Source organism: Nymphaea colorata, chromosome 1, assembly GCF_008831285.2.
Source record: "Nymphaea colorata isolate Beijing-Zhang1983 chromosome 1, ASM883128v2, whole genome shotgun sequence".
In the NCBI taxonomy this organism is placed as follows: Eukaryota; Viridiplantae; Streptophyta; class Magnoliopsida; order Nymphaeales; family Nymphaeaceae; genus Nymphaea; species Nymphaea colorata.
Window position 1 is genome coordinate 529,391 of NC_045138.2, and position 124,170 is coordinate 653,560.

Sequence of the window (124,170 nt, forward strand, 5' to 3'; positions counted from 1 at the left end):
ATCTGCTGTGTTTTATGCTTACATGCACTCTTTGAATCAGAGTGGTCTCCAATGGAGGGTCTGCAATGATTTAAAGGACATAATGGCTGGTATGAAGTGGAAACATCAAGCGGTGATCTTTCCACCTTACTATATGGTTATGCGGTCCATCTGTATGTGGTGAAATGTGTGCAGAAAATGGCTTTTTGTAGCTGATGTATTTGTTGTTGACAATCAATTGCAATGGCGATGTAATCTTAACATGCTTAACTCCTTTATGGCCTAACTTGTTTTTTAAAACTTGTTTAGGTCAACTCGTTTTACTGAAACTACACCAAAGCAAAACTTGCACCATTAGTACAGTATAACCACTTGTAGCTTTTAAATGCACTCACCTTAAATATTTCTATCAACGTGTACAAGTACTTTTATAAACAAAGAAAACACTTCTTGACCCTTTTTCCTTTTCTTTTTACCCTAATTTTGAAATTCGTTCCTGAGGACATACATTTCCTTTTTTCATATATACAGTTATGTTGCTTGTGCCATTAGTACAGTATAATACTTGTACATCCCTTCTCCTCTGAATTAAAACGATAAGCACTTCTAGCTTTTAAATGCGCTCGCCTTAAATACTTTTGGCATTTCTAAAATTTTATCAACAAGTACTTTTATAGAAGAAGAAAAAAACACTTCTTAACCTTTTTTCCTTTTCTTTTTACCTGAATTTTGAAATTCATTCGTGAGGACAAACATTTCCTTTTTTCTTATATAACGAATTTGAACAACTCACAGGAATACAAAGGAAACTTCTCTAACACAAGCTCATTTGGACAAGGACATGTTGAAAAATATAATGTATAATCAAACTATTTCCTCTATCTTAAACAAATAAATAAATTAAACAAAGTTTAGGATGACTTAAGTCAACTGCAAGTGTTCATGTGTTTTTTTAATAAAATGTTGTTGGTCAAGTTAATTAACGGTTATATATTACGTAAATCACATTAATTTCTTAATTATTTCCATGTGACTTCAAATAATTTTATAGAAGCATTTTGGTCAGTCAACCATAAATCAGATTAAAAAATTTTTGTGCAGAATAAAAAAAACCTAACCTCCCAAGAAAATGGCAATAATGTAATACGTCCGTAGTGTTAAGGGTAATTTACTTTATGTGGAATCCGTTACACATGGCAAAAGAACGCCCTCGTTGCCTTCATGCTGAGTTGCGGTGGGACCCACCTCACTAGTAGGTGATGCAGTGCAAAAGTTCACATGAGGACCATGCACAAACAGACCGGATCCTCGTCAATTAATTGGACCCGATATTATCTTACAAAATTTTATGTGGTTATAGGACATATGTGATTGTAGAAAAAGTGAGGAACATCTAAATTCTAAGACAGAAGTGAATGTTGAGCAAATCCTTTTTATGTTAATAAACATTTTTGTTTTTAGGTTTTGTTTGATACCCTCAGATCTCATATTAAAAATTCCAAAAAATAGTAGTTTGGATATGGATTTAAGAAATGACATCCATTCGTATTTGGATTCAGATATACATTAAATATTGGATCGGATTCGGATTTGAACATAAATATAAAAAGCTGGATTTGGATTGCAAAGTCAGATTTCAGATTCAGACATGGATATAATTTTTTTGTTTCGTATTTAAATCAGAATGCGTGAATATTTGGAAAAACAGATATGATTAAGGGTATATCCGACTGAAATCTGACCCGTTGACATCCCTATCCGGTGGGCAGGGTTTGATTTGAAAATCATTTTTAAAACAGAATGCATGGTTCTCTTAAGCAGATTCCATGGCAATCAAATGATCTCTCAGAGTGCAAGCAGATTCCATGGCAATCAAATGATCTCTCAGAGTGCAACCTTGTGAAGAGTGCATGCAAAAAGCCAATTGTTTAACTTTTTGGCCCTGTTTAGAAGGAACTGAATAGCCACCTCCAACTTTTCATGGAACCACCTTCAATAATGCCATAAACACTTCTAGAAAGCCATAGAGGACTAAGTTTAAGGGGGTGTATGACGACCTTGTGTTTTGATATTAAAATTAAAGTTATAGAAACAAAATTTCACCTTCAACTAGAATTCAATTCTAGTTTCCCTTTGATAGTCTGGAATTTTGATTTTCAAAATGAAAATTATGTGTTTGATAGAGCAAGAACTAAAATTCTGGAATTGGTGCCTGAATTTTTTGTTCAAGCGATGCCAAAAAGCTTCATATGGACATGTTGGTGTAATTTCTTAGAAACTTACACAATGCAAACGATTTAAAATTTTAATACTTCAATATATCCCCCAGAATTAAAGGGAAATTCTAAAATGCCTGAGCTATAAATGATTGTGAAGGAATGTATATAGTGCTGGCTAGTGCATCTTCTCAAGAGTTAAGAATACAAGCCCACTTACTTAGAGATTTTAATATTTGCCAATATTAGCCTTAGGTGGAGGGCTTAGGTGGAACTCTCTCTCTCTCTCTCCCTCTATATATATATATATATATATATATATATATATATATATATATATATATATATATATATATATATATATATATATATATATATATATATATAGCCTTAGGTGGAGGGCTTAGGTGGAACTCTCTCTCTCTCTCTCTCTCTCTCTCTCTCTCTCTCTCTCTAGATATATATATATATACTCTAAGACTGTCTATTCTATCATGATATGAGAGTCAAGAAAATGAAGGAAGAAAAATATTATGTGGATACATAAAAATTAAATGGTGGTTGGATGGGCTAAGAACTAATAGACCAAATGTGTGGTGGGTGAAAGAGAAAATGGAAAACATGGCATAAAAATTCTACAAGTCCTAAATCAAGCAAGGGAGGGAAAGAAAAGAGCCAACAAAAAACAAAAAAGATTCATATTTAATAAAAAAAAATAGTTTCAATCTGTCACCGATTTTTTACACACTAAAACATTTCAGTAATTGTAAACCTTTCTCCAAGATGGTCTCTGAGCTCCTGCGGCAGATGGAGTGCTGGAAATGAGTCAATTCTCAACGATTGAAGCTTGGAGAGGCAGGTGATCTGTTCGTTTGCATCCATGGGACATGTTGTTGCTACTGAATAATTTTCATTTTGTTGGGGAGTAATATGATTGACGTCCACCAAAGGCTTGAGATTGGGTAACTCAGAAAGCCTCAGCTCTCTCAGTTTGGGGAGGCATTGCCAGTGGCCTCCCAAGCTGATGTCTTCATAGGAAGAATATAGGCTCAATTCCTCCAGTTGGGAGAGACCCCATACCCACTCAGGCACCTTTCCCCATTTGAGCTCATCAACATTTGTGTTGTCTCCCAATTCCAGAGTCTTGAGGGAGGGTAGAAATGTCGATACCTGTGATGGCAATGGTGATCACAGTAGTACTGCTGATTCTGAATCGAACCCCAACTCAATGAGGTTAGGCAGTTGCTCAAGCAATTTTCATGCCAATCTTGCACTTGGGCACTTCCACACCGACAGCTTTTGGACCCGAGTCGCTTGACATTCAAGCAAGCCTTCTGTCTGCATCTTTCGACAATTCATAAAATTCGCCTCTCTTAACCTTGGCATAGAAGTCAATGTTGTTTCGCCTGATCCACCTGCTCGCCACCCCTCCCAGTTGGGCAAATATTCCACCAACAACTCCTCAAGTAAAGGAATGTTAACAAGAGCCTTCAGGCTAATAGGTCGGCATACAATTAACGACTTGAGAGCAGGCATGTCATGAGGTAATTGCTCTTGGCTATCACAAAATTCTACCTTCAATGACTCCAAGGCAGGCATGTAATGAGGTAATTGCTCTAGGCTGTCACAAAATTCTACCCACAAAGACTCCAAGGCAGGCATGTCAGCTAGAGTCTTCAGCCTATCACATCTCCGCACCATCAATGACTTGAGAGCAGGCATGTCATGTGAATGCTCTAGGCCATTACAATAACTCACCTCCAACGACTCCAAGGCAGGCATGTTAACAAGAGCCTTTAGGCTATCACATGCCCACACCATCAATGACTTGAGAGCAGGCATGTGATGAGGCAATTGCTCTAGGCTGAAGACTTTTTCCCTCTCTTTTATCTTTCTTCCTTTTCTGCATTTTGCAAAAAAGACTTCACAAGAAACTTGTGTTTTCTTGAAACTTGACGACAAATCAGCTTTATTGGAGAAGAATTTCACCATTGGCATTCCAAACAACAAATCAATTATGTGAAGGATAGAGAAAGAACAAAAAAGATATCAAATTTGTAAAGCTTTTGCCCAGCAAGAAGGCACACACACCAGCAAGACACAATTTTCCTTTTACATATCAAATTTGTAAAGCTTTTGTCAGCTACTCACGACTTTCCTTTGCTATCTGTTTAACTCGTGCTATTTATATGAACATGATATTTACTACTGCAAAGCCCCAAATTGGAACTCCAAAATCAGCAAGGGTAAGTGCATGCACATCGATTACTTCCAAAACCCCCAAATCGGAACTCCAAAATGAAAATCCCCAAATCCACAATGAAGAAGAGCAAATCAAACGCCCAAATCAGAAGAAGAACAAAAGAAGAGAGAGGAGCAGACTACACTCTCTCAGTTTTACAAACGAATCCTTTTACTGTCTGTTGCTTTCTGTGCGACGGAAGACTTAAAACAAACAAACCGATAAGTAAATTCCAGAATTCAGTTTCACATACTCAACCACAGGCAATGAACAGAAATACAATCATCTGGGTCTGATTTTTCCATCCCTCCATTACACAATATAGCAAAAAATAAAATTGAAATCTGAACTAGATAAACTAAAGGTATAAGAGATGGCTACAGAAATCAATCAGCAGAAGCAATGTGAAACGAAGGAATTCAAAGACTATGATGAATGAGAAAAATTAAACAACTATAGAGGAATGCCCTAATCGGTGGTTCAGAAGTTTGCCCTGACGCGAGAGAGAGGGGAATTTACCTCGCAGATCTCCCTACTGCTCAGCCCTGGCAATGAAGGAAGGTTAGAGAGATGGCTGGCTTGCTCGATCGTGGCGGAGATCAAAGGCTGCAGAACGGTGGTGAAGGCATCAACAAGAGGGAAAGGGAGAAAGCGAAGGCATCAGCAAGAGCAAGAGAGAAAATCAGAAGCGAACCGGCGGAAAAGCAGATCAGCGACGGCGAGAGCGGCGACGGCTCTGGTGCGATGGTGAGAAGGCAGGAATGCGAGGGAGGAGAAGCTGCAGAGGGAGGAGGTTTGGGGTGAAATGAGGTAAAATGAAGGCAACATCTAGCGGATGAAATTTCACCCTATTTGAAACGTTTTTAATCGGGAGGGTGAAATTTCACCCGCCGTACATATTTCAACCGCTTCCAGGTTTTTCACCAGACAATCAAACGGGCCCTTATGGAGGAAGTGTCTTGTATTTATTCCAATAATTGTATTTTAGTTATTTCTAAATCATAACATAGGATCTCATTAGGGTCATAACATATAACCAAACTAACTTTTTAAAAGTACAAATATATAATAAAAATAAAAATATCTAAAGATAGAAAGAGTGCAAAGTATACAGCGACGGCGAGAGCGGCGACGGCTCTGGTGCGATGGTGAGAAGGCAGGAATGCGAGGGAGGAGAAGCTGCAGAGGGAGGAGGTTTGGGGTGAAATGAGGTAAAATGAAGGCAACATCTAGCGGATGAAATTTCACCCTATTTGAAACGTTTTTAATCGGGAGGGTGAAATTTCACCCACCGTACATATTTCAACCGCTTCTAGGTTTTTCACCCGACAATCAAACGGGCCCTTATAGAGGAAGTGTCTTGTATTTATTCCAATAATTGTATTTTAGTTATTTTTAAATCATAACATAGGATCTCATTAGGGTCATAACATATAACCAAACTAACTTTTTAAAATTACAAATATATAATAAAAATAAAAATATCTAAAGATAGAAAGAGTGCAAAGTATACAGAACCCATGTTGAGGTGCCTTACTCATTGTCAGTGTTTATGTTCTTTTTTTTTCTCTTATGATGTGTTTGTTTCACATAGTATCGGTGATCTGAGATTCATGGATTTAAAGTCGCACTCTCCCTTCATCTAATCATGAATTCATGGTTTTTAACATGTAGCGTCGATTTTAGATCCACATTAATGAGATCCTCCGAACCTTTTATATCCCTTATTGTTTGCATCCTCAAAAATTTGGTATTTGTAATGCTTTAGAAAAATAAGGTTTTGTTCTGAAATAGGGAAGAATGGGACTTACCCGTCAGTACGAGAATCGACCAATCCCGGTGCCTTTACTGGGGGTAATCAATCCAAGGGTTATGTCTATTATTGATGCATTTCATTTTGGCTTAAACATCTTTTCATTCTATATCCGGTGTAGAAAATATTGAAAGTTTGATATTTCAAACTTTAGAAAAGACTCTTGAAGAGTTGCTTGAAAATATGAAATGTTTTGAGAAAAAAGTGGAATTAGGAAATATCATTTGAAAAGCTTGTGAAATCACTTTAGTGTTCTCTTAAGACTTTAAGTTTGAGATTTTGCTTTAATTCGGTTACCACCTAATTAGAACTCCATCTCATCTTGCTTAAGTTCTTTTGGAGACGTGCTTGTGATCATGAGTGGAATAAAGTGGGTGAGAATGCATGGATGCATTTATCCTATATCATTGAAAGAATGTAAAATATTCCTACCATAACATTCATCTAAAGTCATATTTACCTCAACATACATATAATTTTTTTTTGTTATAATTATTGTATATAAGAAGAAAAAGTTTTTGAAAAGAGATAGGGATTGTAGACCATCAAGCATGATTCCAATATTAGGTCATTAATTGGATTGTGGTCTTAATGAAGTTGGTAAATAGAAAGCTCGTGAGATGAGAGTGTTAAAAGAATACAAGAGATAAAACACTCTTATGAAAAGAAAAAGAGAGAGATAGAGAAAGACATGCATATATGTGTACATACCATCACATATACACATATATGAAAGCTTAAGAAAAAAAGATGTATTAATTTGAAGAGAAAAAGAAAGGTTTTAGAGGAAAAGAAAAATATACATATGTATATATGGGTATGTATAAGAAATTTCGTAAGTGGAGATATTTGTTCATGCATATATGAAAATTTGTAAAATGAAAAGTGAAAGCATAGAGAGAGAAAGATGGGGGGATCATCATAAGTGCATGGATGTATATAATATGTATATACATACATGCATTCACAAGATTAGAAATCAAGGAATAACTTAAGATTACCAACTTCAAGTTTAATGTGGTCAGGAGGGGAGCTTGGAGTCAAGCAAGAGTCTAAGCTAAGACCCTAAGGCCGTACTATAAGGCTAATTTTAAAAATGTTTTGTAAACTATGATTTATGTATAAACATAAAATGTTATTACTTAGTTGTTACAAGGAATATATTTGTTTCATCGTTGGGTATGGAAGAAAGCAATCAATATAACGAGGCACTCAATAGGGTTCTTAATGGAGTGACTAAGAAGGAAACTTATACACAATGACATGAGAATGCATTTTTAACATGTACATATTCGTGAATGTTTTCTTGGGTTGAACAAGTCCCAACCTCAAAAATTAATATGAAGATAAAAATGAACAACCCCAAGTCACACTCTCATTCTCATCTTACATTCACATAATAAACGGAAAACCAAACCACTATTCATGGGTGATACATAAACAATATTCAAGGAAGGAAAGAAAGAGAGAGAAAGGGAGAGAAAGAGAGAAAGAGAGAGATTCAACTAGAAAGGAGGGCATGATATAATTATGAAATGAAGGATCATCTCATCTTTTCATGCTCACAGTGCACTTGAGCATAGCCTCTTGCCTCTAAGAAAAGATTAAGTGCTATCTCTTTTGGCTATAGAGAGATAAAGATGAGAAGAAAATAAAGAAAGGAAGACAAAGCTACATTCAATAAGAGAGAAAACATATTTCAATCATGAAATGAAAGATCTTCTCATCTTTTCATGCATCTGGTGCACTTGAGCATAGCCTCTTGTCTCTAAAAAGAGGTTGAGTGTCTTTGGCTATGGAGAGATGAAGATGAGAGGAGAAAATGAAAACAACAACAAGATATATTCAAGAAAAAGAAATAACAAGAACATATTAATGCAGAGAGAGAATAACAACAACAAAAATATTTGAAAGAGCATGATTTAATCATAAAATAAAATATCTTCTCATCTTCTCATGGTTTAGGGTCTTGTCCACCAAAAAGACTAAAATCACCATCTAAGAGGATATCTTTTGTCAAAAAGAGGGGCAAAAAGGTCTTATCCATCAAAAAGACCAAAATTACCCTCTAAAAGAAGGTTCTTTGTCAAAAAGAGGGGCAAATGGGTCTTAAATACTTGATTTGGATTTGGGCTTGGGTTTTTAGATCTAATTTGGATTTGGACTGTGGCTTTGGACCAATTTAAATCCAAAAATTGAGTTTTGTGTTTTTAATGAAAGAGCGCATTCTTTTTTGAAAAATTTGAGGTGATTATAGTTGTCCCTCTTTGTTACTGAGCTGGTGCTAACCGTGCTTAGTGACAAAGATAAGCATCATAAATTTTTCAAACAAAACATTTTTTGAGAGATATTTCAGGCTTAACCCCTTACCTAGATGGGTTGTTTGAGCTTATATTGCAGGTTTAACCCCTTGCCTGCATGGGTTTGCCAATATTGAATTTAGGTTTAACCCCCCTGAAATGAGCTGCCTTGACTTGCATTGCAGGTTTGACCCCTTACCTGTGTGGGTTGCTCTCACGTGAAAGGTTTTTCCCTTTACCTGCATGGGTCCCCCTTGAATAATAAAAAAAAAATGCCCCAGTGTAATCGTCATGTTTCACAACTGGGAATAATATAGATTGAATGGTAGAATGGTAGATCGAATGTGAAAAGCATAAATATTCGTCATTGATTGAAAGGTGAATACAAAAGGACTAGGCATAAAATTTCTTGAGGTGAATGGCATTAACAGGATCGGCAAGTTCCACCCCATCAGCATCGATCAGTCGGTAGGAATTTTGGGGCAAGACTTCTTTAACAACATATGGGTCTTTCCAGTTTGGTGCCCATTTACCATGCAGTTGTCCTCTGAATTATACAACCGATCGTTGGACCAAGTCATTCACTTTGAATTGCCTCTCAATAACTGATTTTGCAAATTGTCTAGCGAACCTTTGACGATAAGCTTAAGCATACTCAGCCGCTTTTAGCCTCTTTTCATCTAGCAAATCGAGCTGCATTAGCTTTTTCTGCTGATGTTGATTTAGAGGAAGCTCTATAAGAGAAGCGAATTTCAAAGCAGGTTTCAACACATGTAATGGTAGGACTACTTCCGTTCCATAGACTAATTCTGCTGGAGTAGCATTTGTTGGAGTTCTCATAGTGGTGCGATATGCTCATAGAGCGTTAGACATCTTTTCGTGCCAGTCTCTTCTTGTTTCTACTGTCTGTTCCAGGATACGAATCCGGATCTTATTGGTGGCCTCCACCTACCCATTACCTTGGGGGTAGTAGGGAGATGAAAAATGATGTACAATGGGGTATTTGCCGCATAGTTGTCTCATCTTTTCATTTTTTAAATGAGTCCCCTTATCAGATACTACATTATGAGGGACTCCAAATCTGCAAAGGATATTTTTATGAATGAATGACACTACATGACATCATTCTACATTTCTGAGTGTGATGACTTCTACCCATTTGGTAAAATAGTCTGTTGCAGCAAGAAAATACTTATGGCCATTAGAAGTTGCGGGGGATATCGGTCCACCTACATCAAATGCCCACATTAAAAATGGCCAAGGAGATGCTGCAGAATGCAGGTGAGATGTTGGGGCATAGATCTCCAGAGCATGTAGTTGACACTCTTTGCATCTTTTGACGAATTGGTGACAATATTTTTGCGTAGTAGGCCAGTAATATCCCGCTTGAATTATCTATTTGGTGAGGGTTTGGTAACCAACATGGCCTCCACAGTCTCCTCGATGTGACTCTTTGATGACTTCCTTTGCTTCATCTTCATCAAGGCACTGAGAGTATTCAGTACTAAATCCACGTCTGTATAGCACTCCTGCAAGAATAAAGTATCTTGCTGACATACGCTGAATTGCTTTCTGTTCATTTTTGGACATTTCAATCGGGAATTCTCCACTTTCAATGTATCTTTTAATGTCATAATACCAAGGCATATTCCCCCCTTGGATATGATGAACATGTTTCATTACTTCAAAAGCAAGTGCTCCAATCTTCCAATCTTAAAACAACGGTTTGCTTCATTGGTTCAGAAGGTGATAGTGGATCCTAGGCTCGCGAGGCCATTCGCAATAGGGTTACCTTCTCTCTTTATGTGAGCCAGTTGTACTTCTTCAAATTGACGGATTAAAGAGGTAGCGATCTCTTGATATGACACTAAATTTTCGTCTTTGACTTGCCATTCTCCATTCACTTGGTTTATAATAAGCTGAGAGTCGCTGAAAGCATGCACCCTTTTCACTTGAGAACTTAATAAAGAACGAAGTCCTTGAATGAGGGCTTTATATTCTGTCATGTTATGGGTACATGGAAAGTCGAGTTTCAAGGAATATGAGATTATTTCATCTTCTGGAGTGATGAGTAGGATGCCTATTCTTGCTCCCATCACATTCCTGTATCCATCAAAATACATCTTTCATGTCGAAACAGTTTCTGATCTTAATACATGTTTGTCTGGAAACTCATCATTTGTTCTGATTTCCTCGTATTGGTAAAACTCTACTAACTGGTCTGCAAGTACTTGTCATTTGATTGACTTTTGGGATATATATTCAAGATCATATTGCATCAACAGAACTTACCATTTGGCGATGCGCCCATTAAGGAATGGTTGTTCCAAGATGTACTTGAGAGGATTCAGCTTGGAGAGCATCTTGACCTCACAAGCTAATAAATAATGTCTCAACTTCTGACACATCCAAACCAATGCCAAACAAGTTTTCTCTATTGGAGAGTACTTTTTCTCGTACTCGACAAAAGTTTTGTTAATATAATAAATTGCATATTCGATGCAACTTCCTTCCTCATATTGTGTCAAAAAACCGTCACATGTTGACTCATTCACTGTAATGTAAAGAAGCAATGGTCTACCCAACACTAGAGGTTTTAGAATTGGCGGATTTAGAAGGTATTTCTTGATTTTTTAAAATGACTACTGGCATTCAAAACCCCATTCAAACTTGGCACCTTTCCTTAGCAGCTGGTTGAATGGTTCGCATCTCATGGCTAGATTGGAAATGAATCGTCTAATGGACTAGATTCGCCCTTGCAAACTTCGTAGTTCCCTGATATTGGTAGGTGGTGGCATATCGATGATTGTTTTAGCTTTGGTGAGATCCATCTCGTTTCCCCTTTTACAGACCATGAAACCCAAAAGTTTGCATGATTCAACTCCAAATACACATTTTTGAGGATTCAAATGAAGTCTGTATTGTAAGAATCTCTCAAACACCTGGACGAGAGTTTCAATGTAGTCTTCTCTTGCTTTAGATTTAGTCAGGATGTCATCAATATATGCATCCATGATTTTGTGCATCTGATCATAGAAGATAGCGGTCATAGCTCTTTGATAAGTTGCTCCAGCGTTTTTCAACCCAAACGACATCACCGTATAACAGAAAGTGCTCCAAGGTGTAGTAAAAGCGGTCTTAGGTTGATCATTGACTGTTAATTTGATTTGGTTATAGCCCGAATATTCATCCATAAAAGATAACATTGTGTGCCCTGCGGTACTATCAACCAATAGATCGATGTTTGGAAGTGGATAATCATCTTTTGGTGTGGCTTTGTTCTGGTCTCGAAATTCGATACATAATCTGACTTTACCATTTTTTTGAGACAACCACGATATTATCCAACCACTCGGGGTAGTCAATGGCACGAATAAATTTTGCCCTTAGTAGGTCTTCTAATCTTTCTTTTACTGGTCCTTCTAGTGGAGGATCAAACTTGCATAACTTTTGCTTAACTGGCTTCCAATAAGGATTTAAGGGCAAACGATGTTCAACCAACTGGGGGTCTAATCCTGGCATATCTGCATAAGTCCAAGCAAAAGTTTTTTGGTTGCTTATAAGAAAGTTCAGCAGTCTTTTCCTCTCGTCTACTGACAAACTAGTACCAATTTGAAGGATTTTAAGATCCTCGTTGGTTCCAATATTAATCTCTTTGATTGGATCATTAACCATGGATGAGGGATGTTCTTGTTTCTGAATCTGAGTGAATCTTGGTAACTTTGACTCAGGTATTGTCGTAGATTCCATTTCACCAACTGCTTTTTTGACAAATGCTTTTTAGGAGGACTTTCGAGAGAAAAAAAGAAATTGAGACACATTGAATTTCGACATCCAGTAAAGAGGAGGATAAAGGGGAAAAAAATGAACAAAATTAAACTTGATAACAAAAGATTACTTTGCATTGCATATTGAAATGAAGTTCTTAGTTCATAAATGGGGGTCCTCTCATGAGACCAGACAAAAGGAAGTACAAAAAAAGTTTCAGATTACAAAATTCGTGGGAGGATTTGAAACAAAGGTGAACTATCAGCCCACAAGATCTTCTTTAAATTTCTTCATGGTATCTCAGTCCCCTGGTATTCATCTTAAAAGGGATACTAATCGGCCACAAGATGCCATCTTCATCCTTCCCAAGACCAGTGAATGGACGATAGCCACTTTTCAAAAGCAATTGAAATCCCTTAGGGGTTTTCATGAAATGAACGTATAAGGGATGTTTTTGATAACTTGCACGATTGCTTGAAATAGTATGGACACTCCCAGATGATTCCCCTATCTCCATGTTATGCATCCATTCTTTCAAAGGTCTGTCGTTCTTATGCTCGGTACATCCACTGGATCAATTGGCCTAGAAAGCATGAGTTGCACCAACCTTTTGACCAGATCCTCAGCGCGTACGGTGATGACTGATAGACCAAAATTCCATTTGAGGCATTGATGAAGAGTGGATGGGATCCCTCATACTTGGTGGATCCAATGTCGTCCCAAAAGCAAGTTATATAATGGTGGTACATTAACCACATGAAATACGATGCAATGGCTAGTGTTTTCAATAATCACATTCATGTCGAGAGTACATTTGTTGTTCATGCCTCGACCATCGTATCCGTAGATCTTGATATGATCGGCATGATATTTGTCTTCACGAAATCCTAAAGCTTTGGCCGTGAGATCGGGACAAATATTTAAGTCACTTCCTCCATCGATCAATACATGTGGCACAGTCATTCCATTGACTTGGACAATGATGTAAAGAGCATCTTCATGAAAATATCCCCGTTTTGAGAGGTCCTTCTTTGAAAAGGTAATTGATTGGTCCTTAAAGGAGTGAATCCAATCTCCTACAACCATACACTCTTACAGGGGGAAGAGTTCACCCAAGTAGCATGGATCTTTGTCTGAAGAATTATTTGATGATTCATCCTCGTTGCCTCGTAAGATGAAAGTCTTTGGGATTATTAGAAGTTTTTTGGGTGAACTTTCTGTCTTGCTACTCATCATAGCAATAAAATCCAAATGTTTCTCACCTTGATTTGTTATCATGACTTTATGTGAACTACTTCTATCACAAGGTCGGATGTGCTCCTGCAGATGATATGGGAGTCGAGTACCTGTGGTGATCATGGCCACTGCCGCCTTCCCATGGTCAGAAAATGGATTCCTCAACACCTCAGGAATGCTATCATCACCAATTTGGAGATCCTTGTTTATGAAGTCTTGGATAATATTTTTGAGGACAAAACAATTCTCAGTGTCATGACCAGGGGCATGATGAAACTTACACAGTTTTTCTTTATTTTCTCTCATCATTTTCGAAGGCTCTGACATTTTTGGCAAGACGAGGGTTCCTTTGGTGAGGAGATATTCCATGATCTTCTCACGAGACTGACTGAGAGGAGTGAATTTCCGGTCATAACTCTAGCCAAGGTGTTTGTTTCTCCTTTCATCATTGCCTTTGGGAACTGCATGTTCTTCTTGAGACTGTCTTCCTTATCATGTTTGTAGCTGTTGTTGTTCTCCTTTCGAATGTCGGCGTTAACTATGAAGTGTGCATGCAATTGTGTTCTTCCTCCTTTCTTACCGTCCTCCTTGTACTTAGGAGCAATGATTCCATCGAAATCACCTTCCTCTATTGAATTTGCTTGTTCAATCAACTCAGCAAAAGACTTGATCGGGGCATTGTGGATAAGACTTTTCAAGGGCTTGGCAAGATTCTTCCTTATGAGCGACAGAGCTTGTATTTCAGAAATTGGCTCCTTTATCTTGTTGCATTGAATTCTTCATTTTTTGATGAATTCTCGAGTCTTTTCTCCTTGTTTATGACAGAGACTGCAAATGGTACTGAGGGTGGAAGCTATTGGAGCATTTTGCTCAAATCTTTCGACAAACATATTATTCAATTTGTCAAATTCTTTCAGTTCGACCGGGTTGACATTTTCTTTGTACCATTGTGCGGTGATGCCTTCAAAACTTCTCTGGAAATAGCAAAAGAAAGCTCTGTTGTTTGCCCAAATTTTGTAGCAATCATTGAAGAAGGTTGAAAGATGAACATGCGGGTAAGTGGTTCCATCATATCTGATGAACTCTCTCGGTAAGCCTTTCACGTCTTCATCTCCTTCAATACCAAAGTAATAATCCTCACATGAATATGAGTGTTTTCCTTTTCTCCTAAGTTCAAGATTGTTCATCCTTTTTTCCATTTCACAGAGCATGCGCTTAGTTGGACTTTCATCGTCACTTGACTCGATTAATTCTGGCTTTCTCTTTTTGTTTTTGCCCTTGATCTCTTTTACTTTCTTTGGCGAATTTTCACTGTCTGAGCTATTGCTAGGGATGTATCTCCTTGTCTTTTTGCCCTTTTTGGTGGGTTGTCTCATTCTTTGGGTTTCTCTTTTGAGCTTCCAGTGGTGATAGGACTAGGTGAGCTACTTTCCGCAATAATTTTTTTTCCCTTCTTGTTTTTTTTTTGTTGTTTTTTTTTTCTTGAGAGGAAGCAACACGGGTTTTTCCTCCTTGCTAGTTGTTTAATCTGAGTCTATATGATATTCGTCTCAATCTGTAGGAGAAGATTTGTTGTTTTTCTTCTTTCTCTTCTACTTGGTAACTTTTTCATTTTCTGTTTCTGAAGCAATCATTAAGGCCATTTGTTCTTCTTGTTCCCTCATGAATCGCTCCAAGAACAACCGAAACATATGATAGCCTTCTGGCTCAATTGCTGTGAGACCAAGTGTTTCTTGCCCAAGCTCAAAAGATCAAGCCTTGTTCTGGGGAGCCTGTTTAGCTTGCGATCTGCTTTCAACCATCTTGTTGGCTTTCAAGTATTCACCTTGTGAGACATGAAAAAGAAGAATCATTGGAAGGAAAAGATAACAAAATGAAGGTTCATATTGCATTAAGAGTTTCTTTTTAAAGTTACATCCAAAGGAAATACTAATAAAGATAACAACAATTGAAGATGAAATAAGGAGTACAAAGTTGACAACATAAACTTTTAAAAAATGATGGACGGTGGTCGGTTGGCATCCCACCACTATTTCTTCTTCACTACTGGGCATGTGAACCAAGTGTATGATATTTATGTCTTCCATTCTTGTCGAGCTACTGCAAACAATGCCGCCTATTTAGGGGAACTGAGGTCGAGTTCGGGAATAGCTTCGATTGGTACATGCCAGGAAACCATCTTTTGTCTCTGAGAGAACTGTCTCATGCATCTATCAGCGCAATAATCAACTATGAAATAAGGACCCCAGAGTGTGGTACGTCCATGATACTGATGAGTGTATCGAGGTGGACTTTGACGACGGTCATAGTAGTCCCAAATGATCTCATCTCCATTCAATTGCTCAATCAAATGATGGTATTGCTCTAAGGTTGTCAATGCTCCATCAGTGTTTCTGAATAGACCGGCTTGGGGTCACGCATGCTTGAGAAACCACAATTACAAAGCATATGTGCATCCTTCTGTGAAGTCGGTATCTCCAATGGTGAAGCGAGTGAGTCCTCAGTAGAGAAAGGTTAAGGTTGGCATTGCTACTGACAAGTGTTAGGTCCCACTATGCTCCCATATGCAGAAAGGTTGGGCAATACGAACATCTAGGAGGTCACTTCCATCAGTGAAAATGGTCACTTCTACTATGCAGAGCATCATACAATGTTTATTTCTTCCTATGGCTTTTCGAGGTAGGGTAGAAGGTTCAACATAGGTTCCAAATTCATCATACAAAATTTTCAGGTTGATGCTTTGGCTCTCATGGTTTTCTAATAGGGGCCAAGTTTTTCGTCCAGTAAAGTGGCCTATAAGGTCATTTGAATTAACCTTAGTCGAGTTCATGATGAATTGTTTTTCTAATGGCTCATTCAGGTCACAAGTCGGGGTGGGAAGGTCTAGTATTTCGACAAATTCATCTAATAATATTGTCATTTCTCCTCATAGAAACCAAAAAGATGAGGTCATTGGATTCCAACGCTCGGTGATTGCATGCACCAAATTTCCATCCATTGTCTGCAGTCCTCCGGTTGTCACTATCTCTAGCCCACATTCTTCAAAGTAAGAAGGAAACATCTGAGAGAATGTGAGATGCCAAGACCGATACCATTCGGGAGCTAAAGGTTTATACTCAAGAGAGATGTAAGTAGACTATTCGGGTTCTTCTCCAAAGAGGATATGATCATAAGAGAATGTGATGCCATGTTGGAAAGAATACATCTCGAATGATAACTCTAAAGGATAAAGATTGAATTAGTGAAAAGATTGACTAGGTTGACGAAGACAACGTAAAGTACGGGTAAGCAATGAGGTTGTAAGACATCACACAAGGTTTTATGCACATCCATATGTCGTTTGAAATAATTTTCCTAGAAAATGGGTATAGGTACCTAATTGAGATAATTTTGTGTCACGATGGTCCAATACCAAGTTATGTTTATATACTATAGCCAAATGGCTTAGTACGAGCATAGATTCTTTCATAGGTAACTAAGGGTAGGGTTTATCAACTTCTCCTTGATCGCTCATCGATGTACCACAAATTACCACTTATGGTACTAACGAGGGGGCTTTTTCACCCAAGGTGTGGTCTAGTTGTAAGGCTTAGTCTTGTGCTACCGCCAAAGACCAAGCATGACAACATGAAGACCGAGACCAATAGGGATGAGGAATTATGAAATATGAAAAATCATGTAAAATGAGTTGTCTCTAATGCAATGTTGCCTAAGATGATGATTGAAATAAATATAAGAGCAAACATTGTTCTCAAATAAATCTTAAATTGATCAAGGTTGTATTTGATATTAGATCTAAGTGAACATGATTGATCCTCCTCAATTAGTCACATATGCAAAAAAGCAAACGCAACCACTAAGCAATGCAATGAAATGCCAATGAGGTCAAGGCCAAAATAGAGGACATGCTTTATCATTGGCAATATATGAGATGTTCAAATTTGTGAAAATGCATCAATTATGATCACAGTCAAACGATGACGGGTCTCATCACGGTCGTCATCTATTTGCATCCTCAAAACTATGGTATTTGGAGTGCTCCAGAAAAATGAGATATTGTTTTGAAAAAGGAAAGAATGGGACTCGCCCGTCGGTATGAGAATCGATCGTTCCCGGTGCCTTTACTAGGGGTAATCAATCCAAGGGTTATGTCTATTATTGATGCATTTCATTTTGGCTTAAACATCTTTTCATTCTATATATGGTGTATAAAATATTGAAAGTTTGATGTTTCAAACTTTTGAAAAGACTCTTGAAGAGTTGCTTGAAAATATAAAATGTTTTGAGAAAAAAGTGGAATTAGTAAATATCATTTGAAAAGCTTGTGAAATCATTTTGAAATCACTTTAGTGTTCTCCTAAGACTTTAAGTAAGTTTGAGATTTTGCTCTAATTCGGTTACCACCTAGTTAGAACTCCATCTCATCTTGCTTAAGTTCTTTTGGAGACGTGCTTGTGATCATGAGTGGAATAAAGTGGGTGAGAATGCATGGATGCATTTATCCTATATCATTGAAAGAATGTAAAATATTCCTACCACAACATTCATCTAAAGTCATTTCTACCTCAACATACATATAAAATTTTATTGTTATAATTATTGTATATAAGAAGGAAAAGTTTTTGAAAAGAGATAGGAATTGTAGACCATCAAGCATGATTCCAATATTGGGTCATTAATTGGATTGTGGTCTTAATGAAGTTGGTAAATAGAAAGCTCGTGAGATGAGAGTGTTAAAAGAATACAAGAGATAAAACACTCTTATGAAAAGAAAAAGAGAGAGATAGAGAAAGACATGCATATATGTGTACATACCATCACATATACACATATATGAAAGCTTAAGAGAAAAAGATGTATTAATTTGAAGAGAAAAATAAAGGTTTTAGAGGAAAAGAAAAATATACATATGTATATATGGGTATGTATAAGAAATTTCGTAAGTGGAGATATTTGTCTTGAAAAAATGAATAAAATATTTGAATCAGAGGAAATAGAGCACATATGCATACACATTCATGCATATATGAAAATTTGTAAAATGGAAAGTGAAAGCATAGAGAGAGAAAGATGGGGGGATCATCATGAGTGCATGGATGTATATAATATGTATATACATACATGCATTCACAAGATTAGAAATCAAGGAATAACTTAAGATTACCAACTTCAAGTTTAATGTGGTCAGGAGGGGAGCTTGGACTCAAGCAAGAGTCTAAGCTAAGACCCTAAGGCCGTATTAAAAGGTTAGTTTTGAAAATGTTTTGTAAACTATGATTTATGTATAAACATAAAATGTTATTACTTAGTTGTTACAAGGAATATATTTCTTCCATCGTTGGGTATGGAAGAAAACAAGCAATATAACGAGGCACTCATTAGGGTTTCTAATGGGGTGACTAAGAAGGAAACTTATACGCAATGACATGAAAATGCATTTTTAACATGTACATATTCGTGAATGTTTTTTCGGGTTGAACAAGTCCCAACATCAAAAATTAATATGAAGATAAGAATGAAGAACCCCAAGTCACACTCTCATTCTCATCTTACATTCACATAATAACAGAAAAGTAAACTATTATGCATCGGTGATACATAGACAATATTCATGGAAGGAAAAAGAGAGAAAGAGAAAGATTCAACTAGGAAGGAGGGCATAATATAACTATAAAATGAATGATTATCTCATCTTTTCATGCTCTCGGTGCACTTGAGCATAGACTCTTGCCTCTAAGAAGAGATTGAGTGCTATCTCCTTTGACCATGAGGAGATAAAGGTGAGAAGAAAATGAAGAAAGGAAGACAATGCTATATTCAATAAAAAAGAAAACATGATTCAATCATGAAATGAAAGATCATCTCATTTTTTCATGTTTCCGGTGCACTTGAGCATACCTCTTGTTTCTAAAAAGAGGTTGAGTGATATCTCCTATGGTCATGGGGAGATGAAGATGAAAGGAAAAAATGAAAACAACAACAAGACTATATTTAAAAAAAAATAAGAAATCGCAAGAACATATTAATGAAGAGAAAGAATAACAACAACAAAAATATTTGAAAGAGCATGATTTAATCATAAAATAAAATATCATCTCATCTTCTCTTGCTCCCGGTGCACTTGAGCATAGTATTTTGTCTCTAAAAAGAGGTTGAATTTTTTTACCTTTGACCATAGAGAGATGAAGATGAGAAGAAAAAATGAAAACAACAACAAGACTATGTTAAAAAAAAATGAATAGCATAATAATAAGAACATATTAATGAAGAGAAAGAATAACAACAATAAGAATATTTGAAAGAGCATGATTTAATCATAAAATAAAATATAATCTCATCTTCTCATGCTATCGGTGCACTTGAGCATACCCTCTTGTCTCTAAAAAGTGGTTGAGTGCTATCTCCTTTAGCCATGGGGAGATGAAGATGAGAAGAGAAAAAAGAGATAAATGAAAGAGGTGACATACCTCTAATGAGAAATGACCTAAGCAAGATGAACACCTTCACTTAAAGATCCTCTTTGAGTGAATCTCCAAGATGATGCCTCCAAGAGGGTTGTAGTTTGCTCCAAGTTGAAGAAGAAAATTGAGCGAGGAAGAGGGAGAGATAGAGCTCAAGAGAAACTCTAAGTCTTTAAGCCCAATGGCTAATCTTAACCAAGAGGGGGAAAGTGGGGGGTATTTATAAAGGATTTTAGATCCAAAACTCAAAATTTGAATTTTTTGAATTTCACCCCATTTTCATCTAAATTTCACATAATTTTGAATTATTTTGAAAAAGAAATGGTTTGAAAATAGATATAATTGGTCATTAGGCTTATAAAAAGATATATATTTTTTAAAATAAAAAAAAAGTTGGGTCTTTCTTCACCCAAGAGGACTAAAATCACTCTCTAAAAGAAGGTCTTTTGTCAAAAAAAAGAGGCAAATCCACCATAAAACTAAATCACCCTCTAAAATGAGGTCTTTTGTCAAAAGAATGAGCAAAAGGGTCTTGTCCACCAAAAAAACTAAAATTACCCTCTAAAATGAGGTATTTTGTCAAAAAGGAGGGGCAAATAGGTCTTAAATGCTTGATTTGGATTTGGGCTTGGGTTTTTGAATCTAATTGGGATTTGGACTATAGCTTTGGACCAATTTAAATCAAAAAATTGGGTTTTGTGTTTTTAATAAAAGAGCGCATTCTTTTTTGAAAAATTTGAGGTGATTACACTTATCAAGGAAGCACACTACGTAAAGTCCACCAATTAAATAATCAAGTGACCGATTTCAAATCCATGCCACATCTAAAAACAATCATGGATATGTGGTTCGAAAGGGGAAGGAGTTCTGACTGTAGATCAGCAAATTTGAGATCATCAGTTATTAGAGATTATCATAGATCTTAGATACAGAGCGAGCCTGCAAGCATAAAGTAAAGAAATTTGGATTTACTTTATAAGTTCTCAAAAGTTTTGAATATCACTTCGTTTGGAAGACAAGGTACTTTAGATCTGTTTCTACAAGATCGTCTAAGTGGGTTGAGGCCGACAAAAAAGTTTGTATTATTTTATGAAGGGAAGCATACAATGTGTTTGAGTCTACTCCATATTGTTGCGTATTTGAGATAATTGATTGAAAAAATTTATCTTTCTTTGGATGAGTAAAGAGAGTATTTTATCCTACCACCCAATTAGAAGACCGAAGCTCCCATCTTTCCCTTCATCCCTCGAAGTATCATATTTGTTTTCGGTGCTTTAAAGTGATGTCTCTGCTATGTTTCAACTTACATATTAGTACTCCTCCATCAGAATACTAGAAATTGACATTTTGAGGGTTCAAAACAGAGAATGTAGGACAGAATACCAAAATAATTTGGTTTAAATACTGTTTATATTGGCAGCTTGCTCATGCAATATGAACCCATAGCTGGTCGGCCGCTTGTCACATGTTAAAGTGACATGGGCACTACACCCTTTGTGCCAATGAGGTGGAGTGCTGTGCTAAGTGGTGGACAACATGGGTTACATTGTAGTGATAGAGCCACATATAGTTAGCGGTGGGGAGTTGCCCACACTAGCCTTGTATTTTTTTTTTTTGGCATTGATACATCTCATTTTCTCACATTAATACATAAATGTGCTCCTAAAGATTTGAGTGCCTAAATTTCTTGGCTCGAACTTGGCTTGCGTGTCTTGAAAGAAACTCAAACTCCACTCAAGCTCAATTCGAGTTTAACTCGAATTTGATTTCATTAGCTTGAACTCGACTATGCTCGAGTTCTTAAAACTCGAACTCGGCTTGATTAAGCTCGAGATGAAGATTGGCTTTGAGCCGAGCCAAGCATTATATTATATATATATATGTGTGTGTGTGTGTGTGTGTGTGTGTGTGTGTGTGTGTGTGCATGTGTGTGTGTTGTGTGTTGTGTGTGTGTGTGTGTGTATATATATATATATATATATATATATATATATATATATATATATATATATATATATATATATATATATATATATATATATATATATATATATATATATATATATATATATATATATATATATATATATATATATATATAGAGAGAGAGAGAGAGAGAGTGAGTGAATGATGATAACAAGGGCAGTTTATTTGAAACGTATAGATATTGAGAGAAAAATAAGGAGAAAAAAGTTTAAAATAATATTCGACGACAAAAATATCTATAATTCTTTTTTTATTTCTTTTAGTCATCCATCTTGTTAGACCAATGACTGTAACTAGATGGCTTAGTGACTTTGAAAAACCAAATCACCATTATATATATATATATATATATATATATATAGTGTGTGTGTGTGTGTGTGTGTGAAATTGATAGGTAATGATAACCCATAAGGCATCATATTGGTTATTCAATTTTTCAAGATGGAATACTCATAGAAAATCAAAGAGAAAAAGTTGTTAGTTAATGCTATATGACTAAAATAAATATTTTATTTCTGTTTTCTCTTTAATTTTCTTTTAAGCTTCCACCTTGAAAAGATCAATTTCTTATATATATATATGTGTGTGTGTGTGTGTAGTCTGTCACTAAAAGCATTATAAATTTTCTAATGTTGCCCCTATAATGATGGTATTTAATCTACTGAATTTTTATATTTAATATATATGACTTTTTCTGTGTGCATCATAACGTTTGAGTTGTTTTCACAAACATAATGATATAAATAAGTAAAAGGCATGAAATATATTATTAAAAAGTTTAAATTGTGACGTATGAATCAAATTATAATAGTTGGGAAAGCTTAAATCAATATTTTTTAAAATTTTATAAAATCTAGTTTATACATTGATCCGAGGATTTTCTTAGATTAATATTTTTTTGAAATGTGCTATCATGATAGTATTAAGGAGCATTGAGTTAGGTTGATTCTTGGAGGGTTACTAGTTGGTAGCTAATGTGGTAGAGTTTTCACCCTTTTTTTTTCTTTCTCTCCGTCTTTCTCTTTTTTACCATCATTCCATCTGCAATGGTTGACAATTTACCTGATGGTCTTGGTTCATTTGTTCATGGTAGGTTTGGGAAGAGAGCAACAACCGAATGTTCAAAAGCTCACAGCGAGTGTTGCTTCTATCAGATGCATTGCGAAGGGAGGTGTCTACCTCGTGCTTTGCACTAGAGAAATTTTTCATGAAGATGGTCAAATTAAAGTTTTTAAATTTTAACACGGGTCAAAATATCATTTTTCAAAATTTTTATATAAGACAAGTGATTTTTTTTAAATTACATATACATTTAAAAAAAATTAAGCACTGCCAGGGCCCATGCCCCCCCCCTTTCGCCCATGATGCCTGGTCTCTAGAGTTTTGTCATTAGTAAATTTCTTTGTCAGTTCTCTCTCTCTCTCTCTCTCTCTCTCTCTCTCTCTCTCTCTAACTATTTTGATCACCATAATGAAGATTAAGCATCATAATTGAGATCGTTGTCGTAAATTAAATGCATCGCGTTGTTAGCAATTTCATGATAACATAAAAAAGGATGATTAAAACCATCCTGTTGTTAGCAATTTCAAGATAACATAAAAAAGGATGATTAAAACTGTAGAGCACCTAAGAGATTGCGATTAATTTATTTGATCTTCTTTGTTCTATGTGTTATGAATTATCAACGTGATTTTGTCTTAAGCTAATTAATTTTGTATTATTTAGTGAGTTGGTCAGCTTTTATACTAAAAAAATCCCTATTTTTTTCAGGAATATCATGAAAGTTGAAAAAACTGTCATTCAAACACATTTTTAATTTCTGTGTCTGGAATCTGCCGATGAAGCCAATGGTAAAAAAAGCTAACATAAATTAATGTGATGTGTAGGATTTATTAAATAAAAAAAAAGTTTTAAAACAAGATAAAAGATCACGTCGATGGCTCACAAGTTTTAAAAGTAATATAAAAGACCTTCAGTGTTCAAAGTAGCAAATTGGATTTGAATCGGATCCATGTAGAACTATACAAAATTTTAATTCCTCTTTGGTTGGCTGAGTTTCACAATGAAAACACTAGGGATGTTGACGGTGCATAATCTAATGTTTGATTCATTTTCAGATTTGACTAGTTAAGCTTTTGTAAGAAAACTTTAGATTGGATTAGTAAATGGGATACGGATTTGTTGTATGATTTTCTTTCCAATTTGGACTGGATATCAAGTCTTTTTTCTTTCTTTCAAAAGACAAATTGTAAGTCGGGCCCAATCCTGCCCTGACACCTGAAATTCAGGCCCCAACTCCCATCCGGCCCAATCAATTTAAATTATGAAATATATATTTTAATATAAAATAATATATAAATATTAAAATTATAATAAAATAATTATATATTAAAAATAATAAAATATACTTTAAAATTTATTATTGGGTCCATCTGGCCCAGTCCCATAACATTTCCTGCTGACCGGGTGCCATTTCTTTTTAAGGCTCGGGCTCGAACCCAAGCTAGGCGAAGTACCTGCCCACGACGTCCCAATCTTAATAAATTGTCAACCTCCTACTCAATAAAAAATAAAAAACATATGTTGTTAAATAATGGAATCCACCTCTCCCCAGCCAGTGCATGCTTAGTTCCCGCCAACCGTTTTGGGGCAGCTGCCGATGGCTGGGTAAGCATAAGATGGGCTGCAAATAGGTCACAACTGATTTCAGCGTCTTGTCATTTTCAGTCACTATGCATTTAGCTGTCACTGATCCAACCCATTTAAAACTTCATCTGATTTTATATTCATGCACTTCCACACAATTAGGTAAACAAATTTCATGAAAATTTCAATAAACTATGAACAAAACTCTACCAGTTACGTAAAGAAAAAAAAAAAAACAGACCCGTGAAAATCAACTACTGTTATTATTATTATTTTTTTGCAATCCAACGTTATGGTTATAAATATGATTTTAAGAGTAGAAAGATTTTTTTTATAAAAATACTTAAACTGAAGCATGATTTATATTAAGTTAGTGTATATAAGGTTTTTATCTCTTGTCCAAGTAGTCTATATCTGCTAATCACTATATCTATATAGAAAGAAAGTAGCGATCGAGGGGAGAGGGAGTTAGTTATCCTTTTGCTCATCTCAATGCTACAAGGAAGAGTTGCGACTAAGGTAAACAATAAGGAGGCCTATCTCATCCCTTGCCTGACCATTTATATTTGGTTCTTTTGGAAGTATATATATATATATATATATATAGTGAGAGAGAGAGAGAAGAAGATTTAATTAATTAAGTGGAAATTAGGTAACATGCTATCACAAAGGGAGTCATTAGATGTTAATTGGAAACCAGCTTATATTGAAAAGCACATTATCATCACAAAAAGACCAGACATTGTGGTGGTCAAGGAGCCTACTCCAGGTCAACTAAGCTCAATGGACTCAGCTCAAACAAGACTTGTTAAGTGATCAAGTTTGGGCAATTTCTCTGAAATTGACTCATACAGAGGGATTTAACATTGCTAAAGAAGGTTCAAGCCCAGGGATGTCAATAGTTCAAATTTGAATTGGATGTATATTTTACCATATTTGATTTATTGGGTATTGACATGTTTAAATTTTAATAAGAACATATAAAGTCTACTATATCATAATCCAATTTCTAAATTCATAACCCGAATCCGATTTGAAACCCACTTTTATTTTTTGCATCCAAACCCAAATCTGACTTTTAAATGCGCAATTGGATCCCAACCATATTATATATGTTAAGAATTAACTTCCAAAACGTATGGATATGAGATATTTGTTTGAAACTGAATCCAGATCCAGATCAAAACCTGAATCGATATTTTCTAAAATCGTATCCACATCCAATCAAATTTTTTCTTATATCTGAATTTAATCTGATTCCTTAATCCTATGTTAATTATTTTCCTCTATATCAAGGTTATTTGAAAACGGTTGTCCAAATTTGATTGATTTTTATCCCCAGTCAAGATAGACTTCCTTTTTGAACTTATGTTCTAAAAATTAAAGTAAAAAAAGTATCCCTCTTTTATGAATAGCAAGTCAAGGTGAGCAATTTTTAGTCTCAATGGTGTAGCATAGCTAGTCGAACTGGCAGGCTGGTGAGAGTGTGATTTTCAGTTCGATTCACGTAGGCACTACTTTTCTGGGTTGCAAATGGTGCGGTGCTCTAGTTGACGGTGTACCTTGGGTCCACTCATGTCCTGAAGTAGTGAGCAAGGAGAAAGGAGAGAGCTTCGATCCTTCTGCTGCTTCTGCCTTCAGATGCAGTTTGCAACCTACCCTATACCTGTCTCTGTTGTCGGTTGTGATGTTCGATTGATGGTTTAGTGGCGCACAAGGATACACTGTCTTGATCGTGCCAAATTAAGAACTTCTGGATTTGAGGCAGGAAACAGTGGTGGAGCCACTTGTTCGTGAGTGTGGGTAATTGCCTACATCAGCCTAACAAAAATCTTATTATAGCATCTCGAGATCACATTGTCATGACTCAAAAATTACATGCTATGCCCACACCCAAGGGCAAAGTCAAGGGGGGTCTGCATGGGCCCTGGGCCCACCTTAATGTTTTTTTTAATTTACAAGTAAATTTTAGAAAATTTCACTTGTCCTATATAAAAATTTTGAAAAATGATATTTCGGCCCCTATCAAAATTTTAAAACTTTAATTCGGCCCCCTCGTGAAAAAATTCTGGCTCCGCTCTTGCCCACACCAAACTTATGTTGCCAACTCAAGTGTCTCTTAGGGGGCGTTTGATGCGCCGGAAATCTATTGTAGCAGTGGAAAAAAAATTCAAACTTTCAAAATTTTTCCGGTTTATCAAACGCGGAAAAAAAAAATCGACCGTTACGGTCGATTTCGGAAATTTTTTTCCAGAGAAATATTTTTGCCCGTTAGGGCACACCTCGCTTCTCCTTGCTTTCTCCTCCCGCAGCCGCATCATCCTCTCTCTCGCCCGCAGCTGCACCAACCTCGCTTTCTCCTCTCACAGCGTCTTCCTCTCGCCCGCAGTCCTCTCACAGCATTTTCCGGTGGCAGTCCTTTGCGAATCATTCGAAACCCTGTTGGATGGACAAATCAGTTGAGCTACCACCCACCTGAGGTTTCACCGGGGAATCCGTTGGGAGGAAGAATGGACGCTGAGGAATGGAGGAGGAAGAAGGAGGAAGAAAGGAAGGAGGGAGAAGGAAGAAGGGAAGGGAGGGCGGAGGAAGAGGGAGGAGGAGGAGGAAGAAGGGGAGGAGGGCACGGCGAGGAGGGAAGGAGAAGAGGGGAAGAGGGGAAGAAGGGGAAGAGGGGCGAGGAGGGAAGGAGAAGAGGGGAAGAAGGGGAAGAGGGCACGGCGAGGAGGGAAGGAGAAGAGGGGAAGAAGAGGAGGGAAGGAGAAGAGGGGAAGAGGGCACGACGAGGAGGGAAGGGGAAGACGGGACGGCGAGGAGGGAAGGAGAAGAGGGGAATCGGCCCTCAACCTGAGGCAGGTGCCACCGATGTCGGTGGCAGTCGTGTGACGGAGCCGCGCGTCGTAGCCCTCGACGGCATCCTCCAAGAGCCAATTCGACCTCTTTGCAGAGGGTGTGAGAGTCAGGGCCGTTGTCGAGCTGGGCAAACTTCAAACCCACAGAGAGGGCGAGATTTCTGGCCCACTAACGCCACTTCTGCAGGTCCGGGATGGTGGTGGTGTAGACCAGAGGGCGGAGGAAGAGACGGACTCGGGGTTTCCTCAGTGATGATGTGCCGAACCGGATGCATAGGTTGGTGACGGTGGTGGCGGTGGCGACAATACTCCGAAAGGGAAGAAAGGGCATGTCCATATCACCCAGCACAGTCGTCGTCTTCCTCTCCTCAGGCACAGAACTGTCGTCGTCTTCCTCTTCCTTCTTTTCCAATTTTTTTTCATCAAACAGAGAAAATTTTTTCCAGAAAAATAATTCCTATGTAACAAACAAAACCTGGTTTTGGACAATTGGAATTTTATTTCCTATTCATCAATTCCAGAAATTTTTTTCTGGAAATTTTTTTCCATTTCCATATTTCCTGCCATCAAACGGCCCCTTAGGTTAAAAAAATTCTGACTCCGCCACTATCAGCAAGATGCATTAGAGGTCGAACTGAGATTTGATAAGATATACTAAAAATTGACAAAATCTAGGCCGTTGGCAATAATGTATTCTCATGCTTTAGATAACAAAAAAAGTGATTAATATTAAAACTGTGACACATTTAAGAGATTGCAGTCGTCTTATTTCATTTAATTTCCCCTATGGTGGTACCAATTACCAAATCCATTTTGTCTTAACCTAATTAATTTCACATTATAATTTGGTTAGTTGGGTAAGGTTCATAATAAAAAATTTGGATCTTTTCATATGAAAATATCATGCAGGATGCATCTAGAACTAAATCTGAGAAACAGTCTTCCAAACATGTTTGAATTTAGAAAACAAGGGTTTGTTCAATTGAAGTCAATGGCATTGAAGGAAGAACTAGATGGTGGTATGCTAAATCATTTGTAGGACAGGAGACCACTCGTCATGTATGTGCGAATATCATGTGGAGCTAAGCCTGGGTATTGGGTTGTGTACCCAGTACCTAGCTCGACTCGGGCTCGAAAAAAGGCACCGGGTTGACCCGATAACTTAGTGGACCGGTCCGGGTAGGCCAGACTAAGCCAGGTTCGACCCGATAAGATTTTATATTAATTTTATTGATTTTTATATATTATAATATCTTATTACGATTAGTTATTTTTATGTATTATTTTATACTAATATACATATTTTTTAGTTTTAATCGGGCCAGGATTGGGCTTGGGTTTTAATTGTCGGGTCGGCTCGATAAGCAGGCCTAGGTGGAGCCAGTAATTTTTCGTTGAACAGATCAAAACTATAATTTCATAATTTTAACAGAAGCTGTAATAAAAACTTTCAGAATTTTTATTTATGCTAAACTAAAATTTTTGAAATTTACATATAAATTTTTAAATTTGAACCTCGGTGTGAAAACTGGTCGTTGTCGATAGTATTCAGTTGAGGTCTGTCACTTAGATGTAGACTGAACAGGTTAATTGCAACAAGACTCTGTGATCACATGCACTTTTGCACTCACACATTGGTTATATTGCTTGGATATACAATGAATCGAACCAATTTGAACTCGACTTGAACTTGTTTGTATATGCTCAACTTGATCTCGACTTGAACTTGTTTGAATTATGAGTCATAAAAGAGTCGAGTTCGAGTTCAAAGTCGACTTGACTCGTGTCTTCCCTATAACACTCTTTCCATGGTTTCATTTTCATTAAAAAAAAAAAAAAGAATCAAGTGACACATGCTTAAATGAATTGAGCCAAACAATATATAACCCAGCCAAACTCGAGTTGAACTTAAGGCTGGGTGTCAGATCGGGCACCTAGCCTGACTCGGGCCCGAAAAAAGGCATCGGGACCGGCTCGGGTGGGCCTGACTAAGCCTTGTTTGACTCGATAATATTTTTAATATTAATTTCATTGATATATATACATACATATATATATATATAGTATTTTATTGAATTATTTATATTTATATATTATTTTACATTAAAAACAAATTTTTAATTTAATCGGGCAGAGCTGAACTCGGTTTGAGCTTGGGTTTTGGGTGTCGGGCCAAGCCCAGGCCCTGGTTTCGGGTGTTAGGCCAGGTCCAGGCCTGGGTTTTGGGTATCGGATGGACCCCAGCACGACTCCTTATCGAACCGGGCCGGACCAATGCTCAGGTCTAACTGAACTCCAGTCGAGATCCGCTCACTCGTAGCACATTCGTAACTTCCTGCATAATCTGCCCTTCACTTGACTCGTATAAAAGAAAATAAATAAGTGTAGCTCGTAGCCGGAATATTTATGCCCTAAATTTTCCAATAGTTAACAGTTAAAGACGATTACTGAGAGTGTAGTTAGGATATCGACAAGATCCACGAGCATCCAGTAAAGTTTAAGTGCAACACTAGGAGTATGGTGCGAGGGCGTCAAGTGGTTTGGATTTTTCTTCCAACGAGTGACCCGAATCTTTATATTGGGGTATTGCTGGGGATGTCCACCCTAAGATACAATCTACTGTTTTGATTCATATGCAGATTTGACTGGTTGGATTTCATAAGAAAATCCAAATCTGTTTAGGAAAACTGGATGGACGTTTGTTATCGTATTTCATAGCCAATTTCGGTGGACACCTGAATCAGATTACATGGAAAAATTTGGATAATTAGTATTTGTATACCTAAATCTGAATAAGACTCTGATACTAATAAACAATACCAAATTACTCAATTATGTTGATGTTATATCCGATCCAAATCTAATTAGTCAACGTCCCTAAGCAGTGATTCTATTTCTTTCTATCAGAAATTTTCTGACTTTTATTATCAAAAATAAAAAATATTTGAATACCGCAAAGTCAGCCACGGTCCATTGTTGTGGCGGACAAGCGAGTGGCCCCGACCATTTGAGAGATAAAAGGGCACGAAGTTTTTCAATAGATATTCACTCGTGTGCGAGCCTAGAGAGAGAGAGAGAGAGAGAGAGAGAGAGAGAGTCAATCCATCGTTGATCGAGAGAAAGAGATGGAGAGAAGAAGGGCTCTACTGGACCCAGGGAGTTCGCAGACTTCACTTTCATGCTTCTTCTCTTCTCTTCTGTTGTTCACAGCTCTGGATTGCAGGTTTCTTCTTCTCGAGTTCTCCTCTCTTCTTCGATCACAAAGGGATCTCCATGGGCGAGGGATGAAGATATATTGGTTCCATCCAACGAGCTAGAAAGTTGAGCATAAGGTCTATGATGGAGTCGATATCTGGATGCAAGTGAAATTTTTGGGGATAGTACAGATAAGACTGTCCATGACGCCGTGTTAACAAGGTAAGCTAAAGCTTGAATATAGTGTACTGGAGGCTTTGGTACAATGTCTAAAGAGTAGTTATCACAAATTATATAATATATTCATTTGCTGGTCTTTAGTTACTCCTTTTGGGTATGTGTATGTTAGCTAGGTTTTTCACTAGATAGTTATGTAAGAAACTACTTGTTCAGGTAGTCTAGTCACTGATCTATGGTTACGACTACCGCTGCAACAGGCAGGCTTAAATTATTTAAGAGGATGTCTTGCTCTTGTTCACCAGTATCCATCTAATTATTTACAATTTTATGCGCATAGTGATGCCTAGTGGAAATTCCTCACTCCTCGTAAATTATCACATATCTTAAAAGTTTCCTCTGATCGTGTGTTTTTATGTATATTATTATTCAAAATAAACTGTCACATCTATAATATCCTAAAATATCATCAAATGACATCTTTTGTGGATACAAATAACTTTCAAAATCTCACATTTTCCCAGAAATAATATAGCAATAGAGGCAATATTTTCTCTTTGGCTTAATATAATTTTATTGAAAAATACAACCTAAAAAAGAAAGACATCTTCACCCCTAGGTGCAGTGAAAGAGATCGCAAGGATATATAGAGGCTCGAGTAATAGCTTTGACCAATCCAGGGAACACACACACACATAGAGAGAGAGAGAGAGAGAGAGAGAGAGACCTCATACCATTTTGTGTACTTTATCTTCTTCTTCTTTTATATGAATGCTTCTTATGTTGTTCTTTCATGTCTCTCATCTTCAAAACTCATTCATTATCAACTCTCTTGTCTTGTTTTTTTTTCCTTTACGTTGTAGCTGAGGATCTTAATAGCATGAATTTCAAATTCATGCTACATGTTAAAAACCATGAATTTAAGATCGGATTTGTGGGAGGTGTCCGATCTTAAATCCATCGACTTGAGATATTTGAGTTTTCAGATCATCATGGATCTTAGATCTACGGTTAACCAAACACAACCTTACACTTTCAATTCTGCACTTATGGTCTCAAGAATGCACTCTCACATGCTTTAGTCTTGTTTTTGTTTTTTTTTGATTGGTTTCGGGTTTTAACTTATTGTCTTAAGGATGCAGTTCCATTGCTATTGCACATTTTCTTCTTTGCAAGTTCCATTTCGTGAATCTATGTCTTCCCTTTTATGTGGGCAGCCTTAAATTTACAGGATGGTGATGCCTTGGCAAACCAATGTAGTAAAATAAAAGCAGCCCAAGAGGTCCAATCGTGTGTACTACCATATTGTTTCTTTTTTCTTTTGTTATCTATTCATGAAGATGAAGATAGATGTGTGGTCTTTACATACAATTGTCCTCAAAGCAGGGGCTAAAACAAGTGTGGGCTACCTGTGGTCTAAACATGACTATATATGTTGTTTCCGAAAGCATCCTCTTTGCCCTTCAACTCAATTACACTCCAAAAGTCTACCGATGTGCTGTAAAATAAAATTCCAAAGGGCCTCTGACCCAAGTTGAACAAAGGTGAGACCTCAAATCCTCGGATCTCATACATTCAATTTGAGTTTGATAGCCTTAGTTCTTAGATCTGATGCTACATAAATGGGCATGTTTTGGGAGATTTCAATTTAATCAAGCAATGAATCTCAGTAGCATGGATTTAAGATCCATGCTACATGTTAAAAACCATGGATTTAAGGTGTGACGGAAGGATGTCCGATCTTAAATCTATGGATTTGAGATCCTAACCACGGACCTGAGATTCAATGTGGAACAAACACAACCTCATTTATAATAGATCAGACCTGAGATCTGAGGTAAACAAGCACTGCCAACTTTTTGAACTCCTAATCATCACAAAGTTGAGAGTTCGAACTACGCCTAGCCAAGTGGATGGAACTCTTGTTGCTTTTATTTTTTATTTGGAAATTAAAGAGAAAAACGTCGCTGTTAAATTTACAGGATGTTGATTTTGTGGGGTATAAAATAACCCTATCTTAGAGCAATGAATAACCATATTTTATCCATTTATGTTTGATTTGTTCTCCCTTCCATATCACTTGTAGCTTCTGTCTTTCTTTGACTCCTTATTGGAAGAAATCAGAACAACATAGACAAATGCAACCTGGCTAGTTGGTTTCTAAGAATGGCAATGGATCGGGTTGGATAAAAAAGTCTGATATGAGTTCATTTTGTCATGATTTTTGAGATTAATTGCAAGGGCTTCATAAACTTAGCTAGATGAAAAATGGGGGCATTTTTGTCATTTTGGAAAACATATAACCAATGACAAGATACTAATAGATGGGCACATTGTTCATGACTCTAATGTGAATTGAGATGGAACCATTCCTTGTATGACACATCTAATAATATGGACTACAGAAATAGTACTCTTGCGACACCTAGAGCACATTGCATGTTCGACGCCCAAGCATGCATACATGCTTGGCGCTCGCATGGGCTTGTGGGAGGAGTAATTTCACTGTTTATGAAAGAAATAAGAAAGAGTTTATTGATTTCCTTCTTTACCCTTCAAGGAGGAGGCTTTTCTTTTTACAAACTGGGGACTTTCTGGTAATTTCAGTTTACTCTAAGTTCTACAATGTCAAAAGAGGTGACCATAAGGTGGAACAGGTTAGACCAATGTCAAATGTGAATCCAGATCCAACTATACAAAAGATCCAATTAATTATCTGGATCTAGGAATGGTAACAATTGGATCCAAATCCGACCCACCCACCACCCCAAATGGCTTGCTGGAAGCAACTTTATAAGGAAACTGACTTCCCTTTAGAGACCAAGCATGCAATCAAATCCCTTTTGGATGCATATTTAAAGGCAAGGCGAACTAACCAAGGGAACTTATTTGGGATGGCCCAGCTGGGCTGCAGTCCAAATCAAGGCAACTTAATGTGGTTGGTGTACACATGCAACTTGGTTAAAGTTATTTCAAGTGCAATTTCTTGTAGCTTTAGGGTTCATCAACATGACTATATTTGATGTGATATGCTGGCTCTTACCAACCTTGATCAGGTTTATACCATATCTTATCCATTTGCAGCCCTACCAAGTCAAGGCCCATAGAGCAGAGATATAAAGCAACATGGATTGTGATCCAAATCTTTGACGAGTCGGGGGGCAGGTCCAAGTTGAGGTTCATATCAACTAAGGAGCTTAAACAGCACAGAAAATACTCTAAAAAAAAATATTTTACCACATAAATAACTTCTTGAACTTTTGTCCATGCTAAAATAAAACAAAAATCCTTTTGAAGCACTGGTATATATAGGGTTTATGATTTTTTACCTCTAGAAAAAAAGAAAAAATTATGGTTTACATGAAATTTATTTTGTATTTCTAATACCAACAAGAAAACTCTGCCTCAAAAGCTTTGGTTTCGTATGGCTATAACTTTCATGAAGCACTAGCAATCTTTTTCACTTCTCTAAGCAATAAAGATTGTTGGCAATTGGCATTCTCCCCAATTGCGACCTTCTCATAATGAAGCAAAAAAAGGCATCTGACTTCCGTAGTGGTTCAACTCAGTCAAGAATTTTAGGGCCTAACTTTATCCCTGTTCAAAAAATTAATAAAAAAATAGTTAGATTTATTCTTGGGGTCCTACCAATGACTGGGAATGCAAACGGATCCGATTCGGCTCCCAAGTGCTAGCACAGCAGGGCTGTCCATGGGCCAGATTTGGTTCGGATGTCCCCCTTACGGTCTTACCACGTGTTTGCATATTTGGATTTGAATTCAGATTTAAATGCTATTGAATAAATGTTTATTCCATATCCATATCCAAATTTTAAATTTGAAATCTGAATCTAACTTTTAAGTTCTGAATCCAACCTGCTTTTTTTTATATTAACATGGGTATATGATATTTATTTAAAATTAAACCTAAATTAAGTTCAAATCCAAATCCTATCAGATATCATTTTCAGATCCAAATATGATGTAATTTCTTAAATTCAATGTTAATGTTTTTCTCTTCATGTCCGGCTGTTTTAAAGCAATCCATAATGAAATACCCGTTTTCAATCTAATCTATTGACATCCCAAAGTTAATTAACATACAATAAATCTGATGCCTATAAAACTATGGATGGTAAAGAACTCCTAACCTCATGAATCTGAAACTGATTCGTTTGCTTAATCAAATCCGAGTCATCATATAAGTAGGTTTCGAGGAATCAATGCATTTGGTATCCACCAATACTTAAATAGCTTTATATTGGTGAATGCTTGCAAGTTGAAGCACGAGAAAATCTCACCACTTTTTACTTATTAGGAGTAGGGATGAACAATGAGTCGAGCTACTCGAACTCGACTCGTTAAAGCTCAGCTCATTTGCTTAACGAGTTGAGCTCGAGTTCATGGGTCGACTTGTTTAAATAATCGAGTTGAGTTCAAGTTCAACACGTAACTTCCAAGTCGACTCGAGCCTTAATCGAGTTTGTCGATCCTTAATCGAGTCGAGATCAAGCTCAATACATAATGATGGATATCAATTATATTGAAACAAGTTTGTCGAGCCTTAATCGAGTGGAGCTCGAGCTCAACAAACAACAAAGAATATCAATTCTATTCAAATGAGTTTGTCGAGCCTTAATCGAGTCGAGCTTGTGCTCAACACATAACTGCTGAATCTAGCTAGAGCTGCTTCCATCGAGCCATTCTCGAGCTCGAGCCGAGTCGAGCTCGATGTTTCATTAGTTGACCCAACCTCGAGCCGAGTTGAGCTCGAGCTGACTGAACTCGGGCTCCACTCGGTTCGTGTTCACCCCTACTTTGGAGCAAGAAAAAAAAAGGGAAACTTAAAGAAATGGGTTTTGACCAGCAAGTCAAGTGGTGTAGCTATATATCTCTTTCCACCTTTATGTTAGGTCTTTTTGTTTGTATTCGTGTGTTTTTGGACCGTAAGATTTGACATTTGGTATCAACTGGAGTCCTATAAAAGGGCACTGGGTTTCATTGTTAGGACTCAACAACACATAAACAGTTTGGAAAGAAAGAAAACCGGCCATGGCGAAGGCGTACATGAGAAATTGTTCTCTTGCTCTTTGCTTGTTGGTGATCATCTTCTCTGTGGAACGGGAGATGGTGGCTGAGGCGAAGCACTACAAGATTGCCCGCTGCAAGGGAGGGAAGAAGCAGCACTCCCGCTGCCCTGCCTCTTACTACAAGTGCCCCGCTGCTTGCCCTCACCACTGTCAGTTTGACTGCGCATCCTGCAAGCGTATATACCGTAAGTGTTCGCCAACTTTAGCCATTTCGAAACTCCAAACCTTTTTTATAACAGAGAGAAAGTTGCCTTAAAGTAGGGAAGAACATTTTGATAATTTGTTAAAAAAATTATTTATTATAGTTTTACTCTTTTATTTTATTTCTATCTTTACAAAAAAAATTTTTATTGTAAAGGAAATGTATTTTAATCATTAACCATATGGTGCACCAATTTTCAGATAGCTGATAATAATGTTCATTTTGCTCTCTCACTCTCTCTCTCTCTCTCACTCTCTCTCGGAAAGTATAGTTGTGTGCACCAATCTTGGTCACCGATTTAGATCTCGGATATTACTAACAGAAAGTGTAAAGTTGTGAATCATATGATCATGTTGACGGAAAGTTGAGATTAGTACAATTTTCGTATTTAATTAGTGTTCAAATTCGAGGAAACACACACAAGTATGTAGTCACAAATATCGTTTTTGCATTTTAATGATGAGGTTCTCTCGGGTACAATATCATGAGCTTAAAAAAAAAATGAACAAACACGATAAATTTTTTAAATAAATTAAAAAACTTAAAAATTAGGAAAACAACAAAAGTGAAAAAACTAAAATGACAACGTTAAAAAATAAGTACATGACGAGCAAGTAAATATAAAAAAATAAAAACAAGCAATTTCACCTTAAAAAAGAAAAAAACATGAAATCGCCAGGAGCTTTTTTTACCTTTTTCGGCTTACCTATTTTTTCCTTTTTTACCACTTTTTTTGAAAAAAATGCATTTTTTGTGGCCATGATATATATACATATATATAATCTGACATTTTTCATCTATCTTAAGCTTCTCTAACTACGGCATTTCAATGCAATACATCATGTTGTGTGCTATGAGAGGCGGGCAAACTTTTCCATCCAAACCTTTTATATATATATATATATATATATATATGTATGTATTAAACACAAGTCCTTGAATTGGTTCTTCTTCTTAAGTATCAAGTATTAGATATATATCATTCTTTAGTTCGGCCCCTAAATTGGCCATATAGATGGGGATCAGTATAATCTGTTTGGCTTGTCGAAACCTTTATTGACACATAGCTTTGGTCATAATCTGTTTGGCTTCTAAATACCGCTGTGTTACAGGGATGGGGCGTGGCTGTCCTGGTTGGTGTCCCTCATATCACCCGAAGCTGTGTCAATAAAGGTTTCGACAAGCCAAACAGATTATACTGAAATCTTAAATCTGAATTCAAATCTGAATATGCAAACATTTGATGCATCAAATATGGTTAAATCGAAAGGGGACATCCAATCCAAATCTGGCCCATGGACATCCCTGCTGTGTTAGCACTTCGGAGCCGAATCGAATTCGTTTGCATCCCCAGTCATTGGTTGGACCCCAAAGTAAAGCTAACTATTTTATATATATATATATTTTTGAACAGGGATAAAGTTAGGCACTAAAATTCTTGACTGAGTTGAACCACTATGAAAGTCAGATGCCTTTTTCTTTGCTTCATTGTGAGAAGGTCGCAGTTCGGGAGAATGCCAATTGCCAACAATCTTTATTGCTTAGAAAAAAGGAAAAAGATTGCTAGTGCTTCACCAAAGTTATCGCCATAAGAAACAAATGCTTTTGAGGCAGAGGCTTTTTGTTGGTATTAGAAATGCAAATAATTTTCACGTAAATCATAATTATTTTCTTTTTTTGTAGAGGTAACAAATCATAAAACCTATATATGGCAGTGCTTCAAAAGGATTTTTGTTTTATTTTACTATGGACAAAAGTTCAAGAAGTTATTTATGCTGTAAAAATATTTTTTTTTCTGAGAACATTTTCTGTGCTGTTTATGCCCCTTCGTTGATATGGACCTCAACTTGGACCTGCGTCCAGACTCGTCAAAGATTTGGATCACAATCCATGTTGCTTTATATCTCTGCTCTCTGGGCCTTGACTTGGTAGGGCTTCAAATGGATCAGATACGGTACAAACCTGATCCAGGGCTTCAAATGGGTCAGTTTGACACGAAGATCACTGTGGGTGTGTTCCATAAATCTGTCACAAATATTCAGACAAATTTATGGTAAAATTTGTTTAAGTAGTCCACGAATATATCAAATATTTGGAAAATTCATTAAACAATCACACAATGTTCCTCATGCCAAACAGCCTCTACCGGATCCATTTGCAGACAAAAATAAAACACATAGATAGAATTGGATTGTGGGATACACATGAATAATGAACAAAAAAGCTGGGAAAAGGGATTAAAAAAAGATAAAAAAAACTCAAGAGATAGGGAAAGACTTGGCATTGCTTTAAAAAAGAGAAGAACTACAACTCTTGGAAAGAAGCAAAATTAAGTCCCAACACCAAGAAAGTCTATGAATCCAACATTCTTATGCATGGTGCAGGACTCCTCTGGTTCCTCACTGTGGCTGTTCATAACCCTGAACTTCTGCAGACCAGCCGCTATCTCCTTGCAGAGGCCTGAATTGATGGTATCAGCAGCTTCTTCGTATGTGGAAGGCTTGGTTAGGAAGTTGCTCATGGTGATGTCCCCAGGGCTGCTGCTGATGAAGTTGTGAGACCTTCTCTTCCCAAAGAGGCGGACATTGTCTTCCTCCTCCTCTGAAAAGGGCCTCCTGTTAAGGCTAGGGTCTAAATGATTAAACCACCTGAACCTACAACTTTTACCTACAAGCAAACAGTAAACCCCAGAAAAGAGAAAATTTCAATATTGGTATCCTGTGCTAATTTTGTGAAATTACAGCAATAATGACAATAATTTAACTAATAATCTTTTAGAAAACAAGTTTTAGATCATCGTATGTTTGTTCTTTCATTCAAAAGAGTTTCTTTTAAGCATATAAACATGCTAACGTTATTCAGAAATGGAGTTTTGATTGTTAAACTGGGTATACATGGCAGATTGTGGGGTTTGAGCTCGAAATTAGACCTCTTGGTTAAGATGGTGCAACTCTACCAGGTCCGCCTTCATTCTGGCCTGGTTGTTTTATTATTATCAGCTCTAATTTCTCCTCGAGGACGTGAACATGATGGGAATATGCTGCGAAATCGACGAAGAATGAATGGTTTCTTGTTTTTGCTGCTTGATCGTGTTGCTGATTTCAACACTTGTTATTGAAGTTCATAAAGGAGGAAGAAAGGAAGATGAAGAATACCAACTTCTGCAAGAACTTTTGCAAGAGAGAGAGAGAGAGATGTTCAACAGCATGTACCTGATCGACCTTGGAGTTTGGCTGCGATGGAATTCCAATTCTGAGGGCCGTATTGCTCCACGAGCTGTCTGAGCTTTTCGTCTTCTCCTGGCGTCCAGTGGCCGCGGCGACGGGAAGCGCCAGCACTTGCCTCATCCATCCTTGACGACCTCAATCGACTCCTCAATTCTTCATCTCTCTCTGTATCTTCCTCTTACTTATAGAAGTTAGAGAGAGAGAGAGAGAAGTCGTGTTAGTGTAGTTTAGGAGTCACATTTGTTGGTTCCGCACGATATGAAGGTGCAGGACTTGCGTATATTTTACAAAACCCATCACTTTTCGCTATCATGTTTGATAACTCAAGAATCTACACTCAACACCCATGTGTATTTGTGAAACCCCTATCATTCTCCATAGCAGCAATTTAAGAAGTATAGAATAGAAACGAACTATGAATTATTTGAGAAAGAGTAGAATATACTTGCACGTCTTTTACTTTTATAGGCGGCAGGAAAATTACCATCAGTAAAAAGAATTAGGAAACGAAGATGCGTATGAAGCATGACGTACGTGGGATTCTACCTATGGCATGAATGAACAAATCACATAATTCAATGCATCTGAAAGCTTTCAGTTTCTCTTTTGTACGTTAGGTTGACATAAATGAGGTTGTACCACTTTGCATATCATGAAATAATATTCCATTATCAGCAAAATGCATATAAAGATTCATGAGAAATTCTAATCAAGTTTGGTCTACGTCCTTTATTTGGATTCCAGAAACTGCAACCAAACCAGCAGAGCATTAAGTGCACGTCTGTTCTTTCGTGTTCCGACTGTGCAATTTAAAGCATCTAAGTGAACTGACTTGATGCATGTGTACGCATCGTGTGAGAAAGGACTTCGTTCATGGTGAGTAAAGGGTTGGTGTGATTGTAGGATTTGAGTGTGTGTGTTGGTGTGGTTATAGTCAACAGACATCTTCGTAGCTTTAAGAATTACATAACAAAGGTGGTTTTTCATAAATAAAATTAAAAAATACATATCTTGAAATCTTTTACTGCTGCAGAAGCGTCGTCATCATCACCACCAGGGGCAAAGGTAAGGCCCTGTCCTCACTTCAAAAAAAATAAAAAAATTACATATAAACTTTAAAAAATTTCACTTATCTTATATAAATATTTTGAAAAATGATATTTTCAAAATTTAGAAACTTTAATTTAGCCATCCAGAAAAATTTTTGGCCCCACCCCTGATCACTGCCATGAAAGCGGCTTAGCCCTAGCGAATGCATTTGAAGTATTGAACTTTTGACCTCCTTCAACTTGATAATCTTTAAGGGCTTAAGGAAACTATACTAAGGGAGATGGCTGATGGGATAACCTCAGAGTAGATGTTAAACTTTACCAAATCCAACTTAATTGGTATGTAAGTAATGTGAATATCTGTAAAGCATTACAAAGTCCAATTTAGCAGGAATATGATTATCCTAAAATGTTGTAGGATGCCATTAGTTAAAATTGAATCGTATCTAACTTAAAATCCAAAAACATTTATGTGTATCCAATTTGGATTCAGTTGCAAAGTATGACAGTTTGACCCAAATATGGGTTCGATTCAGATGCCCAAATGAACTTTATATTGAGTTGCAATTTAGTTGGATATTGAGAAGTTAGATCTAGAACCGGACCCATATGCATGCATGGAGAAAACATGCAAGTAAAGGGACCAATTGCACATTTAGATGGGTCCGTCGGTTCGGCAAGATAAACCGAACACGGGATGTTTTCTCCTTGGCATTTTCTGCGTTCATGGGACTAATTTCCCCCAACAATGTCGGTAAAAAAACGTTCAAACCCCGAGGGGTCCAACTATTTTTTGTCGATGTACTAGATTTTGATGACTGTTTTTGTGATGGAAAACTTTTTGGCTGTATCATTTGTCCCGTGATACATTGCATCCAGAGAAGAAAAAAAACCACCGCTGAATGCAAGGGATGGAGAGAAAAGAAGACAGAGACATTCCTGTTAGGATTCTGGGGTCCAAATATAAGACACGCATAATTACCATCACACCAATAGCAGGGTTGATGTGGGCCGCTGAATTATATTGTAATCAGTTCCAAAAAAATTTCATGATGAGAGCTGAATTATAATGTTAAAATTTTAACCAGAGTTGAAATATAATTTTTTAAAATTTTATACATGACAGATGAAATTTTTTAAATCTTAAATCCAATGTGTTCTTTTTCTCCATGTTCGGCTTTCTCGTTTTCAATCCAATCTATTGACATCCCTAAGTTAATTAGCATACATTAAAATCAGATGCCTATGAAAATATGGATGATAAGAACGCCTAACCTCATGAATCTGAAACTGATTAGTTTGCTTAATCAAATCCGAGTAATCTTATAAGTAGGCTTCCAGGAATCCATGCATTTGGTATCCACCGATACTTAATTAGCTTTATATTGATGAATGTGTGCAAGTTGAAGCACTAGAAAATCTCAACACCTCGTACTATACAACTTTAGAACTTAGTAGTAGGGGTGAACAACGAGTCGATCTACTCGAGCTCAATTTGTTAAAGCTCGAATAGTGAACTAGTTCAAGCCGAGTCGTTTGCTTAACGAGTCGAGCTCAAGTTCATGAGTCGACTCGTTCAAATAATCGAGTTAAGTTCGAGCTCAACAAGTAATTGCCAAGTCGAGCTCGAGCCTTAATAGAGTTTTTCGAGCCTTAATCAAGTCGATATATCCAAACGAGTTTGTAATTTTTGTCAAGCCTTAATTGAGTCGTGCTCGAGCTCAACACATAACAATGAATATCAATTATATTCAAACAAGTTTGTCGTGCCTTTATTGAGTCGACTCGAGAGCTCTACACATAACGATGAATATCAATTCTATTCGAACAAGTTTGTTGAATATTAATTAAGTCGAGCTCGAGCTCAACACGTAACTGCCGAGTCAAGCTTGAGCCCAACTATTCTCGAGCTCGAGCCGATTTTGTTAGTCGAGAGCCGAGCTCGAGGTGACTGAACTCGGGTTCGACTGGGCTGGTGTTCACTCCTACTTAGGAGCAAGAAACTTAAAGAAATGGGTTTTGACCGGCAAGTTAAGTGGTGTCGCTATATATCTCTTTCCGCCTTTATGTTAGGTCTTTTTGTTTGTATTCGTGTGGTTTTGGACGGTAAGATTTGACATTTGGTACCAACTGGAGTTCTATAAAAGGGCAATGGGTTTCATTGAGGACTCAACAACACACAAACAGTTTGAAAAGAAAGAAAATCGGGCATGGCAAAGGCGTGCATGAGAAATTGTTCGCTTGCTCTTTGCTTGTTGGTGATCATCTTCTCTGTGGAATGGGAGATGGTGGCGGAGGCGAAGCACTACAAGATTGCCCGCTGCAAGGGAGGAAAGAAGCAGCGCTCCCGCTGCCCTGCCTCTTGCTGCAGCTTGCCCTCACCACTGTCAGTTTGACTGTGCATCCTGCAAGCCTATTTGCCGTATGTCTTCTATCGTCTTTGAACTTTCTTTTCATTTTCATGTCTGTCTTTAAAAAAAAAAAATTAATGTGAACTAAGGATATTTTCATCATTGACGATACCGGTGCATGAATTTGCAGGTTCGCTGATAATAATGTTCCTTTTGCTCTCCCTCTCCCTCTCTCTAGAATGTGAAGTATACTTGTCTGCAGCAATTTGAATCATCTGATTTATATCTCAGATAGTACTAACAGAAAATGTAAAGTTGTGAATCACATGATCATGTTGATGGAAAGTGAAGATTAGTGCACCAGTTTTCATACTTATTAGTATCCAAATTCTAGGAAAAACACACGCAAATCTATAGTCACAAATATAGTTTTTGCATTTTAATGATAATGTTTTTTCGGGTACAATATCATGAGTTTGAAGAAAAAATAACAAAATAAAAAAAAGATGGAAAATTTTTAAAAAAATTTAAAAAACTTAAAAATTAAGAAAACAACAAAAATGAGAAAACAAGCAGTTTGACATTAAAAGAAAATAATAAACGCCTATTGACAGTTTTTTTTTTTTAAACAGCTTTTTTAACCCTTTTTCGCCTTACTTATTTTTTTCATTTTTACCGTATTTTTTTGAAAAAAAAAATGCATTTTCTGTGGCCATCATATATATATATATATATATATATATATATATATATATATATATATATAAACCATGTTTTTGACATATAAATATATTTTTCAAGTCACTTGATTTTATTATACGTGCCCGTTGGTTTTGAAGTGACATAAAATTCTTTGCTCACCTTTGCTGGTTGATTCTTATCAAATTCAGATACATATATAGATCACATTTTTATGCTTCCATTCGATGAAAATTGTCAAAATATTGAGATTTTATCAGTATTAATTGGAAAATATTCTTACTTGATGTCTATCTAGACCTCTATAAGCTGCAAATTAAAAACACGCTAATGAGGTCTTCGTGGAACAAATCAAGCATCGGCTCGCATTTTGGCTACCTAATTACTCAACCTTCTTGACACCATAAACAAGAAAGTTGACAAATTTAATTCATGCATTAATCTTTCTCTAGATCACATGCTACATGGTACTTCAATATTAGCTCTCTCCCATTTTTGAAAAGAAAAAACAAAATTTGTTACGGATTCTAATCTAACTCTCGAATAAATTATTTAAGTATCAGCAATCTGGATTGTTTAATTAGATGCATCCCCTTGCGCCCAAAAAAAAGAAAAAAATCATATTCACGGTGGTTTGGATGTATGAACCAATGACGTATGTGTCTTTGCATCAAAAAATCACCAACTCAAGGCATGTCTTAGAGGACAAGTATGCATGTAGATATGAAGCGTGAGCTTTTTTATTACTATTTTCCTCTTTGTTCCTTCACCTTCATACTTTTATATTGGTACGTAGTTAAACTGTCTATCTAATTTGCGCATGCAGTTGTGTCTCCCCCATTTTTCTTTTGCACGTGAACGGATAAAACTCGGTCTATATATATATATATATATATATATATATATATAAACTGAACCATGACCTTATCTTTTTTGCCTTAAATTTGGACGATTTTACAACAGACAGTCCAAATTTCTCCCTCCCTTCTTCTCTGAACTCTTGACTTCTTTTTCTCTCTTCCTCTCCAACCGACAATGAGCTCCGCTGCTCCCCCTACCGTATTGTCCGGATAGCCGCCACCCGGCAGTCCGAGCGGCATCTGCTCTAGGCATCATAGGTAGAAGAATGACCTGAACCCACGATGGGCAGAGGCAACCAGCTCTTGCCAGGAGCAGAGCTGCCGGGGCTCCGGTTGCAATAAGAGTGGGGAGAGAGGAAGGGATGCCTGGGCCATCCGATCTAGGATCGGATGGCTCAGATTTGATGTCCTATATATTATATATATAAGACTTTCTTCTGTTATTGAAAAACCGTTAAAATATTAATATATTCTTCAATTCTCTTTCTCATTGGGTATGAACAGACGGAAAGGACGATCGGTTGCACCTTGTGGAAAATCTTAAGGTTTTGGCTTTAAAAGTAAGTCAATACGTCAGTGGTAATTGAAAATTTGGTCGATTGGCTTTTAATTCTTGACGAGGACACAATCTTTTATTGTGTGTTTGTATGGAATAATTCTTGGCTTAGCCCATTTCGTGCTAGATCGGCTTCGTTGACCAAGCAAACCCAGTGAATGGGACGAAGTAATTAAGCTGACAAAGCTTGTTAAGCTTTACGGCTGCAAATGGGTAGCTTCCTATAACACGCTTCATTAGAACAAAATTTAAAAACTTGGTGCTAACAAATAATTACTATATTCGCATTAGCAATTGTATTTCCTGGCAGGCCTATGGTTTATCAAGGCCTTAGCAACTATTTTAGTCTATTCAGTAGTAAGTTTTCAAATTTTGGTTATCTGGCGACTGTTCCGCATTTGACAGATGATATATATATATATATATATATATATATATATATATATATATATATATATATATATATATATATATATATAGAGAGAGAGAGAGAGAGAGTACATTTGGCTTAAATTCGAGATAGTACCAGTTAAAGATGAACTTGTCGGTTCTTATCAACAAATAAAAATTTCTAAGAAAGAAAATGCAAAAGCAAAAGCAACTTTTCATAAGGAGAAATTACTTTGCAGATAGCTTTTTGCTTCTTGGCCAGCCTTACGAGTAGCTGAAGCTACCTAATCCCCCATATAGGATGTCCAAATTAATGAAGGTGCCAATTAATGAATGTGTGGTCGATTAGAACCAACCCGCAATTAAGGAAATTAGCATTAGTGGCAAATAATGTTACCCTTTTTATTTCAAGAACTTGACATGAATAGATGTTTCACAGGAATGCATGTTCACTCTCATCCAATAGAAGGAGTGCATTAATTTGAAAGCATACAACATTTGCTTTTGGGCATTAGTTGGAATTAAGAACCGAATGTTGTGGTTCAGTCTTCCACCCAAATCTTTTTATTCAAAGTGCAAGTGCTTGAGCTGTCAATGGCCATTTACAGACTTGAAGCTTCATGAAGTCACTTCTTTCAAGCAGGAGAGGGTTGGTACACATCTACCCAAGACCACAAAAGTGTGAGATCATATTGGAGTTAAAATTGGATCCTGTTGAAGTTTTTTATCTTTTTTAGTTTCAAGGATCTACGTATATACTTCTGTGTCATATTATTTGTTACGCTAGTCGATAACTTTTTTTTAACATAAATTGAAGCCAATGGAAAGGTCTATTTTGAGTAAGTGAGAGGATTACAACCCACAGCCCAAGACAATCTTTTTTCTACTAGAGGGCTTATTAGATCTACCATACTGAAGCCAGTTTTGAGTCAGGTTAAATGAGGATCATGTGACTGTGGAACTTTTATGTCTGTGTATATGCATGTATGCACATATTTATATGTATACTTACATGCATACACTGCTTGATGTGTGGAAAGTGGGAGTGAGAGTTGTTTTCTATTCATGACATGTGCTTGATTAATTGGAGCTGTTATGTGTTATTGAAAACCAAACTAATGCTTGCATTGGCTACTGTTCATTACCCATCATAACAAGGGTCAAGCATTGGTCCTTCATTCAAAAGATGTGGGGGAATATTTGGAGTCACCATGATCCAAGGATTTGGAATGCAAATAATGAAAAAAGAAAAGGCAGAGATCTAGAAATCAAGGAAACCAAATTACGATCAAAGAAATGAAAATGACCAAAATCTAGGCATGGCTCAGCCAAGAAATATTTTCAAGAGAATGGTCAGGAAATTTCCACCTAGGGACCCAATTTTTAGACTTAAGATCAAAAAACGGGCTCCACTTTTTTATTTTCCTAATATGAGCCAAACTTTTGATGATAATGTAACAGATCTCATATGTTAACCGGAGTCAGGGGATAATGGTAAAGCTGGGTCATTATTTGACCACATCAATAAATTTATTTAAGAAATCATAAAAGTAATTCCACCTACGATGGTGAAAGGGTCCAACCACCTAACGGCACATGGTATAGTTTTCCCACATGTCATCACGTGGTGCGGTCGTTTTGTCGTCTTAGGTGAAAGACCATAATAAACAACATACTTTGTGAACGTGAATTTTTTTTTAGGCCGATTATGACCAAGAAGTCATGTCCCTAAATGGAATTTTCTGCAAAAATCCTTTTCTTTTGTAAAAAAAAATGAAGAATTGCCCGCTTTATATTATTTTAATCAAAGAACAAGGAACTTGTATAAGGCAACTAAGGAAAATCTATTCACAAGGGCGTACATAGGATTTAAGTAAATCTCTATTCACGTTTGATTATTTCTCCTTCACTTTTTTTTTTTTGTCTAACGTATCAAATTTCATTACGTCATTGGCATCATTTCCATCAGCTTTGGACTGAACCAATAATATGCTTAAGAATAAATTTAATGATGAATTTATATTCTTGATCCCACTACAGCAAAGATGAGACGGAACAAGTTATATGGAGAGAAGCCATGGAGCTGCCTCCCATTTAAAAAACAAAAAAGGGACACCTGCCCCCAGGGGCTTATTCTCAGCACCCGGGATCTGTTTGAAACCAGGGATATTTATGTGAGTGCCTCATGAATTTACCCTAAAGATTGGTCGATTCATTGGGTTATCAAACATTATACTAAACCAGTTGATGCTGTTGTTGAAACCTGTTGATGTTGTTGTCCATTGGGTTGTCACAGTATCTGATGAGACCTACTGAATATTGCTACTGTTAATGGAGAAGAGATTTGGGTATAATTTGGATGCCAATGATAGGAAATGAGTTTTGTGAAAACCTGGTTTTGCAACTCAGTTTCAATTTGGTTCTAGAAATTCAATTTTTGGATGTTTGGTTGGCAGGCTAAAACTTTGGTTTCTAGGCGTTTGCTTGCTTAATACCGTTTGGATGATAATAACATGGTTTTGCCGTGTTTTAAATTTGAAAAATGAATCTAAAATTAATTTGTAGTGGATCTAAATAGCCAAAACCTAAACTCAATTTGCTCACTGAGTTATTTTTTGGAAATAATATATTACTTGGTTTTGTGATGTCTTAAATTGAAGAAAAAAAACTACTATTAATTTATATTGAATCCAGGATAACCAAATCTAAACTCAATTTACATGGGTGCATAAAAGTATTGGATAACAATATCGAAATTAGGTCTAGACCCAAATCCATGGAGCTGAAATAGCCAACTTGTGATAATCACAGATTAAACTGTATTTTGAAATTATTGGTGAAACAAAGGAATGCTTTTCTTTTTCCAAGATGGTTACATGAAAAAAACTCAAAAATGCACCAAACAAACGATTTCCTCCTTACTCTAACTTTTCACAAATAAGAAGATATTTCACTCAAAGCAACCAGTGACAAACACCTCTATATTCAGCGAAATCGAACTAGCGTGTCCTCATGAAATTTACCAAGGACTAATAATCATAAAAATAAGACAAATTATGTTATTCATCAAACACAATTTTCCATAAATTAAATTAAACCATGTTAACTAGTCATTAAATATAACTCTTTTCCCCTACCCCAGAGTCCATGGCTGCTTCAGGGCCTCGATCGGAAGCAACTCCTGTCAACTAAACATTGTGCACCTACTGCTTGCAAACGCCCACGGAAAATAAACCGATGATCGGACTTTCACTACAGTCGAACTTGAAGTTAGAGCACCCACTGTTAGCGACCCGTTTGCAAACGTACCATAGAGATGTCAACGGATCGAATATGAATTGGATACAACCTTCGTTATACATGGTTTTTCAGATCTTCACATATTTGGATTTAAATATGAATGAAAAAGAGAAAATTACACCATGTCCTGGTCCTATATTTTTAAATTTATAATGCAAATGTGAACAAATCCAACTTTTATTTTTACATTCGAATTCCAATCAAACTTCTAAAATATACAAACGGATCTGAACCGCCAACTTTCAAAACATATAGATGTTGAAAATAAGATAATCAGTTCTATTTGAATTCTGAATCAAATCCAATATTATTTAATACTGAATCTGATGCCAATTGCTTGTCATTCATAAATCTTAATTCTGATATTCAATTTGGCTTACCAGTCAGAATGTTAATCGGATCCATTGACATCCCTATTTTGGATCCATTGACATCCCTATTTTTGCTCACTAAAAGATGTGATTGTGCAATTGGACCTGTTACCTTGATCACCTGTCCCACGAATAAGTGGTTGGACAAATGGGCCATGAGGAAGCGCACATCATTGACAGCCGCGAAAATGGCGACTGGTTGGAAAGCTGGACAAGAAGGTCTTCTCCCCAATCACTGGGCTTCATTTTTCTGCTTATCCATGTCTTACCCAATAGAAAATTGGCAAATTGCACTTCAAAATAGACTACTGGCCACAACCTGTTAACTATGGGCTTTCAGCTCAAGGAGGGGATGCACAAAAGACTGAGTGCAGCTTCACATCCACCAAACAGATGAAAGCTATCATAGAGTTAGTTAAAGATCTACCTTCGTATATAGTGCATCCTCATCAGAAATCAACTTATTGGGATTCAACTTAATCAACTATTTGATTCAGAAGTCTGCCCAACATTAGTCAACTCAGTTATATATATATATAGGCATCCCATAATCCAATTTTATGTATGTGTTCTATTTATATGTTTTATTTTTGTCTGCAAATGGATCTCATAGAGGCTGTTTGGCATGAGGAACATTGTGTGATTGTTTGGCGATTTTTTTCCAAATATTGGATATATTCGTAGACTACTTAAACAAATTTTACCATAAATTTGTTCTGAATATTTGTGACAGATTTATAGAACACACCCACAGTGATCTTCGTGTCAAACTGGCCCTTAGGGATGCGAACAGCTTGGCTGCTTGGGTCTGGACCTGGATCAGGTTTGTACTGTATCTGATCCATTTGATTGAGAGCAGAGATATAAAGCAAAATGGATTGTGATCCAAATCTTTGACGAGTCGGACGCATGACCAAGTTGAGGTCCATATCAACTAAGGGGCATAAACAGCACAGAAAATGTTCTCAGAAAAAAAGATATTTTTACCGCATAAATAACTTCTTGAACTTTTGTCCATAGTAAAATAAAACAAAAATCCTTTTGAAGCACTGCCATATATAGGTTTTATGATTTGTTACCTCTAGAAAAAAAGAAAATAATTATGATTTACATGAAAATTATTTGTATTTCTAATACCAACAAAAAAACTCTGCCTCAAAAGCATTTGTTTTTTATGGCGATAACTTTGAAGAAGCACTTTAAAAAACGGCCATAAACTTTATTGTCAAGCAATCTTTTTCCTTTTTCTAAGCACTATAAAGATTGTTGGCATTCTCCCCAACTGCGACCTCAGCACAATGATGCAAAGAAAAAGGCATCTGACTTCCATAGTGGTTCGACTTAATCAAGAATTTTAGTCCCAAACTTTATCCCTGTTCAAAAAATAAATAAAAAATAGTTACATTTACTCTTGGGGTCCAACCAATGACTGGGGATGCAAACGGATCCGGCTCCGAAGTGCTAACACAGCAGGGATGTCCATGGGCCAGATGTGGATTGGATGTCCCCTTTCGGTCTAACCATATTTGATGCATCAAATGTTTGCATATTCAGATTTGAATTCAGATTTAAGATGCCATTGAAGAAATGTTTATTCCATATGGGGTAGTAGTAGATAGGGGATATTTTTTTATAAAACTAAACCTAAATTAGGTTCAAATCCAATTCCAAATTCTATCCGACATCATTTTCAGATCCAAATATGATGTGATTTCTTAAATCCAATGTTAATGTTCTTTATCAATTTCAAGCAATCTATAATGAAATACTCGCTTCCAATCCAATCCATCGACATCCCTAAGTTAATTAGCATACATTAAAATCAGATGCCAATAAAATTTGGATGGTAAAGAACTTATAACCTGAAGAATCTGAAGCTGATTGGTTTGCTTAATCGAATTTGAGTCACCTTATAAGTAGGCGTCGGGGAACCAATGCATGTCGTATCCACCGATACTTAATTAGCTTTATATTGATGATTGCATGCAAGTTGAAGCACAAGAAAATATCACCACCTCGTACCAACACAGCTTTAGAACTTAGGATTACGAGTGAACAACGAGTCAAGGTACTCGAATTCGACTTATTAAAGCACAGCTCGTGAACTAGTTCAAGCCGAGTCATTTGCTTAACAAGTCAAGATCGAGTTTATGAGTCGACATGTTCAAATAATCGAGTTGAGTTCGAGCTCAACACATAACTGCCTAGTCGAGCTCGAGCCTTAATCGAGTTTGTTAAGCCTTAACCAAGTCAATATATTCAAACGAGTTTACAAGTTTGTCGAGCTTTAATCGAGTCGTGCTCGATCTCAACATGAAACGATGAATATAAATTATATTCAAACGATATTGCCGAGCCTTAATCGAGTTGAGTTCGAGCTCAACAAGTAACGATGAATATCAATTCTATTCAAACGAGTTTGTAGAGTCGAAATCGAGTTCAACACATAACTACCGAGTTGAGCTAGAGCTGTTTCTGTCGAGCTTTTCTCGAGCTCGATGTGAGCAAGAGAAAAAAAGGAAACTTAAAAAAATAGGTTTTGACCAGCAAGTTAAGTGGTTTCGCTATATATCTCTTTCCACCTTTATGTTAGGTCTTTTTGTTTGTATTCGTGTGTTTTTGGACCGTAAGATTTGACATTTGGTACCAACTGGAGTCCTATAAAAGGGCACTGGGTTTCATTGTTAGGACTCAACAACACATAAATAGTTTGGAAAGAAAGAAAATCGGCCATGGCGAAGGCGTACATGAGAAATTGTTCTCTTGCTCTTTGCTTGTTGGTGATCATCTTCTCTGTGGAACGGGAGATGGTGGCTGAGGCGAAGCACTACAAGATTGCCCGCTGCAAGGGAGGGAAGAAGCAGCACTCCCGCTGCCCTGCTTCTTACTACAAGTGCCCCGCTGCTTGCCCTCACCACTGTCAGTTTGACTGCGCATCCTGCAAGCCTATTTGCCGTAAGTGTTCGCCAACTTTAGCCATTTCGAAACTCCAAACCTTTTTGATAATAGAGAGAAAGTTATGTGCGCAGTATACAGTAAAGGATGAAATTATATTTTTGTAATTTGTTAAAAAAAATGTCTTTCATAGTCTTTTTACATTTTTGTTTTCGTTTTTGTTTTACAAAAAGTTTTTTTTTTCAATGTGAAAAAGGAGCATTTTAGTCGTTAAGGTTTGTTGATAATACTCTTTTTGCTCTCTCTTTCTCTCGCTCTCTCTCTAGAATATGAAGTATAGTTGTGTGCAGCAATTTTGATTATCTGATTTATATCTCAGATAGTACTAAAGGAGAGTGTAAAGTTGTGAATCATATGATCATGTTGATGGAAAGTTGAGATTTGTGCACCAATTTTCATATTTATTAGTGTCCAAATTCTAGGAAACACACACACAAATGTAAAGAGAAAATTTGAAAAAAGAAGGTACATTTTTAAAAAAAATTAAAAAACTTAAAAATTGGGGAAACAACAAAAATGAGAAAACAAGCAGTTTGACATTTAAAAAAATGAAAACGCTTATTGACATTTTTTTTTAAATGGCTTTATTTACCCTTTTTCGGCTTACTTATTTTTTTTTATTTTTACCGCATTTTTTTGAAAAAAAAATGCTTTTTCTATGGCCATGATATATATATATATATATATATATATATATATATGAGTTGACATGTTTCATGTTTAATTAATAGGTTGTGACAAGCCAGGAGCGGTGTGCCAAGACCCAAGGTTCATTGGTGGGGATGGGATCACCTTCTATTTCCATGGAAAAAAGGACTCAGATTTCTGCCTTTTATCAGACTCCAACCTCCACATCAATGCCCATTTCATAGGCAAAAGAGGGCAGGGAATGAAGAGGGACTTCACCTGGGTCCAGTCCATAGTCCTACTCTATGGGTCACACCAACTCTACATTGGTGCAACCAAGGCCAGCTCCTGGGTGGACTCAGTTGACCACCTGAGGGTCCTCTTTGACGATGCACCGGTCGAGCTACCAACCCACGAGGGTGCGAAATGGACCGGCCCCGAGCTCACTAGCATCACTCGCACCCACGGCACCAATGCCCTAGCCATCGAGGTCCCCGAGCACTTCTCCGTGGCCGCACATGTTGTGCCCGTAACCAAGTCCGACTCGCACATTCACAAGTATGGAATTGGGGATGATGACTGCTTTGCGCACCTTGACCTCAGCTTCAAGTTCTACTCACTTAGTCCAGACGTCGATGGTGTGCTCGGTCAGACGTATCGCGACGGGTATAGGAGCCCGGTGAAGATCGGTGCATCGATGCCGATAATGGGCGGAGACCGAAAGTACTCTACATCAGACATCTTCGCAGCCGACTGTGCAGTGGCGCGGTTTGGGGGCAACAGTACTGGTGAGGTCATGAGGATGAACAACTTGGGCAGTGCCATGAGCTGCACCACTGGGCTCAGTGGGCGTAGTCTTGTCTGCAAAAGATGAAGAAGGCAACCAAGTGATGTCCAAGTAATGGAAGATGTCTGGTGTGGTTTTTCTTATGGTTCTTTATTAAAGAATAAAGGGTGTTCTAGAAAGATGTTAGCTAATATCTGCTATTCAATTATGTATCACATGAAAGTAAGTTGCAGCCTCCTTTAAATTAGTTCTCTCTCTATATATGTGTGTGTGTGTGTGTGTGTGTGTGTTATATAAAAAAAAAAAATTAGCATCAAATCTGGAAATTGAATTGGATTCGGACTTAAGACATTAAGTCTGACCTGACTAGGATAAATAAATACTTGATCAGATTCATATTCAAATTTAGTTTTCAATAAATATCCTCTATCTACTGCCCATCTTTTTTGAAAGTCAGCACCTAACATATCATAATGTCATTAGCATACAATTTAAAAGTCGGGTTCAGATTCAACCATAAATTTAAAAATTGGATTCAGATCTCATTGTGATTATAAATTCAGATTCATATTTGTATAAACTTTTGTTCATTTGTGTTTGAATCCGAATTAGAATATGACTATGTGAACATCCAATAAAATAGATATGGCAAAGTAGATTCGATTTGAATTCCATTTGTTAAGATATATTCCTACTAGACCTAGACATCTATACATTGTGACAATTCTAACAATCAAACGGATCTCAAAAAAGTCCATGTCTCTATACTTATTAAATGTTCAAAGAAGTAAAATAGAATGAATTTTTGGAATTGTCCCAACTAATAGTTTGTCGCTGCACGGGTTGAGCATCATGCCACCTACTTTAATACTATTTAGATGTTGGTTTAAGCTTAAAATGGAAAGAATCTGCCTATCAAAAACAAAATCAGGATTATTTGATTCCTTTATATATATATATATATATATATATATATATATATATATATATATATATATATATATATATATATATATATATATATATATAAACAGACACTTAGGTCAAGGATAAAAATCAGACCCACTGATTTTTTATTAAAAAACTATTTTAAATAAAATATAAAAAACTTAATATTTTGCAAAGACTATTTTATATAAAACATGCATTGATTCAAGTTGTTTTAATGAAAAATGTTGAATTTTTTATTATCATGCCATGGGGGCCATTCATTTTTTTCTTATTATAAAAATACCATTATTATCTAACAAATTATCAACTTAGTATATGTTTTGCATCAACTCATTCTTAAGATCATATCAATAAGGTTAGATTGAAACAAAAAAAAACATTTTAAAAATCTAAATCAAATGGTCTGGTTTTTATCTCTGATATATATATATATATATATATATATATATATATATATATATATAGAGAGAGAGAGAGAGAGAGAGAGAGAGAGAGAGAGAGAGAGAGTTATACATGATGGACCTGGACCAAGAGCTTGCATTAATAGGGTCAGTTTATCATGGGCTTGTCAAGCTCATTGAATGGATTCAAAGAAGCTTTTGCTTTTCTAATCATCAATTAGATACAACGATAAATGAAAAGGACATGAAGGACTGCTCAGTTGCACATCGGCCACTTGAAAGACTGTTCGAAAGCAGGGCTTGTTAACGATGGATCAAAATATTTTGGGGATACCTTGATTGGATACGTTTATGTGTATCCAAATTGGATTCAGTTACAAAGTTTGACAGTTTGATCCAAATATGGGTTCCATTCACATGCCCAAATGAGTTTTATATTGAGTTCCAATTTAGTTGGATATTGAGAAGTTAGATCTAGAACCGGGCCATATGCATGCATGGAGAAAACATGCAAGTAAAGGGACCTATTGCACATTTAGATGGGTCCGTCAGTTCGGCAAGATAAACCAAACACGGGATGTTTTCTCCTTGGCATTTTCCGCATTCACGGGACTACTTTCCCCCAACAATGTCGGTAAAAAGAAGTTCAAACCCGGAGGGGTCCGACTATTTTTTGGCGATGTTCTACATTTTCATGACTATTGATTTTCATGACTATTTTTGTGATGGAAAACTTTTTGGCCGTATCATTTGTCCCGTGACACATTGCATCCAGAGAAAAAAAAAAACCACCTTTGAATGTAAGAGATGGAGAGAAACGAAGACAGAGACATCCCTGTTAGGATTCTGGGGTCCAATTATAAGGCACTTATAATTACCATCACGCCAACAGCAGGGTTGATGTGGGCCGCTGCCCACACCAACCTATCATAAAGTTCATTGGAAGGATTTAAATTATATTGTAATCAGTTCCAAAAAATTTTCATAAATTATAACTTTAAAATTTTAACCAGTAGTTGAAATATAATTTTTTAAAATTTTATACATGATAAATGAAATTTTTAAAATTTGTTTTTTTTAATTTTATACATGACAATTTTATATATATATATATAGGCCCACTTGAAGGACTAGATTTGTCATTTTGTGAAAGTCAAGTGCCCTCTTTTGGTTTGACAAGTAGACTGAAGTCATGATTGGTGGATCAAACTGAGTTGGTGTGGGTGTGGTCCTGTAGTGACAGGGAAACACAAGGGCCAAAATCGTCATTTTCTTTATTAACCCTGTGTGTGCAAGATGTTCTGACTGGATTGCGCAGAAAAACGGGTCCAATTATGATGCTTAAATCTGGATACATATTTGGGTCCATGTGCTGTTAATGCTTGCTTCTTCCATAATAATCCTAAATTGTTTTGGTATTGGAAAGATCTAACCCGACACCGATCTGACCACCTTGTATTACTTGTAGTTGCAGGAGTTATTAGGGATGTAAATATATCTGATGTGTATTGGATATTAGACTGGACCATTTTTTGGAACTTTTATATCGAAACTAATCCACACTACTTAATTTTACATGATTTAGTTTTTTTAATTTAGTTTTTATTATGTTTTTTAGAGTTATTGCTTATTAACATGTAATATTTTTATTTATATCACTTTTTTATTTAAATTTTGCTTTCAATTTGATTTTATATGTATGTATATAACATGCCCATACTAGAATTGTAAGGTACCCATGTAATATATGAACGGGCCTGACATGGACCTTTAAGGCGGATAATTTTGAGAATTCAGTCTCTAGTGGAAACAGGAAAGCAAACACGCTCGGGTTGGATTACCCATGCGATATATGTCACGGAGATCCAAAATCTAAATGAACAGTTCAATACATAAAATGGATCTTGTTGAATATGGAATTGGGTCGGGTCCGAAACCGAATCCACAACCATTCATCTTATATGGATATGGACATTGTCAACTCACCTCAAGTGGACCATCTGAGATCCATTTTAGCTTCTTGTTGGAAGTCCAAAAGAAAAAAAGATGCTTTTGGCTTATCCTGTTTCCTTTTTGTTACCTCTTTTATTGGTTTTACAAGATTCCCTTGCAAATTTTCACCTGAGTTTTGTCCATTAATTAGGAGTAAAAGAACATACCACTTGAGCAATTGGATCCCTTGTCCTTTCTTCATTGGACCCACCCAGAGGAGACCACTGCTCTCTCACTACTTGAATATTATTGGCCTCTCAAGTATGTATAAATTAATGTCCCTACCATATAATTGGTGCTATTAGTCAAACTGATGATTATAATAATAACAATATCAACAAAAATAAATCAATAAATAAATAATCAGATGGACCCTTTTTTCTTAATCTTAGTAAAGATAGACTCTTGAAGAAGAGCGAGCATAGGGCCAAGTGGCCAATGGGCATCCGGTACCCAGCTTGACTCAGATCTAGTCCGAGGTCTGATTGTTCATTTAAAATATTATTTTATTTAATATATATAATATAATGTACAATGATATTCGAGTGGGGCTGGGCTGGGATGGGGTCTGGGTTGTGGTTGTGTGGTCAGGCCTGGACTCCGGCATGGGCTGTGGCCCGGCCCGACTTCTTATGAGGCGGCCCATGGCCAACTGTCAATAATCTAGGAAAAATTGTTTTTTTTTTTAACTGGTTGGGCTTTTTCTTGGGCTCTTGGGCTCTTGGTATATTAATTTTTGGAAATTGTATTCTTTAAAAATTATAATGTTTTTCAGCAACAAATGTGTGTGTGTGTGTGCATAATTAAACCAGCAACGTTCAGGTGGATTATTTTCTTTATTAAAAATTCTTGTAACTTGGCCATTAAAAATGAGAAAAAACAAATGTGGATATAAAAATATTATTTATACAAGTAGCAGTCTTATCCTAACAAATAATTGCTATAAGAATTTTTCCTTCAACATGAGAAAAGATAGCTTCCATCCAGTGAAAGTCACAGTTAGAAACTTTATGAACTTATTGGTGCTACTTGCACTTCAAGAATATATATATATATATATATATATATATATATATATATATATATATATATATATATATATATATATATATATATATATATATATATATATCAAGATACTTTCACTCTATAATTGGTTCCCCAATCACATCAAGTCCCTATGGGAACAGTGTAGGGTCATCTAAGAAAAAAGGAAAGAACATGTTGGGTAACTTTTTTGACTAGAAGAAACTTTGAGGTTGAAGCCTCACTAATAATTAACTCACTTGTTGGCCCTATCAGAAATTAAATTCTCAATTAAGTGAAGATAAACAACTTGTTTGCATAAAGTTCACAAACCAACCAAACAGTTCATGGCTCACCTTTGGATGGTTTAAGTGAAAATTAAGCTTATAACCTCCACAAATTGAAGGACAAGCCCCTTCTTTAACTCAGTTTTTTAGCCAAGCACAAAAATGCTGCCCCAAGTTCTATTATTGGTCACCATTGTCGCTATCTTCGGTTAGCATAGCAGGTTGGACTAGTGCCAATGGGACTCTGTCGATGGCTCTATTCATGTTGGTCGGGATGTCAATGTATCCGATTTGAATCGGATATCCAAACGAACCGATCCAAAAAATTCGGATATGGAAAAAAAATTAGTATCCAATTAAGAAATTAGATTGGATTTGATTTAATAAATAGCATTCGGATATACATAAGTATCTGTTTGGATTTGGATTGAATTCATTTTAGACAAAATATCATATATCTAATGCTATTACATTTTGAAAATTAGCAAAATCCTTATTCAAGTTCCAATCCGAATCGGATTCAAATTGTAAAATCGGATTTTGGATTGAGATTATAAAATTGAATTTTGGATTCTGATTCGGATATTATTTTTCTTTATTCATATTATAATCTGAATATGTGAATATTCAACAAACAAATATGATTAAGGGTATGTCCAATCTGGATCTGATCCGTTGACAACCCTACATGTGAGCCATTAGGGTGGAGCAGTACAGTATCCTATCTCTTTTCCTAGCTCTAATGCAGTTGTAGACCCCAAGGACTAAGCAGTTTGGGCCTTCTTATGGGTAATGTAGTTACCTTCTTCTCACCCATAAACATTTTTTATTAGGTATATCATATTTGTTCTAAGTTTTAAGAGAGAAGCCAACTCTTCATTCAAGTTGTTTGTTTGTTTCAGATGTAAAGCTTTGTGGGAGGGTTTGGAATCATCTCTCATTTCTTCCCTAAAAATGTTTTCCTCATTGGTTAATCTATGATTAAAGAATGCCTGCTTGGACATCAAACTTTAAAGTACCATTGGTTTTTGCAGATTTGATAGCTATAGATCCATGCAAGGGATCAAATTAAAGTTTCTAAATTTTGACAGAAATATCATTTTTTAAAATTTTTATATAAGACAAGTAAACTTTTTTAAAATTTACATGTAAATTTTTTTTAAAAATAACATGATATATGGTAAGGATTTTAGGGCAAACCTAATATTTACCGGTGACATCCTTATTTTATTGAATACTAGTGAGAGAAAGGTCTGATCAAGAATCCATGGATCTGAAATGAAATTCTGAGAATCATAATCGAGAATCGATCCAAGGCAATCCATCAACCCCCATCCAATCATACATCAAATCTATGTCCTTTTTTTCTTTTTAATATGTGGCATAGATCTTAGATTAGCGAAAACTCCTAGTCAAGTGGGAAGGGCTACATTGGCTGGACTTTTGACTACTAAGCCTGCCTCTTTCCCATTGTACACATATATTATTTGAGTAAAACTTTAGAAACATAGAGGTAAAAAATTTTGTAATAGTAAAAAAACATGTTTAACTTACTAAGGGCAGTTTCCTTACTTGGTGGCTAACAAGTGCTCCCCTACCTCCCTACCGTTTTGAGGAGAGGGGCATTTTTTTTATCTTCTTTTTGAAAAAGTTGTTTTTCCATTTTCACTTTCGGTTGAGGAGTAATTTTATCTTATTTTTTTACCAGTTGTCAATTTCAACTCAGGGGTTTCATAGCTATTTGGATGTCGTGTCAAGTTTGGGTTTGAGAGACAAAAGTTGATTTTTAGGAATGCTAATATATTTGATTTGAGTTTGATACTCAACTGAACCACTTTGAAAAAAAAAATTGTATATGGAAAAAAAGTTTAATAATCTGATTAAGAAATAGATCGAATTCTAATTTAAGAAATGACATCTGGTTGGATTTGGATTCAAATATGAATTTGGATTGAATCTATTTTTAAAGAAATATTGTATATCTAATGTTCTTACATTTTAAAAAACGACCAAATACGGTTCAAAATTCATATTTGAATTGTGAAAGCAGATTTTAAATTCAAATTTGAATATGAATCTGAATCTGAATGTGTGAATTTCTAAAAAAGCAAGTTAAGAGTATACTCGGTCCGAATTCGATCCAATGACATTCCTAATCATTTTGTTTATGAAACCTGGTTTGGAGGGTTTTGGGCCGATGTGTGAGCTCATGCCCATCCGCTTTTTCATCCAAAACGTCGTTTTGGGGAGCGGGGGCCAAGCTATTAATCTTTTAAAAAACATGGTTAATTAAAAAAATGACTCATAAAGTTTATTCCTAAGGAATTAACTGTTAGTTCAATGAAAATTTGTCATTTACTATCTAAAGAAAAAGAAAAAATTACCTAATTTGTTGACACATCTATGCTTTTCTTGAGTGTGTTTCCAGCATTAATAGAAGCAAAAAAAATGTTCACTTTAACTAATTTAGATATTCATAAAGAAAACCTAACTAATTTGAATGTAGTTTAATATTAATTAGGGTTACTGGTAATGAGACTAATGCAAACTAATTAATGAAACATGAAAACTTACTCGAGCTATTTTGCTCACTTTATGTCATTCATCTAACTTAGTGGTAAGTTAGGCTTAATTGACCAAGGTGTATTTTTTAATTAAGAGTGAAAAAACATAAGTTTGTTTCCACAAATATTATTGTCAAATCCTAAGTGGGTCGTTCAAAACTTTGGTTGTAATTTATATTATTTCTACAAAAAGGTTAGCATGGAAATGTTTTTATATTACTTCCAAAGGCGTGTCGAAATAATTTAATCTACAGCTTGTTATGGCGAATCAAATGTCGACAGCAACCGGTCTACTTCAATGTGTAAAACACTTATCTAATTGAAAAGGAAAGAAAGATCAAAACTAAGCCACGAATACGAGTGGTCGATATAATCGGAGTTGAGCCCTTAATTGTCGCTGCAAAAGAATCTTCGACGGTGTTCCAATCCGTCGGCTACGATCACATGTATGCATCACACCAAACAGCTATCGACGATAAGATGTTCACGTGCGATCAAAGGGCAGCCATGAAATGAATGCCAAAAAGTAGAGCTTCTTGGAGAAAATTCTTCGTCTTCTCTTTACAGACAAAGACTAGCAGCTGCCCTTTTCCTTTAATACAGTTACCAGTGGCAAAGGTACCCTTGTTCCATCTTCTGGTTGAAAATTGACTGCACAATCCGAGGCTTGTAAGTAGAACCTGCTGCACCTCACATAATCAGAAGGGGAGAGCTCAAGGGCCAGGGGAGTAAAAAAGATGGACAGATGGACCGTGGGAGGTGAGTTTCTCTCACTAGAAAGTCTAAACCACCACCATCCTTTCATTTTCTGTGGGTGGTCCTCGTGGTTGCCTTTCTGTGCAATCTTTTTGAAAATCTCGGCACAGAGAGAGAGAGAGAGAGAGAGAGAGAGGGGAAGACATGCCTCATGCTTCAAATGGCTCGTCTTTGATTCTTATTCTAATGAGTTCCATGGGCCCCTCCCCTCGTAACCCAGATGACGAAAAGGGAAATCTTCGCTCTCCTATTATTGCTGGCTCTCTCTTGTTGTGGAGGGAAAATGCATCTTGTCCTTGATCAAAGTACCCAGAGAAGGCATCTCTTTCTTTCACCTATTTGGTTGTATGTGGTCCTTTGCTTTCCTTTTGTCCTTCATTTTTTACTGCTTCTCTTGAATTACATTTGCTTGGCTCTGTCTTCTTTGTTTAGCCTGCTTTTGCCATGAGATTGGTTCGTTGCAAGTGGTCTATTTTATTCATAAAGTCAATAGACTTGTCCTCTGCTTCACTTTACTTTTTTGTTTCCTAGCTCGCATGTTCTGCGACCCCTGGTAGGAATTCCTTCTTGGTCTTTGTTTCCTTGGGAAGAAGCCCATTCGAGGATTCTTTGTACCTTGTCTCTTTTCTTGTTACATTTTAGGAAAACCATGGTAAAAGGGGTGGGGTTTTTTGGCTTTCGCTGACAAACCCATTTGCAGGGGGGGGGGGGGTTGGGGGGGGTGCTCTCTCTTTTTCTGCTTGCTTCTACTTTTGTCTATTACTTGAATTATTATGACTGCTAGACTGAAAATTTTCACGCTTTCTTTCAAGTGGTTAATTTTTAGTGTCTGATAGTATTATAACTAGGCATGTTCCTGGTGGGTTATCTGATCCTTGCTTCTTCTTTGTGTTGTTTTCTCCTCAGGTTTTATTGATCAAGGTCGGCTGCTGCAAAATCAAGGTACGTCCTTTTTATCGTTGTAGAGGCTTTTCTTCGGCTACAAGAATTTCGGTTCTGTACTATTTCTTGAATCCGCAGAGTTGTGAACTCCGTTGACTGCATAATATTTTCCGTGATATGAGTTCTCTGTTTTGCTGTTCAGCAAACAAAGCGAGTAGAATGGACCTTTGCTTTCTGTTTGGTTTCTTTTAAGATGGTGATGGATGCTATATTGGAAAATTAATAGTCTCGCTTTACATGAAACATTGATACTCTGATGGTATCGTGCATCCTTTCTGGGATCATTTGCACTACCTACTTTCATAAATCATGTAACCTTGTGGGTAACGTTCTACGGAACACCTTATGGGTAATGGTTAAGCTTCTGTCACTCCATTTTCTTCTCAGTTTAGGCGGTGATAGTTGTCTGAAAGTACCCAGTGGCTAATACTAAGTGTCCAGATCTAATTTACATATTTGAGTTTGGATGACTGAGTAGTGAGTACTTATACCATCTGTTTATTGAAACGACTTTATATTAAATTTCTTCATATGCATTTCAGTGTTCTCAACTTATTATTTCTGTGAACAGAGAAGTATCTTCCCGCTGGTCAACTCTCCTTGGTCGCATGACCTGTTGTATTTTTGCTCCCAATTGACTGCACAATCTTTTCGATAGCTTGAGTTTTCTGCTTTCTTTTCCTACATGAAGAGCAAGTTTGATTGATTTTTTGCTTTCTGCCGTTGAATTGGTGATGGATATTGTATCGAAGATTATGGCTTGTCTTTGTTACATGAAATATTGACGCTATTATGGTACTCTATTAACCTCTCTGAAATCATTTACACCTCTTTCGTGAACCATAGTACTTATAGATAATGTTTTAGCCAGTGTTGTACGTATCGTACGATACGGGGCCGTATCGTACGATACGTATCGTATCGTTTGAAAAATACGATACGATACACCCCCTGTATCGCAAATGGGGGTGTATCGTACTTGTATCGTACGATACGTGCGGTACGGGCCCCCGTATCGTACGATACGGGCTGATTTCTAAAAAGGAGACTTGAACCCCATTTTTTCGAGTTTTTTTTATAAAAACCCACCCCTTCCTCATTTCTAATCTATAGATTGTACCGTTTTAGAGGGAAATCATTGATTTCCATTGTGAAATCATCGATTTCCATTGTGAAATCATCGATTGTCACCGTGAAATCATCTATTAAACCATGGATTTGTGCATGGGTGGCTGATTCCCATTGAGAGGAAATGGTTTTTTTTTAAACCATGAAGATAAAGATGAAAAAGAATGATATTGTTATGAATTTTGATGTCTATGAAGTATGAATGATGAACCGTGAACGTGTAAGTTTATAGCATTTAGCAAAATAATAAGTCTATCATTATCTAAAAGACTAAACCATGTTTTCTATGAAGAATTTATTATTTTTAATTTTTTCTGATTTTTTATGATTTTTTTGATTTTTTTTTAAAAAAATTCTGATTTATTATTATTATTTTTTTAAATTTACGATACGGTTACGATACGTTACGATACAGCGTATCTTAAAGCCCGACCGATACGCCTTACAATACGCTTTTTACAACATTGGTTTTAGCTGATGAAAATAGCCTCCACAGTGGTTTCACAGGCTTGAAGGGGTCTACCGGAGGCTATTGATATAGTGGGAATCCATTTCCAATCCACATTATTTTAGTTTGAGCCATTGAGTGCTTGCCATCTGTTATTGGAACATGTTATCAACGTCTCTGCATGTGTATTTTAACATTCTTGAATAATTCATTATGAACAAAAATACGCCTTCCTATTAGGTAAGCTATCGTGTGTCTCCATTTTTATTGGTTTTCACTTGAAAAATTCAAATTTGAAATGTTCACTATTTTTCTTTTCAGATGGTCCGTGTATAGGCATCTCGATCTTGGAGATTTTGTTTGCAAGTTATGTTTACATTAGTGGTTATAACATTTGGTTTATTGAGTAGGAAATATAAAATTGGATTCTTGGTAGTGAATGAGAGCACGTAGAGTTGTAAATCCAGGTTCTTTTTTCCAATCCGAATGTCTGTAATCCATCAAGGTGTAGTATGAAGGATATTATATGGCATTTATGTTGAATCTTTCTGTTGGAACCACCAGCTATTAAACAGTAAGTATAAGATATCCATTATATCTTAGAATTCCATTAATGAGGCCTTCATTATATGTGCATCGGGTCCAGCAATTAGCTTGTCTAACATATCGCGAAGGCACCATAGCCCCATTCATTTTGCGCTGGAGGAGCACATATTTTACCTGTTTTCGCTTTTCAAATTTTAATGGGTACTTGAATCCTTGCACTTCTCTAGTGCATAACTGAGAATTAATTATTGACAATCATTTTGCCGCCACTAGTTACTGTAGGAATCAATTAATTTACCTTTTGATGCTTGCAATTCAAAAATGTGTTGATCAATGAAGTGCACAAACTAGGTTAAATGTTAACAGATGTGTTGTTAGCACTTGGCAGTTGTTCAGTTTAACATAATAAATAATTTAACCAGGTGTAACTATTTATTACTGTTCAAGCATCTTTAGCAAGCTGAAACTTTAATCTTCATGTCATTATAAATTGGTAAATTTAACATCACAGGATGGTGAACCCTTTGTCTTGTATAGATCCCATTGGGAGATTGAATTCCAGCTTGTGGTCAGTTTTTTAGTTGAAACAAGATGGAAGATTTTCCAATTAACTCTTATTTTAAATTATCAACAGAATCAAGAATTTATGGATTGATATTGAGTTATAGTGCTGTTAATAACTTAGACTTGTACTGCTGTTAATAACTTAATGTCCAGCAGTCATCAGTCATGTATGTTGGGGGTGCGATAGTAGTCTGCGATCATACAAAGAAAATGCAGAAAAGGTGAATTTGGTGGACTATGCATTGCAAGTTTTAACGGATAATTTTTATTTTTTATGTTAAACTGAGTTGTAGCTCAAGGTAATTATGAATGATACAGATCTAGCCTTTCTGATGGTGTCTTTAGACAATATAAAACTGTTCTGCAGTTTACTTTGCTCGTTCTGTAGCTATTGCTCAGGAGCTGCCATTCAATTCATCAATGAAACTTTTAATGTTCTAGTGTATGATCATGCTGCTTTATTGTTTATGTCAGTACAATGCCTTGTCAGGATGGGTAAGAAAAGTAAGGCCTCAGTTATCAACTCTGGACGTACACACATGGAATACATGCTGAAAGATAAAGGAAAATGGGTCTGAACTCTGAGAGACATCTTTGCAAGCATATCTCGGAAGTTTATTTCTTCTTTTGGTTGAAGAAAAGCCTTAGCAACCCGTCCTGTTTGATTGAGTAGCATGCTTATTGTGATCTATGATGCCACTGCCTTTGTCAGGGGTCTATGGATGAAATTGCCATTTGTCACACTTCATTCCACTACTTGCATCTTAGATCCTCACGAAATACTGACTTTTTTTTTCTTGCTAGTAATATTCAGATAATAGGAAATGCATGTTTGCACTAGCTCCTTATTGGCGATCTTCTCTTCTTTCAGATCTCAAATGGCTTCAGAGAGTACGGACTCCCATAAGCATCATTGTCTTAATTGTTTCTTTTCTTTGTAAAGGAAATATCAAAAGAAAAGGTCATGCTGCTAGACCGAGTAGAGAACCATGTGTTTGTTGAGCACTACCAAACTGCTTAGCTTGTTGGATACTGAACCCATCTTCTACTAAAACAAACATAGCTGCAATGGCAACATTTTCTTACGTTAGTGTTCCACAGAAGAGAAAGTTCATATACAGTGAACCAGAGCCCCCACGTGGTGGTATTTATGATGGGCAGTTTCTCCGTCTTCCTGCCACAGGAGAGGTGTCGGTACAGCCAAACTTTCAGAATTACAATGAGCCTCGAGCAAATGGAAGCATGCTCCAGTCTGTGAGACCTACTGCTTATCAGTCACTTGATAGTTCCGGTTCCTCTGATGCTACTCAAGACTCGTATGGTTCCTTGAATGCTGCTGTTAACAGGCACTTTTGGAGTTTCTCCAATTCAGAGTCCAGCCATATCCTGGACACAAGTTTTGAAGATCACAGTGCATGTGAAATCAGAAAGAAACTTGAAGAACTCGAAAGAGAATTGTTGGATGATAATGTTAACAAGGAGATGGAGGACTGTCAGGACATTTGTGTCGATGGAGAATGGGCTGAACCAATAGAGAATCTCTTGCTGGTAAATTCCCCAAAGGAATCATCTTCTGATTCAAATCTTAGCGGCAGTAAAGAAATGTCCAATGGTCCAGTTACTAGTCCTCTTAGGAATCTGAGGGAGATAGTAAGAAGCCCAAAAGAATTGCTCTTTGAGTGTGCATTAGCAATATCTGAAGGTAAACTGGAAGAAGCATCTACCATGATCAATGATCTCAGGCAAATGGTGTCAATTGAAGGTGACCCTGAACAGAGGATCACAGCATACATGGTGGAAGGCCTTGCAGCTCGTTTGGCAGGTACGGGGCATGGGCTATACAAAGCTCTCAAATGCAAGGAGCCACCAACCTCTGATCGCCTCGCAGCCATGCAAATACTTTTTGAGGGTTGCCCATGTTTTAAATTTGGATTCATGGCAGCCAATGGTGCCATTGCTGAGGCACTCAAAGATGAAAAGTGTGTTCATATAATTGATTTTGACATAAATCAAGGAAGTCAGTACATAACTCTTATTCAAGCTCTTTCTACCAGGCAAACCAGTAACCCTACACGTGTTAGAATAACAGGGGTGGATGATCCTGAGTCGGTACAACGTGCAGTTGGTGGCTTGAGAAACATTGGCCAGAGGCTTGAGATGCTAGCAGAGGCAGCTGGTGTTCCATTCGAGTTTAGGGCTATACCTGCAAAAACATGTGATGTAACTCGGAACATGCTCGACCTCCGACCTAGGGAGGAGGCATTGATTGTCAATTTTGCATTTCAGCTTCATCATATGCCTGACGAAAGTGTCTCGACACTGAACCAGCGGGACCATCTTCTGCGCATGGTGAAGAGCCTGAACCCAAAGTTGGTTACTGTTGTAGAGCAAGACGTAAATACAAACACAGCACCATTCTTAGCTCGGTTCCATGAGGTTTATGAGTACTATTTAGCTATATTCCAGTCATTAGATGTAACCATGCCGAGGGAGAGGCCGGACAGAATGAATGTGGAAAGGCAGTGTCTTGCTCGCAATATAGTAAACATTGTGGCATGTGAAGGGGAAGAAAGAATTGAAAGGTATGAAGTTGCAGGAAAGTGGAGAGCAAGAATGATGATGGCAGGATTTGAAGCATGCCCACTGAGCGCATACGTGAACGATACAATCAGGACGCTTCTTCATAGATCATACTGTGACAGATACAAACTGAAGGATGAAGGTGGTGCGCTGTACTTCGGGTGGGAGGGGAAGAACCTGGTTGTAGCCTCAGCATGGAGATAAGGTTTCTCGTTCCATTGAAACCAGCCCGTTAATGTAATAGCTGGTAATATATATGTTCTTTTTTTATTAATTCATATATATATGTATATGGTGAGGAGGTTATGATAAATGAGATGTAATTAACCCAGATATGCCAAGTCTTTTCCGAAATCTATCGCAGCAATTGTGTTCATCGTGATCCCTTAAGAATAGAGATTGAGCTATCTTTAATGTCATAAAACAATAGTTATTCATATTTTCAGCAGGCATATATTCTAGAGGGAGAAATTGACTATTTCTCAGACCTGGCTTGCATGGGACTGTCCATTATAGTCCTGTTGTTCATGTAGCCTGGGATATAAAAATCCCAAAGCTGTCCTAAACGTTTGCATGCCTAGTGCCCTAGTCGTCCTTCCTATTCTTACTGTTCGCCAACTGCAGATTAGCATCATGATCCTTAACAGGAGTAATCACACCTGGTTTAAAGAGTGAACTTGACCAAAAAAAAAAAAATCTAGAACAAAGTATGAAGCAACTAACCAACTTTTAGAAAGGTGACTTTAATTGGTTGATTTATTTACTTAGTCAGTTATGCCAATCGATAGAGGTATGGTAGGGATCGCTTGAAGTGGTTCATGCGCCAATCCCACGAGGGTCCTATGTTCCTCTCTTCAAGCCTTTGGGTGCAAACCAAAATTGAAGCTTATTTTTCTAGTTGAAAGACCAAGTTCTTCGTTCTTCACATATTGATGAGTAGGTTAAGAAGGAAATCAAGACAAATCTTTTCTAATTACTGGTGATTATAAGTTCAATTCCGACAGGTCTCTATTTTTAGCTGGTATGGATCTCACCCGCTTGCATTAAGATTGCACAAGCCGAGGAGATCTAAGATTTTATTTTATGATATTAGATTCTTGATTTCTAATGAATATCTGAAACCTTACGTATGAAAGATGCAACGATACCACGCATTTGTAAACTTGGCTGTTGTAATTCATGGATCTCAGGTCATACCACTCTCATCTTGAACTTGGGACCCATGGATTTGAGTCAAAATTGTGATTTAAATCCGCAGTTCACAAATACTAACCTTGAGGTTAAAGTGAGCCTCTTGTTGAATCAGATTCTGAGTTCAAAGATATGGGATTATTAAACGCCTGTAACTGGGAAATGAAAGTTTGATTCGTTAATAAAATTTCTTCAGCACGGATTTTTGTTTCTTTCAAAGGTCGACCAAAAGAGATCTGATTTCAAAAGTTCGTTCTCCATGCTTGAAAGAGGACACTAAAATAACCCAACACACACTAAGAATCTTCAGAAATGCATTGAAGAAATTATCCTTTTGAAAAGGAAAGAAACTGTCCCCCGCTCTTTCAAGAGGTTGGTTGGCACAATGGCTTGAGGTGGGACTCCATTCGAAATGCATCAATCTCATGCGCTGCGAAAATGAGGTCACCGATGGACAAGTTAAAGCACATCAGGAGCGACACTGCGAAGCATCGAAAACAATTCCTAAGTGCTAGAGAAATAAGGGGTTGGGAGGGAGCTTCGCTAAGCGTTGGGTTTCTCCCTAGGAATAAACTTTTTAGGGTTCAAGAGATAGATCGTCTTAAGGGTATTAAGTCCATCAAATGTGGCGTTTAAAATAGTGCAATTTTCTTAATGCTTCACGTTTTATGTTAAAATCTATGAACAACAATCGTTTTGGATACTCACTGCAGCGGAGAGCATAAACCCACAATGAGGAATGTCGATCGGTGGATTCTGAACCCGTTTGTCCAGCCCAGCAAAAAACCATGATCCAATTAACAATTAATTCAGTACGAAATTCTGCATTCAAGCCCCCAGTTTAGTATTAGACTTTGCATAAATCTAAAATCTGAAAATGGTCCAAGTGTGACATTAGAGCCGTACAACTGATCAAGCGGGCTCAACTCGAACTCACGTATGTCGGCTCGCTCAAGCTCAACTAGTTTAATAAATGAGTTGAGCTCTTAATATGCACACTAACAGCATAGAAAATATCAATAATTGGATTTAATGAAATGTAAAAAGAAATAGTCGGTTTCTTTTCTCGTGAGGGCAAAGCATAAATCAGCTTACATACAGAGTTCTTACATTTTTAGCATGGTGTCAAGAAAGAAAAACGCCAGACAAGAATGTGATAAGGGTAGATCTTGCGAAAATAGATGCAGGTCCTAATAACTCGGCAACGTTTCATGTACCAAACCAAACAGTTTTGTTGTTACCAATCACACACACACACCAGGAACTACATACTCACCCAACCTATTGGAGATAAGAACCTAAAAACACCCCTTTTTTTGTTGAAAAAGGCCAGATTTGGAAAAGTCAGATCATTGGCTTGAACGCAACGAATACAACATCGAAAATTCATCTTTGATCTGCTTCTGAGAAGATCAACATACAGAGCTGCAGATACTGATACAGATCAACCACTGGCGTTTACACAAGTAGATATGCCACAGAAATCTCTGGATAAAGCTATTTCAACTTTCCACCATGACAAGCCCAAGTTGTTGGAACAGTTGAACAAGTTGTGGGCAAATCTTGACATTTTCAGACTCCTAAAATGATAAAAAAGAAGAAAAAGACCGAACATTCATTTCATAAAGTCACAAAAAACATCATAATAAGAAAAACTGTACAAGAGTGGTAGAAAGGGGAAGCAAGTGAAAAACAAAATAATAATATTTTCATATATTGTAGGCATCCCAATCATAACTTGGTTGGGAGAAAACCTCATAATCTGTTGGTCCATCCACAACAGTATCAACTGTCTGCATCCCATCCAACAGAAATGGTTGAAACCCGTCATTCCTTGAAGGTACAAGTTTATACAGGAGTAATATTCCACAGGTGAAGACAGCCTGCAACCTTGCGGAGTCTCCACGAACCGAAAAAAATAAAAGCATAGACAAGAGGAATAGAACTACACACAGTCGCATGATGCACAATACACTATCCATGAGCTTTCCATCATTGCCTGCTGGGAAACCACGCACTCTGTAAATGAACAGAAAGTTATACTTGTCCACAATATACCTATATCCGAAGTAGAATGCACCAACTGGAACAACAAGTGGCGCAAACGAAGAATATATCATGGTCAGGGCAAATATTGTCAGATTGAACGCATAGTACTGTGCAAAATCAAAAGCCTGTTCTGGTACATGAAGATTTCTGCTGATTGGATAGACGCAAAGGTCTTGACCTTGAAGATCAATGCCATTCAGGCCATGGCCATTGGAGATGCTATACAAACCATTCTCTCTTTCAGATATGAGGGGTCTTCGCAGAATGTCTTCTGGGCTTTCTGAAAGGTCGTTCTCATTCTGTTCTGGAACCAGTTGAAGCATGTCATTCTTTTTGAACTTTTGCAGCTTCCTTTTGATCCAAGGGATTGGAGCCAGTAAATCATACGAAATGCCCAAAAACGTGCTTGTAATAAGAAATGCAAGGGAAGATAAACAAGAGCGTGAAAGGAATGAAGCACTCATGTACTGCTCTATTCTCTTACAATCTTCACCATCCAGATAACAACGACCCATCCGAAGTAAAGTACTCTCCAAAGATGACTCCAACAACGCACGCAACAGTATCAAATTCACAAGAAAGAAGCAAACCATTTTCAGCAGGGAAGCCCGCTGCTCCCCTGACACAGTCAAATGCCGTTCAAACTTTGAAAGTGAGCAAAGTGCTGAAGGTATTACTATATACATGCTCACGAATATTAAAACATTTGGAAGAAACTGAAGAACTACTGCTGCAGCCCAGCTTGTCGCCTGCACCCAATCCAACCAACGTTGAGCATTGTCCATGGCCTCTGCATCAATAATCCGCCCAGCACTTTTCACAGCACTAATTATAGCAAGGGGAGAGCTGCAGAATAAGAGCAATAACAACAAACAAGTGTTCACTGCCACTCTGCGGATCTTCAATGAAATCTTGCTCATACCCATGTGGTTCCAATATATATCTGATGCTGGTGGAGCTCTCTCAACTTTCCATCTACTTCTCCCGAGCTGCAATTCCATCACAGGAACGAACCTCCCAATTGGTCTCTTCTTTTCCATTCTAAGATCTTGGATTGCTTTGTTTGTGGAGTATATATCTTTGAAGATAACGAAGGCAATACCAGCACCCTCGGCCCTACCTTCTTTGAAGAGGGCTATTTCAACCCCTAACTTCCTTTCTGCCTCTTGCAACCTTTGCAGTTTCTGTTCGTCAGTAAGACCTAGTGTAACAACAGCCCATTTCCAAAGCTCCCGCATATTCAGCATGAATTGCTCGTACAACTGCTTGCATCGTGCAGAATTGTCGTTGTCATGCCAATGTAGCACTTCAGAAGGAGAGAACTCTGCACCATCTTCTCCATGATCATCCCCAAGGGAATATTCTCTTCTTTCGAATGCTGCGGCAGAATCAAGACGAGCTTGCAACCATGATATGTCATTCCTAACCTTTACCAACTCTGCCATCATGTCGTCCAGCGAGCACAAATTTAATGGCACAATGACCTTGTACACCTTTCCAGGATACTTGTGTAAGAAGTAGTCTTCAAGAGGTCGCCTATCCACAGCAAGTCCCCTCGGTATTCCCTCGATCATGACCGTGAAGACAGATACAGAGTTCACCGTAGGCGTCCCGTCGTGGAAACGTGTAGTGCTCAATCGATCCTCCAGAGTCAAGATCCCGAAATGAACCACGCAAACAACCAAAATCATATAAAAGACGTGTACCCATAAAAGGGAGGATCCCTTCGCGATGTGATTAATGGTGGTCTTCGAGAACTGATCATCCATCAACACAGTACCTCCATAAAGATTCAACGGAAGAATCAACCCCAGTGCGAAAACTGCAATAACAAGCAGCATAACGAAGCTCCCACCCTCGATGTACAAGAATTGGGCGGCATTGGCGCCGCAATGCCGAGCGATCTGCTGGCTCGTGGTGTGCCAAACAGCGAGAAGCTTTGCAAAGAGGCCGGAAGGACTGGGCATGCGGTGGTCGCTCCTGAGCTTAACGAACAAGAAAAGAGCCACGCAACAAAACGCCCCGACCGCGGAGATGTTGAGAAGGTACTGTATATTCCCATACCAAGCGCCGTTGATGCCGGGCTCGTCCGGCGGAGAAGGAGATGGAGGAAGAGCAATACTCGCATTCACTGAATTCTCCATATCCGCACACCCAAAACCTATCTAATGATTAAAATCAACCATAAAATCGAGCAAGCAACCGACGAGGATCCAACCAACTTCGAAAATCCTCCACTACCAATCCACCACCTCCGCGATTCACACAAAGACATAGATAAAATCAAAGAAACCCCCAATTTCACGAGGAAAACTGATCGAAGAACAACACGAATCAACAAACTAGAGAACCCCAACAAATTATCTCAATGAAACGATCATGCCAGAGGTGAAAGAAAAGAACCTCTATTTCGTTTTTACCTCCTGGACGTAATTGCCGATTCATCGATCGATTTAGGGTTCTTGAGAAGAACGGGAAGCAACAGAAAAGAGGAGGTGCTGGAAGGCCTGTGGTTCCAAGCCCCATTTATTTTCCTGTGGGGCACTCGGAAGAGCCTTGATATGGTAGGGAACTTCCCATTGTAGCCACCATGTGGATGAGATCACGTAAAGCTCCACTCAACGTAAATGCCAGACCGCATATTTGCATTTGATAATAGGAATGTAAACTATTCCAATATAAGAATCTGATGTTGGATTTGGATCCAAATTTAAGTAGCTCTATTTGATAACAATTCTCATTTGGCTAGTAATTATTAATTAGAAATGCTGATGATATTGGTGTAAGTATCGTATCGGTTTGCTCATTAATACGGCATATCAGCCAATATCCCTGCTGATCTGCCTCTCCGATTTTAATAACATTCGCAACCACTTCCAAATTTAAGAGATAGAAATTCATTCTTTAAGGACGTCTAAATTCGATTGCATGTAAAGATGACCACGATTGTGGTGTTGCATGTTTTAGCATTCAAACTACTTTAAGAATCGGCTTGAATCGGTTGATCCGAATCAAATAGGTGGCAAACCGATCCAATAGACCAATTCAAAAGTGGCACATGTGACCTTTTTATTTTTTTTATTTTACAAAAAATCTTTCCTTTTTTTCTAATTCACAATTCACCAAACTGGCAGCTTCATAGATTCAAAAACTGATCTCTACAAACCAATTTTTGACTTGAAAAGACTCCACTAAACACGCAATGTGCTCTACCATTATAAGGCATAGTGCCCATGGAAATCAGTCGATGGACGAAATGCTTCTCTTATTTCTCAACTCTTGAAGCACCTTTTGATAGGATGTCCGGTTAACAACAGCAGAGTAAGAATTTTTTTTCCTGAAATAGGCCTTGTATTGTTGACCCAGTGAAATATTTCAAGAGACCACATCTAGCTCCGCTACGATGCCTTTTTGCGCAACATTCTTAGTTCTTACTTCATTAAAAGTATAGGTGCCTTAACATCTTAACATACCAAGCATCCTACCATATAGTATTTTATAGATATACCTAGACACTAACCACACTTTTTCATTATGTGGGAAACATCACTATCTCTTAGTCACAAAAGAAAATTTTGGAATTGGGAATTTGACTTTTTAAGAGAATCTTTCATCCAGAAAAGCAAAATAACGGATATTCCCTCTGAAAAATATATTCGCTTGAAGGTTTTATACTTCTTAGTGTGAGCATAATTTTCGGCTTTTCAAGTGACCTAAAGTTGCTTTTTGATAAGTTTATTAATAAATATGAACTGAATGTCTTACCACCAATAGAATTGATAACAAGAATTATAAAAATTTTAATGTGTAGCATGGATTTCATTAGTCGATGAATTCAGTCAGCTAATTAATATCTCTTTATGGTTCCTTTTCCAGGGCGTGTTACAAATCATGTTTTACTCCAAGACCTCTTTAACCATGTACCCAAAATCTCTCTCTCTCTCCTGTATATATTTATATAACTACATTATACAGCAAATAGGAGCTGGAAAATTACACAACTACATAAAGAATAAAAAGAATTGCAATAATTAGTGCCTGACAGATACAAAGCATAGAGCCACCTCTGCTTGGGCCTGGAGTTCAGCTAAAACCTTTGTCAGTTTGTCACGACATACCGTCTGATCACTATCATCGCGAAGCATTTGCCGCAACCTGTACAAATTCATGTGTCATCTTTAGTATCCATCCAATGGAATGATTGTCAACATCAAATACTGTACAGAAAGGAAACGCATGTGCTCATTAAGGGGACACAGAATAGGGGAAATTATGATTTGAGGCTTCTTCAGAAACATTTGCGAACAGTGAAATGTAAACCTCTTTCTTGCGCATTTGCAATCTAAACTGAGCCAAGACATCAACTATGACTAATCCCAAGGATCCAACGAGCACCACCAGGATTTTGTCAATCACAGCTTCAACCAAGAGATGAAAACAACGTTCAATGGAACCAAACACAATAGTCCAGACTGCATCAAAACACAATCCAAACATTCTGTTAAGGACACTACTTCTGAACCTTCCATGACCTTTGTAACCAAACGCTCCATTTGTATACAAGCAATCAAGCATCCTGTCATTGGGTACTCGATCCTTCAACCTTTCATTTATCTAAAACTCTTCATCTCGTCCTTCTACGTAGCCAAACTGGAGAAAAACCCAGCGGCCTTTGTCACTTGCCTTCTAGAAACACAAGGAATTCTCAGACACGACAGTCTTCAGCTGGGTTATATGGACAAGATGGATGTCATTAAGAAATCGCTCACCTTACATATGCCAATCGAACTGGAACTACAGAGAAATAAAAGTCTAGTGAATCTATGACAAGGTGATGTCACTACCGTAAGCCACAACAGATCACTTTTGCAAGAACATTAAACACAATCCACAAACACAGAATAGCGAAAGCAAAGAGCAGTGAATAGACCTCACTACACATGAATCTTACCTCTGGACGATGGCGATATTTCCATGACCAGTTGACAGAATAAACAGAGAATTTGTAGGCAATGCATTATAAAGACTCTGTATTCTAGTGTCCAAGCGAGTTAGTATTTCCTTGAGTTCAGGTGTGATACAACTTTCAACCAAGCTCTTGTGTCCAGAGTTGTCATTGCAGGTCATCAAAGAGATCATTTCCGCAATTTGAGCACCTAGCTTTTTATCATCCTTTGCTTGCTTGGTAAAGTAGCTATTTAACTCTGAGAATTGGGCCCAAATGAAATTAATTCTCTCATTGTTTAACTGCAATAAAAAAAAACATATTTGTGATTATAGTAATTAAACATGAAAGCATGTGAATACTCAAAATTTTGAAATGGTATAAAGTATAAACCTCTTTTTTTGCCTTTCCAAGAGCATCTTCATCTGAAACGACAGAGATTGCATGGCATGGCCCAATTGCATAACGTTTCAGCACAGAACTATCATCAATTAGAGAAGAAGTCTGACCATTTTCACTTAAAAGTGAGACCAATTTCTTCCTCAAAACTGGGGTGTGGGAACCTAATTCAGGACCTACAACAAATAAAACCGTAGATTATTGAGATAGAAATGCAAATGCTGACGTTTCCTATGGATGTGTATGACATACTAACATAAGACTCACAAAGACCTGGAAGTCGTAAGAATTTAGCTGAAGCCACAACATTCTAATAAGAGGACAACAACTATTTTTATAAAAAATGAACAAGAACATAAATTAATATATTTTATGCTGTTCAGGTTAAAAAGAAAAGGATTTATTGAAAGTTGAAATGCACAAACAATTTGGATTCCCGTTAGAATCATCCTTCAAGTAGAAAAGCAATTTCCCACTGACACCTATACTATAGTGTTTTATTCCCTTGTGTGCACTATGATCTCAGGATTATTTTGTTCTTTCCTCTGAATGTTCTGCTCTTGTCATTGTCGACGATCAATAAAGGGAGGAACTTTACATAATCTCGAATACACCTCTGCACTATCCTCGTTCTTGATTTTTTTTTTTTTTTGGAAAAGAAAAAAATCAAAATTATATAAAAAAGGAAAAGAAAACAGTGAGATTTTAGATGGCTGATGCATGAAATATCTTCATCCCTGCAATTTTACCACTGAAAGAATTCTATATAGATAGATTATAGCTTGCATAATTAACTCCAATCTAAAATAAGCAACTCTTAGAAATCTTGGCTTCCATCTAGAACCAGATGAATCACCATAAAATGCAACACTACAAAAATTAATTTTGTTTTCAAGAAGAATGCTTATCGTGGTTGTGATCCATAAGCTCAATATCTCATGATTTGTCACACAGCTTTTTTGTACTGGCAAGTCCTTCAATTTGTCAATGCACATTCAACCGCTTATAATTGCATTATCAGTACCAACTACAAGACCAATCATCATTTTTGAAAATTTCATCTAAAGTAATTCAATCTAGAATAGGCCAAAGAAATACAACCATAGCATCAACCAAAAAAAGCAAAAAAAAAAAAAACCTTTACCATATTTGATCTTTAGCAACACCAAGTCCATGGCAGCTCTTGCATCTTCAACACTATCATGCCCAGATGCAGATTTTTGAATCTCTCGAGAAAGAAACTTCCTTGCAAGAACTCGAAGTGCAGATTTGAAATGGGCGCCACGAGGATGCTTATAGAGGATAGCTGTATCTATCACCATCTTATGTGAGATCTTCAAGGCTAAAAGGTCATTCTCTAACGAATGACCAACAAGTATGGTATCCTTGCAAACAAGTTTTAGAAACTCTTCCTGATACAATTGACAAAAAAACAACAATAAGCATTAGCCAGTATAAACACTAATATATTGACAAAAGCAATCATAGCTTGACAAAATAAAATGCAAGTATCTATTAAGGTGACCTGAATTTAACCTGAACATCTTGTAGAGTTGTAGTCACAGCACTGAGCATTTCACAAGTTATCCCACTAAATCTGCACAACTTCAACAAGCTCACAATGTAAAACAAAGAAAGTAAATGCCAAAAGAAGTAAAGAACTTCAAAAGGAAAAAAAAAAAGGATATGCCATGCATATTTCCCCAACAATCATAACAGCTGCTAAGAAACTTTCAGATGAAAAAAATTTATGGATTTTACATTTGACCATCCGTGGTGGTCGGAAGAAAAAAAAAGCAGAGAATGAAAGAAACACACACTTCCAAACAACAATTGGAGATATTGTAAGTTAGCTTTGACTATTACAAACTTGCCAAAACTGCAACCGATATTAATTGGGGTTCAGTTTAAACACCATAACAAATAATTCTGTGTTCTCAGAATGAAATATTGTTCACAAACCAGGCTAGTGACTTGGATGGGACAAACTATCACCATATGATGAACTGTGGGGACTCAACAAAGTTGGGCATTCCAATGCCTACAAATCTATATGTTTAGATTATTAAGTGCCATAACTTCCATTTCTAGAATACTTGAGTCCGATGCTTCTAGTTCTCATGTTGCAACCTTCTATCATTTGTTACCAAATGTCTATTAACAAATACTGCACAATAAGCATGTTTATGTCTAAAAAAATTACCTTCTGCATATTAGGATGCTAAAAGCCATGCCCGTGTCAGGATGATAAGCACAGCCAAAATGGGGGGTCGTCATAAAAAAGGAATCAAACCAGAAATACAAAAGAAAAATAAAGACGGATTTATTAAAATTTTAATCAGAATGGAGAAAAATATGTGCAGTAAAATAGGATCACATACAACAATAGCATAGGAAATAAAATACTAAAAAAATCCACTACTAGATGAAAGAAAGTAATATAAATGTCATATATGAGTTTATGGTGGCCCCTATAATGGACTGGTGTTGGTCAGGTTTAAGGGCACCCACAACCATGTCACATGGGTGTAGAATGCAGGTGCTGGTGTGGGTGCGGACGTGGTTGTGGCAATTTTCAAAAAATTTAGGTGTGGATGTTAATATATATATATACATTAAATCATTACAAACATTTGTATTAGGGCTAGTTTAATTGGGTGTGCATCTAAAATAATCAGCTTTGGCCTAGTTCAGCTGATCGCAGCAGCCATGCCATGTTGGAGTGACACCAGCACCCGTGTTGCATCGACGCGAGTGCAGCAGCTCTTTAGAAGCACCCATGTGACATAGCCACAAAATCTTTATGGATAGAACGAACTATATGCATTCTAAACTATTGTGCTCAAGACACAACAGTCACAAATTTCTCTTGAAGAATATTCCTACATTGAAGCTTTTGAGTTGTGAAGTTGTGAACTAACTCTTGCTGTGCAAGTGACTGGAATTTGACTGCAATCTTCTGAGCCAGATCAACGTAATTGGAGAGCCATGTTCAACATTTATACTTGGGGTTCAACATGCAAGGACACGTCCATTAAATGCATTTTGACATCCCTTGTATAGTGGAGAAGAACTCAACAGTCTTACATTGAACATTTTGAGAAATCTTGATAACTTTATATACCTGACTTGTGCTACCAAATGTTTTGGCCTGCTAGATACAGGGTGACATACTTGGTCAGTTTCAGACCATGTTTTACACCCTTAACATCATCTCAGCCATTTTTTCAGGAGTTTCTTGGTCAAAAAATATTTTGTATTACCTAATGATATCATTATTGGTGACGATTTTAATCAACATCTGATTATTTACAAGCATTATGATATGCCATGAGATATTCACTTGTCATTTTTATGTACCGCAAGACTTTGATCTATAACAATTACAATATGTCTTTTCTTTGCAGTAATGGAGATTATCTAACTCAAAAGTACGATCCTAACAGTGAATTTAGATTCTCATTTCCATGTGAAGAATGCAACATCTTAAGATTTAAGCTGGAAAAATAGTTGTGTTTGTGAATCGTTCTAAAGCCTCAACTCCATCGCTGTTACAGCAAGTTCAAATAACTTCAAACATCTGAATAGCAAAATAAAATTAATAACCAGTGGTTAGCAAAATAAAATTAATGTGATTGTGAAACAAAGCTGAAGGTGTGTGAATGCCAACAATTTATATACACTTCTCATAATAGAGAGTATAAACTGTGCTCTGCAGGAAAGAAAATATAGAGTTGGATTCATAAGAATTTTTTTTCCATTGCTAGCTAAATGCATAGCTGGTACCACAAAGGACATTAGTTCTATTTATGGCTAATGTATGATAATATATGTACTGCAACCGTAGGACAGCCTCCAAACAACAACCCAGTCATGACATGGGTAGGCCCACGACAAAGTTGGATGCCCTTATGATTAAACCTGCAACAACTATAGAAGCATTTTGGGGCCAGTCCACTTTTCAGGTTCATCATTAGAGGTGGGAACCAAATAAGGACTCAATCCAGGTGGATTCCTCACAAAGCTTTAAAGAAGAAGAAGAAGAAGAAGTGCTCAATGCACTTACATGAGAAAAAAGAAGTAAAGCCTGCCTAAACAGAAATAACACATGCACCATGAAATGTCATCCATAATTAACTCAAAAATGATGAGTGTTGCTTGCACAAGCATACAACCAAGAAGAAAACAAAACCCATTCACCTAGAAAAAACATTTCTATTTCCCAAATTACCTTGTGTTATAGTCAACAATACTGTTAGAAGGCTTAACCAGCTTATCAAGCACCACCTGCAACAATGTGGGTTTAAAATATTTAAGTTCACATACAATGAACAAACAGAACTGGCAAAAACATAAAGCAAATAAAGTTTTGTATGTCAACACCTGTAAAAAGATGAGCTGATGTGCAAACAAAGTGCACATGCTATAAAGCTTGTAGGTTTAGCTTAGATTGGACCAGCATTTTAGCAGTTTCCAGAATGTATAAATATAAAGCTAGAATTATTAGATTACAAGTTTCCGCACTTCACTGTTTGTTCCCCTTTTTTTGTGTTTCTTCTGTCATTGTTAGAGAGTTGGACAAATCTTTGTTCAGATTTTTAGCTTGCTCCACAAGTGAACATGCTCTATTACACCTACAAGTTCATTTGTTTGTCGTGCTCTCTGATTTGAAATTACTTTCACACCATGTCATCTATTTCTTTTATTTATGTTACCTTTTTGCTGATTTCGTTTATATAATTATGTTTGAACTGTCCTGTTTTTCTGGTTTCATTTATATTCACCTGTTTTGCTGGTTTCATCTATTATTCTTGTGTTTTTCTTTTACATTTATGTTACGCTGTTGCTGGTTTCATTTAATTTGAACTGCAACTACCGTCTTTTTCTGGTTTCATTTATATTCACCTGCTTTGCTGGTTTCATTTATATTTGCCATGTTTTTCTTTTAAATTTATGTTACCTTTTTGCTGGTTTCATTTACATTTGAACTGTCGTGTTTTTGTAAATTTGAACCAAGTAATGAGTGAATTTTGTTTAATTTTCTGCTTTGTGGAATTTTGCACATATACCTTTTCTTGTCGTACCGCTGTACCCAGATTTTCTTAAATCGCTGCACCAATACCCACTTCGCATACCCAAACACATACCTGTACCTGTATGACTTAGCCTCTAAGTGGACTTGCACATGATCAACCTTGTGTTCCTCAATATTCAAACAAATATTTCACCTGAAAGATCCAACTCAAAGGTCTTCTCATGAAAATTTGGAGAATTCAATTCTTGAGTTCTTGGGAATGTTCTAATGACCTCCCTGGGAATGGGGATCACCTGAAGAGGAGAAAGGTTGAATGGTTGAGCACTTACCTAAGGGAGGAGTGATCCACTCAAGCCTTTGCAGGTTGAGTGTACACCCCTTAGCCTTCATTCTCCAGCTATTCATGCCTTGTATTTACTTGAACACAGTTGGGCCACTACACGAATTGATCCAGTATGTCGTGGTTCAACATCGCTTAGAGGATCACTAAGACTGCTGCTTCAATAGCCAGAATCAAGCAACTTTACCTCCGCTATTTCTTCCCCAACTCCCTATAATTTTACTCCACACTCTTAAGTCTGCCGACTAGAGCTTGTTTTGCATCGTTGGCATGTACCAATAAGTTCCAAATGCAGTCATTGCTTCTCGACCTATGACTCTATCCACCATGAGTTGCTCTGTTACCAATTTGGCATCCTTCCTTCCCCTAGGTGCCTGAAAGAAGAAACCATACAGGCATGCACCCACCAGACCACAGTTCTTGTGGTTCTTTTCCAATTTGAGGTTAAGAATCCCTTCAAAGCTGATGAGTAAAGGGTTCTTAAGACCCAGAATATGTATAGCATGAAAATCCTAATTGATATGGGTCATATGGGTTATCAGTTATCACCCTGTCCACATAAGGGCCATCCAATCCCTTAGTCTGCCTGATACCAGCTATTCCTAGTGGTCATTTCTATTTCAATTTAAGGCTGCATTCCTGTCAGTTTTTAAGGCATTTTGCACTTTTAATTTTCACTTCCATGTATGACTAAAAAGCATAATGGATTCATGAGAATGTCCTTGAGAAGATAAAACAGAGGAAGCTTTTGCCTAACCATATGTTATTACCATAGGCATCATATCATCTTCTTATGGAAGCTATAGAAGTGTATGCACACAAAATTACAGACCTCAGCAAGTGAAAAACAATAGCTACCTGCCCTTCCTTGTCGACAATTGTCACTCTTGTAAGCTCCAGGCCTTTCGTTGTGACGCACTGGTTTCAAATCAACACCAACAAAAGCAAACAAAAAACGTAATCAGAAAACAGTAAAAAAAACCTTGAAACACCCTGTAAAAGGTACTTTCCAAGAGTCATCCACAGTTGTATACCCGACATAACTGAAGAAGCTATTAAAAAATTATCGAATTGATGAAGATCATTGGAACCACAAACTAGGAAGTGTCCAGTAATATGGAAGAACTAACCCAAGATAAGGGTTCTAACAACATGAAAACACTAAACAAAAGCAAAACTTTATGGATGCCGCACACAGGTTGGAATAGGCCCACGTTTTCAGCAGTTCAAAATTAATTTGATCAAGTTTTATCTGTGAAAATTAAGCCAAAGATGCAGGTGCGCAACTTCAAGAATCTCCACTATACTAATCCCAAGTAAACAGTCTAAATAAACCTATTATGCTATGTCTGTACAAAGAATGTTTACCCCATAACATGTAGACGAGCAAACCTGGAACCAAAACTCAAGAAGGAAAGAGAAAACTACAGCTTTACCATTTCACAGTCAACAGCCAGCATGTCATAGAAACTGGAACCTGCAGGTGCAGAAAGAGTTGAAACAAAACCTACAGACATAAGGACAAAGCATTATGTGCTGCTTCTTACATGTAAAGATGAGGAAAGAGATAATAATACACATTAAAATTCAAGGGGAAAAAAATTGTTTCTGAACTACCTGGTTGCATACAGCAATATCCATTTTCTTCCATTTCCCTCTCTGTAAGAGTGTAATAAGATGCTGGAAATGGAGGTTCTTTCGCCTTTTTCCCAGTAGGTATATCATCTGAACAGAAAATGTAAACAGATTAACCATAAATTTCTCACACAGTAACTTCAGCAATGTAGTTGGGGAAAAAATCATGAGGATATAAGATCACCCTTGGTGGCATGTTTTTAGAATTTTAACAGCGCTATGGCCTCCCATAAGCCTAAAAAATCTATCAGGCATGCAGAAAAAATATAGACACATAGACATCCAATATCCTTAGTCCCTAAGAAAGACAACCCAAGCATATGTATGCATTCCTGTAACCTCTACCATTCCCCTTTCCACACCACATATGCATGCACCCAAAAAAACACACACACACACACAGAACAGAAAACAAAAAGGAGGGTTTTTAGAATTTCTGCATACCCACAAGCAGAAGCAAATCTCATGCCTAACAAAACAAAGCACCTCCCAGAGAAGGACACCCCAAAATAAAAATTCATGGAACAGCATACATCAAAAATGATGTTCTCGACCTATAGAAATGAAGAATAAAAATGCCGGAAAATGATAAACTGATAAGCATAAAATGAGTTTAACTTGTTGTTACATCTATATTAAATGATTTAAGAGAATGAAATCACAAGTTCGTATGAATGCGAGTGGGATTTAAGTCAATCATTTGACCGATTATGGTTAATCCAATGTGTTCAACTTGTTGTTAATTTATACTGAATAATTTAAAGGATTGAAATCACAAGTTCATATGAGTACGAATGGGATTTAAGTTATTCATTTGCTCTATTATAGTTAATCCAATGAGTTAAATTGAACATAAAAAAAAGGAACAATCAAGAGCTTCAAAAAAGTAAGAAAGACCTCGTTTCATAGATGCTTCAGATGTTTGAATCTCTGAACATATCTCCCGATATTTTCTTTTCTGTTTGCAAGTCAAAAGCGCATCAATTGTCTGCATTCCATCTAGTATACAACTGCCATATCCAAAGGACTTTAATTATAACTTCTGCTAGAAGCATACTTGACTGTAATACAGCACCAATTAAATAGAAAATTTTATTACAAACATAAATATTGAACACAGTGTAGATAGCTAGCCAAAGATCCTGAATGTCCCAGGCCTTAAGCCCTAATTGATGGTTGAAACAATGTCAGAAGGACTTTCCTGGAAACACTTCTCTGTAATATGGTTTTTGCATCACCCCAAAAAAATGAAGGAACTGATGTGACTTACCTCAAAGCTAAAACTGGCATTGGATGTCCACAACAGTTTTTCAGGCCATTGAGTAAACATGACTGTGACATGTATAGTGATGCATCAAGGCCTGGAACATATAGGAGCACTACTTTTGAGATAAGTGGCTTATTCTGCAAATGATAAGAGAGGACCAAGAAACCAGTGGTCAAGAAGGTAGAAGCACCTATGGAAATTACGTATTTCCCATCTGACTTTCAGAATAAGAGGAATAAATCTTAAATAACAAATAAAACAGAAACCAAAACGTTCAGCATAAATTCTCAAAAATCACTAGAAGAACGCTTGAATACATCAAGCACAATGTCAAAGTACATAACCATTCAGCTTCTTTTATATATGAAATGAGTCTGTTTCTCATGGGCAAGGTGATCAACATTCACTCCTTGTGTGAACAAAGTGATGACTAATAACAAAAAAAGAGTTTGTGTACCAAGATTCTTGCTGTGCATATGCAGGGGTTTTTTCATCACTAGATAAGTGCAGGTAGTGACATCCATTGCTAGCTATGTTGCATGGACGTTTCAAAAAACATGAGGTGCCAGTGTCCAGCTGTGTCTGACACCAATATGCATCAACACATCTGAGACACACCGTTTTTTGAATATGAAGTCCCGGAAAGGGAAAAAAAAAATCCCCACTCAAGTCTCTTTTCCAGCATGCATGTCTCTCATTTTCCCCTTTCTTTCTCTCTTTTCCTTTTTCTTCTCTTTCATTTTTCCTTGATATTTTTGCCTCCTCTCTCTACACTTCCAATCATGCTTGACACTTTCTCTCCTTTTGTCTCTCTCATGCTTTTTAGAGGATGACCAGAACAACCCTCGTAGTCCTTTAAAAGGGACGATAGGGTAGAGTAGTCCTTTAAAATCAAAGTTTTCTTTCAGAAAATTTTATTTTGTTTAATTAAACTATGAATGAGACTAAACTAGCCTTAACATAAAAAAAAAAGATTTACAAATGTAGACAAATAAAGCTATTAAACAATTAATTAGTTATATAACAGATTTTAGATTTAATATTTTAACATTTTTTGTTGTAGAAGTTGTTATATATATATATATATATATATATATATATATATATATATGGAGAGATAGAGAGAGTTGTGTCCAAGTGTCCAATTTCTTAAGGCTCATAGTATCCAACAATCTGTGTCCATGCAATATAGATATAGCATCATTGAGCTCTATGTTTACTATTTAGTGGATGCTGGTTAAGAATCATTGTCGTGTTTAACTTAATCATGCAAAAGTGCATATTTCCTGGCATACCTTCATAAGTGTACAACTAAAATTACTTATGTCCACACGTCTTCGCAGAATCAAGTTGGTAAACGGGCATCAATTAAATGTCAACAAAAGCTGTACTCCTACTGGCAATATCCTAATATTCCAAGAGCCATTGTTGTTGCAGTGCACTTTACGACTGGAATACTTTGTTGTTCTTGGGGAGAAAAATCTTCCCATGAGTTTGAGTTACAAGTATTTGAGCATGCATAGTTGCCTCTCTACTAGGTGTTCAAGAATAAATATGGTGCTAGAACAAAAGAGTAAGCATGCAACTTCATAAATTACAGTGCATTTGAACATGCAAATAATATGATTTTGTAACTCAAAAGAATGTTACTTTCTCTGAGACATTCCAGATTGTTCCAGTAATGATACAGAAGGTTGTAAGATGTTGAAGCCTGAGACAACTTGTCTAATGGAAAAGGAGGTAAACTCCTGCTCACACATTAATTGATCAGTGCTTAAAAGATACTTGTCTCAGTGAACTTAAACCGCTAGACTGTAAGTTAACAAAAGGAGTAAAAGTGAAAATAGCAACTTGATCCTCCAATTGGCATGCAAAAGCTAACAAGTCCCCATATTTTTTTCTTCATTGAGACCTACATGGGTACTTCAATAAGGTCCATGTACCTATGTCGCCGTACCTATACCCAAAGTGGGTACTTGGACACACTTGGGTACTTATTAGATTCAAAACTGGTCCAAACTGTTTAAGTTTACGTGATTTAATTTTCTCCAACTCAGTTTTCATTCTATTTCTTGAGTTATTGTTCACTAACATGCAATGTTTTTATTTAAAATCACTTGTTTATTTATATGTTGCTTTCATTTTGATTTTTTTATTATTTTGCGTATATACATATATACATTTTGCCGTACCCTCGTACCCACACTTTTTAAAGTTTTCGTGTTTGTACCCATATCTCTGTACCTGTACCCAAATCATACCCATACCTATGTGACTTAGATTGGGACACTATTCCCCACCACCAATTGAACCATGTTAAATTGTTGTGGTAAACCATGATTTCAGCACTAATATGCTCAAGAATGTACACAATACTCTAAAATATCCAGAATGAAAGAAAAAATAGTCAATGACCTATGTGACACGAGTATGTGGAATTGCCCCATGTACCCGCTCTAGTACGCTGGTACGCGGAACCGGATACAGCGAGAATGTTGGGTATGGGTTGGATCAAGTATGAGTCAGACCCTATACAAACGATAAAAAACCATCGCCTTTATTTTACGAAAGGTCGACCTCTTCAGCTCGACCCCGACCAGCGTTGTTTCACAGTAGAGCGATGACTGGTGGTGGCCATGACGTCCGGTGACCGGCGGCTACGTCAGTTGGTGCAAGGCGGCAACTGGCGGCAGCCAGCTAAGTATTTTTTTTACTCGCTTTGCTATTACAACTTAGGGTTCCGTTTTTTTATTTGGGGGTTTTTCGTTTTTTTGATTTAGGGATGTTTTTGTTTGAAGATTGAACTATAAACCTATAGACTTATATATGTTTTGATGTTTTGTTTGATTTTATGTGTTTATCTGTTGCTGCCACTTTTGTTTGGTTGCATTTTATTTCTATCGGCTATTTCGGCTGCCAGTTTTGTTTGGTTGCTGTCACTTTTGATTAAAAGTTTGATGAATCTATCAGCTATTTCTTTCAATTCTCTTCATCAATCAAAAAAAGTGATGTTGCCGATGAGTCAAGCTTATTGTTTTATTCTTTGAATTTTCTGATCATTATATATTTTTTTGTTTTGCATTTTTTTATTATTTTGTTTGTAGACTTTTTTATGGCATTACACTTATGAACTATTAATGTTTTCTTTTTCATTTTATCATTTTTGAGAATTTAATAATTTGTCGTACCCGCGTAACAATAATTTTCAAAATCACCATACCCAAACCCGTATCGTCGTACCCGTCCCCATACCATCATGTGACATAGCCAATGACACAAGAACATTATAAAAATAAAAATAAAAAGACAGAAAAAACTGCCAAGTTCTTATCACTCATCAAGAAGGTGAAGGACAGCACATTTGTACCTGAAGCCTAGCACAACGGAAATGTAGAAAACTAGATTGGTTGCAAAGGACGAACTGCTACTTGTATAATTTATCATCAAGCAGCATTCCCTTTGATGGTCAAAATGCCTATTCTGTCCTCCCTATGCTTGCAACATCAAGATGTAGCTAAGTTGTTTCATGCAAAAACCTTTTCTTCAAGGTGAGCTTCTAGAAGTACATTCGTTGCTCCCGCTATTCTACAAATGGTAAAGGAAAGCAAATGCAATCGGAGTATATTAACACTGGTGGAATTTTTTTGAGGCTTGAAGCAAAGCCTGACAAATTGAAAAGAACCCTAGAACCATTGAAGAATATGATGCTTTGCTTCGTCCCTCTCTGAATCCCTAGCCTTTTCTTTCTTATCTCTCTTTTCTCTCTACGGTTACCTTCTCCGCTCTTCTAAAACCACTTCCAGCCACCAGCAAGTGCACTTCATAACCCTCTAAAACTCAAACACCCTCAGAAGCAAATAAATATATATGTCAGTCTTCAGCATTTTATGTCAAAGACTCAAAAAAGGCTCATGGCATGGACAAAAAATCATGCAAGCTAATTTTGTTGCCATGTATTAGGATCAAGTTGATATATAAGACAGAAGTATTATGTGCTCATGCTCCCATTTGCTTCAGATTCTGCCATGGTGAAGTTGATCTTTTACTATTCAATAAAGATGTTAATGATACTATAGTTAGATTTGTAATACTCGACTTTTGGGTGGGCCGGGTCGGGTCCAGGCCCGGACCCGAACCCGCTTGCGTGAGGAGCCCGTCGCGCGAGGGGCTCTTCTCTCGCGTCTTCTCTCTCGACCTTACCCCTTCTCCCTCGTCCCGCTGGGTTGCACACAGCACAGAGAAGAAGGAGGCGGAAGAGATGGCAGCAGCGGAGAAGGTGAAGGGCGACGGCGGTGGTGGCACGTAGGTAAGCCACCGGTTCCCCTCTCTTCTTTCTTCTCCTCCTCCCCCTTTTGCTGTTTTCCTCTTCTGACGCCTCTCCCTCAGTCCAGTAGCCAGTAGGCGATAGGATTCAGACCCATCAAAGGTAAGCCCGATTGTTCTTCGTTGAATGCCCCTCTTTCTCTCGTGCTCCTTACTCGTACCTCTCTCTCTCAACGGTCTCTCTTACTCTCTCCGTCTGTCTCTTCCCCATGTGTCATCGTTCTCTCTCCCTGCACACTCTCGCGTCTCTTTGGTCACGCCTTCCTCTACATTCTCTCTCACTCTCTCTTTGCCCACGCCCTCTGCTCGAGCCCTCTCCCTCAACCGAACAGTCCCTTATGTCTTTCCTTCTCTCTTGCGCCAGACCCATCTCTCCCACCCGAACCCTTGGTTCCCCCTCTCACTCGTCTTCAGCCTCCCACACAGCTATTGTGGGCCACTTCTAACGACAAACCCCTTTTTAAACCTCCCTTTTTCGTCGATTTTGATTCTCATGTGGCTGTTGGATTAGATTGCAGTTGGGGACGCGTTCTTCCCTCATAACAGCGACTAGAAGGCATTGGTGGTGGTGGCATTGCATGGTTTTTGCCATTTGGGGATCGTTGAACGCTTGAGGTGGCTGCCGGAAGCATCGCAGCAGTTCGGACTCTTTGATTGGGGTGAGCGAGACCTAACCGAGCCTAGATTGTTGTAAATTTTCTGTTCGAGTACGTATAATTATTATTTGAGCATGCTAGAATTAAGAATTGATGATTTAGAAGGCATGCTAGAGATGTCGCTATTTGGGGAAGGTCTAGGACTCATGTGGAGGGACGATGATCCATATCTACAATGATCTTTTAAGCATGGTGGGTTAATTTTCGAAGCAATTAGGAAGCATGGTAGAGATTGTATTGTTGTGGAGAACGTTAGAATCGTTTTGGTGAGCTTGGGGAAATATGCTTCTATTGAGGTGCATATACGTTGTATGTTGAGAATCTTATGGTGGGGAAGACACCTCAACTAAGGAAAACAAGTAAGAATCGTACATGTGATAAGTCGAATACAAGTTTTGAGTTCTAATCGTTGGCGGCAACCTCGTGGGTTGGGTAGAGACCCTTTTTGGAGGGTTTCGTGGGTCGACACCCATTTGAGGCGAAGACATGCCTCGATGACGGTATTTTCAGATTTGTATCGATTGTAAGCGAAACGAGTAGAGAACTTACCATTTTGTTATGTTTGCAGGTACACCACGCACATCAAGTAGGCCTTGAGCAACGTGGGTCGTAGTTCGAGGTGTTTAGTGGACGCGCGACGGGTATGGCAGCATTCCAGGCAAATCCCTGCCTGGGCAATTGTGTGAATGTGTGTTCCTAGGATCGTGGGATCCTAGGATTGTGATGTGATTGATGGATTGTTTTGTGAATGAATGTGTGTATGCATGCAAATTGTTTGATATGCAAATTGTTTGATATATGATATGATTTGTTTTGAAAGGCTATGAGAAGCATGTTTTGAAAATGTTACGCATTTGCATGTGCATGCTAAAATTGATAACTGCTTAGGACAGATGAGGTGGGGTATCGAGTCGAGTATCTCCTCGACCCCAATTATGCATTAGAAAGCATCCTAGAATGATAATTGTCTAGGACAGATACGAGCCAATCACGGATCGAGACTACTCTCCGTAGTTTGGCTAAGTTTTGAAAGGTGTGATTGATGTGTGTGATTGTGAATGATTTGTCATGTGACAAGTTCTGTTTTGGAAAGCTATTAAAAACTTGTTTTGAAAACTGTTACGCATTTGCATGTGCATGTTAGAATTGATAACTACTTAGGACAGATGAGGTGGGGTATCGAGTCGAGTGTCTCCTCGACCCCGATTGTGCATTAGAGGGCATCATAGAATGATAATTGCATAGGACAGGGCATCATAGAATGATAATTGCATAGGACAGCTACGAGCCATCACGGATCGAGACTACTCTCCGGGATTTAGCCAAGTTTTGAAAGATCTGATTGATATGTTTGATAAGATGTGAATGTTGTGTTTGTTACATATGTATTGTCGTGGGCAATAATGCAATTGATTGAAATTAGAGGGTAGTTGTACCCGTATTGTATGACGGCTAGCTATGACTGTTAATGTTATGTGTAGACCTCATGTGGAGGCAATTGGAGGTGTGGGTGCACTCGTGAAGTGTACCAACCTCATGAGCTAGTCAGTCATTTTGTGAATGTGCTATTATAATGATAATAATGAAAGAATAAAATATGAGAGGCCAGTGGGATGTGGCTATGTGTTTGGGAGACGTCTCGCTTTCGTCACTGGTCTCGCCTGTTCGGAGCGCAAGCGGTGCAAGGCCCTAGGGTACTGTTGTGTGATGTGCTTGGAGCGTTGGGCTTCCGCCTTCCCAACCTGGGTGTTCTAGGGAAGGCTGAGTATCTTTCCTTGGAATTCACACATCCATGGATGAGTGCTCTACCGCTGCAGCGGATGAATGGATCCATACTATTCTGGGCCACCACGGGGGTTGTCTCTCGGCTATGGGCCGCTCGCGGTGTGCACGTGTCTGTGTTTGCACTCACAGGAACTGTCAATTCACTAAAACTAATGAAAATGAATGTATGTGAATGAAATGTGTGTGAACGAATGTATGTGATTGATGGGCATGTGAATGCTATGACTGAAATGAAATGTTTAAGCATGTCTTGCATGTGATTGAGATTGTGTTTCTGTGGCCCTTGAGTGGTCCTTTCATGTCATGGTCTATGTTAGGGGTTTTCTTGGCAAATGATGTGTCTATGCCCTGACACGACATGACGAATGATGTGCCTATGCCCTGACACGACATGACGATAGATTGTTTTTATGATTGTTCTTAAATTTGAGCTCTACCTAAGAGGGTTTGAGATTTTCCTGGCTTGTTGCCATACTGCGAAGGCTAAGCCTTCAGTTGTTTCTTTTTCAGGTTTTAGCGGACCCGGGGCAGCAGGTTGATCAGATGGCTTCACTCACATCCTACGGGGAAGGTTTTGGGTCTTTGGTAGTGTCGGCGCGTCATGGTTTGGTCTTTTTGACGTCTTATTTGTGTTAGGCATCAAAGTTGTGGTTTGGGGCATTTTTGTCATACACATAGATGTGACTTTGTATGAATTGAAATTGTTATATAAATGAAAGTTTGCCCCATGGTTTCAAATGACATAGCTTCATCTTTTTTTGAATTGTTGTGTAGTCGCACCTTAATGCTTTATGTTTATAAAAAAAAATTTGTTTGAGGGTCAAAAGGTTGGGGTGTGACAAGATTTGTCGGGTACACTACCTTACCCAAAAAATACAATGTTTTTGAAGTACCTTAATATAATAGAAGGATTAGAGTTTTTGCCACGACAAGTTGTCAACCAACAAATCAGTAATGTTTGTCCACAACCTACACCTAACTTTTGATGTCAACTTCAAGCCAAGCATGAACAAACAGAAAAGTGCATGCATGAACAGAGAGAGCTATTCTTTCTAAAGTTTAAATATTGGTGGTGCATTGAATTTCCAAAAGTAAAACATAAACATCATTTCACAACCTACGACTAAAAGAAGTGCAAAGAAAGGTGAACAACAGATACAAGTAAGAGAAGAGAATCTGCACACGAATAAATGCAGCATCCATATGTAAAATCTATGGACTATGATATTTAATATTTATCCATAGTAGCATGAACTACTAACACCAAAGGAAAATGAAATTTCATTGAATCCCCTCAAGTTTATAATTTATGCCGTTCAGGATTCCATACCAAGAATATGAATATCAAGGATGAGAAAGCATGATGAAAGAAATAAACATCTGTGAGTAATTACTTTTATAAATATCCATGATGGCATGACACCTTCTCCAAGGACCCAGGTGACAAGCCCTTGAACATCCTGTTTCACAATTTAAACAAAAAAAAAAGGTATCAAGAAATCATATTATGGAGTTAGCACTATTTCAAACTTTCAGTATAGGAGGAGTAAGGGGAACAAACCTCCAGATTTAAAGTCGAGTTAGCCCGAGGACTTCTAATAGTAGCTTCTGCTTTTGCCTGTATATGCACTAAAAAGTGTTAACAGAGTTCCACCAGTGGATCACTGAGTCAAAGCTACAACCAGATTAGATTTCATCATCATCTTAATCTGTAACAAGCAAAAAATAAATGAACTCAACTAGTTCCTTGCTGTTCCATGAAAGAAGATACTATGCCACCATTTCAAAAGCAAATATTAGGCATGCTTTGGATTATACAACTGGCAAAGCTGCCTGTTTGAAGACAAGCACTATTTTCTTGGTGCTTTCAAGACATTAGGTTCATTTTTACAGAGTTATACTTGCTACTTGCTACCTTGGTCTAGATCAGGTAAAACCGTCAAACTCAAACAAGTCTCAGTACAATTTTTAATGCCAGGGCCATTTGAGATAATATAATTCCTTTTCATTTTTTCCAACAGGGCCCACTGTCTTGCTGCAAATGCTGGTGCTACCTTCAGAAGTCATTCCCAACCGAACCTTTCCGTTTGAAGTTGAGAACCATGATGAAATCTAAGAATGAACATGGTTTGATATGTCTTTGAAAGGAATCTCCTGCAGTGGAACCTTAAGTAGCCAAAAACGCCCCTACAGAACATTTTATTGCCTATAAATAACTCAGAAAAAAAAGTTTAGGAAAAGACTCAAGAAGGCAACGCTCATTAGTGCAGCATCATACCATTTTGATGCCTTTTTGTTCCTTTCATCTCTTTCAGAATATGTTTTGAGGGCTAGGATCTTGACATTCTTAATCTATCAAATGGGCATGTTCTGTGAAAACCCAAAAAAGAAAAAGAAAAAAAACACACTGACCACAAGGAAACTATCAAGAATGCAGCAGCTTTGCGATCCAATGATACATATTACAGAACAAGAAAAACAACATTTTTTCATGTAAAATAGCAACCGAAAGTGTCAAGCCCAAAACCCTGCAAACTGTTCAAAAGAAACCGTGACAACATCCACAGGCTATATTGACACCAAGAAACAGCAAAGAGAAGTTTTAATAAAAATGCATTCTCCCAAGTAATTGAAGTGCATAGGCAAACAATCCACGCACGGTCCTCAATTTCTGGCACTGCAAATGAGGGAAGATGAATGAAATACGCAACTTCATAAATTTGTTCCGGCATAGAAATTATTAGATTATTAGTCAATTATTAGTGAAGTTTTCATGAAATTCAGCTTACTTGACCATAACAAACGCATTGAACCATGACAACAGACTTCCTCTCTGTCTCGTATTGTAACGAAATGAAAAAGTGAAATTAAAAGATAAAAAATAAACAACCTATTGATCCTCTCGTGAACGCTATAAATCAAACCACCACCATCTCCCCAGTGCTCAAAAAGGACTATAAACAAAACAGCACAAAAGGGAAAACAAATGAAAAAATGGTATAGCAAGATCATAAATGAGAATAAGTTACAAACATAAACGAAACAAGGTATGAAGACGGATAACCCAAAAAAGGACGAGAGGTAGAAACAACTCCATCTTTCTTTATCCCAAAACCCTGACCATTTAAAGCATAATAACGTATAGAAATTCCACATCAAGCGAAACAGATAAATGAAGTGGATGAAAATAAAATTTGACAATTCAAGCAGACGACCAATGGGCAGAGGAGACTCAACACATTCATGAGGAAATAACAAGCGAAAAGGAACCGCATTGCTATGGCTCCACGTTCCTCAATCAGAAAACCCATTAACCATGAAAGTTCCAGCATCCTCACTTGCACCAAATAACTGATAAAGTGACCACGGAAGTTAAGGGGGCAGCTTAACCTAATGTGTATCTGCGTGCTCGTGCACGTGTGAGAGAGAGAGGGAAAAAGAGAGAAACCACCTCAGGGCCATAGACGTCAAAGTAACGGCCATTGTCCTCCTTGCCGATGGAGTCAGAAGGAGAATGCGAAGACGAAGAAGAAGACGAAGAAGAAGAAGTGGAAGTAGAAGAGGAAGAGGAGGAAGCGGTACAGTTGATGAGTTGGGTATCGGCGTCTCGGTCAGAAGCGCGCTTCTTCTTCCCCATGGAGACTGAGGAAGGCTTCTTCCCCTTCACCGTCGGGAAACAACGCGGCAGGAAGGAAGAGGAGGGAGCGGAGGCCCGTGACTGCATGTGACCCTTTCCTCTTTAAACAGCACCCTCGGCTCCCTCTCTCCTCAACTCTCGTATGTGAAGTGCGGTTAACTGGTCATTTCAATTCAGACCACTTAGTTGAAGGATAAAAAACAGATGTTTTCAGTTGGTTATTGAAGTATTATTTGCGCAAATTATATGTATAGTTCTAAAAAGTGATTTGCTATTTTTAGATATTACTTTCAATAGCGTAAAATTATCGGCAAGTAACATCGAAATTTTGTTCATTTAAAAAAAAATACATTATGATCCGCTTTATGTTGAACTGCTGTTTATAACGTTCATATTTTTATATATTTTTATTATAATTTAAGGGATCTCTTTTAAGATATACTTTTTTTTTCCTTTTTATCTCTCCCTATGAACATGCATGTATGTAGATAAAACGGCTAATATATAATATAATATAATATAAATAATATACAAAGTATATGTGAAAAAAACAATAAACTGCTTATATATTATTTTCTCTTTATCTACTCCATAGTCCATACGTGCTATTATAGATAAAATGTTGAAATTTGCACTCAGCTTTTGCAACTCTTTGCCATCTATTTTTCTCATACTTACGATTTTTAGTACACTGAACAATCCTTTGGTTAGAACTTTATGTTTATCTCCCCCTAGTTAATAAAAGTACATCACTGTCTTTTTGCTTTTGTTATAACTCGTATTATATCATAATTTAAAAGTCAATGGCAAAAAACAAACACTTGTTTGATTATTGCCAATAATTAGCATGAGCGTTTCAAAATATTTGGAAAATAATCAAGGAGGGTGGCTAAAGTACTAATATGCATTTTTAGCCTTTTCTTGTACAATACCTCACATTTTTTAGCCACTTCTCATAAATAAAATCCACGAATGGGGATTACAAAAACAACGAACTTCAGCATTAAAAAAGAGCATTTTCCGTACAACAAAATGTCCCATCATTTTAGATAACGAAGAACAGTGCGCAGCAAGAGAGAGATCGGTAAGGGCGAAGACTTTGGATCGCATTCAAAACATTTCTCATCTATCTACATTTTCCATGCGTGTTTTTCATTTTAATCGGTGGATGTGGATCTCATGGGCTTTACCCAGTGGTGTAAAAATTGACTTGAATTGATAGCAGATAAATATGATTAATCGGTGGATATATAGATGTCACGTTTCCGATTGCCATTCAGTTTTTAAAGTCTTTAACTTCTAAAGATTTTATCAATTTTTTAAATTCTTAGACAAAATGATATTTTTTCTGAAACATATATAGTAAATTGCTTGCTACTTAGCAAGCGATTAAGCTGAACCAGTCTCTTCGAAGATCTTATTCGAATTTTGTCATTGGGGGGTTGGAGCAATGAACGGGGCAAAGGCTGAGTAGGCAGCTAATCTTTATTTCAAATCCTCAGGGTTTCAATTCCATGTGCTGCAACAAAAAACACCACCAACGAATCACATAAAACAGGTCATATATGGTAAGGAAAGAGGAGTTGAGTGGGAGCTTCGACTTTCAGTCGTGGGGTGGGTCTCTCCCCGCTCTCACCAAAGGTCTTATTCAAATCCAGATTTTATACCCAAAGGCAAAGGAACATCATCATTGCCATAACAGGAAAAAGAAAATGAGAGCACAGCAGATGAGTAGGATCCAGAACGACCAAATAGGCAGATAATAGGATAGAGAAGCCCTCACATTGGATTCAATTCATTTTCAGCCCACAGGCTGATCATTGTGACAAAGCCCTTCATTATACTCCAACCGCAATAGGGCTTCGGCCTTAGATCCTCAGTGTGGTTCCAGACCAGATCCAAGGTAAACATAGCTATAATGATGATTTTATGGGAATTTTAATCACTTAAGCCCACTGAGGAAGAGGAAAATAGTCTGATTCAGAATTGGTATAGACCTTTTTTCCCAAACTTAGATGAGAGTGCAGCGACCTTATTGAATCAATTTACAGTTACTGGGCAAAATCAGACACTCAATTGCAGCGGACCAGCCAGAGGCATGGATTTAAGCGTTTCAGGTTTGGATAAGGTGGATACATTAGATACCAAGTTAACTTGTTGGTAGAGGTAAGGAAACCAACGCCCTTCATTTACATCCCTATTAACAAGAGATGGTTACTGATGGGATTTTCCAGGAACCAACAGGCAGATCAATGGATAGCAGAGAAAGGGAGACGGTGAGATGCCCTTGGTTCCATACAAGTCTGAAACAATTAAACCATGACTAACAGCATTCCAGACAAGGGAGGGAAACAGGAAAGAACATGCAAACAAACAAGATCATAATCACGCCAAAACCAGTTCAAAAGTCTATTCATTTAGGACAGGTCTATCATTGCACAATTGCATTCAATTTCAGATACGGCAATCCCACCAAAGATCTCTTAGTTGTTTCATGTTTGGGGAAATATATCATAGAGAAATTTCTGATTTGGCTGGAAAATGTAGAGCTGGTAAACGAGAAACAACTTTTAGTAAGATATACCTCATTTCTGCAACCACGTTTTGCATAACTAATTTTGACCGTATTTTGTTGGACTCCTCATAGACAGCCAGCAAGCAACCAGGCAAAATGAAGGAATTATTTGATTTTTCATGACCTCCTGCCTGTCAAGTTCCTGTTAATTCTTCAATATATCTAGAACTTCGGGATGGAACCAGATAATTTCATGACATCCTTTGCCGAATAGAAATAAACTTAAGATCACAGGGACTGGCAGTGCACAGTCTACTAGATGCTCGATTAGCTATGTCCATGCAATGTTCTAGAAAATTGAAGAGATTAGCAGCTTAAACAAACGGAAGGAGAATGAATGGATGCATAATAAAGCTCAAGTGGATCCATAGAAGCAATAACATAGACTCTAGAGAAACATTACCACTGCAGAGAAATTTTATTATCTTTCAGAAATGAGAGATGAGCATTCACAGCTTCTATAGCTTTTTCCGAAATTCATGTCTTTCATGGGCATGACTAAGAACTTCATGCAGAATCCTTAAAATTTGGGAATATCCTGACATCACACACAGCAACCAAAATATTAAGAGGGATACAGCAAATATCAGAATTCAATTCCATGCTGTAAGGCCAAGATCCTCAGCTACATTTTACATAACAAGGTGATCCCTAACAGGACCAAAGAGATGCTCTCCTCCTATAGCAAAAATAAATATGGGAACAACCTAACATCCCACATGCAACCAAATACTGAGAGGGATACTAAATATGAGAAATCAGTTCCATGCTGTTAGACCAAGATCTCCAGCTACATTGTACATAACAAGGCGATCCCAAACAGAACCAAAGAGATGCTCTCCTCCTATAGCAAAAGTGAATGCCCACGAGCATAGAGCAGTTGTGAATAACACAAACCCAATGGCCGACCCAACCACATCTGAAAAAGGTGGAGGAGAGCATCCATTCAATAATTCATAACAAAGCCAAGGTACGTCCATTAACCCACTGAATCATGAGGTGATAATGGAGAACTAATTTAGAAACAGGTTGCATTTTGAACATTGAAGCATTAGCAAACTACTAGTTTTCTAAAACAGAATGAAATTGTACTTGATAATAATGCTTATTAGACCCACTGGGATTGGAGCATTGATTGTTATACAACACATGATGTTGCAGATGTACGTTACTTTCAGTTAAAAAGATGAGAAGATTTTAAAGGTTATTGTTTCCCCAATCAATATTTACATGATCAAACAAAAACGGACACAAAAGGTTAATTCATGTATAGCTTGTTGCAGCGGAGAAGAAGAGAGTGAGAGAGAGAAGCTGCCGTGAGATTGAACCTTGAGAACCTTTCCTTACGATAACCCTCATCTCTCTTATAAAAGAGATTAGGGTAAAAAGGGATTTACAAAATAACTCAATGGAAAATAAGAAAAATATTAAAGAGATCTTATAACTCTTTAATATTACAAAGAACCTCCTAAAACATAAAACTTTTCTTGTTTAACACTCCCCCTCAAGCTGGAGCATACATATTAAACATGCTCAGCTTGTCACAACATCTAGAGAAATCACCAATAGGAAGAGCTTTGGTGAAGATATCTGCAGCTTGATCTTCTGAAGGAACATGAGCAGTGGCAATGGTTCCTGCTTGAACGAGATCTCGAATGTAATGGCAATCCACCTCAATATGTTTAGTTCTTTCATGGAAAACTGGATTGTTTGCAATGTGTGTGGCTGCTTGATTGTCACAATACATCTTCATGGGAAGTGTGATTGACACACTTAAGCTGGATAGCATGGATCTAGCCCACGTCATTTCTGCTGCTGTTTGAGCCATAGCTCTGTATTCGGATTCTGCACTAGATCTTGACACCACACCTTGTTTTTTGCTTCTCCACGATATGAGGTTTCCTCCCACAAATACACAAAATCCTGTGGTAGATTTTCTGTCCTCTACTGAGCCAGCATAATCAGCATCACTATAGGCTTCCACTTCCAGAGTCTTGCCTTTTGTGAACAAAAGGCCTTTGCCAGGAGAAGATTTCAGATATTTAACCACCATCAAAGCAGCATCCCAATGAACTTTCCTTGGTTTTTCCATAAATTGACTTAGTTTTCCCACTGCAAAACTAATGTCTGGTCTTGTCACGGTAACATAGAGAAGTTTTCCAATAAGGGATCTGTAAGATCTAGAATCCACTAATTCTGTTTGGTCATCATGAAGATGTATACGTGGATTCATAGGTAAATTTGCCGGTTTAGCTCCTAGCATCCCTGTGTCCTGCAATAAATCAAGAACATATTTCCGTTGAGAGAGAACAACACCCTCACCATTGCGAGCAACTTCTATTCCCAAGAAGTATCGTAGAGGACCTAGATCTTTCGTCACAAAGTGTTTTTGAAGAAACAACTTTGCATCAGAAATTTCTTGATCAGAATCACCTGTCAGGATAATATCATCAACATAAACCACGAGAACAGTTATACCTCGGGAAGCCTTCTTGATAAACAAGGAATGATCAAGAGGAGATCTCACAAAGCCACACTGTGAGACTACCTCGGAAAACTTGTGAAACCACGCACGAGGACTCTGTTTGAGTCCATAAATAGCTTTCTTCAGCTTGCACACTTTTCCACACTCCCCCTGTCGTTCAAATCCCGGTGGTTGTTGCATATAGACAGTCTCATCAAGATCACCATACAAAAAGGCGTTTTTGACATCCAGTTGATACATGTGCCAGTCATGGTGGACAGCCACAGAAATAATAAGACGAATGGTTCCCAGCCGAGCAACTGGAGAGAAGGTCTCAAAGAAATCCACACCGTAGGTCTGCGTGTAGCCCTTAGCAACCAATCGAGCTTTGTATCGTTCCAAAGAACCATCAGAATTATACTTAACTGTGAATACCCACTTTGAGCCAACAATATCACATCGAGGAGGAGGATCAACAAGTTCCCAAGTGCCCCTCTGCACTAAGGCATCCATCTCATCTTGCATAGCCCGTCGCCATTGGGTGTCTAATAAGGCCTGCTGGTGACACGTAGGAACTGTATGAGCAGCCAAAGCATGAATGAATTGTTGCATATTTTTACTAACCCCATCAGTAGACACAAAATGAGATATAGGATGTAAAGTACATTGTCGTCTGCCTTTGCGAAGAGCAATAGGTAAGTCTTGACAAGGATCAGAATGAGTAGGGCTATGCGCTTCAGATGTACTTACCTCCTGAGAAACGGTTGGCAAAAGATTATGAGAAGGGTCCTGTCGACGTGTGTAGACCAGCGGTGGATCACGAAACTTGGACACAACAGACGAAGGAGATTCAACAGGGAACGACTCCAAAGGAATAGGAGGAATAGGCAGTGGGTCTGGAGACCGTAGCATCTCAGTAGACATAGGAGTGAGGCTATAATAAGGTTGAGACTCAAAGAAAGTGACATCCGCACTGATATACTCTTTTTGGGTCAAGGGATCAAAGCATTTGTAGCCTTTATGGTTTCTGGAGTAGCCAATGAAAATGCATTTAATGGCTTGGGCTCCCAATTTGTCACGTGTGGGTCCAAGAATGTGAACAAAGCATGTGCAACCAAATACTTTGGGAGCCACTGGAAACAAAGATCTTTGTGGGTGCACAAGTTTAATGGGGATCTGGTTATCAATGGAGGATGATGGTAAACGATTGGTTAAGTAGCAAGCAGTAAGAATAGCATCTCCCCAAAAATATGCAGGGAGATTAGTATGAAGCATAAGGGAACGAGCCACATTTAAAAGTTGACGATGTTTTCGCTCAACTATTCCAGTTTGCTGGGAAGTATGGGGACATGTAAACTGAGGAGAAATGCCATTATCTGAGTAAAACTTCATTAAGGTAGATGCCTTAAACTCAAGAGCATTATCAGTGCGAATGTTTTTAACAAGAATACCAAATTGGGTCTTTATTTCAATAATAAGGTTTTTGAGAGTACATACGACTTCAGACCTTTCCTTCAAAAGGAAAACCCAGGTGACTCGAGAATAATCATCTACGATGACAAGAAAATAACGAAATCTTGACCTACTAGCAACTCTGCTAGGACCCCACACATCAACATGAAGAAGATCAAATAGTCCACAACTGGACGTACTAAGACTCGATGAATAACTACTACGAGTGTGTTTGCCAAGTTGACAAGCTTCACACTGGAACGACTCTGGTAAGGAGAGATGTGGAAGGAGATGACGGAGCTTGGAGACAGATGGATGACCAAGTCTGAGATGCCACTGGAACGAGGAGGACAACGATGTGATCGATGATGCTGCAATACCCACGGGATCCGACAGGAAGTAGATGCCCCCTTTCTCATAGCCTCCACCAATCGTCTTCCCAGTAGGCAAGTCCTGAAATGAACATAAACCAGAGTCAAACGTAACACGACAATGTAAATCATTAACCAATTGTCCGACAGATAACAAATTTGTGGGAAACTTAGGAGCATATAACACATTGGGAATAGTCATAGATTGAGAGATCTTGATATCTCCATATCCCATAATGGGTGACAATCTACCATCTGCAAGTCTCACATGACGTATCTGAGGTAGTGAGTGTAGCACAGTAAACATAGAAGGCGTACTACAAAAGTGCCTCGATGCCCCAGAATCAATAATCCAAGTAGTACCTGTATCATGTGAGATAGTGTCAACAGACATAGCGCTGTCAGTCATAACTGTGGAGGCCGATGGCTGAGTAGATCTGTGTGCTAGAAAGTCCTCATACTCTGACTTATTGATACTCACAGTCATTGTCTCAGACTGAGAAGAAGATAAAGACCCATCTACTACTGATGACGCTGCTTGGGCCGCTCCAATAGAAGACTGTAAAGAGTTCTTCCCTAGCTTTGATGTAACATTTCTGCCTAAGGATGGCGCTGCAGTAGGACGACCATGTTTATCCCAACATCTGTCTTCCAAATGACCTATTTTCCCACAATAAGTGCACTGAAATCTCCCCCGACCTCCTCCTGACCCACGGCCCATGCCTCTTCCCCTGAATAAACCGCGTCCACGTCCTCCTGAAGCTGCTAAGGCAGAGGCATGGATATCACTGGCAGGTGAAGAGAGGGTCACAGCAAGACGACTAAGCCTGTTGTAGGCTTCAGCTAGATCAGGGATTTCTGCTCCAGTCAGCATCTGAGCCTTTGCTACTGCATATTCAGAGGAGAGACCCTGTAGGAATTTCGCAACCATAGACTGTTCACCATGGGTCTTATAACATGTTGGACATGGAGGACGTAATGCTTTAAGTCGCTCAGAGATGGACTTAAGGGAAGCGAAGTACTGAGCAAGACTTTGGTCACCTTGTTGCAGATTAAGTAGTTCCTCCTCTACCTGCAATATTTTGCTAATATTCCTGTCATTCGAGTAAGTCTGTTTCAAGAAATCCCACATTTGCTTAGCCGAGGTGTAGTATGCAATAGTTGATGCAATTTGGGGTTGCACACTATTCATGATCCATGACATGACAATATTATTATCTCCCTTCCATGAACTATATTTTCCACTCTTTTCAACAGGTTCGTTTTCTTCTATAACATGCTCCTTTTGATGTCCAATCACAGACATCATAAACACACGAGACCAAATCTCATAGTTAGATCCATCTAACTTTACAGTAGAACCATACGAAAATGGATTTCCTCCACTTTTAACTTCATGAGAAAAATCAGATTTATTACTTTCAGCCATCATAAATCTGTCCACAAGAGATCAACCACCAATAGCGAGAGAATATATATATATATATATATATATATATATATATATATATATATTTCTATTGAGAAAGAAACTGATCAACAAGAACCGACGTCCCACACGGCAACGTTAGATGCGCAGAAACAATCAACCTGCTGTCCAACTGTTGACAGCAATACCACAACAAAGAAGACTGCAATCTGAAGACAGAAAAACGCTGCTACCAGCAAGCCCACAACTGAAAACGAATCCCCACTGTTTGTATTGTTTGCGCTGACCAACGACTTATCTATTTATGCATCTAACGCTGTTGTACCACAGTTTATCCTTCACAGATCATGAATAATGACAGCAAATAAAACAATCAACATAAACTTGCCATAGACGTCATAGATAGCAGTCCTCCACTTGGCTGCGTTGATCATATAACATATCAAACCATAGGCGATTAATCAGCGCAGACTCCCACACAGCTGCAATACTATATATACTTCTGAAAAATCCACGGCTGGAGTCTATTCACCATCTGTCCTAACGTGAATAGACTCCTCCACACTGTTCCGTTGCTGGAAAACAGCAACTAGAACAGGCGAGAGATGAAGGAGAAAGAAGACGGAGGAAGTAGAAGAGATCAAGCCTGAAAGGAGACGGAGGATCGCCGATGGTGTGCGTCACGTCCGCGCGCTGGCTGTGTGCTTCAAGTCTCCAGTCACGTCCGTAGCTCTGATACCATGTTGCAGCGGAGAAGAAGAGAGTGAGAGAGAGAAGCTGCCGTGAGATTGAACCTTGAGAACCTTTCCTTACGATAACCCTCATCTCTCTTATAAAAGAGATTAGGGTAAAAAGGGATTTACAAAATAACTCAATGGAAAATAAGAAAAATATTAAAGAGATCTTATAACTCTTTAATATTACAAAGAACCTCCTAAAACATAAAACTTTTCTTGTTTAACATAGCTTATGTGAATCTACAGTTAGACTATAAGCCTGAGGAACTAAACTTTAAACCAAGCAAATATACTGCAAATGCGTAAGACTTGTGAACATAAAGATTCTTGAATCATACCAAGTGTTGAATTAGAATAGGCAGTTTAAGCGTATTGTGAGAGCGACAAGACCTGAGATGCGTTCCAGAACAAATTACTTCTACATCTCTAACAATCCCATGCAAGATGAGCATAACAAACAAAGGATGCTAATTGCTAGTTCAATAAAGAAGGCTGAGGAAGAAAATTTTATCTAAGAAGATATCAATAGCTGACATTTTCAGTAAAGCAATGACGGGAAGAATATGGCATCAAACTTATAAGCAAGGTGATCTTCAAGATTTAGATATATGTTCTATCCCTATAGCAAAACTAACACTATGTTTGGATGGACGAAAAGAAAATGATAATAAAAAGATGGAAAGGAAAATAAAAGAACAAGAAAGATTGAAGCTGGATAAAGAAATGAAAGGAAAAAAAATTACTATAAAAGCTTGTCAGTATAGGAAAGAAAGGAAAGGAAAAGAATTGTTAAATATCATGTTCGTTAAGCTACAAAAAGGAAATTGAAAAACATGCTTGTTTACAATAATACCCCTATCATGCATTTGATGTAGTTGCTGGTTAAGGAGAATATTCTTCAAATGCTGTTGTGGAATGCTTAAATTTACACTCTCACATTATCCATAAGATCAGGAACAAGGAATAAATATGACTTTATAACAAAAAAAAAAGTAGAGTTACGCATTCTCATATAAATATAAAAATTGTGACAAAGAGAAGTTCACATAAGCTAATGCAATAATAAGTCATTATATTCCATAACGAAATTGAAAATGATGTTCCAGCCTAAGTTTAGGTAATATCAATTTCAGACAACTTCAGTTTCACATACCTTTTTAACTAAGATCTCCTTTTGAGCTGAAGAAGGACAACAAAAGAATATCTCAATCCTTTTTTCATCTTTAGTAAGATGAAGATATATTTTGGCTTGTAACTCTTTTTAAGACAAATAGCTTCAATACATATATTTATTTGAATATGCAATTGATTGCCTCTTCTTTCAGCGTTACATTCTTTAATTGCATCAGAAACTTCTTTAGTCATATCTTTAACCTCTTTCAAATCATGTCCACTTTCACTTCTTAGACCAACATTGCTTCATTTTAAGAAATCAAGTCACCAATATATAGGAATACTTCACTATCAATCTTATTTATTGAAACTAGTCAACAAATCTTTGTTTTTTTGGTGTGTTTTGACCATTCTCCTATTGTTCTATCTTGAGCAAACAAATGCACTAACTTGTTATAATTTGGAACATGTAATCATCAATTTCTCTGCAATTGGATTTGCCTATTTAAAGAAGCACAAAAGAGACCAAAAAAAAAAAAGGAAACTCATATTTAACATAAAAATTTTATTTCACGAGACAATATATGATTAAATAGCTAAATGAAATGTATTAACTCTATTAATGAATCTTAAGCTTCTCATTTAGCAGTTCACATATTTGTTGATGAATCAATACTAAATCAATTCAATTTCTTAAAAATGTCACAAAAGTTAGATTGCAAGGTTTTCATGTGGTTTTGATAAGATCCTGGATGAACATCTTATCGAGTTTTGCATTCACCTCTCCCAATATTATCATATGTTATAATAGTAAAAGTACCACTCACTTTATTGTCTATCATTTGATGGAATATTAGTGAATGGTTTATAGATGGTCTCCACTGACTTTATCAGTCTTTTCTCTCGTCATTTGTCTTTGATTCTTTTTTACTAGCATTGTCTAGACACATAGCAATACAAGTTTAAAAAATCTATTTATAATAAAAACATGAACTGATATAAGAAAAATTTTAAGTAATTAAAACCATATACAACTAAGATCAATCTTGTAAAAGGCATATCATAATGTGTATCTGTCAGGCCAACTTATAGCCTATACGCCATATCATGACATATCCCAAAATTATTTTTTTTAAAAAATAAAAAATAGAAAAATAGAGAAATTTCAGAAAAATCATGAAAAATGTTCTATATAAAAAACTCATCACGCATGTAATGAATATTCATGATTCATCATTCACAAGTCATATATGTTAACAAGACATTAAAAATTAAAACAAATACCTTAACAAAATAAATGGTAAACTCTTAAAAACAATAGAGATACACGTAAAACTTGAAATTGAAGATTGCATGCCTTGGGTAAAAGAAGGAACACAAAAAACTTTTTCTTCCAAACACGACTGGGTTCCTCATGAGAAAATCTCCTTTCAAACTGGTGATTTCTCACTCAAGTTGACGATTTATTTGACAATTTCTCCCCACACCCAGCAAAAACTCTTCCACGTAAAGCTCCTAGAAGTGCTAGAAATTGAAGAGAAGAGGCAGTTTTTAAAAAAGAAATCAAGCAAAAGGTGCATCGTGCCCCTTTTACAAACTGCATCTATTGGCTATATCGTACGATATGGCCGATACACCTGTGCATACGCATGAAAAATGCACACAATAGGCATATCAATAGCTTTTGTGGACCTATACAATATGTATCATACGATATGCCTCTGTGTACAATACATATAACGCTGACTAAGTTAACAAATATAAAAAACAAAAAATAATACAATAGTAACATGTATTAACTATATAGTCAATCAATTTATCAGAACTTGTAGACGATTGTGTTACCACAAAGTTAAAGAGATTGACTTTCATGTAAATTCTCTATCTTATAGTCTTTGTCTTCATCAATTTAAAAGTAGAATTCTCATATATAAGTTCTACACTATTATCTTCAATAATGCTAACATTTAAATCAACACCTATGAGATAGTTGTGTAGTATACAATGAATAAGTTGATTTACGTCTGCATATTATAAGAGTAAATTGGCTCTCTGAACTAGCTATATCCAAACCAAAGTGAAGATGGGCAGAAATTACTACTCATGACACATAAAGTCTATACAGGAAAATATATTTCCTCATGAAGTATGAGATACCAAGTACATCATTAGCAAAAAATTCTATCCCCATCTGCAGCGTCAGCTATAAGCCTATAACCATACTTTGTATTCATTCACTGCCATAAACTAATTTATTCTACAGACAAGTTACATATATAAACCATTAACAGTTAGAATTTTAACAAGAAACATCTTGCTCCAGAATTCATGCAATTACAAGTGAAAACTTCTTGCCATGTACTCATTTTCTAACCAATCCACATTTTCTTATAATACCGACCAAAAAACCAAAGTAAAGGCTGGCAGCAACAACTACTCATGAAACGTAAGGTCTATACAGGAAAATATATTCCCTCATGGAGTATGAGATGCCAAGTACATTGTAAGCAAAAATTATTTTACTATCTGCAGCATTAGCTATAAGCCTATAACCATACTTTGTATTGCAAGCAAGCACTGCCATAAACTGATTTATTCTACAGATAAGCTTACAAGTATAAATCATCATTCATCAATAGTTAGAATTTTAATCGAGAAGTACTCCAGAATTGATGCAGTTCCAACTGAAAACTTCTTTCCATTTACTCATTTTCTAAATCCACATTTTCTTATAATACCAACATGAAAACCAAAGTAAAACTAGCAGCAATAACTACTCATGGCACATAAAGTCTATGAGGCAAAATACATTCCCTTATGGAGTATGAGATGACAAGTACATTGTAAGCAGAAACTATTTCCCCAACTGCAGCATCAGGTATAATAACACTTCGTATTTCAAGCAAGTACTGCCACAAACTGACTTATTCTGCTAATAAATTCACTCACATAAATCATCAACGGTTAACATTTTAAATGAGAAACATCTGGAACCAAAATTGATGTTGTTCCAACTTCCAAGTCAAAACTTATTTTCATTTACTTATTTTCTAATCAATCCACTTTTTTGTAGCACCAATATCCAAACCAAAGTAGAGACTGGCAGCAATAACTATTGATGACATGTAAAGTCTATTAAAAAAGTGTGCCTAAAAAGTAACTTACAGCGTCGAATTTGAGGATATGATGAAGGCGATTTTGTTAACACAGGGAAAAAGTAGAAGCAATTAACTGCCCAAAGCCATGGAAGCAAGAAAAAACCAGCCCTGAAAAAGGTCCGAGCATATTTGAGAGACTCTTGTTCATTCAATCCAATTGACCCATCAACCGTCGGCCAATTTCGAGAATCTGTTGTTTGAGAAAATGATAGAGGAATGTCCACGTGGATTTCTCTAGTTTCTTCTTGCACTTGACCTTGTTGAATCCCCTCATGTCTCTGCAATAGTTCCGAAGATTCTGTAGAAAATAACATCAAGAAGAGTAACTCTTTGTACAAGGTCACAGTACAATAATCTAAAATCAACACATGGAAAGAGGAAAAGAATAGAGTATCCAGTCCCTGAAAAGCTGGCCCAAGTAGGAAAAAAAATAAAAAAAAAAATTATGCTTATAACTGGCAATCAGGACATTTGACATATCAATTTCCAAAGCATCCATAAATGTGTCAAAATGCCAATCCAACTTATAAATAATCAATACTTTCTAAAACCACCATGGAATGTGATGACGGATTCACGAGAACTCGGGAAATAAGCCGAACACAAAAAACAAGAAACAAACATTCGAGGTTTCACTAAGAATACGCATTTCCAAGGGAGACAATCAAAAGGAACTCAATCAAGAAAAACAAAATACACATTTCCTAGAAAAGATCAGTACAAGTTTAACCTTCAAAAACCCATAATCAAAATTAAAAGAAAATCCTAATTAGCAAAAAGAATAAGAAAGAAAGAAATGAAGAACCTGAAGAGAATTCAAGAGAACAAAACCATCACATGAAACCCAAAGAAGATTAGATAAATGCAATCAGTTGGCAAAAAAGGATCAGTCAATGATCCGCCAGTAATCAGCATAGCAGGGCACAGTAAATTGAAAATGCCCCAAAGAAGGCAAAAACAAATCTAATCGAACAATAAGGGTCTTAGATGGAACCCACGTACAATGGTTCCAGATAAAATAGGAAAATAATGCCCATCACGGTGGTTTAGACAAACTCTTGATTTATCTATAAGAACCAGAAATAACTGAAGTGGAAAGGAGAAAAAACAATCAAAACGGAGAAGGGAAGAAAATTGAGAGAATTTCCAACTAGCGAACGATTTGAAGCATATGAAACCCAAAAGCTTATAAACCACAACACCAATGACGACAACAACAATAATAACATCAAACGAGAATGATAAAGGAAGAAGATGAAACATTACCGTCACTGTGCCTGTGCGAGGCGACCTCCGCCATGGCCTCTCTCTCTCTCTCGGACCCTCGCTCGCACGTCTCTCACGGAAAAAATCGTCGTGAATTATCGCCGATTAATTGCTCAAACAGACGATCAAGTTATCGGCGTAGTCAGAACGCGATATTTTATCAGCCGGAGCCATCCACTTTTGCATGGTAACCGCCAACCTTTTGTTTATTGCATTCTACCTCACACAAAAACCTCGATTTTACCGTTACAACATTTTACAAATCGGATATTATATATGGGTCGGGTATACTCAATTGTTTATCCGATTCGATTCTGCTTAGACAAATCTAGTAAAGAAATTCAAATTCCATTGGTAATTGGATTTGAGTATTTAGGTTAGGTGAGTGGGAGATACTCATCATTCCGTGGTTTAAGGCGCTACCCTTTCAGGCTTCAACTTGCTCGTTAGCGGCTCTCTTTTTTTTTTTTTACACCAGAAAGTTGACATCTTATAAATTCAAAATGAAGACTAATCGCCTACCAGCCGCTCTTTTCCCAGTTTCGTTGCACTAACACCTCAAAGATAATGAGATGCAAGTTTGACATAAGTGAATTCCAACTTAAGTTCGATATCCAGCTGAAATCGAATAAGATCTGTCCAAATTACATATAACAGTCGAATCTTAAGCTAGTCAAATCTAAATTTTAGTTTAAAAAGAATTTAAATCCGAATCTGAATCCTAATGCAATTGTATATAGTCTATTACACAACCCCTACAAAAAAATCAGACTCAAGGTCGGATATAATTTGAATTGAATGCAACCGAATTAGATTATTAATTAGGTACGAGTTTTTTTATCAAATTTTGATCAAATATCAGATTGTATACAAACCATTTTTTCCAACTTTATACATAATATTATTGCATACTTTTGATAAGATTGGCTCACTGGGGATCAGCATGTGAAAAGCCAGGCCTTCAAACTCTTAACAATTTTTTTTTCTTTGATGGTCTAACATTTACTAAGCTTTAAGATTTTAAAAAACAAGTCTAAAAAACAAGAATAAATAGTTCATTTACGTATAAGTTCAAGCGTGATTAGTAGATCCATAGATGTACACAACACCTAAGTTTACCATCAGACTCATTTGGAATAATAATATAGTTTGGAATATTGGCGATATCTGTCAGTGGTGCCATGTGTGTGCTCATTAGAGGTGAACACGAGCTAAGTTGAGCTCGAACTGGGCTAGGTCAAGCTTGGTCCACAGCTAAAATATTTAGCTCGAACTTGAGTTGAGCTCAATAAATTGGCTCCAGCTCGGCTCAATAATAATTTTTGGAGCTCGACTCGACTTGGTAAGTTGGTTCAACCAAATCTCTGTTCAAAATATGTACTTTCTCTTTCACTTTTCTCCAATTTCAGGAGACCAATAGCTTGTAAGAAAATGGCATGAGGCCGTCTAAGGGCATCTTCAGATAAGCAACCCTAGGACGTGTGAACCGAGCTTGATGAACTTGAGCTCGAGCTCGACTCGATTAAATACATGGGTTTATATGAAAACTTGAATTCGACTCGTTAATTTGTTGAAATAGTTGGTCTGAGCTTGAGTTCTAGATAAACTTAACTGAGTCGAGTCCGAGCTAATGAACTAGGTGTCCATTCAACTCATGCTCAACTACCCCTCTCTTTTTCAAGGGGCAAGGGGCTCTGATAGACTGGTAGTAGAAAGTCTCACCAGTCTCACCATTAATTTTATTCTTGTGGGCTTCAGATTTCTGAGTCTCATTGCCTTTCTGAACCCATAGATTTTATCATGTAGAATCTCGTCGAGTGGCTGTGAAACTTTTATCGACAATAAAAACTTACTTCAATTCCATTATTTGTGTACCAGAAAGTTCTTATGGTACTTCCAAATTCTTCACCACCTTTGGATATTGCCTTCTTTTATATATATATATATATATATATATATATATATATATATATATATATATATATATATATATATATATATATATATATATATATATATATATATATAGAGAGAGAGAGAGAGAGAGAGAGAGAGAGAGAGAGAGGATTCATTTCATCCACCCAATGGACGGGCAAATCCACAGGGACCTCACAATATCGGCCTCATGATGGGACCCGCAGGAGGAAGAGGAACCATATGGCCACAAAGAGGGATGAGAGCACAAATGAAGATAACACCTTCTTCCTCACTGAAGGAGAAAGACCAGAAGAAGAAGTAAGGAGTTGCAGCAATGGAGGTGTGTCTTAAGGCCAGCACCATCACTACCACCGTCTGCTCTTCCCTCCCATTCCCTTCTTCCGCCAGGGACATCAACGGCCTCCACAATTTGCCGACATGCTGCAGAGGGATGAAGACGGCAACCCTCTCCTCATCCGCCTCCTCCCTCTCTTCTTCTTCCTCCTCTTCAGCTCCGGCGCGCTTCGCCGTCCCGGCGGTCAGGACAAGGCGGGCCTCGCGCATCCTGTGCCAGGCTCAAACGCCCACCGACCAAGGTCCCTCTCTCTCTCTCTCGCTAGCCGCCAGTTGGATGCAGTATGATTTCCCATTTTCCGTTAGCAGCATGTTTGATTGCCCGAAAAAATGAATTCAGGTGCAAAAGTTTTAGGTTTTCCGGCGAACTTGGTCGGACGGACCTGTGATATCAAATTCGGCCGGCATCAGCCGATTCGAATTCAATTGGTGGCAACTGATTCGATTCGGTAGCCGATTCAAGAGTTCCACGGATCAACTTTTAAATGTTTTTAAATACTCGCTTTTATTTTTCATATTAACTTGTTCAAGTTTCTCACTCAATTTTTTCAATTAGTTTCTTCAATAAATTTTCCATATTTTTGCCATTTCACAGCCAGTTGAATCGAATCGGCCGATATAATGAACAGCCTCACAGATTCGGTTCGAGAACCGATTTTAATCGAACATGTACATGGCTTTCGTCGTTCTTAGTTTTCATTACGTGCAATTCGATCCGTTTAAATTCTAATGGATTTAGATTATCCGAATCTGAACCATGGTAACTTGTGCTTTTATCTGTTTTCACTTGAAGTTGGATAGAAAGTTTACCATATTGTTTTTAATTTATGGACAAGCATTAAGCCAGTTATATTGGAAGCTATTTTCACTTAATTAAATCAGTTTAAACTATATTTCTCAGTATATAAACATTATTTATAGGCCCAGATTGGGTTAAAATATTGCAGATAATGTTTGGACCAACAACTTTTTAACACACACACATATTATATGTATATAAACTCATGTAAACGAACAATAAGGGTTCGGACCTGATTGATTCGGATATCCTCTTATTAGATTCGGACTGGATGTGAGACTCGGGTAAGCGGAACCGGGATTTGGATTTCGTCACTTAAACTGCATACGAAGTCGGAACAGGATCACTACTCAGATCCTAGATCCGACCAAGCAGTTCTTGTTGAGGTCAAACTGTTGGCGTCCCACTGAATCACAAGGTTGTACAAAACCAGTCCGGTTGATTGCAGGCCATGTGGATCAAACTCAACCACATTATCCATATCCAAGAACGAGTAGATGTGGATCAATCTCAACCACACAGTCCATATCCAAAGCACCTGCCTCTCGAACAATTGCCATGTGGTTCCCATGTCTCCCCCAACAATTCAATTCAAATCCATGGATTTGGATCTGATGGAAGACTAGAACCGTTTCAAAACAGATCGATCTGTTCGTAGGCAAATCGATAACTTATTTTCTGATATTACTAATATAATTATATATTTTTTTATTATAATTAATTATACTTTTATATTAAATCACATTTTAAATATTTTTTTTGGTAGTCATGAGCCGATTTCTAATGTGGCAGGGTTGGGTTATAACCGGCCTGATATCTAGCCCTAATTACAAACACGCAAGTGGTATCAGTGGGTTATATATATGTGAAAGAGCTAAAATTTGCAGATCTCATGTTCTCCCATGAACCTCATATGTGCCGAAGAAGTCATGGCAAAAACAAATCGGCCGTGCCTTTGCCTGGCAGGTGCATGTATATATATGTATATGTGCAGTAGCGTAGCTACATATAAGCTTGTGTAAGCAGTTGCCCACCCCAGCAACAATTTTTTTTTTTTACATACTTTTACATAGTTTTTTTTATAATTATTTATATATGTTGTGCCTCTTCAAAAATGAAAATTTCTATAACAATGCTCCATAACAAAAAATTTCTGGCTCTACCACTATATATGTGTGTGTAGAACAAACCTACATGCCTTTGCCTGACAGGTGCATGAGTGTTATATATATATATATATATATATATATATATATATATATATATATATATATATATATATATATATATAATATATATATATATATATATATATATATATATATATATATATATATATATATATATATATATATATATATATATATATATATATATATATATATATATATATAATATATATATATATATATATATATATATATATATATATATATATATATATATATATATATATATATATATATATATATATATATATATATATATGTGTGTGTGTGTTTACTTAATGTTCATATATAGCTAAAAGATAGAACAAATCCAAATGAATAGGAGGCTAAAAAAACTTCCCAAGTTTATTTCTTGTTCTTGCTGAAACTCTATGTCTACAGTTAGAAATATATATGTGGAAATTGACTATCTTACAAGTTGTCACTGAGCCATGATCACAATGGAATGCAGTTTTGGTAGTCACTGAACAAAGCTGGAACGACTCGGTGATCGAGAGCACGACGCCGGTGTTGGTCGAGTTCTGGGCTCCCTGGTGCGGGCCGTGCCGGATGATCGAGCCGGTGGTCGACGAATTGGCGAAGGAGTACGCCGGCAGGGTGGCCTGCTTCAAGGTGAACACGGATGACTGGCCCTCCATTGCTACTGAGTATGGAATCAGAAGCATCCCCACAGTGCTCCTGTTCAAGAATGGAGAGAAGAAAGAGACCGTGATAGGAGCCGTGCCCAAGTCCACCTTGGCTACCACCATTGAGAAATATTTATGAAAAACAACTTTGTAAAAACTATTATTTGAATCTTCAGCGTTGATACTGTGTTGACTGCTTGCAATTGTTGTTATAATTCAATATAACATGCTGTTGATATAAATTTTTAGTTATCTTTTCTTTAACTTACTGATATATTTGTCTATCATGGATATATATGTATGTCATGGACGTTTGCTAGGCTTTCAACTCTTGGTTGTAACTTAAAATTGTTTTTTCTTTTATTTTTTGTAATTTTGTTTGATATTTTTTGTATTTTTTACTTATAAATTGCGATGTGTTCTTGTCTTTGTTGGGCACATACTTTTTGAAACATAATCGGGTTGCAATCGATTACTGTAAATTGATAAAAATATTCACTGCTCAAATGCAATTCACATAAGAAACTTATTTTTTTTATATTGGAAATAAACCATTTGGTTTCTCAATTGGAATTGAATGCAAATAATTAGATCCAATAACTGGTTATAATTATAAAAGGTACATGCATCGATATTTGGATTTGGATTTAGGTTGCCGCAAACTTGATACCAAATTCAGATCTGATTTTCCATTCGGGCTTGATAAATTGATTCTCCAGAAAATATCCAACCCAAATTCAAGGCCACTTAAGCAATCACTATTTTGTTCGATAAAAGAATCATGCCTGATTTATTTTTCTATAGATAAACTAGGGTAATTAGGGATGTAAATGGATCACACATGCCCGAAACTAGATGCATTTAGTTGGACCTGGTAAAGAAATTTGAATCCACTTACCTAGCCGGATTCAGATTTGGAATGTATGTAGTTCTCATCTTCTCCCATGTCGAAAATGGTGTTCCGATCGAGGGGCACAACATAGCTGGTTGGGTTGGTGAGCTAGTAAAAGCCCGGTTATCAATTTGATTTTTGTGGATGCTACTTATTTTGGACTGCAAACTGTGGCAGACGCAAACTCATTGCCTAGAACAGTGTATAGTAGGGCTGACCTGATAAAAAGTCGGGACTTAGGCTGGGCCGCACTTTGAGCCCAGCCAGACTTCCTGAAACCCGAACCTAAGGCCTAAGCCTGGACATCGGGCGATGCCCAAAACCTGGGCCTAGGCTCAGGGCCTGGCCTGACCAATCAAACCCAAGCACAAACCCGGTTCAAGCCCAAACCAATTAAATTAAAAAATATTTTTTAATATAAAATTATATATAATAAAATATTATATGTATATATATATAAATTAATAAAATAAATATTAAAAAAATATCAGACCCATTGAGCTTATAGGGCCCAATCGGGCTGGCCGGTGCTCTTTTTTCCTGGTCGGGTACCAGGTACGCGCCGGGTGCACGGCCGGGTGCCCAGCCTTACTAAGGCCCCTACCTACTTAAAATAAAAAAAAAACATTTTTAATATGATTTAATATATAGAGATAATTAATTATAAAAATAAATAAGTATATGTATTTAAATAAAATAATATTAAAAAATAAGTTATTGAACCAACTCAAGCTTATAGGGCTGGCCTGACGCCCAATTTTAGCCCGAGCTCATGTCCTGAGTCAGGTACTGGGTATCCATGGGATACTGTTGTAATTTTTTGAAAAAAGTGGGTGCATATGTCACCATTTAAGACAGTAATAACGTCTCCTTGGCAGCTTCTTCAAGTAGCTCCATAGTTATGAATCATGTCCTCAAAAAATGTAGACAATATGATGAGATGCTCCATGGAACACCAGGACTATGCTTTTATAATTCAATGTCTACATCTCTTTCTTGAACAAACAGAACAGAGAAGGAAGAATAAGAAACAGTGGAGCAATGAATGCTAGATTGGGACACAATGCCACAAGGAAACCCATTGAGGACATTTAAATTCTATGGCTCTAAAATTGAATGTTCTCCAAGTTTTAATATGATCCATTAAAATCTTCCATCACCATCCAATCAAATATTGACACAAACGCGAAAATCTTAAAAGAAGTGACAATCGTTTCATATTAAACGGGAACCACGCGCACCATAGTTGGTGAACTTGTGACTTGGACTCGGATCAGAATAAATTTTATAGTATATTTTTTTTCATTAAATATACGAAGAAGGCAAGTCTATTGGGACTGCAATTTTGATTTTTTCATCAGTTAAAACTGAATAATATATAACAGAGTGTTTGTATATATTTGTTAAAATTTGTGATATTTCACAATTCGAAAATTTACAACCTTCAGTGTTTAACAACACACAATAGAAAACAAGTATGTAATTAGTTGACAATCCTAGCTGAATCAGCAAACCTTGACCCGTGACTCGATGATCTTAGTTGAGTCAAGCAACTTGCGACTCGGATCGGTGTTTTTGTGAACTGTAATGCCCACACTAGACCTGGGTTAGTGACTCATAGGCACTCAACCTACTAAGCTAGTGAGATCGGTCAGTGCCTTTGAGCCAAATTTTTCTCGCTCCACTACTGGTGCTACCGGGTGTAGAAAGGTGTGCTGGCAAGGGCCATGGCCTCCTTTAAGAGTTTGAAAAATAAAATTTTACATTTTAAAATATTCAAAATTATAACATGGCCCTTGTAACAATTTTGAAAAATACAATTGACAAGTAAAAAATTATTTAACCATGACCAACTAAAAAAAAAACAAACAAAACAAAACAAAAATCCTACCTTTTGTCCCTTGCTCCTGTCTATGCTAGGCAGGGAGAGTAGGATTTTATTAGGCTTCAGGTCGGCCTGGCTCGATAAGGAGAGAGGCTCTGATCGGGCCACAACCTGGGCCCAACTTGACACACACCTAAAATTCAAGTTCGAATTTGACCTACTTAACATAAAAAAAAATATTTTAATATAAAATAATATAAAAATATAATTAATCATAATATATCTATCATTATATATACATATATATATATATATATATATATTAATAAAAATAATATTAAAAATGACTTACTCAAGTTTACTCGAGCCGGTTCAATGCCTAACATTAAGTTTTATGCGGAAAACTAACAAAGCTGATGCTGTATATAACACAAGAAAAAGAAATATGCTTTTATAATTCAATGTTTAAAAAAAGATAGGAAACAGTTGAGCAATCAATGTTAGATTTGGACAGCTAACTATCTTTTCTTTCAATCAAGTGTCACGAGAAAATCCCACCTAGCATGGTGTTCCCCAAGTTTTAGCGTGATCGGTGTTAAATTAACATCCAATCAAACGTCAAAATGATCGCCAAAATCGCAAAGATGTGACGTCTGGTCGCTTGTTTACTAAGAAACAAATCTTTCAAATCACATTATTGTAATGCACAAGATCACAGCTCACAGTGCACCAAATTCTGCGACATAATACATCATCATCCTGACAAGAGCATGATTTGGAGTAAGACTCCCACAAATGAGATTTGTTCTTCTTGTCTCTCGAACATACTAAAACTTGGGAACGCCATCTAGTTTATTATTCATTAATAAATTGGCCCTTAATTGTTGTTTACTATTATTAACTTACATGAAATCAAAATCAGAAGACGCCATTCTAATTTTATTTTTGATGAAAAAATTATGATTGTTTTGTGCATCTCGAGGTACATGTCTAGAAATGCTATATTCTTTTGAAAACCCAGAGACACCTAATTTAACAATCAATCATAATTAAGATGTTTGGATTTGATGTAGTTTTATATAAGGGAAAAGAAAGAATTTTTTTACGAGGAGAGCCGAATTAAAGTTTTTAAATTTTAACATGAGCTAAAATATCATTTTTTCAAATTTTTTGTATAAGACAAGTGAAATTTTCTAAAATTTACATGTAAATTTATAAAACAAAATTTTTTAAGGTGGTAAATTATGTAAATAGTATCTATAAAATGAAATTACATTTTTTTTCCTTGTTCCTCATAAATTAGACAATATTGACCTAAATCCAACCAAGAATGCAAATTCTCTCTCTCTCTCTCACACACACACACATATATATATAGTTTTTGAACTGAATTGGAATCAAAATAATTTGTGAATAAGATTGATCCTATGTAAAGAGATAAAATAATTGGGAATATAAAATCACAATAATAAATAAAAAACTGCAATTTGTCCCCACTGAATCTGGTCACGCATTAAATTAAAAAAAGGGTCCAATTAGACTCAAGTTGGCCCGCTTTGATAACAGTGTCGAGAACCATGTGCTCAAATGTAGAAAAAGGCTGAATAAAGGATTAGATTATTGGGTCCACTCCCTTAGTTTATCACACATGATGAGGCTTGAAACTTTATGAAATTAAAATATAGAAATTCATGAATGGAGAAGATAAGAACATGAATAGATTACGGTTTTGGTAGGTGCTCTCTCTTAATCTTGCGCAGATATTCACATTCCTTCAAGATACATGAAATCGAGCAAGATTTGGTAATATATATCCTCAAGTCCCTGGTACAGGTTGATCCCTTATGCTTGTTGCCAACATAATGCATCTAATGCACTTACGTGAACTATTCTATGCATTGTTTAACTTAATCTTGAAAGAAGAAGGAGTTGGATTATGGTTTTCTCTTTTATAGAGTTGAATTAGAATATAATTCCATTTAAATTAAGCAAATCCAGAAAAGACAGACATGATCCAAATCCAATAAATGAGTTATTTTCATTTTGTTTACTTTAGTTTGGATCTAACGATGCTAATCTGGACATTGTTAAACACTTCGAGAAGTGCTTGAGTGCAGATCCAAGCCAATGTATTTCAGGCATGGGTCCATATTTGTCCTTTGAAGTGGAGGCAACGATTTGGATTAAAAAAATTCCTCAATTTGGATTCGGTCCACGTCCAACCTTTGTCAAGATGTTAGGGCAATTAGCCCAAGTAACAGTGGGTTTTGGTTTGGATCTAGCATGTTTTTATTGGGTAAGGATCCAGATGTGTCTGGTGCCAGCATGGATCAGACTCAGTTGGCCTACTTATGTTGAGATCTTCTTGCACTTGAACCTTGGTTGACCTCAGTGGCTCTAAAATATTAACAAAAACTAAACCGACTCAACCCAAAGTTGGCTCGAAGCTCCGCCTGCTAGGTTTGGCCAAATAAAGGTATGGTCCTACGCCCTGACCGAGATACATGGGAGCAGGTATGAGCCATTGCTGACACCAACCTATTGGAAGGAATTCAAAATTGCATTGCCAAGATTTAAAAAGTACGTAGGTGCCAGACCAGCAGGGGCGGAGGGAAGGGGCGCGTAGGCCATGGCCCCACCCCAACCAAATGAAAATATATATATATATATATATATATATAGTGTAAAAAATGATTTTTTTTTTTTGCTTCCATGTATTTTTTTTAGTGTGAGTTAAGTTTGACCCTACCCAAATCCAACCCACAAAACCCAGCCCCCATTTGGCCCGCTTTTGAAGAAAATCCTGGCTCCGCCCCTATACACCAGAACTCAGCTAGTGACTCGAGTGCCTCTTAGCCAACAAAATCCTAGCTCTACCACTGGTTCTCTTGTGAATTGAAGAAGGTTAAGATTTCAAATCCCAGGGATCTATTAATCTTCAATTTGTCTCGAGAAAGAAAGTATGAAACTAACTCGGGTTGACTTTTATGATGAAAAGAGAGAGAGAGAGAGAAATTCGACGCTTAGACATAGTAGAAATTGCGGAAAAGTGGTGACATAAACAAGCAAAGTCTTGACCTAGAGTTTCTACTACTTTGGAACCCAGCTCGGTCAATGGTGGGGCTAGGTAGTGAGTCTCTTTCATTGAAACCCCACCACTAAACTGGGAGCTTCACCTTCAAGCCAAATCCACTCAACATTTTTTCTTTACTTTCAAGAACTTGGCTTGCTTCTCAAGGAAGTTTGATGGATATTGAGACTCACCCAAAAGCTAAAAGTTGTGTCACTCACATGTTTTGTTAAGTGGGCGCTATTCACCTGTAAGTCCCAAAGCAACTCTAAACCTTGGAAGTATGGGTGAACAACGAGTCGAGTCGAGTCATTTGCTTAACGAGTCGAGCTCAAGTTCATGAGTTGACTCGTTTAAATAATAGAGTTGAGTTCGAGCTCAACACATAACTGTCGAGTCTAGCTCGAGCCCTAATCGAGTTTGTCCAGCCTTAATAAAGTCGATATAGTCAAATGAGTTTATGAGTTTGTTGAGCCTGAGCTCGAGCTCAACACATAACTATGAATATCAATTATATGAATCAAACAAGTTTGTCGCGCCTTAATCAAATCGAGCTCGAGCTCAACAAGTAACTGCCGAGCTCGAGCTTGAGCTGCTTCGTCAAGCTATTCTCACGCTCGAGCCGAGTCAAACTCAAGGGTTTATTAGTCGAGCCGAGCTCGAGCTGACTGAACTCGGGCTCTAATCCCCATAAAAATGCAAATGGAACAAGAACACAAAGCAAATTGAATGAAAGCAGAGGAAATGAAAAAGAAAAATTAACACGGAAATTAGGGCAAACTCAATTGATCAACGTCGTAAAAGAACTCACATGACCTTAAATAGGCTTTTCTAGAAAATTTGGATCTTTTAGATTCAATACAAAAACCCAATAAAATGTGCAACCCCCAACTAGTAAATCAGATAAAAACAATAGAAAAGTGGAGCCAAAATGAATCTACTGCAGCTCCGATGAGTGCTTCTTAGCCCAACATTTTTTTTGGCAGGCGCTTTTTCTAAAATATATATATAAAAAAAAGATGCTAGCATTTCTTTGTATATTTTGAAATATGATGCCTGCTTTTGAAATTGCATGAAAGGCATGGCCTTGAAATCAAGATTTTCCTCATCTTTAATATTATAAACGTGATCTTTAAGAAGTGAATAAAAAAATTAGACTAATGAGAAAGCAAAGTCTGCCAAAAAGCATACGTATCAACTTCGGTTTATATAATAACTTCTAAGTTACTCAACCACAAGTATCGACAAGTTAATTGGACAAATATGTTACCAAGAGCATCCATGTCAAAATCAGCTCGTAACAAATTGATTCAATTGTGTAGCACTCTATTTATTTTAATAAGTATAATTTTTTTAAAAGTTTTGTATACATTTTTCCTTTTTATATTTTTAAAATATATAATAATATTGCTAGTTAATCCATAACATATTAAATCATTGAATCTGCCAATTTATTGAATAAGCAACTCTTAGCTACTGCAATTAAATTTCCAATTTAATTCAGTAGCTATGATGAATAGTATCTTAGCTTTAATACCACCATCATTTCGAGTGAAGAGTGGAGTATCTCATCATATCACCCAAATAAAATGAGAGCGGAATAAAGAGGTTATATCATATGAATCAAACTCATGACAAAGACTTTCACCGTCACTAAATGGTCCATTGCCTACACCAACCCATCAAAAGTTTTACGAGAGAAATTCAAAATTACGTTGTTCTAACTTCAAAATTACATGGGTGCTGGCATCAAAGCTGGCTGGTAACTCGAGTGCCCCTCGACTAAAAAATCTTAGTTGTGCCGCTGGTCCTCTTACGAGTTGAAGAATGTCAAGAGTTCAATTCTCAATGACCCGCTTAGCTCAAACTTGTCTCTTAAGAAACAAAGTCAAAACCCAACCCAAGTTGACTTTTATGTTGGGGAGAGAAAGAGAGAGACCCAGTGACCTTCTTATTAAGAAGTGGTGGAAAAGTGGTGACATCAACAAGCAACATCTTGACTAGAGTTTCTACAGTTTTCGAACCCAGCTCGGTCAATGGTGGGGCTAAGCGGTGAGACTCTCTCCCACTGAAACCCCACCACTAAACTGAGAGCTTCTTCTTCAAACCAAATCCACTCAATTCTCACTTTCAAGCATTTGGCTTGCTTCTCTAGGAAGTTTGGAGGATGTAGAGCCTGACCAAAAGCTAGACTTTGCTCCACTCACATGTTTTATGAAGTGGGCGCTATTTCTCTGGACTTTAAATGGTGGAGTTTGACATTAATTTGAAGGTGTACTATCCTTACACTCAAGTTGCAACGCAACCGCAATTTCCCTGGACTTTTCACCACTCACATTTTTTTTTTTTGGGGAAGTGTTTGAGAAAAGGTGATGCTTATGTCTCCAAGGGCGTAGTGTAGTTGGTGGGGCTGGCAAGTCGGTGAGAACATAGTCGTTAGTTTGATTCATTGTCACAAAAAAGGTCTTTTATTAAAAAAAACAAGTCAGTCGTATAAAACGTGAAAAACAAGTCAGTCGTATAAAACGTGAAAAAAACTTGTTTTTTTTTAAAACGTCAAAAAACAAAAAACGCATATAATATCCATATTATATGTATTATACCAATTTTTTTCTTGTTTTTTGTCGTTTTTATTAATTTTTATGTTTTTTTATAATTATCAAGATTTATTAAATGTTTTAATTTTTTTAAAAATTCGCCGAGATTATACCCAAAAAATTCTTCGTCATATAATACCAGTACATGTTTTTTGTGACAATGATTTCACTTGCCATAACTCAACAAGATAAAGTACAAGTTTTCTCAAAATTAATCAATTGCATGAACAGCTCCAATCAGATGGACTCTGCCTGCCTCTCTAGTGTTCCAAGAATTCAAATCAAATTGGGGGCAGACGAATTCAATTTTGTGGCCTGTTCAGGAGTACCATGTGTCACGTTTCAACTATTTTTTAAATATATTCGAAACTTTTATTTTAAATTATTTTGTTTGTTTTTCATTTATTTTTTAACAATAATTTTTAAATATTTCCGGCCTATTCACACCCAATTTACTTGAATCAACAACTTTCATGCTAACCTAGGTGAGTGCTTCTTAGCCCAACTGTGTTTTGGGAGACTTTTTTAAAAAAAAAAAAGATAAGAAAAGGAAGCTAGCTATCACGTCAAAACTTTCTTGAGCCCATGTGGCCTCAACCATCCCACATCAATAAAGTTTATATTTCTTTGATGCATGCGCGATTTATGCCCATTGCAAAAGCATCTTTTCATTTCCTTGTAATGTTTGATTCCCGTAGGCACTCGCTATTTGCAAGTTATCTGCGCAACTTTTTGCCCTTTTAGGCTGACGGCGGACGATTTATCCCTGGCCGCACAGGCCGGAGAAAGTGAGCCCGTGACAACTGGCATTCCTTTGTATACTTTGAAATATGATGACTGCTTTTAAAAAGCGAAAACTAATGAGAAGGAAAAGATTGCCAAAACCCATACGTATCAACTTCCATTTCTATTTTAACTTATAAGGTACTCAACCTCGAGTATGGACCAGTTGATTGGACAAATACATAACTAAGTGCATCCTTGTCAATATGAACATGTAACAAATTGATTCAGCTCTGTCTCACTCCAATTATTTTGAAAAGTTTATTTTTTAAAAGTTTTATATGCACTTTTTTCTTCATTTTTTTAAAAATATGTTAAATAATATAAATCATGGATTTGCCATTTTATTGAGTAAGCAACTCTTATGAAGCAATTAAATATGAGAAAAAGGTATCTCATCGTAGATAAAAATAAAAATATATATATTTTCAAACCCAATATACGTCAGCTAGTATCATCAAACTGACGATGCTGACTTCCACGCATATACTTTGCATTGTCATCGTCATCATCAAGTCGCGTCGCGGCGCAACAGTCAAACTATCGCGTGATCCTTTTAATAACTTATGGGACAATAAACATTCCTTAAGCATGTGAATTTCAATCGAGAGATGGACTTTGCAACTAAAATCACGCGACGGGAAATGGGCTACAGCCGGAGATTTCTCGGCCCGTGACAAGGTCAATGTGCGCTTGATTTCCACGCTTAGTGGGGAAAGAATGGGACAAAGT

General features: G+C 37.1%; 8 protein-coding genes across 18 annotated transcripts; 3 read left to right on the top strand and 5 right to left on the bottom strand.

Annotated features, from left to right (window-relative positions):
- Positions 1 to 2,934: 2,934 nt before the first annotated feature.
- Positions 2,935 to 5,222, bottom strand: LOC116245769 (uncharacterized). The gene is made up of 2 exons (XM_031617315.2): positions 5,132 to 5,222; positions 2,935 to 5,043 (listed from the first exon to the last, which is right to left on the bottom strand). Exon 2 carries the CDS (start codon positions 4,191 to 4,193, stop codon positions 3,453 to 3,455), a length of 741 nt encoding a protein of 246 aa, XP_031473175.1. The 5' UTR covers positions 4,194 to 5,043; positions 5,132 to 5,222; the 3' UTR covers positions 2,935 to 3,452.
- A 33,139-nt stretch (positions 5,223 to 38,361) lies between these two features.
- Positions 38,362 to 39,540, bottom strand: LOC116245996 (transcription factor MYB10-like). 2 transcript variants are annotated; one of them, XM_031617661.2, is made up of 2 exons: positions 39,375 to 39,540; positions 38,362 to 38,763 (listed from the first exon to the last, which is right to left on the bottom strand). In XM_031617661.2, exons 1-2 carry the CDS (start codon positions 39,511 to 39,513, stop codon positions 38,492 to 38,494), a joined length of 411 nt encoding a protein of 136 aa, XP_031473521.1. In that variant the 5' UTR covers positions 39,514 to 39,540; the 3' UTR covers positions 38,362 to 38,491. The 2 variants fall into 2 exon arrangements, with proteins under 2 accessions (XP_031473521.1, XP_031473520.1); XM_031617660.2 differs by having other exon boundaries at positions 38,362 to 38,829.
- A 12,123-nt stretch (positions 39,541 to 51,663) lies between these two features.
- On the top strand, positions 51,664 to 53,652 carry LOC116265832 (uncharacterized). The gene is made up of 2 exons (XM_031646785.2): positions 51,664 to 51,920; positions 52,652 to 53,652. The coding sequence occupies exons 1-2, from the start codon at positions 51,698 to 51,700 to the stop codon at positions 53,419 to 53,421; spliced, it is 993 nt and encodes a 330-aa protein (XP_031502645.1). The 5' UTR covers positions 51,664 to 51,697; the 3' UTR covers positions 53,422 to 53,652.
- Positions 53,653 to 61,055: 7,403 nt separating this feature from the next.
- LOC116256721 (scarecrow-like protein 1) lies at positions 61,056 to 67,852 on the top strand. Of its 8 annotated transcripts, none has more exons than XM_050079273.1 (3): positions 61,056 to 61,314; positions 62,218 to 62,253; positions 65,414 to 67,852. In XM_050079273.1, exon 3 carries the CDS (start codon positions 66,008 to 66,010, stop codon positions 67,721 to 67,723), a length of 1,716 nt encoding a protein of 571 aa, XP_049935230.1. In that variant the 5' UTR covers positions 61,056 to 61,314; positions 62,218 to 62,253; positions 65,414 to 66,007; the 3' UTR covers positions 67,724 to 67,852. The 8 variants fall into 8 exon arrangements, with proteins under 8 accessions (XP_049935230.1, XP_031489068.1, XP_031489054.1 ...); XM_031633208.2 differs by having other exon boundaries at positions 65,430 to 67,852; XM_031633194.2 differs by having other exon boundaries at positions 65,811 to 67,852.
- Positions 67,853 to 70,396: 2,544 nt separating this feature from the next.
- On the bottom strand, positions 70,397 to 73,282 carry LOC116267814 (CSC1-like protein At4g35870). Its single transcript, XM_031649750.2, has one exon. It carries the CDS (start codon positions 72,901 to 72,903, stop codon positions 70,420 to 70,422), a length of 2,484 nt encoding a protein of 827 aa, XP_031505610.1. The 5' UTR covers positions 72,904 to 73,282; the 3' UTR covers positions 70,397 to 70,419.
- Positions 73,283 to 74,548: 1,266 nt separating this feature from the next.
- On the bottom strand, positions 74,549 to 97,888 carry LOC116252904 (small RNA degrading nuclease 5). Of its 3 annotated transcripts, none has more exons than XM_031627527.2 (15): positions 97,760 to 97,888; positions 97,366 to 97,487; positions 92,706 to 92,762; positions 92,539 to 92,604; positions 84,384 to 84,517; positions 84,011 to 84,123; positions 83,096 to 83,203; positions 82,915 to 82,985; positions 82,337 to 82,396; positions 80,335 to 80,390; positions 77,640 to 77,700; positions 77,248 to 77,515; positions 76,098 to 76,279; positions 75,711 to 76,006; positions 74,549 to 74,914 (listed from the first exon to the last, which is right to left on the bottom strand). In XM_031627527.2, the coding sequence occupies exons 4-15, from the start codon at positions 92,560 to 92,562 to the stop codon at positions 74,791 to 74,793; spliced, it is 1,497 nt and encodes a 498-aa protein (XP_031483387.1). In that variant the 5' UTR covers positions 92,563 to 92,604; positions 92,706 to 92,762; positions 97,366 to 97,487; positions 97,760 to 97,888; the 3' UTR covers positions 74,549 to 74,790. The 3 variants fall into 3 exon arrangements, with proteins under 3 accessions (XP_031483387.1, XP_031483396.1, XP_031483382.1); XM_031627536.2 differs by having other exon boundaries at positions 97,366 to 97,483; positions 97,760 to 97,886; XM_031627522.2 differs by lacking the exons at positions 97,366 to 97,487; positions 97,760 to 97,888 and adding an exon at positions 94,596 to 94,935.
- LOC116252924 (probable gamma-secretase subunit PEN-2) lies at positions 97,741 to 109,478 on the bottom strand. Its single transcript, XM_031627549.2, has 3 exons — positions 109,347 to 109,478; positions 108,088 to 108,378; positions 97,741 to 98,275 (listed from the first exon to the last, which is right to left on the bottom strand). The coding sequence occupies exons 1-3, from the start codon at positions 109,378 to 109,380 to the stop codon at positions 98,115 to 98,117; spliced, it is 486 nt and encodes a 161-aa protein (XP_031483409.1). The 5' UTR covers positions 109,381 to 109,478; the 3' UTR covers positions 97,741 to 98,114.
- Positions 109,479 to 111,504: 2,026 nt separating this feature from the next.
- LOC116248111 (thioredoxin-like) lies at positions 111,505 to 114,535 on the top strand. Its single transcript, XM_031620723.2, has 2 exons — positions 111,505 to 111,859; positions 114,097 to 114,535. Exons 1-2 carry the CDS (start codon positions 111,598 to 111,600, stop codon positions 114,408 to 114,410), a joined length of 576 nt encoding a protein of 191 aa, XP_031476583.1. The 5' UTR covers positions 111,505 to 111,597; the 3' UTR covers positions 114,411 to 114,535.
- Positions 114,536 to 124,170: the final 9,635 nt, after the last annotated feature.

Bases quoted from the DNA above. Each gene is read 5' to 3' on its own strand.
- LOC116265832 (XM_031646785.2), top strand. From the start codon at position 51,698: ATGGCGAAGGCGTACATGAGAAATTGTTCTCTTGCTCTTTGCTTGTTG. The intron at 51,921-52,651 runs GTAAGTGTTCGC...TTTAATTAATAG, and splicing joins ATCCTGCAAGCCTATTTGCC to GTTGTGACAAGCCAGGAGCG.
- LOC116252924 (XM_031627549.2), bottom strand. From the start codon at position 109,380: ATGGCGGAGGTCGCCTCGCACAGGCACAGTGACG. The intron at 108,379-109,346 runs GTAATGTTTCAT...TATTTTCTACAG, and splicing joins CTCGCACAGGCACAGTGACG to AATCTTCGGAACTATTGCAG. The intron at 98,276-108,087 runs GTAAGTTACTTT...CACCTTTTTCAG, and splicing joins ATATCCTCAAATTCGACGCT to ATGTGGTTGGGTCGGCCATT.
- LOC116267814 (XM_031649750.2), bottom strand. From the start codon at position 72,903: ATGGAGAATTCAGTGAATGCGAGTATTGCTCTTCCTCCATCTCCTTCT.
- LOC116248111 (XM_031620723.2), top strand. From the start codon at position 111,598: ATGGAGGTGTGTCTTAAGGCCAGCACCATCACTACCACCGTCTGCTCT. The intron at 111,860-114,096 runs GTCCCTCTCTCT...AATGGAATGCAG, and splicing joins TCAAACGCCCACCGACCAAG to TTTTGGTAGTCACTGAACAA.
- LOC116256721 (XM_050079273.1), top strand. From the start codon at position 66,008: ATGGCAACATTTTCTTACGTTAGTGTTCCACAGAAGAGAAAGTTCATA.
- LOC116245769 (XM_031617315.2), bottom strand. From the start codon at position 4,193: ATGCCAATGGTGAAATTCTTCTCCAATAAAGCTGATTTGTCGTCAAGT.
- LOC116245996 (XM_031617660.2), bottom strand. From the start codon at position 39,513: ATGGATGAGGCAAGTGCTGGCGCTTCCCGTCGCCGCGGCCACTGGACG. The intron at 38,830-39,374 runs GTACATGCTGTT...GTTTGCTTGTAG, and splicing joins CAAACTCCAAGGTCGATCAG to GTAAAAGTTGTAGGTTCAGG.
- LOC116252904 (XM_031627522.2), bottom strand. From the start codon at position 94,868: ATGCAGTCACGGGCCTCCGCTCCCTCCTCTTCCTTCCTGCCGCGTTGT. The intron at 82,986-83,095 runs GTAGTTCAGAAA...TTATGTCTGTAG, and splicing joins ATATTGCTGTATGCAACCAG to GTTTTGTTTCAACTCTTTCT. The intron at 76,007-76,097 runs GTTTATACTTTA...TTTTTATTGCAG, and splicing joins TTGGAAAGGCAAAAAAAGAG to TTAAACAATGAGAGAATTAA.